Raw genomic sequence first — 144,179 nt, 5'->3', positions numbered from 1 at the left:
GAAAAAAAAACTAAATTTAACTTTTTTGATAATGTTCTTATTTCATATAATTTAATGAACTTTGCCCGAATTTTGGCACCTCGTTACCTGTGAAGATGAATAAGAATGAAAAAAAAAATATCGCATTTTTTTATTTATTCATTTATTTTTCTCAATAAAGAGTGTAATTTGTGGCTTTTAGCTTTTTCATACTTAAAGAACTTAAAAACACTTATAATTCACATTTCTCGTAATGTCCTTTCGTTTCCCAAAATTAGGGTTCTTTGCATGTATTTAAGCGTTTTTATTGGTAACATAATCAAAAACACTCAAAAAACATGTTTTTGGTAATGTTCTATTGTTTCACCATAAAGTGTATTTTGCATGTGTTTTAGTGTTTTGGTAGTAAGGAGCTCAAAAACACTTAAAGGCAAGTTCTTGTTAAAAATTGGTTTTATTCCAATGTAATGTGTTTGCCCTGCTTTTAAGTGCTTTTTGCCTAACACGCTCAAAAACACTCAAAAGACATTTTTTCTGGTAATGTCATTTTTTCCCACATAAAGCTGGTTTCGCATGCAATTTGGGGTTTTGGTAACTAAGAATGTGAAAAGCACTCAAAATACACGCATTTAGTAAGATTGTTCTTTTTCTCAATTAAGAGTGTTGTTCCAGAGTTTTAGCATTTTGGAATGTAAGAAACTTCTCTATATACACGAGTTTTTACGTTTTTTGCCTTGTAGTTCTTGTGAAACTATGAAACACTCATTATACACGTTTTTCGTAATGTCCTTTTTCTTCCCAATATAGAGTGCTTTCCATCCATTTACGCGTTTTTTGTAGGTAAGAATTTAAAAAACACTCAAAATATACTTTGTTGGTAATGTTATTTTATTTCTTCATATTGGTTTGTTTGCATCCGTTTTAGCGTTTTTTCTACGTAAAAAACCGAAAAGACACGTTTTTAGTAATTTTGTTTTGGATTCCCATATAGATTGACTTCCATGTTATTTATTGTGTTGCTTCCTAATATGCTAAAAAACACTCATAAGACCGTTTTCTGGCAAAGATGTTTAATTTCCCCATATAGGTGGCTTTGCATGCACTTTAGGGGTTTGGTACATAAGTCAGAAAAAGAGCTAAATTTAACTTTTTTGATAATGTTTTTATTTCACATAATTTCCTGAATTTTGCCCGTATTTTGGCATCTCTGTACCTGCGAATATGAATAAGAAAGAAGAAAAAATTTCGTATTTTTTTTATTTATTTATTGTTTCTCAATAAAGAGTGTTATTTGTGGCTTTTAGCTTTTTGGTAATTAATGAATTTAAAAACACTCTTAATACACTTTTCTCGTAATCTCCTTTCATTTCCCAAAAATTCTGATCTTTGCATGTATTTAAGCGTTTTTATTGGTAACAAGATTAAAAACATTTTTGGTAATGTTATTCAGTTTCACCATAAAGAGTGTTTTGCATTCGTTTTAGTGTTTTGGTATATAAGGAGCTCAAAAACACTTAAAAGCAAGTTCTTGGTAAAAATTCGTTTTCCTCCAATGTAATATGATTGCCCTCCTTTTTAGTGCTTTATTGCCTATCACGATCAAAAACAATGAAATGACACTTTTCTGGTAACTTTTTTTTTTCCCACAAATTTTTTTTTCGGATGCAGTTTGGGGTTTTGGTAACTAAGAATGTTAAAAGCCCTCAAAATACACGCATTTATTAAGGTTGTTCTGTTTCTCAATTAGGAGTGTTATACATGAGTTTTAGCATTTTTGTATCTAGGAAACCTCTCCATATACACGAAATTTTGCGTTTTTTGCCTTGTTCTTTTGATCTATAAAACACTTATTTTACACTTTTCTTGCAATGTCCTTTTGTTTCCCAATATAGAGTGCTTTGCATCAATTTTCGCGTTTTTTATACATAACAAGCTCAAAAACACTCAAAAAATACCTTTTTAGTATCGTTTTTCTATTTCTTGATATTGGTTGCTTTGCATCCGTTTTAGCGTTTTTCTACGTAAAACACTGAGAAGACTTGTTTTCAGTAACTTTGTTTTGGATTCTCATATAGAGTGAGTTCCTTATTACTTATCGTTTTAGTGCCTAACATGCAAAAAAACACTCAAAACACAGATTTCTGGTAAGGTGGTTTAATTTCTTCATATAGGAGGCTTTGCATGCACTTTAGGAAATTAAAGACCTTACCAGAAATCTGTCTTTTGAGTGTTTTTCAGCATGTTAGGCACCAAAACGATAAATAATAAGGAACTCACGCTATGTAGGAATCCAAAAGAAAATTACTGAAAACGTGTCTTCTCAGTGTTTTACGTAGAAAAACGCTAAAACTGATACAAACCAACCAATATCAAGAAGCAGAAAAACATTACCAAAAATGTATATTTTGAGTGTTTTTGAGCTTCTTACCTACAAAAAAAAACGCAAAAATTGATACAAAGCACTCCATATTGGGAAACAAAGGGAAGAACTGCGGAAACATTGCGAGAAAAGTGTATAATGAATGTTTTATAGTTAAAAAAAAACACAAGGCAAAAAACGCAAAAACTCGAGTATATGGAAAAGTTTCCTATATACCAAAATGCTGAAACTCAAGAATAACACTCTTAATTGAGAAACAGAGCAACCTTACTAAATGCATGTCAAAAACACTAAAAGGCAAGTTCTTCGTAAAAGTTGGTTTTATTCTCATGTATTATGTGTGCCTTACTTTTTAGTGCTTTATTGCCTAACACGCTCAAAAACACTCAAAGACACGTTTCTGGTAATGTCATTTTTTTCCCACATAAAGCTAGTTTCGCATGGAATTTGGGGTTTTGGTAACTAAGAATGTAAAAAAACACTCAAAATAAACGCATTTAGTAAGGTTTTTCTGTTTCTTGATTAAGAGTGTTATTCATGAGTTTCAGTATTTTGGTATCTTAGAAACTTATCCATACAGTCGAGTTTTTGCGTTTTTTGCCTTGTGATTCTGGTGAAACTATAAAACACTCATTATACACGTTTCTCGATATGTCCTTTTTTTTCCTTATATAGAGTGGTTTACATCCATTTTCGCGTTTTTTTTTATGTAACAAGCTCAAAAACACACAAAATATACTGTTTTGATAATGTTATTCTATTTCTTGATATTGGTCGGTTTGCATCCGTTTTAGCGTTTTTCTACGTAAATCTTTTAACAGACACGTTTTCAGTAATTTTGTTTTGGATTTCCATATAGAGTGACATTCATATTATTTGTCGTTTTGGTGGTTAACATGCAGAAAAACACTCAAAAGACAGGTTTCTTGTAAAGTCGTTAAATTTCATCAGATAGATGGCTTTGCATACACTTTATGGTTTGGAACATAACTCCGAAAAATAGGTAAAATTAACTTTTTCGATAATGTTTTTTCCACATAATTTCTCTGAATTTTGGCAGAATTTTGGCATATTGGTACCTATGAACATGCATAACAAAAAAATAAAAATGCTATATTTTTATTTATTTTTTTTCTCTTTAAAGAGTGATATTTCTAGGTTTTAACGTTTTGGTACTTAAGGAACTTAAAAACTTTCATAATACACATTTCTCGCAATGTCCTTTCGTTTTGTTATTCATGAGTTTCATTATTTTGGTATCTAAGAAACTTCTTTATATACACGAGATTTTGCGTTTTTTGCCTTGTGGTTGTTGCCCGAAAATAATAACACTCATTATACATAATTCTCGTAATGTGCTTTTCTTTCCCAATAGGGAGTGCTTTCCGTCAATTTTTGCGTTTTATGTAGGTATCAAGCTCAAAAACACTCAAAATATACCTCTTTGGTAATGTTATTCTATTTCTTCATATTGGTTGGTTTTCATATTTTTTAGTGTTTTTCTACGTAAAACACCGAAAAGAAACGTTTTCAGTAATTTTGTTTTCGATTCCCAAAGAATATTGCTAGAATTTTGGCATCTTAGTACCTATGAAGACGAATAACAAAAAAAAAATATATATATTTAATTTACTTTTATTTTATTTTCTCTATAAAGAGTGTTATTTGTGGGTTTTAGCTTTTTTGGTACTTAAGGAACTTAAAGACACTCATAATACACTTTCTCGTAATGTCCTTTCGTTTCCCCAAAATAGAGTTCTTTGCATGTATTTAAGCGTTTTTATTGGTAACATGATCAAAAACACTCAAAATACATGTTTTTGGTAATGTTCTTCTCTTTCACCATAAAGTGTATTTTGCATGCGTTTTAGTGTTTTGGTATATAAGGCGCTATAAAAACACTTCAAGGCAAGTTCTTGTTAAAAATTGGTTTTATTTCAATGTAATGTGTTTGCCCTGCTTTTTAGTGCTTTATTGCCTAACACGCTCAAAAACACTCAAAAGAAATTTTTCTGGTAATGTCATTTTTTTTTCCCACATAAAGCTGGTTTCGCATGCAATTTGGGATTTTGGTAACTAAGAATATGAAAAGCACTCAAAATACAGGCATTTAGTAAGATTGTTCTGTTTCTCAATTAAGAGTGTTGTTCCAGAGTTTCAGCATTTTAGAATGTAAGAAACTTCTCTATATACACGAGTTTTTGCGTTTTTTTTCCCTGTAGTTCTTGTGAAACTATAAAACACTCATTATACATGTTTCTCGTAATGTCCTTTTTCTTTCCAACATGTTTAACATCCATTTTCGCTTTTTTTGTAGGTAACAATTTCAAAAACACTCAAAATATACCTTTTTGGTAAAGTTATTTTATATCTTCATATTGGTTGGTTTGCATCCGTTTTAGCGTTTTTCTACGTAAAACACCGAAAAGACACTTTTTTAGTAATTTTAGTAATATAAGGAGCTTAAAAACACTTAAAGGCAAGTTTTTTGTATAAATTGGTGTTATTCTAAAGTAATATGATTGCCCTGCTTTTTAGTGGTTTATTGCCTATCACGCTCAAAAACACTTAAAAGAGACTTTCCTGGTAATGTCATTTTTTTTTCACATAAAGGTGATTTCGCATGCAATTTGGGGTTTTGGTAACTAACAATGTGAAAAACACTCAAAATACACGCATTTATTAATGTTGTTCTGTTTCTCAGTTAAGAGTTTTATTTATGAGTTTCAGCATTTTGGTATCTAGGAAATCTCTCCATATACACGAGTTTTTTTCCGTTTTTTGCTTTGTGGTTCTTTTAAACTACAAAACACTCATAACACACTTATCTTGCAATGTCCTTTTGTTTCCTAATATAGAGTGCTTCGCATCAATTTTTGCGTTGTTTGTAGGTAAAAAGCTCAAAAACAATCAAAATATACCTTTTTGGTAACGTTTTTCTATTTCTTGATATTGGTTGGTTTCCGTCCGTTTTAACGTTTTTCTACGTAATACACTGAGAAGACAGGTTTTCAGTAACTTTGTTTTGGATTCCCAATTAGAGTGAGTTCCTTATTATTTATCGTTTTGGTCCCTAACATGCTAAAAAACACTCAAAACACAGATTTCTGGTAAGGTCGTTTAATTTCCTCATATTGGAGGCTTTCCATTCATTCATTTTGGAATGTTAGAAATTTCTCTATAAACACGAGTTTTTGCGTTGTGGTTCTTTTAAAACTATAAAACACTCATTATACACGTTTCTCATAATGTCCTTTTGTTTCCTAATGTAGGGTGCTTTACATCCATTTTTGCATTTTTTGTAGGTAACAAGCTCAAAAACACTCAAAATATATCTTTTTGGTAATGTTATTCCATTTCTTCATATAGGATGGTTTGTATCCGCTTCAGCGTTTTTCTACGTAAAACAGTGAAAAAACACGTTTTCAGTAATTTTCTTTTGAATTCACATATTGACTGACTTCCATATTATTTATCGTTTTGGTGCCTAACATGCTGAAAAAACACTGAAAAGACAGGTTTCTGGTAAAGTCGTTTAACTTCCCTATATGTGCTTTGCATGCACTTTTGGGTTTGGTACATAACAATCCGAAAAAAATCTATAATTATCTTTTATGATAATGTTCTTTTTTCTACATAAATTCTCTGAATTTTGGCAGAATTTTGGCATCTCGGTACCTATGAAGATGAATAACAAAAAAATAAAAAAAATCCATTTTTTAAATTTTTTTATTTATTATTTATTTTTTCTAAGGACTGTTATTTGTGGGTTTTAGCTTTTTGTTACTGGAGGAACTTAAAAATCACTCATAATAGACGTTTCTCGTAATATCCTTTCGTTTCCCAAACATAAGGTTCTTTGCATGTATTTAAGCGTTTTTATAGGTAACAAGATCAAAAAACACTCAAAATACATGTATTTGATAATGTAATTCTGTTTCTCCATAAAATGTATTTTGCATGCGTTTTAGCGTTTTGGTATGTAAGAAGCTCAAAAAACACTTAAAGGCAAGTTCTTGGTAAAATTTGGTTTTATTCCCATGTAATGTGATTGCCCTGGCTTTTAGTGCTTTATTGCGTAACACGCTGAAAAACACTGAAAAGACATGGAAAGCCTCCCATATGAGGAAATTAAAGACCTTACCAGAAATCTGTCTTTTGAGTGTTTTTCAGCATGTTAGGCACAAAAACGATATATAATAAGGAACTCACTCTATGTGGGAATCCAAAAGAAAATTAATGAAAACGTGTCTTTTCAGTGTTTTACGTAGAAAAACGCTAAACTGATAGAAACCAACCAATATCAAGAAACAGAAAAACATTACCAAAAATATATATTTTGAGTGTTTTTGAGCTTGTTACCTACAAAAAAAAAACGCTAAAATTGACACAAAGCTCTTTATATTGGGAAAGAATTGAACATTGCTAGAAAAGTGTATAATAAATGTTTTATAGTTCAAAAAACTACAAGGCAAAAAACGTAAAAACTCGTGTATATGCTGAAACTCATGAATAACACTCTTAATTGAGAAACAGAGCAAACTTACTAAACACTAAAAAACACTAAAAAGCAAGTTCTCCGTAAAAGTTAGTTTTATTCCCATGTAATGGGTTTGCCCTGCTTTTTAGTGCTTTATTGCCTAACACGCTCAAAGACACTCAAAGACACTTTTCTGGTAATGTTATTTTTTTCCCACATAAAGCTAGTTTTGCATGGATTTTGGTGTTTTGGTAACTAAGAATGTAAAAAAAAAACACTCAAAATACACGCATTTAGTAAGGTTGTTCTGTGTCTTGATAAAGAGTGTTATTCATGAGTTTCAGTATTTTGGTATCTTAGAAACTTCTCCATACAGTCGAATTTTTGCGTTTTTTGGCTTGTGATTCTGGTAAAACTATAAAACACTCATTATACACGTTTCTCGTTATGTAATTTTTTTTCCTTATATAGAGTGCTTAGCATCCATTTTTGCGTTTTTTTAAGTAACAAGCTCAAGAACACACAAAATATATATTTTTTGTAAGGTTATTCTATTTCTTCATATTGGTTGGTTTGCATCCCTTTTAGCGTTTTTCTACGTAAATCTTTTAAAAGACACGTTTCCAGTAATTTTGTTTTGGATTTCCATATAGAGTGACTTTCATATTATTTATCGTTTTGGTGCCTAACATGTTTTTTGATGCCTTTTGCTTCCCAATATAGAGTGCTTTTCATCCATTTTAGCGTTTTTTTGTAGGTAACAATTTCAAAACACTCAAAATATACCATTTTGGTAATGTTATTCTATATATTTATTTTTGGTTGGTTTGCATCCGTTTTAGCGTTTTCTCCGTAAAACACCGAAAAGACACGTTTTCAGTTATTTTGTTTTGGATTCCCATATAGATTGACTTCCTTGGGTTTTATCGTGTTGGTTCCTATCATGCTAAAAACCACTCATAAGATAGTTTTCTAGCAAAGACGTTTAATTTTCCCATATAGGTGGCTTTGCATGCACTTTAGGGGTGTGGTACTTAAGTCCGAAAAAAAAAGCAAAATTTAACTTTTTTGATAATGTTCTTATTTCATATAATTTAATGAACTTTGCCCGAATTTTGGCACCTCGTTACCTGTGAAGATGAATAAAAATGAAAAAAAATATCGTATTTTTTTATTTATTTCTTTTTTACTCAATAAAGAGTGTAATTTGTGGCTTTTAGCTTTTTCGTACTTAATGAACTTAAAAACACTCATAATACACGTTTCTCGTAATGTCCTCTTGTTTCCTAAAAATATGGTTCTTTGCATGTATTTAAGCGTTTTTATTGGTAACGTGATCAAAAACACTCCAAATACATGTTTTTGGTAATATTATTCTCTTTCAACATAAAGTGTATTTTGAATGCATTTTAGTATTTCGGTATATGAGGAGATCAAATAGACTTAAAGGCAAGTTCTTGTTAAAAATTGGTTTTATTCCAATGTAATGTGATTGCCCTGCTTTTTAGTGCTTTATTGCCTAACACGCTCAGAAACACTCAAAGGACATTTTTATGGTAATGTCATTTTTTCCCACATAAAGCTGGTTTCTCATGCAATTTGGGGTTTTGGTAACTAAGGATGTGAAAAGCACTCAAAACACACGCATTTAGTAAGATTGTTCTGTTTCTCAATTAAGACTGTTGTTCCAGAGTTTCAGCAATTTGGAATGTAAGAAACGTCTCTATATACACGAGTTTTTACGTTTTTTGCCCTATAGTTCTTGTAAAACTATAAAACACTCATTATACATGTTTCTCGTAATGTCCTTTTGCTTCCCAATATAGAGTGCTTTCCATCCATTTTCGCTTTTTTTGTAGTTAACAATTTCAAAAACACTCAAAATACACCTTTTTGGTAATGTTATTTTATTTCTTCATATTGGTTGGTTTGCATCCGTTTTATCGTTTTTCTACGTAAAACACCGAAACGACACGTTTTTAGTAATTTTGTTTTGGATTCCTATATAGATTGATTTCCATGTTATTTATCATGTTGGTTCCTAAGATGCTGAAAAACACTCATAAAACCGTTTTCTTGCACAGACGTTTAATTTCCTAATATAAGTGGCTTTGCATGCACTTTAGGGGTTTGGTACATAATAGTCCGAAAAAAAAGCTAGATTTAACTTTTTTGATCATGTTTTTATTTCACATAATTTCCTGAATTTTCCCCGAATTTTGGCATCTCGGTACCTGAGAATATGAATAAGAAAGAAAAAAACATCCTATTTTTTTTATTTATTTATTGTTTCTCAATAAAGTGTTATTTTTGGCTTTTAGCTTTTTGGTAATTAATGAACTTAAAAACACTATTAATACACGTTTCTCGTAATCTCCTTTCATTTCCCAAAAATAGTGTTCTTTACATGTATTTAAGCGTTTTTATTGGAAACATGATCAAAAATACTCAAAATACATGTTTTTGGTAATGTTATTCTGTTTGACCATAAAGAGTGTTTTGCATTCATTTTAGTTTTTTGGGATATAAGGAGCTCAAAAACACTTAAAGGCAAATTCTTGGTAAAAATTCGTTTTCCTCCAATGTAATGTGATTGCCCTCCTTTTTAGTGCTTTATTGCCTATCACACTCAAAAACTCAAAAGACACTTTTATGGGAAAGTAATTTTTTTTTCCCTGAAATCTATTTTCGCATGCAATTTGGGGTTTTGGTAACTATGAATGTGAAAAGCACTCAAAATACATTAAGGTTTTTTTGTTTCTCAATTAGGAGTGTTATACATGAGTTTTAGCATTTTTGTATCTAAGAAACCTCTCCATATAAACGAGATTTTGCGTTATTTGCCTTGTGGTTCTTTTAAACTATAAAACACTTATTATACACTTTTCTTGCAATGTCCTTTTGTTTACCAATGTAGAGTGCTTTGCATCAATTTTCGCGTTTTTTGTAGGTAACAAGCTCAAAAACACTCGAAATATACCTTTTTAGTAACGTTTCATTATTTCTTGATATTGGTTTCTTTTTATCCGTTTTAGCGTTTTTCTACGTAAAACACTGAGAAGACACGTTTTCAGTAACTTTGTTTTGGATTCCCATATAGAGTGAGTTCCTTATTATTTATCGTTTTAGTGCCTAACATGCTAAAAAAAAACACTCAAAACATAGATTTCTGGTAAGGTCGTTTAACTTCCTCATGCAAAGTGATTTGCATGCACTTTAGGGTTTGGTACATAACAGTCCGAAAAAAAAAGCTGAAATTAACTTTTTTTGATAATATTCTTTTATCATATGATTGCCCTGAATTTTCCCAGAATTTTGGTATCTCGGTACCTATGAAGATGAATAACAAAAAGAATAAAAAATTCCTATTTTTTTATCTTTTATTTGTGGGTTTTAGCTTTTTGGTACTTAAGGAACTTATAAACACTCATAATACATATTCCTCGTAATGTCCTTTCATTCCCAAACATAGGGTTCTTTGCATGTATTTAAGCGTTTTTATTGGTAACAAGCTCAAAAACACTCAAAATATATGTTTTTGATAATGTTATTCTGTTTTTCCATAAAGGGTGTTTTGCATGGGTTTTAGCGTTTTGTTATGTAAGGAGCTCAAAAAAAATTAGAATCAAGTTCTTGGTAAAAGTTGGTTATATTTCTATGTAATGTGTTTGCCCTGCTTTTTAGTGCTTTAACACGCTGAAAAACACTAAAAAGTTACTTTTCTAGTAATTTCATTTTTTTTCCACAGTTTCGCATGTAATTTGGAGTTGGACCACTAAGAATGTGAAAAAAACACTCAAAATACACTCATTTCCTATGATTTTTCTTTTTTACAATTAAGAGTGTTATTCATGAGTTTCATCATTTTGGTATCTAAGAAATTTCTCCATATATACCAGTTTTTGCGTTTTTTTCCCATATGGTTCTTAAAAACTATTAAAACATTCATTATAAAATTTTCATGTAATATCCTTTTTTTTTCTCAATATAGACTGCTTTGCATTCATTTTTGCGTGTTTTTGTAGGTAACAAGCTCAAAAACACAACTTTTTTGTAATGTTATTCTATATCTTCATATTGGTTGATTTGCATCCTTTTTAGCGTTCTACGCTAAAACTGAAAAGACACGTTTTCAGTAATATTGTTGAAATTGCTGAAAACACCCAAAGACACGTTTCTTGTAAAGTCGTGTAATTTCCCCATATAGGTGGCTTTGCATGCACTTCCGGGTTTCGTACATAACTCGGGAAAAAGCTAAAATTATTTTTTTTATGTTTTTTTCACATAATTTCCCTGAATTTTCTCAGAATTTTAGCATATCGGTACCTATGAAGATGAATAACAAAAAAAAAAATTTTTTTTATTATTTTCTTTTTCTCTATAAAGAGAAAATTTGTGGGTTTTAGATTTTTGGTACTTTAGGAACTTAAAAATACCCATAATACACGATTTTCGTAATGTACTTTCTTTTCAGAAACATAGGGTTCTTTGCATGTATTTAAGCGATTTTATAGGTAACATGATAAAAAAAACTCAAAATACATGTTTTTGGTAATGTTATTCTATTTCTCCATAAAGGTTGTTTTGCATGCTTTTAGCGTTTTGGTATGTAAGGAGTTAAAAACACTTAAAGGGAAGTTCTTCATAAAATTTGGTTTTATTCCAATGTAATGTGATTGTTTTGCTTTTTAGTGTTTTGTTGCATATAACGCTAAAAAAACACTCAAAAGACACTTTTTTCTGGTAATGTCATTTTTTTTCCCACATAAAGCTAGTTTCGCATGTAATTTGGGATTTTCGTAACTAAGAATGTGAAAAACACTCAAAATACACACATTTGGTAAGGTAGTTTTGTTTTTCAATTAAAAGTGTTATTCATGAGTTTTAGCGTTTTGGTATGTAGGAAACTTCTCTATATACACAAGTTTTTGTGTTTTTTGCCTTGTGGTTCTTGTGAAACTATAAAACACACATTATACACGTTTCTCGTAATGTCCTTTTCCTTCCCAATATAGAGTGCTTTCCATCCATTTGCGCGTTTTTTGTAGGTAAAAAGCTCAAAAACACTTTTTGGTAATGTTATTCTATTTCTTCATATTTGTTGGTTTGCATCCGTTTTAGCGTTTTTCTACGTAAAACACTGAAAAGACACGTTTTCAGTAATTTTGTTTTGGATTCACATATTGACTGACTTCCATATTATTTATCGTTTTGGTGCCTAACATGCTGAAAAACACTGAAAAGACAGGTTTCTGGTAAAGTCGTTTAACTTCCTTATATAGGTGGCATGCACTTTAGAGTTTCGTACATAAAATCCGAAAAAGAGCTATAATTAACTTTTTTGATAATGTTCTTTTTTCCACATAAATTCCCTTAATTTTTGCAGAATTTTGGCATCTTGGTACCTATGAAAATCAATATAAAAAAAAGCTATTTATTTTTATTTTTATTTTTTTTTTCTCTATAAAGAGTGTTATTTGTGGGTTTTAACGTTTTCGTACTTAAGGAACTTAAAAACGGTCTTAATACACGTTTCTCGTAATGTCCTTTCGTTTCCCAAGCATAGGGTTCTTTGCATGTATTTAAGCGTTTTTATAGGTAACATGACCAAAAACACTTAAAACACATTTTTTTAGTAATGTTATTCTGCTTTTCCATAAAGGAGTTTTTTGCAGGCGCTTTAGCGTTTTGGTTTGTAAGGTCAAAAATACTTCAAGGCAAATTCTTCGTAAAAGTTGGTTTTATTCCCATGTAATGTGATTGCCCTGTTTTTTTTTTGTGATTTATTGCCTAACACGCTCAAAAACACTCAAAAGACACTTCTGGTAATGTCATTTTTTTCCAACATTGTTTCGCGTGCTATTTGGTGTTTTGCTAAAAATGTGAATAACACTCAAATTACACGCATTTGGTAAGGTTGTTCTGTTTCTCAATTAATATTGTTATTAATGAGTTTCAGCATTTTGGTATCTAAGAAACTTCTTCATATACACGAGTTTTTGCGTTATTTGCCTTGTGGTTCTTGTGAACCAGAAGTTCGTTTGATCAAAAATAATAAGACACTCATTATACACGTTTCTCGTAATGTCCTTTTTTTTCGCAATAGGGAGTGTTTTGCATCGATTTTCAAGTTTTTTGTAGGTAAGAAACTCAAAAACACTCAAAATGTACCTTTTTGGTAATGTTATTTTATTTCTTCTTATTGGTTATTTGCATCAGTTTTTCTACATAAAACACTGAAAAGACACGTTTTCAGTAATTTTGTTTTAGATTCCCATATAGAGTGACTTGCATGTTATTTACCGTTAAGGTGAATAACAAGCTGAAAAACACTCATAAGACAGTTTTCTGGCAAAGACGTTTAATTTCCCCATATAGGTGGCTTTGCATGCACTTTAGGTGTTTGGTTCATAACAGTCCGAAAAAAAAAGCTAAATTTACTTTTTTTATAATGTTCTTATTTCATATAATTTCCTGAACTTTGCCCGAATTTTGCCACTTCGTTATGTGTAAAGATGAATAAGAATGAAAAAAAATTTCGTATTTTTTTATTTATTTATATTTTTTTTCAATAAAGAGTGTAATTCGTGTCTTTTTAGCTTTTTCGTACTTAATGAACTTAAAAACACTCTTAGTACACGTTTCTCGTAATGTACTTTCGTTTCCCAAAAATAGGGTTCTCTGCATGTATTTAAGCGTTTTTATTGGTAACATGATCAAAAACACTCAAAATACATGTTTTTTGGTAATGTTATTCTGTTTCACCATGAAGTGTATTATGCAGGCATTTTAATGTTTTGGTATATAAGGAGCTCAAATACACTGAAAGGCAAGTTCTTGTTAAAAATTGGTTTTATTCCAATGTAATGTGATTGCCCTGCTTTTTAGTGCTTTTATGCCTAACACAGTCATAAACGCTGGAAAGACATTTTTCTGGTAATGTCATTTTTTCCCACATAAAGCTGGTTTCGCATGCAATTTGGGATTTTGGTAACTAAGGATGTGAAAAGCCCTCAAAATACACGCATTTAGTAAGATTATTCTGTTTCTCAATTAAGAGTGTTGTTCCAGAGTTTCAGCATTTTGGAATGTAAAAAAATTCTGTATATACACGAGTTCTTGCGTTTTTTGCCTTGAAGTTCTTGTGAAACTATAAAACACTCATTATATACGTTTCTCGTAATGTCCTTTTGCTTCCTAATATAGAGTGCTTTCCATCCATTTTCGCGTTTTTTGTAGGTAACACAAAACACAAAAACACTCAAAATATACCTTTTGGTAATGTTATTTTATTTCTTCATTTTGGGTTTTTTGCATGTATTTAAGCGTTTTTATAGATAACATGATCAAAAACACTCAAAATACATGTTTTTGGTAATATTATTCTGTTTTTCCATAAAGTTTGTTTTCCATGCGCTTTAGAGGGTTTGGTATGTAAGGAGCTCAAAAACACAGATTGGCAAGTTCTTGGTAAAAGTTAGTTTTATTCCCATGTAATGTGTTTGCCTTGCTTTTTAGTACTTCATTGCCTAACACGTTCAAAAACAATTAAAAGACACTTCTGGTAAAAATACACTCATTATACACTTTTCTCGCAATGTCCCTTTGTTTCCCAATATAGAGTGCTTTGTATCAATTTTAGCTTTTTTTTTGTAGGTAACAAGCTCAAAAACACTGAAAATATACCTTTTTGCTAATGTTTCTATTTCTTGATGTTACTTGGTTTGCATCCATTTTAGCGTTTTTCTACGTAAAACACTGGGAAGACACGTTTTCAGAATTTTTTTTGTAGATTCCCATATAGAGTGAGTTCCTTATTATTTATCATTTTAGTGCCTAACATGCTGAAAAAACACTCAAAAGATAGATTTCTGGTAAGGTCGTTTAATTTCCTTATATAGGAGGTTTTGCATGCAGTTTAGCGTTTGGTAGATAATAATCCGAAAAAAAAGCTAAAATCAACTTTTTTGACAATATTCTCTTATCGTATAATTGCCTTGAATTTTCCCAGAATTTTGGCATTTCGGTACCTATGAAGATGAATACCAAGAAAAAAAATCCTATTCTTTTGTTTTTTTATTTATTTATTTTTCTAAATAAAGAGTGGGTTTTAGGTACGTTTTTCGTAATGTCCTTTTGTTTCCCAAACATAAGGTTCTTTGCATGTATATAAGCGTTTTTATAGATAACATGATCAAAAACACTCAAAATACAGGTTTTTGGTCATTTTATTCTGTTTCTCCATAAAGTTTATTTTGCATGCGTTTTAGCGGTTTAGTATATAAGGAGCTCATAAACACTTAGAGACAATTTCTTGATAAAAATTGGTTTTATTCAAAATGTAATGTAATTGCCCTGCTTTTTAGTGTTTTATTGCCTATCAGGCTCAAAACCACTCAAAAGACATTCTTCTGGAAATGTCCTTTTTTTCTCACATAAAGCTGGTTTTGCATGCAATTTGGGGTTTTGGTAACTAAGAATGTGAAAAGCTCTCAAAATACACGCATTTAGTAATGTTCTTCTCTTTCTCAATTAGAAAAGTTATTCATGAGTTTCAGCATTTTGGTATGTAGAAAACTTCTCCATATCCACAAGTTTTTGCGTTTTTTGCCTTTTGGTTCTTTTGAACATTAAAACTTTCATTATACACTTTTTTTGCAATGTCCTTTTATTTCCTAATATAGAGTGCTTTGCATCAATTTTTGCGTTTTTTGTAGGTAACAAGCTCAAAAACACTCAAAATATACCTTTTTGGTAATGTTTTTCTATTTTTTATATATATTAGTTGGTTTGCAATTTCCTTATATAAGAGGCTTTGCATGCACTTTAGGGTTTGGTATATAACAGTCCGAAAAAAAAGCTAAAATTAACTTTTTTGATCATTTTCTTTTATCATATAAAATCCCGGAATTTTCCCAGAATTTTGGCATCTCAGTACCTATGAAGAAAAATAACAAAAACAAAAATCCTTTTGTTTTTATTTTTCGTTTATTTATTTTTCTAAATAAAGAGTGTTATTTGTGGGTTTTAGCTTTTTAGTACTTAAGGAACCAAAAAACACTCATAATACATATTTCTCGTAATGTCCTTTTGTTTCCCAAACATAAGGTTCTTTGCATGTATTTAAGCGTTTTTGTAGATAACATGATCAAAAACACTCAAAATACATGTATTTGGTAATGTTATTCTGTTTCTCCATAAAATGTATTTTGTATGCGTTTTAGCGTTTTGGTATGTAAGGAGCTCAAAAACACTTAAAGGCAAATACTTCGTAAAATTTGGTTTTATTCCCATGTAATGTGATTGCCCTGGCTTTTAGTACTTTATTGCGTAACACGCTCAAAAACACTGAAAAGACATTTAAAGCCTCCCATGTGAGGAAATTAAAGACCTTACCAGAAATCTGTCTTTTGAGTGTTTTTCAGCATGTTACGCACCAAAACGATAAATAATAGGGAACTCACGCTATGTGGGATTCCAAAAGAAAATTACTGAAAACGTGTCTTCTCAGTGTTTTACATAGATAAAACACTAAAACTGATACAAACCAACCAATATCAAGAAGCAGAAAAACATTACTAAAAATGTATATTTCGAGTGTTTTTGAGCTTGTTACCTACAAAAAAAAAAAACGCAAATATTGATACAAAGCACTCTATATTGGGAAACAAAGGGACATTGCGAGAAAAGTGTATAATGAATGTTTTATTGTTAAAAAAAACTACAAGGCAAATAACGCAAAAACTCGTGTATATGGAGAAGTTTCCTATATACCAAAATGCTGAAACTCAAGAATAACACTCTTAGTTGAGAAACAGAGCAACATTACAAAATGCGTGTCAAAAACACTAAAAGGCAAGTTCTTCGTAAAAGTTGGTTTTATTCCTATGTATTGTGTTTGCCTTGCTTTTTAGTGCTTTATTGCCTATCACGCTCAAAAACACTCAGACACTTTTCTGGTAATGTAATTTTTTTTTCCACATAAAGCTAGTTTCGCATGGAATTTGGGGTTTTGGTGACTAAGAATGTAAAAAAACACTCAAAATACACGCATTTAGCAAGGTTGTTCTGTTTCTTGATTAACAGTGTTATTCATGAGTTTCAGTATTTTGGTATCTTAGAAACTTCTTTATAAAATCGAGTTTTTTTATGAAACTATAAAACACTCATTATACACGTTTCTCGATATGTTCTTTTTTTTCCTTATATAGAGTGGTTTGCATCCATTTTCGCGTTTTTTTTTTTATGTAACAAGCTCAAAAACACACAAAATATACTTTTTTGGTTATGTTATTCTATTTCTTCATATTGGTTGGTTTGCATCCGTTTTAGTGTTTTTCTACGTAAATCTTTTAAAAGACACGTTTTCAGTAATTTTGTTTCCTTTATTTCCTAACACGCTCAAAAACACTCAAAAGACATTTTTTTGGTAATGTCATTTCTTTCCCACATAAAGCTGGTTTAGCATGCAGTTTGGGATTTTGGTAACTAAGTATGTGAAAAGCACTCAAAATACAGGCATTTAGTAAGATTGTTCTGTTTTCAATTAAGGGTGTTGTTCCAGAGTTTCAAAATTTTAGAATGTAAGAAACTTCTATATATATACGAGTTTTTGCGTTTTTTGCCCTGTAGTTCTTGTGAAACAATAAAACACTCATTATACATGTTTTTCTTAATGTCCTTTTGCTTCCCAATATGCTTTCCATCCATTTTCGCTTTTTTTGTTGGGAATAATTTCAAAAACACTCAAAATATACCCTTTTGGTAATGCAATTTTATTTCTTCATATTGGTTGGTTTGCATCTGTTTTAGCGTTTTTCTACGTAAAACACCGAAAAGACATGTTTTTAGTAATTTTAATAATATTAGAAGCTTAAAAACACTTAGAGGCAAGTTTTTTGTATAAATTGGTGTCATTCCAATGTAATATGATTGCCCTGTTTTTCAGTGGTTTATTACCTATCACGCTCAAAAACAGTTAAAAGACACTTTTCTGGTAATGTTATTTTTTCTCACATAATTTGCAATTTGGGGTTTTGATAACTAAGAATGTAAAAAGCACTCAAAATACACGCATTTATTAAGGTTGTTCTGTTTCTCAATTAAGAGTTTTATTCATGAGTTTCAGCATTTTGGTATCTAGGAAATCTCTTCATATACACGAGTTTTTGCGTTTGTTGCTTTGTGGTTCTTTTGAACTATAAAACACTCATTACACACTCTTGCAATGTCCTTTTGTTTCCTAATATAGAGTGCTTCGCATCAAGTTTCGCTTTTTTTTGCGTTTCTGAGTTATGGTTCTTTTAAAACTATAAAACACTTATTATACACGTTTCTCGTAATGTCCTTTTGTTTCCTAATATAGGGTGCTTTACATCCATTTTTGCCTTTTTTGTAGGTAACAAGCTCAAAAACACTCAAAATATATCTTTTTGGTAATGTTATTCTATTTCTTCATATAGGATGGTTTGTATCCGCTTCAGCGTTTTTCTACGTAAAAGAGTGAAAAGACACGTTTTCAGTCATTTTCTTTTGAATTTACATATTGACTGACTTCCATATTATTTATCGTTTTGGTGCCTAACATGCTGAAAAACACTGAAAAGACAGGTTTCTGGTAAAGTCGTTTAACTTCCCTATATACGTGGCTTTGCATGCACTTTAGGGTTTGGTACATAACAATCTGAAAAAAAAAGCTATAATTAACGTATATGATAATGTTCTTTTTTCCACAAAAATTCCCTGAATTTTGGCAGAATTTTGGTATCTCGGTACCTATCAAGATGAATTACAAAAAAAAAAAAAAATCCCATTTTTTAATTTTTTTATTGATTTATTTTTTTTCTAAAGAGTGTTATTTGTGGGTTTTAGTTTTTTGTTACTAAAGGAACTTAAAAATCACTCATAATAGACGTTTCTTGTAATGTCTTTTCGTTTCCCAAACATAAGGTTCTTTGCATGTATTTAAGCGTTTTTATAGATAACATTATCAAAAACACTCAAAATACATGTATTTGGTAATGTAATTCTGTTTCTCCATAAAATATATTTTGCATGCGTTTTAACGTTTTGGTATGTAAGGAGCTCAAAAACACTTAAAGGCAAGTTCTTGGTAAAATTTCGTTTTATTCCCATGTAATGTGATTGCCCTGGCTTTTAGTGCTTTATTGCGTAACACGCTGAAAAACACTGAAAAGACATGGAAAGCCTCCCATATGAGAAAATTAAAGACCTTACTAGAAATCTGTCTTTTGAGTGTTTTTCAGCATGTTAGGCACCAAAACGATATATAATAAGGAACTCATACTATGTGGGAATCCAAAAGAAAATTACTGAAAACGTGTCTTCTCAGTGTTTTACGTAGAAAAACGCTAAAACTGATACAAACCAACCAATATCAAGAAGCAAAAAACATTACAAAAAAAAAATATTTTGAGTGTTTTTGAGCTTGTTACCTACAAAAAAAAAACGCTAAAATGGATACAAAGCACTCTATATTGGGAAAGAAGGGAACATTGCGAGAAAAGTGTATAATGAATGTTTTATAGTTCAAAAAAAAAAAAAACCACAAGGCATAAACGTAAAAACTCGTGTATATGCTGAAAATCATGAATAACACTCTTAATTGAGAAACAGATCAACCTTACTAAATGTGTGTCAAAAACAATAAAAGGCAAGTTCTCCGTAAAAGTTGGTTTTATTCGCATATAATGGGATTGCCCAGCTTTTTATTGCTTTATTGCCTAAGACGCTCTAAAACACTCAAAGACACTTTTCTGGTAATGTCATTTTTTTCCCACATAAAGCTAGTTTCGCATGGAATTTGGGGTTTTCGTAACTAAGAATGTAAAAAAACACGCAAAATACACGCATTTAGTAAGGTTGTTCTGTTTCTTGATTAAGAGTGTTATTCATGAGTTTCAGTATTTTCGTATCTTAGAAACTTCTCCATACAAACGAGTTTTTGCGGTTTTTGCCTTGTGATTCTGGTGAAACTATAAAACACTCATTATACACGTTTCTCGTTATGTCTTTTTTTTTCCTTATATAGAGTGCTTTGCATCCATTTTCGCGTTTTTTTTATGTAACAAGCTCAAGAACACACAAAATATATATTTTTTGTAAGGTTATTCTATTTCTTCATATTGGTTGGTTTGCATGCCTTTTAGCGTTTTTCTACGTAAATCTTTTAAAAGACACGTTTCCTGTAATTTTGTTTTGGATTTCCATATACAGTTACTTTCATATTATTTATCGTTTTGGTGCCTAACATGCTTTTTGGTGCCTTTTGCTTCCCAATAGAGAGTGCTTTCTATCTATTTTCGCGTTTTTTGTAGGTAACAATTTCAAAACTCTCAAAATATACCTTTTTGGTAATGTTATTCTATATCTTCATTTTGGTAGGTTTCCATCCGTTTTAGCGTTTTCTACGTAAAACACCGAAAAGACACGTTTTCAGTAATTTTGTTTTGGATTCCCATATAAATTAACTTCCTTGGGTTTTATCGTGTTGGTTCCTAACATTTTGAAAAACACTCATAAGACAGTTTTCTGGCAAACACGTTTAATTTTCCCATATAAGTGGCTTTGCATGCACTTTAGGAGTATGGTACATAAGTCCGAAAAAAAAGCTAAATTTAATTTTTTTGATAATGTTCTTATTTCATATAATTTAATGAGCTTTGCCCGAATTTTGGCACCTCGTTACCTGTGAAGATGAATAAGTGAAAGAAAATCGTATTTTTTTATTTATTTATTTATTTTTTCTCAATAAAGAGTGTAATTTGTGGCTTTTAGCTTTTTCGTACTTAATGAACTTGAAAACACTCAAAATACACGTTTCTCGTAACATCCTTTCGTTTCCCAAAAATATGGTTCTTTGCATGTATTTAAGCGTTTTAATTGGTAACATGATCAAAAACACTCAAAATACATGTTTTTTGGTAATGTTATTCTGTTTCACCATAAAGTGTATTTTGCATGCATTTTAGTGTTCTGGTATATAAGGAGCTCAAATACACTTAAAGGCAAGTTCTTGTTAAAAATTGGTTTTATTCCCATGTAATGAGATTGCCCTGCTTTTTAGTGCTTTATTGCCTAACACGCTCAAAAACACTCAAAGGACATTTTTCTGGTAATGTCATTTTTTCGCACATAAAGCTGGTTTTGCATGCAATTTGTGGTTTTGGTAACTAAGGATGTGGAAAGCACTGAAAACACACGCATTTAGTAAGATTGTTCTTTTTCTCAATTAAGAGTGTTGTTCCAGAGTTTCAGCAATTTGGAATGTAAGAAACGTCTCTATATACACGAGTTTTTGCGTTTTTTGCCCTGTAGTTCTTGTGAAACTAAAACACTCATTATACATGTTTCTCGTAATGTCCTTTTGCTTCCCAATATAGAGTGCTTTTTATCCATTTTCGCTTTTTTTATAGGTAACAATTTCAAAAACACTCAAAATATACCTTTTTGGTAATGTTATTTTATTTCTTCGTATTGGTTGGTTTGCATCCGTTTTAGTGTTTTTCTACGTAAAACACCGAAAAAACACGTTTTTAATAATTTTGTTTTCGATTCCTATGTAGATTGATTTCCATGTTATTTATCGTGTTGGTTCCTAAGATGCTGAAAAACACTCATAAGACCGTTTTCTTGCAAAGACGTTCAATTTCCCCATATAAGTGGCTTTGCATGCACTTTAGGGGTTTGGTACATAACAGTCCGAAAAAAAGCTAAATTTAATTTTTTTGATAATGTTTTTATTTCACATAATTTCCTGAATTTTGCCCGAATTTTGGCATCTCGGTACCTATGAAGATGAATAAGAAAGAAAAAAAATATCGTATTTTGTTTTATTTATTTATTGTTTCTCAATAAAATGTGTTATTTGTGGCTTTTAGCTTTTTGGTAATTAATGAACTTAAAAGCACTATTAATACAGTTTCTCGTAATTTCATTTCATTTCCAAAAAAATAGTGTTCTTTGCATGTATTTAAGCATTTTTATTGGTAACATGATCAAAAACACTCAAAATACATGTTTTTTTAATGTTATTCTGTTTCACCATAAAGAGTGTTTTGCATGCGTTTTAGTTTTTTGGTATTGTATATAAGGAGCTCAAAAACACTTAAAGGCAAATTCTTGGTAAAAATTTGTTGTCCTCCAATGTAATGTAATTGCACTCCTTTTTAGTGCTTTATTACCTATCAGACTCAAAAACACTAAAAAAGACACTTTTCTGGTAAAGTCATTTTTTTTCCCAGAAATCTATTTTCGCATGCAATTTGGGGTTTTGGTAACTATGTGAAAAGCACTCAAAATACATGCATTTGTTAAGGTTGTTCTGTTACTCAATTAGGAGTGTTATACATGAGTTTTAGCATTTTTGTATCTCGGAAACTTCTCCATATACACGAGATTTTGCCTTATTTGCCTTGTGGTTCTTTTGAACTATAAAACACTTATTATACACTTTTCTTGCAATGTCCTTTAGTTTCCCAATGTAAAGTGCTTTGCACCTATTTTCGCGTTTTTTGTAGGTAAGAAGCTCAAAAACACTCAAAATATACCTTTTTAGTAACGTTTCTCTATTTCTTGATATTGGTTGCTTTTTATCCGTTTTAACGTTTTTCTACGTAAAACAGAGAAGACACGTTTTCAGTAACTTTGTTTTGGATTCCCATATAGAGTTCCTTATTATTTATCGTTTTAGTGTCTAACATGCTAAAAAAAAAAACACTCAAAACATAGATTTCTGGTAATGTCGTTTAACTTTCTCATGCAAAGTGCTTTGCATGCACTTTAGGGTTTGGTACATAACAGTCAGAAAAAAAAGCTGAAATTAACTTTTTTGATAATATTCTTTTATCATATGATTGCCCTGAATTTTCCCAGAATTTTGGCATCTCGGTACCTAAGAAGATAAATAACAAAAAGAAAAAAAAAATTCCTATTTTTTTATATTTTTTATTTGTGGGTTTTAGCTTTTTGGTACTTAAGGAACTTAAAAAAAACACTCATAATACACATTTTTCGTAATGTCCTTTTGTTTCTCAAACATAATGTTCTTTGCATATTTTATAGATAACATGATCTAAAACACTCAAAATACACGCATTTGGTAATGTTATTCTGTTTCTTAATTAAGATTGTTATTCATGAGTTTCAGCATTTTGGTATCTATACATGAGTTTTTATGTTTTTATACACGTCTTTATATACACGAGTTTATGTCTTTATATACACGAGTTTTTGTGTTTTTCTGCCTTGTGGTTCTTGTGAACCACAAGTTCTTTTGCCCGAAAATAATAAGACACTCATTATATATGTTTCTCGTAATGTCATTTTTTTTTTTCAAATACGGAGTGCTTTGCATCAATTTTCGCGTTTGTTGTACGTAACAATCTCAAAAACACTCAAAATATACCTCTTTGGTAATGTTTTTCTATTTCTTCATATTGGTTAGTTTTCATCTGTTTTAGCGTTTTTCTACGTAAAACACCGAAAAGACACGTTTTCAGTAATTTTAATTTCGATTCCCAAAGAATATTGCCAGAATTGTGGCATCTTAGTATCTATGAAGATGAATAACAAAAAAAAAAAAAAAAAATATATATATATATATATATATATATATATATATATATATATATATATATATATATATATATATATATATATATATATATATATATATATATATATATATATATATATATATATATATATATATATTTATTTATTTTTTTTTTTTTTTCTGTATAAAGAGTGTTATTTGTGGGTTTTTAACTTTTTTGGTACTTAAGGAACTTAAAAACACTCATAATACACATTTCTCGTAATGTCCTTTCGTTTCCCAAAAATAGGGTTCTTCGCATGTAATTAAGCGTTTTTATTGGTAACATGATCAAAAACACTCAAAATACATGTTTTTGGTAATGTTCTATTGTTTCATCATAAAGTGTATTTTGCATAAAATTTAGTGTTTTGGTAATAAGGAGCTCAAAAACACTTAAAGGCAAGTTTTTGTTAAAAATTGGTTTTATTCCAATGTAATGTGTTTGCCCTGCTTTTAAGTGCTTTTTGTCTAACACCCTCAAAAACACTCAAAAGACATTTTTCTGGTAATGTCATTTTTTTCCCACATAAAGTTGTTTTCGTATGCAATTTTGGGTTTTGGTAACTAAGAATGTGAAAAGCACTCAAAATACATGCATTTAGTAAGATTGTTCTGTTTCACAATTAAAAGTGTTGTTCCAGAGTTTCAGCATTTTGGAATGTAAGAAACTTCTCTATATACACGAGTTTTTACGTTTTTTGCCTTGTAGTTCTTCTGAAACTATAAAACACTCATTATACACGTTTCTCGTAATGTTCTTTCCCTTCCCAATATAGAGTGCTTTCCATCCATTTTTGCGTTTTTTGTAGGTAAGAATTTCAAAAAACACTTAAAATATACCTTTGTTGCTAATGTTGTTTTATTTCTTCATATTGTTTTTTTTTTCATTCGTTTTAGCGTTTTTCTACGTAAAACACCGAAAAGACACGTTTTTAGTAATTTTGTTTTGGATTCCCATATAGATTGACTTCCATGTTATTTATCGTGTTGGTTTCTAATATGCTAAAAAACACTCATAGGACCGTTTTCTTGCAAAGATGTTTAATTTCCCCATATAGGTGGCTTTGCATGCACTTTAGAGGTTTGGTACATAAGTCAGAAAAAAAAAGCTAAATTTAACTTTTTTGATAATGTTTTTATTTCACATAATTTCCTGAATTTTGCCCGTATTTTAGCATCTCGGTACCTGTGAATATGAATAAGAAAGAAGAAAAAAATTCGTATTTTTTTTTTATTTATTTATTGTTTCTCATATAATAAAGAGTGTTATTTGTGGCTTTTAGCTTTTTGGTAATTAATGAATTTAAAAACACTCTTAATACACGTTTCTTGTAATCTCCTTTCATTTCCCAAAAATAGTGTTCTTTGCATGTATTTAAGCGTTTTTATTGGTAACAAGATCAAAAACACTCAAAATACATGTTTTTGGTAATGTTATTCTTTTTCACCATAAAGAGTGTTTTGCATTCGTTTTAGTGTTTTGGTATATAAGGAGCTCAAAAACACTTAAAAGTAAGTTCTTGGTAAAAATTCGTTTTCCTGCAATGTAATGTGATAGCTCTCCTTTTTAGTGCTTTATTGCCTATCAGACTCAAAAACAATCAAATGACACTTTTCTGGTAGTGATTTTTTTTTCCCACAAATCTATTTTTGCATGCAATTTGGGGTTTTGGTAACTAAGAATGTTAAAAGCCCTCAAAATAAACGCATTTATTAAGGTTGTTCTGTTTCTCAATTAGGAGTGTTATACATGAGTTTTAGCATTTTTGTATCTAAGAAACCTCTCCATATACACGAGATTTTGCGTTATTTGCCTTGTGGTTCTTTTGAACTATAAAACACTCATTATACACTTTTCTTGCAATGTCCTTTTGTTCCCCAATATAGAGTGCTTTGCATCAATTTTCGCGTTTTTTGTAGGTAACAAGCTCAAAAACACTCAAAATATACCTTTTTAGTAACGTTTTTCTATTTCTTGATATTGGTTACTTTGCATCCGGTTTAGCGTTTTCTATGTAAAACACTGAGAAGACATGTTTTCAGTAACTTTGTTTTGGATTCCCATATAGAGTGAGTTCCTTATTATTTATCGTTGTGGTGCCTAACATGCTAAAATAACACTCAAAACACTGATTTCTGGTAAGGTCGTTTAATTTCCTCATAATTTAATTTCCTTTAATTTCCTCATTTCCTCATGCACTTTAGGGTTTGGTACATAACTGTCCGAAAAAAAAGCTTAAATTAACATTTTTGATAATATTGTTTTATCATATAATTGCCCTGAATTTTCCCATAATTTTGGCATCTCGGTACTTGAATAGCAAAAATAATGAAGCAAAAAAATAATAGCAAAAAAAAAATGAATAGCAAAAAAAAAAAAAAAAAAAATCCTATTATTTCTATTTTTTTATTTTTCATTTTCTAAATAAAGAGTGTTATTTGTTAGTTTTAGCTTTTTGGTACTTAAGAAACTTAAAAAAACACTCATAATACACGTTTCTCGAAATGTCCTTTTGTTTCCGAAACATAATGTTTTTTTTTCATTTATTTAAACGTTTTTATAGATAACATGATCAATGTAATGGTAATGTTATTCTGTTTCTCCATAAAGTGTGTTTTCCATGCGTTTTAACAGTTTTGTATATAAGGAGCTTAAAAACACTTAAAGGCAAGTTTTTTATATAAATTGGTGTTATTCCAATATAATATGATTGCCCTGCTTTTTAGTGCTTTATTGCCTATCACGCTCAACAACACTTAAAAGACACTTTTCTTGTAATTTCATTTTTTTCTCACATAAAGGTGGTTTCGCATGGTATTTGGGGTTTTGATAACTAAGACTGTGAAAAGCACTCAACATACACGCATTTAGTAAGGTTTTACTGTTTCTCAATTAAGAGTTTTATGCATGAGTTTCAGCATTTTGTTATCTAGGAAATCTCTCCATATACACAATTTTTTGCGTTTTTTGCTTTGTGGTTCTTTTGAACTATAAAAAAAACACTCATTACACACTTTTCTTGCAATGTCTTTTTGTTTCCTAATATAGAGTGCTTCGCATAAATTTTCGCGTTTTTTGTAGGTAAAAAGCTCAAAAACACTCAAAATATACCTTTTATGGTAACGTTTCTCTATTTCTTGATATTGATTGGTTTCCATCCGTTTTAACGTTTTCCTACGTAAAACACTGAGAAGACACGTTTTTAGTAACATTGTTTTGGATTCCCATATAGAGTGAGTCCCTTATTATTTATCGTTTTGGTGCTTAACATGCTAAAAAAAAACACTCAAAACACAGATTTCTGGTAAGTTCGTTTAATTTCCTCATATTGGAGGCTTTGCATTTATTCATTTTGGTATGTAAGAAATTTCTCTATATACACGAGTTTTTGCGTTTATTGCCTTGTGGTTCTTTTAAAACTATAAAACACTCATTATACACGTTTCTCGTAATGTCCTTTTGTTTCCTAATATAAAGTGCTTTACATCCATTTTTGCATTTTTTGTAGGTAACAAGCTCAAAAACACTCAAAATATATCTTTTTGGTAATGTTATTCTATTTCTTCATATAGGATGGTTTGCATCCGCTTTAGCGCTTTTCTACGTAAAACACTGAAAAGACACGTTTTCAGTAATTTTGTTTTGGATTCACATATTGACTGATTTTTGTATTATTTATCGTATTGGTGCCTAACATGCTGAAAAACACTGAAAAGACAGGTTTCTGGTAAAGTCGTTTAACTTCCCTGTATAGGTGGCTTTGCATGCACTTTGGGTTTTGGTATATAACAACCAGAAAAAAAAGCTATAATTAACTTTCATGATAATGTTCTTTTTTCCACATAAATTCTCCGAATTTTGGCAGAATTTTGGCAATTCGTTACCTATGAAGATGAAAAAAAAATCCCATTTTTTTATTTTTTATTGATTTTTTTTTCTAAAAATGTTTTATTTGTGGGTTTTAGCTTTTTTGTACTGAAGGAACTTAAAAAAACACTCATAATACACGTTTCTTGTAATGTCCTTTCGTTTCCCAAACATAAGGTTCTATGCATGTATTTAAGCGTTTTTATAGATAACATGATCAAAAACACTCAAAATACATGTATTTGGGAATATTATTCTGTTTTTCCATGAAATGTATTTGGCATGCGTTTTAGCGTTTTGGTATGTAAGGAGCTCAAAAAAACTTAAAGGCAAGTTCTTGGTAAAATTTGGTTTTATTCCAATATAATGTGATTGCCCTAGCTTTTAGTGCTTTATTGCGTAACACGCTCAAAAACACTGAAAAGACATTAATGCCTAATTAATTAAAGACTTGGTAAGGTCTTTAATTTCCTCATATGGAAGGCTTTAGCCTTCCATATGAGGAAATTAAAGACCTTACCAGAAATCTGTCTTTTAAATGTTTTTCAGCATGTTAGGCACCAAAACGATAAATAATAAGGAACTCACGCTATGTGGGAATCCAAAAGAAAATTACTGAAAACGTATCTTCTCAGTGTTTTACGTAGAAAAACGCAAAAAACTGATACAAACCAACCAATATCAAGAAGCAGAAAAACATTACCAAAAATGTATATTTTGAGTGTTTTTCAGCTTGTTACCTACAGAAAAAAAACGCAAAAATTGATACAATGCACTCTATATTGGGAAACAAAGGGACATTGCAAGAAAAGTGTATAATGAATATTTTATAGTTCACAAAACCACAAGGCATGTTTTATAGTTCAAAAAAACAACAAGGCAAAAAACGCAAAAACTCGTGTATATGGAGAAGTTTCCTATATACCATTATGCTGAAACTCAAGAATAACACTCTTAATTGAGAAACAGAGCAACCTTACTAAATGCGTGTCAAAAACACTAGAAGGCAAGTTCTTCGTAAAAGTTGGTTTTATTCCCATGTATTGTTTTTGCCTTGCTTTTTAGTGCTTTATTGCCTAACACGCTCAAAAACACTCAAAGACACTTTTCTGGTAATGTCATTTTTTTCCAACATAAAGCTAGTTTCGCATGGAATTTGGGGTTTTGGTAACTAAGAATGTAAAAAAACACTCAAAATACACGCATTTAGTAAGGTTGTTCTGTTTCTTGATTAAGAGTGTTATTCATGAGTTTCAGTATTTTTGTATCTTAGAAACTTCTCCATACAGTCAAGTTTTTGCTTTTTTTGCCTTGTGATTCTGGTGAAACTATAAAACAATCATTATACACGTTTCTCGATATGTCCTTTTTTTTCCTTATATAGAGTGGTTTGCATCCATTTTCGCGTTTTTTTTTTAATGTAACAAGCTCAAAAACACACAAAATATACTTTTTTGGTAATGTTATTCTATTTCTTCATATTGGTTGGTTTCCATCCGTTTTAGCGTTTTTCTACGTAAATCTTTTAAATGACACGTTTTCAGTAATTTTGTTTTGGATTTGCATATAGAGTGACTTTCATATTATTTATCGTTTTGGTGCCTAACATACAGAAAAACACTCAAAAGAAAGGTTTCTTGTAAAGTTAAATTTCATCAGATAGGTAGCTTTGCATACACTTTATGGTTTGGAACATAATTCCGAAAAAATAGGTAAAATTAACTTTTTCGATAATGTTTTTTCCACATAATTTCTCTGAATTTTGGGAGAGTTTTGGCATATTGGTACCTATGAACATCAATAACAAAAAAATAAAAAAGATATTTTTTTATTTATTTTTTTTCTCTATAAAGAGTGTTATTTGTAGGTTTTAACGTTTTGGTAATTAAGGAACTTAAAAACATTCATAATACACATTTCTCGTAATGTCCTTTCGTTTCCCAAATATGAGGATCTTTGCATGTATTTAAGCGTTTTTATAGGTAACATGATAAAACACTCAAAACACTTGTTTTGGGTATTGTTATTCTGCTTCTCTATAAAAGAGTGTTTTGCATGCGTTTTAGCAATTTGGTATGTAAGGAGCTGATAAACACTTCAAGGCAAGTTCTTGTTAAAAGTTGGTTTTATTCTAATGTAATATGATTGCCATGTTTTTTAGTGCTTTATTGCTTAACACTGTCAAAAACACTGAAAAGACACTTCTGGTAATGTAATTTTTTTTCCCACATAAAGCTAGTTTCGCATGCAATTTAGGGTTTTGCAAAGAATGTGAAAAATAACACTCAAAATACACGCATTTAGTAATGTTGTTTTGTTTCTCAAATAAGATTGTTATTCATGAGTTTCAGCATTTTCGTATCTAAGAAACTTCTTTATATACACGAGTTTTTGCGTTTTTTGCCTTGTGGTTCTTGTGAAGCACAAGTTCTTTTGCCCGAAAATAATAAATCACTCATTATACATAATTTTCTTTCCCAATAAGAAGTGCTTTGCATCAATTTTCGCGTTTTATGTAGGTATCAAGCTTAAAAAACACTCAAAATATACCTCTTTGGTAATGTTATTCTATTTCTTCATATTGGTTGGTTTTCATCTGTTTTAGCGTTTTTCTACGTAAAACACCGAAAAGACACGTTTTCAGTAATTTTGTTTTCGATTCCCAAAGAATATTGCCAGAATTTTGGCATCTTAGTACCTATGAATATGAATAACAAAAAAAAAAAATATATATTTTTTTTTCTCTATAAAGAGTGTTATTTGTGGGTTTTAGCTTTTTTGGTACTTAAGGAACTTAAAAACACTCATAATACACGTTTCTCGTAATGTCCTTTCGTTTCCCTAAAATAGGGTTCTTTGCATGTGTTTAATCGTTTTTATTGGTAACATGATCAAAAACACTCAAAATACATGTTTTTGGTAATGTTCTGTTTCACCATAAAGTGTATTTTGCATGCGTTTTAGTGTTTTGGTATATAAGGAGCTCAAAAACACTTAAAGGCAAGCTCTTGTTAAAAAATTGGTTTTATTCCAATGTAATGTGTTTGCCCTGCTTTTTAATGCTTTATTGCCTAACACGCTCAAAAACACTCAAAAAACATTTTTCTGGTAATGTCATTTTTTTCCCACATAAAGCTGGTTTCGCATGTAATTTGGGATTTTGGTAACTAAGACTGTGAAAAGCACTCAAAATACAGGCATTTAGTAAGATTGTTCTGTTTTTCAATTAAGAGTGTTATTCCAGAGTTTCAGCATTTTAGAATGTAAAAAACTTCTCTACATACACGAGCTTTTGCGTTTTTTGCCCTCTAGTTCTCGTGAAACTATAAAACACTCATTATACATGTTTCTCGTAATGTCATTTTGCTTCCCAATATAGAGTTCTTTCCAGCACTTTTTTCGTTAGTCGGGAGGGAAGAAGGGGTAGTGAGGAGAAGGCAAGGGGCAAAGTAGTGAAATCTAGAAAGGAAGCTAGCTTAGGGATGGTGAGAAATAGCTTAAGTGTTTACTACACAAATTGTAGAAGTATTCTGAATAAAATAGACTTGCTTAGAGGAATAGCGAGTGTAGAGAAATTTGATATCATTGCTTTAACTGAAACTTGGTTAGATATGTCAGGAAAAGTATTTAATCCAGAGGTTAAGATAGATGGGTATACAATGTTCTATAAAGATAGAGAAAACAGGAGAGGAGGAGGTGTCGCGTTATACGTTAGGGACACATTACAGTGCTGTATGAACAATAGAATTAAAACAGATAACAAAGCAGAGTCGATATGGGTAGATATTAAGGAAGGATCGCAGTCAGTAGTACTAGGGGTAGTTTACAGACCACCGACCAGTACAGAGGAAATTAACACCTCACTGTGGCAGGAATTAAATAGAGCAGGCAGGTACAGTCAGGTATGTGTGGTAGGAGATTTTAATTTCAGGAATATCGACTGGAGTCTGATTGTGGGTAACAAGGAAGCAGAGGAATTCCTTAAGGTAATTCAGGATAATTTTTTAAAACAGGTAGTCGTAGAACCCACAAGGGGGAATAATATTCTAGATTTAATTCTTACTAACAGGGAGGAAGCAGTCACGCAGGTAGAGGTTGGAGGACAGCTAGGTAACAGTGACCATAGGGAAATTAGGTACAATCTAGAATGGGAAGAAACTGTTAGAAATAAAAACACTAGTAAAATACCTGACTTTAGGAGAGCAGATTTTGAAGAATTAAAAAGGTACCTCCAAGGAGTGGACTGGCAAAGGATGCAGGGTGAGGTCAGGTCAGGGACGGAGTTCAGAGAGATAAGGCAGGATGAGGGAGGTGAGGTGAGGCTCCAGAAGGGAGGAGGAAAGAGGAAGGGGGGAGATAGGTGTGAGTATGTTGGAATGTCAGGTCATGCTGAAATGAGAGAGGTAAGGTCGAGGCGAGTTGATGAGGGAGGGGAGAGGATGGTAGGGAACGAGATGAGGGGTTTAGGTGAAGTAAATGTAGATGAATTGTATAAATATTTCGTAGATAAAGTTCATACAGGTCAATTAGCAAATATCCCATATAAAACAATAAGATCACAAAAAAATGACCCTAAATGGATGACTGCTAGGTTAAAGCATTATATAGGGCGTAAGAGAAGTATATATAAGAGATTAAAGGCAGGTGAGGAAGTTTTAAGGACACAGTATAATGAATTAGTTAGAACAGTCAGGAAGTTAACGAGGAAAGCTAAGGACAATTATGAATTAAAGGTAGCCAGCCAGGCGAAGACGGACCCCAAGGGATTTTATCAGGTATACAGGACGAAAAATAAGGATACTGTAGGTCCATTAAAGGCAGCAGATGGGGAGCTGGTTAGTTCTGGGGAGGAGATTAGTAAACTTCTGAATGATTATTTTTTAACTGTCTTCACTCAGGAAAACATGCAGGATATGCCAGATAGTGAACAGGGGTTTAGAGCAGATGAGTATGAGAAGCTGACGGATATTTCCATAACTAGGGAGATAGTGGAGCAGGAGATAGATAGGCTAAAAAAGTTCAAGTCACCAGGACCTGATGAAATATATCCCAGAGTACTGAAGGAATGTAAAAAGATTATTAGTGAGCCGTTAGTTTCTGTCTTTAGGAAATCACTGGAGTCGGGTGAGGTACCAGTAATGTGGAGGCAGGCTAATGTAGTACCCATCTTTAAGAAAGGGGATAAAACTTTAGCGTCTAATTATAGACCTGTCAGCTTAACTTCAGTTGTAGGTAAAATGTTAGAGTCAATAATAGCCAGGAACATTAGGGAACATTTAGACAAACATAACTTGATAAATCAGTCACAGCATGGCTTCACGAAGGGGAAGTCTTGCCTGACAAACTTGTTAAGTTTTTACAGTAAGGTGTACGAGGCAGTAGATAATGGTGATAGTTATGATATCTTATATCTGGACTTTAGTAAAGCATTCGACAAGGTGCCCCATCAAAGGCTCCTGAGAAAGGTTAGGGCGCACGGGATAGATGGGAAGGTGTTAGGTTGGATAGGGTCATGGCTTGGTAACAGGCGACAGAGAGTGCTAATAAACGGCTCGAAATCCGAGTGGGGTCATGTCATTGGTGGGGTGCCACAGGGATCAGTATTAGGGCCATTATTATTTCTAATATATATCAATGACTTGGATAGTGGAATTAGTAGCGATGTTAGTAAATTTGCGGATGACACAAAGATAGGTAGATTAATTAGGTCAGAAGCGGATGCCATCGCCTTGCAGACAGACTTAGATAGAATGAATGAATGGACGGATAGATGGCAAATGCAATTTAATATCAATAAATGCAAAGTGCTTAGCGTAGGTAGAGGAAACCCACACAATAGGTACACATTAAACACCCAAACTCTGGTAGGTACAGGGTACGAGAAAGATTTAGGAGTTATAGTTAGCTCTGAACTCCGTCTAGGGAAACAATGCATAGAAGCCAGAAACAAGGCAAATAGGGTACTAGGATTCATTTTTAGGAGTGTTAAAAGTAGAAGGCCGGAAGTAATATTAAAGTTATACTTGGCGCTGGTCAGACCTCATCTAGACTACGCTGTGCAGTTCTGGTCCCCACATTACAGGAAAGATATAGGTCTATTAGAATCAGTACAGAGGAGAATGACTAAAAGGATTCAGGGGATGAGGAGTATTCCTTACGAAGCGAGGTTGAAGCGGTTAAATTTACATTCTCTAGAGAGACGTAGGTTAAGAGGGGACCTGATAGAAGTCTTTAAGTGGTATAAGGGTTATAACAAGGGAGATGTAAGCAAAATTCTTAGGATCAGCAACCAGGGTAGAACAAGAAATAACGGGTTCAAGCTTGAAAAATTTAGGTTTAGGAAGGAGATAGGAAAAAATTGGTTCTCAAATAGAGTGGTAGATGAGTGGAACGGACTCAGTAATCATGTAGTTAGTGCCAGGACACTAGAGAGCTTTAAGAGAAGATTAGACAAGTTTATGGATGGGGATAACAGATGGAAATAGGTAGGAGTGTTTCATACAGGGACTGCCACGTGTAAGCCTGGTCGCTTCTTGCAGCTTCCCTTATTTCTTATGTTCTTATGTTCTTATGTTCATCCATTTTTGCTTTTTTTGTAGGTAAGAATTTCAAAAACACTCAAAATATACCTTTTTGGTAATGTTATTTTATTTCTTCATATTGGTTGGTTTGTATCCGTTTTAGCGTTTTCCTACGTAAAACACCGAAAAGACACGTTTTTAGTAATTTTAGTAATATAAGGAGCTTAAAAACACTTAGAGGCAAGTTTTTTGTATAAATTGGTGTTATTCCAATGTAATATGATTGTCCTGCTTTTTAGTGGGTTATTGCCTATCACGCTCAAAAACACTTAAAAGACACTTTTCTGGTAATGTCATTTTTTTTTCTCACATAAAGGTGGTTTCGCATACAATTTGGGGTTTTGGTAACTAAGATTGTGAAAAGCACTCAAAATACACGCATTTATTAAGGTTGTTCTGTTTCTCAATTAAGAGTTTTATTCAAGAGTTTCAGCATTTTGGTATCTAGGAAATCTTTCCATATACACGAGTTTTTGCGTTTTTTGCTTTGTGGTTCTTTTGAACAATAAAACACTCATAATACGCTTTTCTTGCATTGTCCTTTTGTTTCCTAATATAGAGTGCCTCGCATCAATTTTCGCGTTTTTTGTAGGTAAAAAGCTCAAAAACAATCAAAGTATACCTTTTTGGTAACGTTTTTCTATTTCTAGATATTGGTTGGTTTCCATCCGTTTTAACGTTTTTCTACGTAATACACTGAGAAGACACGTTTTCAGCAACTTTGTTTTGAATTCCCAAATAAAGTGAGTTCCTTATTATTTATCGTTTTGGTGCCTAACATGCTAAAAAACACTCAAAACACAGATTTCTGGTAAGGTCGTTTAATTTCCTCATATTGGAGGCTTTGCATTTATTTATTTTGGAATGTTAAAAATTTCTCTATATAAATGAGTTTTTGCGTTGTGGTTCTTTTAAAACTATAAAACACTCATTATACACGTTTCTCGTTATGTCCTTTTGTTTCCTAATATAGGGTACTTTACATCCATTTTTGCATTTTTTGTAGGTAACAAGCTCAAAAACACTCAAAATATATCTTTTTGGAAATGTTATTCTATTTCTTCATATAAGATGGTTTGTATCCGCTTCAGCGTTTTTCTACATAAAACAGTGAAAAGACACGTTTTCAGTAATTTTCTTTTGAATTCACATATTGACTGACTTCCATATTATATATCGTTTTGGTTCCTAACATGCTGAAAAAACACTGAAAAAACAGGTTTCTGGTAAAGTCGTTTAACTTCCCTATATACGTGGCTTTGCATGCACTTTAGGGTTTGGTAAATAACAATCCGAAAAAAAGCTTTTATGATAATGTTCTTTTTTCCACATCAATTCCCTGAATTTTGGCAGAATTTTGGCATCTCGGTACCTATGAAGATGAATAACAAAAAAAAAAAATCCCATTTTTTTATTTTTCTATTTATTATTATTTTTTTTCTAAAGAGTATTATTTGTGGGTTTTAGCTTTTTGTTACTGAAGGAACTTAAAAATCACTCATAATAAACGTTTCTCGTAATGTCCTTTCGTTTCCCAAACATAAGGTTCTTTGCATGTATTTAAGCGTTTTTATAGATAACATGATCAAAAACACTCAAAATACATGTATTTGGTAATGTAGTTCTGTTTCTCCATAAAATGTATTTTGCATGCGTTCTAGCGTTTTGGTATGTAAGAAGCTCAAAAACACTTAAAGGCAAGTTCTTGGTAAAATTTGGTTTTATTCCCATGTAATGTGATTGCCCTGGCATTTAGTGCTTTATTGCGTAACACGCTCAAAAACACTGAAAAGATATGCAAAGCCTCCCATATAAGGAAATTAAAGACCTTACCAGAAATCTGTCTTTTGAGTGTTTTTCAGCATGTTAGGCACCAAAACGATAAATAATAAGGAACTCACTCTATGTGGGAATTCAAAGGAAAATTACTGAAAACCAGTCTTCTCAGTGTTTTACGTAGAAAAAACGCTAAAACTGATAAAAACCAACCAATATCAAGAAGCAGAAAATACATTACCAAAAATTTATATTTTGAGTGTTTTTGAGCTTGTTACCTAATTTTGTTTTGGATTTCCATATAGACTGACTTTCATATTATTTATTGTTTTGGTGCCTAAAATGCTTTTCGGTGACTTTTGCTTCTCAATATAGAGTGCTTTCCATCCATTTTCGCGTTTTTTGTAGGTAACAATTTCAAAAACACTCAAAATATACCTTTTTGGTAATGTTATTCTATTTCTTCATTTTGGTTGGTTTGCATCCGTTTTAGCGTTTTCTACATCAAACACCGAAAAGACACGTTTTCAGTAATTTTGTTTTGGATTCTCATATAGATTGACTTCATTTGGATTTATCGTGTTGGTTCCTAACATGCTGAAAAAACATTCATAAGACAGTTTTCTGGCAAAGACGTTTAATTTACCCATATAGGTGGGTTTCCATGCACTTTAGGGGTACGGTTCATAACAGTCCGAAAAAAAAGCTAAATTTACTTTTTTTATAATGTTCTTATTTCATATAATTTGCTGAACTTTGCCCAAATTTTGCCACCTCGTTACCTGTGAAGATGAATAACAATGAAAAAAAATATCGTATTTTTTTATTTATTTATTTATTTATTTTTTCAGTAAAGAGTGTAATTTGTGGCTTTTAGCTTTTTCGTACTTAATGAACTTAAAAACACTCTTAATACACGTTTCTCGTAATGTACTTTCGTTTCCCAAAAATAGGGTTCTTTGCATGTATTTAAGCGTTTTTATTGGTAACATGATAAAAAACACTCAAAATACATGTTTTTTTGTAATGTTATTCTGTTTCACCATAAAGTGTATTTTGCATGCATTTTATTATTTGGTATATAAGGAGCTCAAATACACTTAAAGGCAAGTTTTTGTTAAAAATTGGTTTTATTCCAATGTAATGTGATTGCCCTGCTTTTTTAGTGTTTTTTTGCCTTACGATCAAAAACGCTCAAAAGATATTTTTCTGGTAATGTCATTTTTTTCCCACATAAAGCTGGTTTTGAATGCAATTTGGGGTTTTGGTAACTAAGAATGTGAAAATCACACAAAATACACGCATTTAGTAAGATTATTCTGTTTCTCAATTAAGAGTGTTGTTCCAGAGTTTCATCATTTGGAATGTAAGAAATTTCTCTATATACACGAGTATTTGCGTTTTTTGCCTTGTAGTTCTTGTGAAACTATAAAACACTCATTATATACGTTTTTCGTAATATCCTTTCGCCTCCCAATATAGAGTGCTTTCCATCCATTTTCGCGTTTTTTGTAGGTAACAATTACAAAAACACTCAAAATATACCTTTTTGGTAATGTTATTCTATTTCTTCATTTTGGGTTTTTTGCATGTATTTAAGCGTTTTTATAGATGACATGATCAAAAACTCTCAAAATACATGTTTTTGGTAATGTTATTCTCTTTTTCCATAAAGTTTGTTTTCCATGCGTTTTAGCGGTTTGGTATGTAAGGAGCTCAAAAACACATTGGCAAGTTATAAGTAAAAGTTGGTTTTATTCCCATGTAATGTGATATCCCTGCTTTTTAGTACTTCATTGCCTAACACGTTGAAAAACAATTAAAAGACACTTTTGGTAAAAATACACTCATTATACACTTTTCTCGCACTGTTCCTTTTTTTCCCAATATAGAGTGCTTTGTATCAATTTTAGCGTTTTTTTTTGTAGGTAACAAGCTCAAAAACACTCAAAATATACCTTTTTGGTAATATTTTTTTTCTTCTAATTCTTGATATTAGTTGGTTTGCATCCATTTTAGCGTTTTTCTACGTAAAACACTGTGAAGACACGTTTTCAGTAATTTTGTTTTGGATTCCGATATAGAGTGAATTCCTTATTATTTATCATTTTGGTGCCAAACATGCTGAAAAAACACTCAGAAGACAGATTTCTGGTAAGGTTGTTTAATTTCCTTATATAGGAGGTTTTGCATGCAGTTTAGCGTTTGGTACATAACAATCCGGAAAAAAAGCTAAAATCAACTTTTTTGATAATATTCTCTTATCGTATAATTGTCTTGAATTTTCCCAGAATTCTGGCATTTCGGTACCTATGAAGATGAATACCAAGAAAAAAAAAATCCTATTTTTTATTTTTTTTATTTATTTATTTTTCTAAAAGAGTGGGTTTTAGGTTTTTGGTACTTAACAAACTTAAAAACACTCATAATATACGTTTCTCGTAATGTCCTTTTGTTTCCCAAATATAAGGTTCTTTGCATGTATTTAAGCGTTTTTATAGATAACATGATCAAACACACTCAAAATACATGTTTTCGATAATTTTATTCTGTTTCTCCATAAAGTAAAACAAATTTTATGGAGAAACAGAATAAAATTGCATGCGTTTTAGCGGTTTAGTATATAAGGAGCTCAAAAACACTTAAAGGCAAGTTCTTGATAAAAATTGGTTTTATTCAAAATGTAATGTGATTGCCCTGCTTTTTAGTGCTTTATTGCCTATCAGGCTCAAAACCACTCAAAAGACATTTTTCTGGTAATGTCATTTTTTTCTCACATAAAGCTGGTTTCCCATGCAATTTGGGGTTTTGGTAACTAAGAATGTAAAAAAAGCTCTCAAAATACACGCATTTAGTAAGGTTGTTCTCTTTTTCAAATAGAAAATTTATTCATCACTTTCAGCATTTTGGTATGTAGAAAACATCTCTATATCCACAAGTTTTTGCATGTTTTCCCTTTTGGTTCTTTTGAACTATAAAACGCTCATTATACACTTTTCTTGCAATGTCCTTTTATTTCCTAATATAGAGTGCTTTGCATCAATTTTCGCGTTTTCTGTAGGTAACAAGCTCAAAAACACTCAAAATATACCTTTTTGGTAATGTTTTTCTATTTTTTTATATTGGTTGGTTTGCATCCGTTTTAGCTTTTTTCTACGTAAAACACTGAGAAGACACGTTTCAAGTAATTTTGTTTTGGATTCCCATATAGAGTGAGTTCCTTATTTATTGATCGTTTTGGTGCCTAACATTCTGAAAAAAAACTCAGTCAGATTTCTTTTAAGGTCGATTAATTTCCTCATATAAGAGGCTTTGCATGGACTTTAGGGTTTGGTATATAACAGTCCGAAAAAAAAGCTAAAATTAACTTTTTTGATAATTTTCTTTTATCATATAATAGCCCGGATTTTTCCCAGAATTTTGGCATCTCAGTACCTATGAAGAAAAATAAGAAAAATAAAAATCTTTTTTTTTATTTTTTATTTATTTATTTTTCTAAATAAAGAGTGTTATTTGTGGGTTTTAGCTTTTTGGTAATAATGCATGCTTCTCGTAATGTGCTTTCGTTTCCCAAAAATATGGTTATTTGCATGTATTTAAGCGTTTTTACTGATAACATGATCAAAAACACTCAAAATACATTTTTTTGGTAATGTTATTCTGTTTCACCATAAAGTGTATTTTGCATGCATTTTAGTGTTTTGGTATATAAGGAGAACAAATACACTTAAATTCATGTTCTTGTTAAAAATTGGTTTTATTCCAATGTAATGTGATTGTCCTGCTTTTTAGTGCTTTATTGCCAAACACGCTCAAAAACAATCCAAGGACATTTTTATGATAATGTCATTTTTTTCCCACATAAAGCTGGTTTCGCATGCAATTTTGGGTTTTGGTAACTAAGGATGTGAAAAGCACTGAAAACACACGCATTTAGTAAGATTGTTGTTTTTCTCAATTAAGAGTGTTGTTCCAGAGTTTCAGCAATTTGGAATGTATGAAACGTCTCTATATACAGGAGTTTTTGCGTTTTTTACCCTGTAGTTCTTGTGAAACTATAAAACACTCATTATACATGTTTCTCGTAATGTACTTTTGCTTCCCAATATAGAGTGCTTTCCATCCATTTTCTCTTTTTTTTGTGGGTAACAATTTGAAAAACACTCAAAATATACCTTTTTGGTAATGTTATTTTATTTCTTCATATTGGTTGGTTTGCATCCGTTTTAGCGTTTTTCTCCGTAAAACACCGAAAAGACACGTTTTTAGTAATTTTGTTTTGGATTCCTATATATATTGATTTCCATGTTATTTATCGTATTGGTTCCTAAGATGCTGAAAAAATATCATATTTTTTTAAATTTACTTATTGTTTCTCAATAAAGTGTGTTATTTGTGGCTTTTAGCTTTTTGGTAATTATTGAACTTAAAAACACTATTAATACATGTTTCTCGTAATCTCCTTTTATTTCCCCCAAAAATAGTGTTCTTTACATGTATTTAAGCATTTTTATTGGTAACTTGATCAAAAACACTCAAAATACATGTTTTTGGTAATGTTATTCTGTTTCACCATAAAGAGTGCTTTGCATGCGTTTTAGTTTTTTGGTATATAAGGAGCTCAAAAACACATAAAGGCAAATTCTTATGAAAAATTCGTTTTCCTTCACTGTAATGTGATTGCAGTCCTTTTTAGTGCTTTATTGCCTATCACACTCAAAAAAAATCAAAAGATTCTTTTCTGGTAGTCATTTTTTTTCCGAGAAATCTATTTTCGCATAGAATTTGGGGTTTTGGTAACTATGAATGTTAAAAGCACTCAAAATACATGCATTTATTAAGGTTGTTCTGTTTCTCAATTAGTGTTTCTCAATTCTGTTTCTCAATTCTGTTTCTCAATTAGGAGTGTTATACATGAGTTTTAGCATTTTTTTATCTTGGAAACCTCTCCATATACACGATATTTTGCGTTATTTGCCTTGTAGTTCTTTTGAACTATAAAACACTTATTATACACTTTTCTTGCAATGTCCTTTTGTTTCCCAATGTAGAGTGCTTTTCATCAATTTTCGCGTTTTTTGTAGGTAACAAGCTCAAAAACACTTAAAATATATCTTTTTAGTAACGTTTCTCTATTTCTTGATATTGGTTGCTTTTTATCCGTTTTAGCGTTTTTCTACGTAAAACACTGAGAAGACACGTTTTCAGTAACTTTGTTTTGGATTCCCATATAGAGTGAGTTCCTTATTATTGATCGTTTTAGTGCCTAACATGCTAAAAAAAACACTCAAAACATAGATTTCTGGAAAGGTCGTTTAACTTCCTCATGCAAAGTGCTTTGCATGCACTTTAGGGTTTGGTACATAAGATTCCGAAAAAAAAGCTGAAATTAACTTTTTTGATAATATTCTTTTATCATATGATTGCCCTGAATTTTCCCAGAATTTTGGTATCTCGGTACCTACAAAGATGAATAACAAAAAGAAAAAAAAATTCCTATTTTTAAATATTTTTTATTTGTGGGTTTTTAGCTTTTTGGTACTTAAGGAACTTATAAACACTCATAATACACATTCCTCGTAATGTCCTTTCATTCCCAAACATAGGATTCTTGAATGTATTTAAGCGCTTTTATTGGTAACAAGCTCAAAAACACTCAAAATACATGTTTTTGTTAATGTTATTCTGTTTTTCCATAAAGGGTGTTTTGCATGGGTTTTAGCGTTTTGGTATTTAAGGAGCTCAAAAAAACATAAAGGCAAGTTCTTGGTAGAAGTTGGTTATATTTCCATGTAATGTGATTGCCCTGCTTTTTAGTGCTTTATTCCCTAACACGCTGAAAACACTAAAAAGTTACTTTTCTAGTAATTTCATTTTTTTTCCACAGTTTCGCATGTAATTTGGTGTTGGACCACTAAGAATGTGAAAAAAAAACACTCAAAATACACTCATTTCCTATGATTTTTCTTTTTCTCAATTAAGAGTGTTATTCATGAGTTTCATCATTTTGGTATCTAAGAAATTTCTCCATATATACCAGTTTTTGCGTTTTTTCCATTATGGTTCTTAAAACTATTAAAATATTCATTATAAAATTTTCATGTAATATCCTTTTGTTTCCCAACATAGACTGCTTTGCATTCATTTTTGCGTTTTTTTGTAGGTAACAAGCTCAAAAACACAATTTTTTGTAATGTTATTCTATACCTTCATATTGGTTGGTTTGCATCTGTTTTAGCGTTCTACGCTAAAACTGAAAAGACACGTTTTCAGTAATATTGTTGAAATTGCTGAAAAAAACCCAAAGACACGTTTCTTGTAAAGTCGTGTAATTTCTTCATATAGGTGGCTTTGCATGCACTTCCGGGTTTCGTACATAACTCCGGAAAAAGCTAAAATTATTTTTTTTATGTTTTTTTTTTCACATAATATATCTGAATTTTCTAAGAATTTTGGCATATCGGTACCTATGAAGATGAATAACAAAAAAAATCTATTTTTTTTTATTATTTTTTTTCTCTATAAAGAGAAAATTTGTGGGTTTTAGATTTTTGGTACTTTAGGAACTTAAAAATACCCATAATACACAATTTTCGTAATGTCCTTTCGTTTCAGAAACATAGGGTTCTTTGCATGTATCTAAGCGATTTTATAAGTAACATGATAAAAAAAAAACTCAAAATACATGTTTTTGGTAATGTTATTCTGTTTCTCCATAAAGGCTGTTTTGCATGCGTTTAGCGTTTTGGTATGTAAGGAGTTAAAAAACACTTAAAGGCAAGTTCTTCGTAAAATTTGGTTTTATTCCAATGTAATGTGATTGTTCTACTTTTTTAGTGTTTTGTTGCATATAACGCTCAAAAACACTCAAAAGACACTTTTCTGGTAATGTCATTTTTTCCCACATAAAGCTAGTTTTGCATCTAATTTGGGATTTTCGTAACTAAGAATGTGAAAAACACTCAAAATACACACATTTGGTAAGGTAGTTTTGTTTTTCAATTAAAAGTGTTATTCATTAGTTTTAGCGTTTTGGTATGTAGGAAACTTCTCTATATACACGAGTTTTTTGCATTTTTTACCTTGTGGTTCTTGTGAAACTATAAAACACTCATTATACACGTTTCTCGTAATGTCCTTTTCCTTCCCAATATAGAGTGCTTTCCATTCATTTGCGCGTTTTTTGTAGGTAAAAAGCTCAAAAACACTTTTTGGTAATGTTATTCTATTTCTTCATATTTGTTGGTTTGCATCCGTTTTAGCATTTTCTATGTAAAACACTGAAAAGACATTTTCAGTAATTTTGTTTTCGATTCACAGATTGACTGACTTCCATATTATTTATCGTTTTGGTGCCTAACATGCTGAAAAACACTGAAAAGACAGATTTCTGGTAAAGTCGTTTAACTTCCTTATATAGGTGGCATGAACTTTAGAGTGTCGTACATAAAATCCGAAAAAGAGCTATAATTAACTTTTTTGATAATGTTCTTTTTTACACATAAATTCCCTTAATTTTGGCAGAATTTTGGCATATTGGTACCTATGAAAATCAATATAAAAAAAAAGCTATTTTTTTTATTTATTTATTTTTCTCTCTATAAAGAGTGTTATTTGTGGGTTTTAACGTTTTGGTACTTAAGGAACTTAAAAACGGTTTTAATACACGTTTCTCGTAATGTCCTTTCGTTTCCCAAGCATAGGGTTCTTTGTATGTATTTAAGCGTTTTTATAGGTAACATGACCAAAAACACTTAAAACACATTTTTTTAGTAATGTTATTCTGCTTTTCCATAAAGGAGTTTTTTTACATGCATTTTAGCGTTTTGGTTTGTAATGAGGTAAAAAATACTTCAAGGCAAGTTCTTCGTAAAAGTTGGTTTTATTCCCATGTAATGTGATTGCCCTGTTTTTTTTTGTGATTTATTGCCTAACACGCTCAAAAACACTCAAAAGACACTTCTGGTAATGTCATTTTTTTCCAACATTGTTTCGCTTGCTATTTGGTGTTTTACTAAGAATGTGAATAACACTCAAAATACACGCATTTGGTAAGGTTGTTCTGCTTCTCAATTAATATTGTTATTCATGAGTTTCAGCATTTTGGTATCTAAGAAACTTCTTCATATACACGACTTTTTGCGTTTTTTGCCTTGTGGTTCTTGTGAACCAGAAGTTCGTTTGCTCAAAAATAATAAGACACTCATTATACACGTTTCTCGTAATGTCGATTTTCGCGTTTTTTGTAGGTAAGAAACTCAAAAACACTCAAAATGTACCTTTTTGGTAATGTTATTTTATTTCTTCTTATTGGTTATTTGCATCCGTTTTCTACGTAAAACACTGAAAAGACACGTTTTCAGTAATTTTGTTTTAGATTCCCATATAGATTGACTTGCATGTTATTTACCGTTAAGGTGCCTAACAAGCTGAAAAACACTCATAAGACAGTTTTCTGGCAAAGACGTTTAATTTCCCCATATAGGCTTTGCATGCACTTTAGGGTTTCGTACATAACAGTACAAAAAAAAAAGCTAAAAGTAACTTTTTTGATAATTGACTGATAATTTCCTGAATTTTGCCCAAATTTTGGCATCTCGGTACCTGTGAAGATGAAAAAGAAAAAAAAAATATCGTATTTTTTTTTTTTTTTCTCAGTAAAGAGTGTTATTTGTGGCTTTCAGCTTTTTGGTAAATAATGATCTTAAAAACACTCATAATACACGTTTCTCGTAATGTCCTTTTGTTTCCCAAATATAGGGTTCTTTGCATGTATTTAAGCGTTTTTATTGGTAACATGATAAAAAACACCCAAAATATATGTTTTTGGTAATGTTATTCTCTTTCTCCATAAAGTGTGTTTTGCATGCGTTTCAGCGTTTCAGCTCAAAAACACTTAAAGGCAAGTTTGGTTTTATTCCCATGTAATGTGATTGCCCTGGTTTTTAGTTCTTTTGCATGCGTTTTCATGCGTTTCAGCTCAAAAACACTTAAAAGCAAGTTTGGTTTTATTCCCATGTAATGTGATTGCCCTGGTTTTTATTGCTTTATTGTGTAACACGCTCAAAAACACTGAAAAGACATGCAAAGCCTCCCATATGAGGAAATTATAGACCTTACCTGAAATCTGTCTTTTGAGTGTTTTTCAGCATGTTAGGCACCAAAACGATAAAAAAATAAGGAACTCACTCTATGTGGGAATCCAAAAGAATATTACTGAAAACGTGTTTTCTCAGTGTTTTACGTAGAAAAACGCTAAAACTGATACAATCCAACATATATCAAGAAGGAGAAAAACATTACCAAAAATTTATATTTTGAGTGTTTTTGAGCTTGTTACCTACAAAAAAAAAACGTGAAAATTGATACAAAGCACTCTAAATTGGGAAAGAAAGGGACATTGCGAAAAAACTGTATAATGAATGTTTTATAGTTGAAAAAAAACCACAAGGCAAAAAACGCAAAAAACTCGTGTATATACTGAAACTCAAGAATAACACTCTTAATTGAGAAACAGAGCAACCTTACTAAATGCGTGTCAAAAACACTGAAAGGCAAGTTCTTCGAAAAAGTTGGTTTTTATTCGCATGTAATGTGATTGCCCTGCTTTTTAGTGCTTTATTGCCTAACACGCTCAAAAACACTCAGACACTTTTTTGGTAATTTCATTTTTTTCCCACATAAAGCTAGTTTCGCATAGAATTTGGGGTTTTGGTAACTAAGAATGTAAAAAAAGTACTCAAAATACACGCATTTAGTAAGGTTGTTCTGTTTCTTGATTAAGAGTGTTTATTCATTTATTCAGCATTTTGGTATCTTAGAAACTTCTCCATATAGTCGAGTTTTTGCCTTTTTTGCCTTGTGATTCTGGTGAAACTAGAAAATACTCATTATACACGTTTCTCGTTATGTCCTTTTTTTTTTCCTTATATCGAGTGCTTTGCATCCGTTTTCGCGTTTTTTTTTTATATAACAAGCTCAAGAACACACAAAATATATTTTTTTTGGTAATGTTGTTCTATTTCTTCATATTCGTTGGTTTGCATCCGTTTTTGCGTTTTTCTACGTAAATCTTTTAAAAGACACGTTTCCAGTAATTTTGTTTTGGATATCCATATAGAGTGAATTTCATATTATTTATCGTTTTGGTGCCTAAAATGCTTTTTGGTGCCCTTTGGTTCCCAATATAGAGTACTTTCCATCCATTTTCGCGTTTTTTGTAGTAACAATTTCAAAAACACTCAAAATATACCTTTTTGGTAATGTTATTCTATTTCTTCATTTTGGTTAATTTGCATCCGTTTTAGCGTTTTCTACGTAAAACACTGAAAAGACACGTTTACAGTAATTTTGTTTTAGATTCCCATATAGATTGACTTGCATGTTATTTACCGTTAAGGTGCCTAACAAGCTGAAAAACACTCATAAGACAGTTTTCTGTCAAAGACGTTTAATTTCCCCATATATGTGGCTTTGCATGCACTTTAGGGGTTTGGTTCATAACAGTCCGAAAAAAAAGCTAAATTTACTTTTTTCATAATGTTCTTATTTCATATATTTTCCTGAACTTTGCCCGAATTTTGCCACCTCGTTACCTGTGAAGATGAATAAGAATGAAAAAAAAAATATCGTATTTTTTTACTTATTTATTTATTTATTTTTTTAATAAAGAGTGTAATTTTTCGCTTTTAGCTTTTTCGTACTTAATGAACTTAAAAACACTCATAATACACGTTTCTCGTAATGTACTTTCGTTTCCCAAAAATAGGTTTCTTTGCATGTATTTAAGCGTTTTTATTGGTAACATGATCAAAAACACTTAAAATACACGTTTTTTTTTGGTAATGTTATTCTGTTTCACCATAAAGTGTATTTTGCATGCATTTTAATGTTCTGGTATATAAGGAGCTCAAATACACTTAAAGGCAAGTTCTTGTTAAAAATTGGTTTTATTTCAATGTAACGTGATTGCCCTGCAATCATGTCAAAAGACATTTTTCTGGTAATGTCTTTTTATTTTCCACATAAAGCTGGTTTCTCATGCAATTTGGGGTTTTGGTAACTAAGGATGTGAAAAGCACTCAAAATACACGGATTTAGTAAGATTATTCTGTTTCTCAATTAAGAGTGTTGTTCCAGAGTTTCAGCATTTTGGAATGTAAGAAATTTCTGTAAATACACGAGTTTTTGCGTTTTTTGCCTTATAGTTCTTGTGAAACTATAAAACACTCATTATATACGTTTCTCGTAATGTCCTTTTGCTTCCCAATATAGAGTGCTTTCCATCCATTTTCGCGTTTTTTGTAGGTAACAATTACAAAAGCACTCAAAATATACCTTTTTTGGTAATGTTATTCTATTTCTTCATTTTGTTTTTTTTGCATGTTTTTAAGCGTTTTTATAGATAACATAATGAAAAACACTCAAAATATATGTTTTTGGTAATGTTATTCTGTTTTTCCATAAAGTTTGTTTTCTATGCGTTTTAGCGGTTTGGTATGTAAGGAGCTCAAAAACACATATTGGCAAGTTCTGGGTAAAAGTTGGTTTTATTCCCATGTAATGTGATTGCTCTGGTTTTTAGTACTTCATTGCCTAACACGTTCAAAAACAATTAAAAGACACTTCTGGTAAAAATACACTCATTATACACTTTTCTCGCAATGTCCCTTTGTTTCCCAATATAGAGTGCTTTGTATCAATTTTAGCGTTTTTTTGTAGGTAAGAAGCTCAAAAACACTCAAAATATACCTTTTTGGTAATGTTGTTTCTATTTCTTGATATTAGTTGGTTTGCATTCATTTTAGCGTTTTTCTACTTAAAACACTGGGAAGATACGTTTTCAGAATTTTTGTTGTGGACTCCCATATAGAGTGAGTTCCTTATTTTTTATCATTTTGGTGCCTAATATGCTGAAAAAACACTCAAAAGACAGATTTCTGGTAAGGTCGTTTAATTTCCTTATATAGGAAGTTTTGCAAGCAGTTTAGCGTTTGGTACATAACAATCCGAAAAAAAGCTAAAATCAACTTTTTTGATAATATTCTCTTATCGTATAATTGCCTTGAATTTTCCCAGAATTTTGGCATTTTGGTACATATGAAGATGAATACCAAGAAAAAATATCAATTTTTTTTATTTATTTTCCTAAAAAAAGAGTGGGTTTTAGGTTTTTGGTACTTAACAAACTTAAAAATACTCATAACATACGTTTCTCGTAATGTCCTTTTGTTTCCCAAAAATAAGGTTCTTTGCATGTATATTAGCGTTTTTATAGATAACATGATCAAAAACACTCAAAATACATGTTTTTGGTAATTTTACTGTTTCTCCATAAAGTTTGTTGTGCATGCTTTTTAGCGGTTTAGTATATAAGGAGTTTATAAACACTTAAAGGCAAGTTCTTGATAAAAATTGGTTTTATTCAAAATGTAATGTAATTGCCCTGCTTTTTAGTGTTTTATTGCCTATCAGGCTGAAAACCACTCAAAAGACATTTTTCTGGTAATGTCCTTTTTTTCTCACGTAAAGCTGGTTTCGCATGCAATTTGGGGTTTTGGAAACTAAGAATGTGAAAAGCTCTCAAAATACACGCATTTAGTAAGGTTGATCTGTTTCTCAATTAGAAAAGTTATTCATGAGTTTCAGCACTTTGGTATGTAAAAAACTTCTCCATATCCACAAGTTTTTGCGTTTTTTGCCTTTTGGTTTTTTTGAACTATAAAACACTCATTATACACTTTTCTTGCAATGTCCTTTTATTTCCTAATATAGAGTGCTTTGCATCAATTTTCGCGTTTTTTTGTAGGCAAGAAGCTCAAAAACTCTCAAAATATACCTTTTTGGTAATGTTTTTCTATTTTTTTTCATATTGGTTGGTTTGCATCCATTTTAGCTTTTTTCTACGTAAAACAATGAGAAGACACGTTTCAAGTAATTTTGTTTTGGATTCCCATATAGAGTGGGTTCCTTATTTATTGATCGTTTTGGTGCCTAACATTCTCAAACCCAAAAGACAGATTTCTTTTAAGGTCGATTAATTTCCTCATATAAGAGGCTTTGCATGCACTTTAGGGTTTGGTATATAAAAGTCCGAAAAAAAAGCTAAAATTAACTTTTTGGATAATTTTCTTTTATCATATAATAGCCAGGAATTTTCCCAGAATTTTGGCATCTCAGTACCTGTGAAGAAAAATAACAAAATAAAAATCCTTTTTTTTTATTTTTTTTTATTTATTTTTCTAAATAAAGAGTGTTATTTGTGGGTTTTAGCTTTTTGGTATTTAAGAAACTAAAAAACACTCATAATACATATTTCTCGTAATGTCCTTTCGTTTCCCAAACATAAGGTTCTTTGCATTTATTTAAGCGTTTTTATAGATAACATGATCAAAAACACTCAAAATACATGTTTTTGGTAATGTTATTCTGTTTGACCATAAAAGGTGTTTTGAGTTTCTGAGTTTTTTGCCTTGTGGTTCTTGTGAAACTATAAAACACTCATTATACACGTTTCTCGTAATGTCCTTTTTTTTCCTAATATAGAGTGCGTTTCATCCATTTTCGCATTTTTTTTTTGTAGGTAACAAACACATCAAAATATATAATTTTGGTAATGTTATTCTATTTCTTCATATTGGTTGGTTTGCATATGTTTTAGCGTTTTTCTACGTAAATCACTGAAAAGACATGTTTTCAGTAATATTGTTGAAATTGCTGAAAAAACACTCAAAAGACAGGTTTCTGGTGAAGTCGAGTAATTTTTCCATATAGGTGGCTTTGCATGAACTTCAGGGTTTGGTACATAACTCCAGAAAAAAAAACTAAAATTATTTTTTTATGATAATTTTTTTTTACAAAATTTCCCTGAATTTTTACAGAATTTTGGTATCTCGTTACCTATGAAGATGAATAAGAAATTTTTTTTTTTTTTTTGTCTCTATAATGTGTTATTTGTGAGTTTTAGCTTTTTGGTACTTAAGGAACTTAAAAACACTCATAATACACGATTTTCGTAATGTCCTTTTTTTTATACAAACAGAGGGTTCTTAACATGTATTAAAGCGTTTTTATAGGTAACATTATCAAAAACACTCAAAATACATATTTTTGGTAATGTTATTCTCTTTCTCCATAAAAGATGTTTTACATACATTTTAGCGTTTTGGTATGTAAGGATTTCAAAAACACTTAAATTTAGGCAAGTTCTTCGTAAAAGTTGTTTTTATTCCCAAGTAATGTGATTGTTCTGCTTTTTAGTGCTTTGTTGCATATCACGCTCAAAAACACTCAAAAGACATTTTTCTGGTAATGTTATTTTTTTCCCACATTAAGCTAGTTTCGCATGTAATTTGGCAATTTCGTAAATAAGAATGTGAAAAACACTCAAAATACACAATTTGGTAGGGTAGTTCTGTTTCTCGATTAAAAGTGTTATTCATGCATTTCATCATTTTGGTATGTAAGAAACTTCTCTATATACACGAGTTTTTGCGTTTATTGCCTTGTGGTTCTTGTGAAACTATAAAACACTCATTTTACACGTTTCTCGTAATGTTCTTTTGTTTCCTAATATAGAGTGTTTTCCATCCATTTTTGTATTTTTTGTAGGTAACAAGGACTCAAAATATATATTTTTAGTAATGTTATTCTATTTCTTCATATTGGTTGGTTTGCATCCGTTTTAGCGTTTTCTCCGTAAATCTCTGAAAAGATTTGTTTTTAGTAATATTGTTGAAATTGCTTCTGGTACAGGTTTCTGGTAAAGTCGTGTAATTTTCCCATATAGGTGGCTTTGCATGCACTTCAGGGTTTGGTACATAACTCCGGAAAAAAGCTGAAATTATTATTTTTTTTTTCTTTACCTAATTTCCCTGAATTTTGCCAGAACTTTGGCATATCGGTACCTATGAAGATGAATAACAAAAAAAAAATTATATTCATTTATTTTATTTATTTTTTTCTCTATAAGGAGTGTTATTTGTGTGTTTTAGCTTTTTGGTACTTAAAGAACCTAAAAACTCTCATAATACACAATTTTTGTAATATCCACTTAAAATTCATGTTTTTGGTAATGTTATTTTGTTTCTCCATAAAGGGTGTTTTGCATGTATTTTAGCGTTTTGTTATGTAAGGAGTTAAAAACACTTAAAGGCATGTTTTTTTGTAAAATTTGGTTTTATTCCCATGTAATATGATTGTTCTGCTTTTTAGTGCTTTGTTGCGTATCACGATCTAAAACACTCAAAAGACTCTTTTCTGGTAATGTCGTTTTTTCCCACGTAAAACTTGTTTTGCTTGTAATTTCGGATTTTTGTAACTAAGAATGTGAAAAGCATTCAAAATACACGCATTTAGTAAAGTTGTTCTGTTTCTCAATTAAAAGTCTAATTCATGAGTTTCAGCATTTTGGAATGTAAGAAACTTCTTTATATACACGAGTTTTTGCGTTTTTTGCCATGTGGTTCTTGTGAAACTATAAAACTCTTATTATACACGTTTCTCGTAATGTCCTTTTGCTTCCCAATATAGAGTGCTTTCCATCCATTTTAGCATAATTTTGTAGGTAACAAACACATCAAAATATATAATTTTGGTAATGTTATTCTATTTCTTCATTTTGGTTGGTTTGCATCCGTTTTAGCGTTTTTCTACGTAAAACACCGAAAAGACACGTTTTCAGTAATTGTGTTTTCGATTCCCATATAGATTGACTTCCTTGGGTTTTATCGTGTTGGTTCCTAACATACTGAAAAACACCCATAAAACAGTTTTCTGGCAAAGAGGTTTAATTTCCCCATATAAGTGGCTTTGCATGCACTTTAGGGGTTTGGTACATAACTGTCCGAAAAATAAGCTAAATTTAACTTTTTTTATAATGTTCTTATTTCACATAATTTCCTGAACTTTACTCCAATTTTGGCACCTCGTTACCTGTGAATATGAATAAGAATGAAAAAAAAATATTGTATTTTTTTATTTATTTATTTTTATTTTTTTTCTCAATAAAGAGTGTAATTTGTGGCTTTTATCTTTTTCGTACTTAATGAACTTAAAAACACTCATAATACACGTTTCTAGAAATGTCCTTTCGTTTCCCAAAAATATGGTTCTTTGCATGTATTTAAGCGTTTTTCTTGGTAACATGATCAAAAACACTTAAAATACATGTTTATGGTAATGTTATTCTGTTACACCATAAAGTGTATTTTGCATGCGTATTAGTGTTTTGGTATATAAGGAGCTCAAAAACACTTAAAGGCAAGTTCTTATTAAAAATTGGTTTTATTCCAATGTAATGTGATTACCCTGGGTTTTAGTGCTTTATTGCCTAACACGCTCAAAAACACTCAAAAGACATTTTTCTGGTAATGTCATTTTTTTCCTACATAAAACTGGTTTCACATGCAATTTGGGGTTTTGGTAACTAAGAATGTGAAATGCACTCAAAATACACAAATTTAGTAAGACTGTTCTGTTTCTCAATTAAGAGTGTTGTTCATGAGTTTCAGCATTTTTGTATCTAAGAAACTTCTTCATATACACTATTTTTTTTTTGTATTTTTTGCTTTGTGGTTCTTTTGAACTATAAAACTCTCATTATACACTTTTTTTGCAATGTCCTTTTCTTTCCCATTATAGAGTGCTTTGGATCAATTTTCGTGTTTTTTTATAGGGAACAAGCTCAAAAACACTCAAAATATACCTTTTTGGTAGTTTTTCTATTTCTTTATATTGGTTTGTTTGGATCCGTTTTAGCGTTTTTCTACGTAAAACACTGAGAAGACGCTTTTTCATTAATTTTGTTTTGAATTCCCATATAGAGTGAGTTCCTTATTATTTTTTGTTTTGGTGCCTAACATGCTGAACAACACTCAAAAGAGAGTTTTCTGATAAGGTCGTTTAATTTCCTCATATAGGAAACTTTGCATGCACTTTAGGGTTTGGTACATAACAGTCCGAAAAAAAAGCTAAAATTAATCTTTTTGATAATATTCTTTTATCATATAATTGTCCTGAATTTTCCCAGAATTTTGGCATCTCGGTACCTATGAAGATAAATTAAAAAAAGAAAATCCTATTTTTTTATTTTTTATTTATTTATTTATTTTTTCTCAATAAAGAGTGTTATTTGTGGGATTTACCTTTTTGGTACTTAAGAAACTTAAAAACACTCATAATACACGTTTCTCGTAATGTCCTTTCGTTTCCCAAACATAAGGTTCTTTGCATGTATTTAAGCGTTTTTATAGATAACATGATCAAAAACACTCAAAATACAAGGTTTTGGTAATGTTATTCTGTTTCTCCTTAAAGTGTGTTTTGCATGCGTTTTAGCAGTTTTGTAAATAAGGAGATCAAAACAGTTAAAGGCAAGTTCTTGGTAAAAAAACATTTTATTCCAATGTAATGTGATTGCCCTGCTTTTGAGTGCTTTTTTACCTATCACGCTGAAAAACACTCAAAAGACACTTTTCTGGTAAAGTCATTTTTTTTCCACACAAAGCTATTTTCGCATGTAAATTGGGATTTTTGGTAACTAAGAACGTGAAAAACACTCAAAACACACGTATTTAGTAAGGTTGTTCTGTTTTTCAATTAATAGTGTTATTCATGAGTTTCAGCATTTTGGTATCCAGTAAATCTCTCCATATACACAAGTTTTTGCGTTGTTTGCTTTGTGGTTCTTTTGAACTATAAAACACTCATTATACACTTTTCTTGCAATGTCCTTTTGTTTCCCAATATACAGTGCTTTCCATCAATTTTCGCGTTTTTGTAGGTAAAAAGCTCAAAAACAATTAAAATATACCTTTTTTTTAACGTTTTTCTATTTCTTGATATTGGTTGGTTTGCATCCGTTTTAACGTTTTTCTACGTAAAACACTGAGAACACACGTTTTCAATAACTTTGTTTTGGATTCCCAATTTGAGTGAGTTCCTTATTATTTATTGTTTTGGTGCCTAACACGCTAAAAACACACAAAACACAAATTTCTGGTAAGGTCGTTTAATTTTCTCATATTGGAGGCTTTGCATGCACTTTAGGGTTTGGTACATAACAGTCCGAAAAAAAACCTGAAATTAACTTTTTTTATGATATTGTTTTATCATACGATTGCCCTGAATTTACCTAGAATTTTGGCATCTCGGTACCTATGAAAATGAATAACAAAAAAAAAAAAAAAAAAAAAATCCTATTTTTTTTTTCTAAATAGTGTTATTTGTGGAATTTAGCTTTTTGGTACTTAAGGAACTCATAAAAACACTCATAATACACGTTTCTCGTAAAGTCCTTTTGTTTCCCAAATATAATGTTCTTTGCATGTACTTAAGCGTTTTTATAGATAACATGATCAAAAATACTCAAAATACATGTTTTTGGTAATGTTATTCTGTTTTTCCATAAAATTTGTTTTTGCATGCGTTTTAGCGGTTTGGTATATAAGGGGTTAAAAAACTTAAAGGCAAATTCTTCGTAAAAGTTGGTTTTATTCCCATGTAATGTGATTGTTCTGCTTTTTAGTGCTTTGTTGTATATCACGCTCAAAAACACTCAAAAGACACTTTTCTGGTAATGTCATTTTTTTTTCCCCACATGAAGCTAGTTTCGCATGTAATTTGGCATTTTCGTAACTAAGAATGTAAAAAACACTCAAAATACACAATTTGAAAAGATAGTTCTGTTTATCGATTAAAAGTGTTATTCATGCATTTCATCATTTTGGTATGTAAAAATTTCTCTATATACACGTGTATTTGCGTTTATTGCCTTGTGGTTCTTTCAAAACTATAAAACACTCATTATACACGTTTCTCGTAATGTCCTTTTGTTTCCTAATATAGAGTGCTTACATCCATTTTTGCATTTTTTGTAGGTAACAAGCTCAAAAACACTCAAAATATATATTTTTGGTAATGTTATTCTATTTCTTCATATAGGATGGTTTGCATCCGCTTTAGCGTTTTTCTACGTAAAACACTGAAAAGACACGTTTTCAGTAATTTTGTTTTGGATTCACATATTGACTGATTTTCATATTATTTATCGTATTGGTGCCTAACATGCTGAAAAACACTGAGAAGACAGGTTTCTGGTAAAGTCGTTTAACTTCCCTATATAGGTGGCTTTGCAGGCACTTCGGGTTTTGGTACATAACAATCAGGAAAAAAACCTATAATTAACTTTTTAATCTTAAAAATAATCTTAAAAACAAAAGACACGTTTCTGATAATGTTTTGTTTCCCTATTTAGCGTGTTTTCCATTCTTTTAAACAAAAACATCCAAATGACACATTTCACGTAAAGCTGTTTTGTTACCCCATAGACGGTGATTTGCATGTATTTTGGCGTTTTGGTAACTAGGAAGTTCAAAAACAGTGTTGTCCTGTTTCTATATAAAAGCTGTTTTGCATGTGTTTTAGCGTTTGGTACGTAAGAAGCTCAAAACACTCAAAAGAGTAACTTTTTTTTCATTTTTTTTTCTCAAAAATACCCATAATACAAATTTTTTGGTAATATTGGTATGTTTCTTTATATAGGCTGCTTTGTATGTATGTTAACGTTTTTGTACCTAACATGAGGACAAACAGTATAAATACTCGTTCTTTTTCTCCATATAGAGATCTCTTCATGTGATTTAGCATTTTGGTACGTAAGAAGCTAAAAAAAATACTCATAATACACTTTTTCTTTTAATATAATTTCGTTTCCCCATATCCCGCGTGTTCTTTGCATGCATTTTGGCGTTTTTTTTTTTTTACCTAAAAGCTCAAAAACTTTCAAAACACCCTTTTTGCTAATGTTGTTCTTTTTCTATATAAAAATCGTTTCAGTCACGTTTTAGCTATTAAGTACGTAAGAAGATCAAAAACACTCAAAAGACACGTTTTTCATAGTTATTTTCCCCCATATATAATATTTTGCATTCTTTTTAGCGTTTTGGAGCATAATGTGCTCAAAAAACACAAAATAACACGTTTTTGTTAAAATCCTTTCCTTTCCCTATATAAAATACCTTGCATGCCTTCTGGGGTCTTATATAGGAAGCTCTTATGTAAGAAGCTCAGAAACACATACAAGACCTGTTTTTTTTTTTTTTATAATATTGTTTGATTTCCCAAGTAGGGTGTTTTCCATGCTTTTTTTTTCGTTTTAGTGCCTATTACGCATAAAATAAAAACATGTTTTTGGTAATGTGTATGGTGAAATATGATGTTTTACATATATTTTGACATTTTGGTACCTATTAAGATCAAAAACTCTCAAAATGCACGTTTGGGGTAATGTTATTATTTTCCTTAATATGCTTTTTAGAGTTTTGGTATGAAAGAAACTGAAAAAAAAACTCAAAAGACACGTTTTTAATAATGTTGTCTTCTTTTCCCATATAGGGTACTTAAGCAAACACTTTGGCGATTTGGTACCTAAAAAGCTCAAAAACACTCAGAAGACACTTTTCCCATATGCCTCTCATTGAATTTTGGTATGTAACAAGTTTTAAAAGATACAATATAAACGGTTTTTGGTAATGTTGTTTTGTTTTTCCATATAGGGTGCTATTCGTGTGTTTTAGCATTTTATTATCTAAGAAGCTAAAAAGCACTAATAAAAAGCATTCCTGTTAATATCGTTTCGTTTCCTCAAATAGGGTCTTTTGCATGGATTTTGGTGTTTTTGTACATGACAAGGTAGGAAACACTCTAATCATACACTTTTTGGTAATTTTTCTGCACTTTTCCACGTCTTTTCATAGACGTCCAACCCTTCAGGAGGAAAACATATCACACAGGGAAGCCACAGAATGCTTGACTTCTGATCTTTCTAAAATTTCTGATTGGGGCAGAACAAACTTGGTATTGTTCAATGCCTCAAAAACTCAATTCCTCCATCTATCAATTCGACACAACCTTCCAGACAACTATCCCCTCTTCTTCAATGACACTCAACTGTCCCCCTCTTCTACACTGAACATCCTCGGTCTGTCATTTACTTATAATCTGAACTGGAAACTTCACATCTCATCTCTAGCTAAAACATCTTCTATGAAGTTAGATGTTCTGAAACGTCTCCGCCAGTTTTTCTCACCCCCCCCAGCTGCTAACTCTGTACAAGGGCCTTATCCGTCCATGTATGGAGTATGCTTCACATGTCTGGGGGGGGTTCCACTCATACTGCTCTTCTAGACAGGGTGGAATCAAAAGCTTTTCGTCTCATCAACTCCTCTCCTCTAACTGACTGTCTTCAGCCTCTCTCTCACCACCGCAATGTTGCATAGCTAGCTCTCTTCTACCGCTATTTTCATGCTAACTGCTCTTCCGATCTTGCTAACTGCATGCCTCCCCTCCTTCCGCGGCCTCGCTGCACAAGACTTTCTTCTTTCTCTCACCCCTATTCTGAGCACCTCTCTAACGCAAGGATTAACCAGTATTCCCAATCAGTCATCCCTTTCTCTGGTAAACTCTGGAACTCCCTGCCTGCTTTTGTATTTCCACCTTCCTATGACTTGAATTCCTTCAAGAAGAAGGTTTCAAGACACATATTCATCAATTTTTGACCGCTGCTTTGACCCTTTTATGGGACTGGCATTTCAGTGGGCATTTTTTTTTATTAGATTTTTGTTGCCCTTGGCCAGTGTCTTCCTACATAAAAAAGAAAAAAATACTAAAACTCATGCAAAACACCAATCATGGAAAACAGATCATCATTGCCAAAAAAAAACGTGTATATTGAGTGTTTTTTTTTTTCAGATTCTTAGGTATTAAAATGCGAAAATGGATGCAAAACACCATCTATGTGGTAACAGAACGACATTACCAGAAAAAAAAATTTCATAATATACGTTTTTGGTAATGTTATGTTTCTCGATATTGACTGCTGTTCATGTATTTTAGGATTTTGGTAAAAAAAAGAAGCTAAAAAAAAAAACATTAATAATACACTTTTCTGTTAATATCTTTTCGTTTCCCAAAGTTGGGTAAGGTTTTGTTCTCCCATATAGAGTGTTTTCCATACTTTCTAGCGCTTTGATTACTAATATACTGAAAAACACCCAAATGACAAGTTTGTGGTAATGCTGTTCCGTTATCCCAAACAGGGTGGTTTGCCTGCATTTTTTTGGTTTTGACATATAACAAGATGAAAAACATTTAAAACACACGTTTTTAGTAATGTCATTCTGTTTCTTCATATATGATTTATATGCGTTTTGCCGATTTGGTATCTAACATGGGGATAAACACTCATAATACACATTTTTAACAATGTTGTTCCGTTTCTCAATGCAGACTGGTATTCACAAGTTTTAGCCTTTTGGTACATAAGAAGCTGAAAAAAGCTCATAATACACGTTTTCGTTAATATCCTTTAATTTCCAAATATCATGTGATCTGCATGGATTTTTGCATCTTGGTACCTAACAAGCTCAATGTATTAAAGATATTAAAATGCAAAAATTGATGTAAAACACCGTCTATCGGGTAACGGAACGACATTACCAGAAACATGTCCTTTGGGTGTTTTTTTTTTTAGCTTCTTACGTACCAAAATGCTAAAACGCGTCCACTGTATATTGAGATACATAACAATATTGCCAAAAACGTGGATTTTAAGTGTTTTGAGCTTCTTAGGGACCAAAACACCAAAATGGTAAAGGTACATTTTTTTTCTTTTTACTTGTTTGGTACCAAAATCCCAAAGTGAATGCAAGACATCTTCTATGGGAAAAGAGTATAACATTATTATAAACGTCTTTTTTTCGGGGGTTGCCTTCAAAGGTATTAAATCGCCAAACTGCATGCAAAGTACCCTATATCGGAAGAAAACAACTTTATTAAAAACGTCAATTTTGAATGTTTTGTTTTTAGTTCCTTACGTAACAAAACGCTAAAACGCATGGAAAATAACCTTTATGGAGAAAAAGAACATTACCAAAAACATGCATTTTTAGAGTTTCTAAGCTCCTTAGGTAACAAAACACCAATAAGCATGCAAAACACCCTCAATCGGGTAACGGAATAACTTTAACAGAAACGTGTTATTTGGGAGTTTTGAGCATATTAGATTAAATCCTTGGAGAACACTCCATTTGGGAAAAGAAGAGAACATTATTAAAAATGTGTCTTTTGAAACTTTTTTGAGTTTCTTACGTACCAAACGTGCTAAAACGCATGAATAACACCATTTATGAAGAAACAGAACAGCATTACCAAAAACGGGTGTATTGAAAGTTTTGAGCTTGTTAGTTACGAGAACGCCAAAATACATGCAATACATACTGAGAAACGAAACGATATTACATAAATATGTATTATAAGTGTTTTTGAACTTCATTGGTAAGAAAATGCTAAAATACGTGAATAGCACAATATATGGAAAAACAGAACAATATCACCAATAACGTGTATTACGAATATTTTTGAGTTTGTAAGGTACCAAAACGGTAAAGTTCATGCAAAGCACTCTATATGAAGAACAACATTACCAAAAATGTGTACTAACAATAATTTTGAGCTTGTTAGATATCAAAATGCTAAAGTGCATGCAGAGCATCCTGTATGGGAAAAGCAAACATTACAAAAAAATTGTGTTTTGAGTATCTCTCAGCTTCTTACTTGCCAAAACACTGAAACGCATACAAAACACTCTTCATGGAGAAACAGAAAAACATTAGCAAAAAAGTGTACTTTGAGATTTTTTAGAGCATGTTAGGTAACAAAACACCAAAATGCATAAAAATCACCGGACATTGGGAAACAAAACGATATTAACAGAAACTTTTATTATGAGTGTTTTTTTCAGATTTTTATGTACCAACACGCTTAAACACGTGAATAGCACTCTATATAGAGAAATAGAACATTACCAAAACTTTTATTATGAGTGTTTTTCCTCATATTAGGTACCAAAATGCAAAAATGCTTACAAAGCACCCTATATGAAGAAACAAAGCAACATTACCAAAAATGTGTATTGAGTATTTTTGAGGTTGTTAGGTACCAAAACGCTAAAGGGCATTATTATAAAAGTGTCTTTTAAGTGTCTTTTGAGGTATTTTGCACGCGTTTTAACTTTTTGGTACGTAAGAGGCTTTTTGAGCCTCTTACGTACCAAAGAGTTAAAACGCGTGCAAAATACCCTGTATGAGGAAAAAGAATTACATTACTAAAAATGGAAGTTTTGAAAGTTTTGAGCTTGTTAGGTAACACAACGCCAAAATGCATACAAATTAACTGATATTGGGAAGCAAAACGTTATTAACACAAAAGTGTTTTATGATTGTTTTACAGCTTATGTAGCAAAACGCTAGAACGCTAGAAGCTTTATTCAGCTTCTTATGTGCCAAAAGGCTAAAACTTGTGAATATGAGTCTATATGGGGAAACCAAATAACAATACCAAAAAACGTTTATTATGAGTTTTCCCCCGTATTGCGTACCAAAACGACGAAATACATGCAAAGAACTCTATGAAAAAAAAAAAAAAGATTATCAAATACGTGTATCATGAATGTTTTTGATCTTGTTAGGTACCACAAATTCCAAAGTGCATGCAAAGCACCCGATATGGGAAAAGAAGAGACCATTGCCAAAAACGTGTCTTATCAGTGTTTGTTTTTTTTTCCTTTTTAGCTTCTTACGTACCAAAACGCTAAAACGCATGGAAAACACCCTTTATAGAGAATCAGAACAACATGACCAAAAAACATGTGTTTCGAGTTTTTTCTTGCTTGGTATTTACCAAAACTCCAAAATGCTTGCAAAACACCCTATTTGGGGTAACGAAAGGACTTTACCGGAAACGTGTCATTTGGGTGTTTTTGAGCGTATTAGGCAACAAAACGCAGAATAGTATATAAAACACTATATGGGAAAAAGAAAACATTTAAATAAACGTGACTTTTGAGTATTTTTCAGCTTCTTACGAGTACGTACCAAAACAATAAAACGCGGGCAAAATATCCTTTATGGGGAAACTTTACCCATAACATAAGTGTTTTCCAGCTTAATAGGTACCAAAACGCAAAAATGCATGCAAATGTCCCGATATGGGGAAACGAAACGATATTAACAGAATTTTGTTTTATGAGTATTTTCCACCTTCGTAGGTAGCAAACCGATAAAACATATGAATAGTAATCTACAGGGAGAAACAGAAAAACCTTACGAAAAACGTGTTATTTTCTTAGGTACGAAAACGCAACTGTTCATGCAAGGCATTTTATATGGGAAAAGAGAACAGCATTGCTAAAAAGGTGTCTTTTCAGTGTTTTTATATGCAAAGCACCTTATATGTAAAAATAAATAAATAAATAAATAAATAAATAAAAACATGTTTTTGAGTGTTTTTTGTTTTGTTTTTATCTTACGTACTAAGGCGCTAAAACGCATTCAAAACGTCCTTTATGAGGAAATTTTTTTTTTTTTTACAAAAGCGTGTACTTTGAGATTTTTCAGCTTATTAAATAACACGTTAATATGTATGCAAACCACTCTATTTGGGGTAACAACGTGTAATTGAGGTGTTTTTGAGCGTATTAACCATCAAACGCTAAAATGCATTAATGCAACATTAGCAAAAAATGTGTGTTTTAATTGTTTTGAGGCTCTTAGATAACAAAACGCCAAAATCCATGCAAAGGGCCCGATATGGGGAAACGAAACGATTCTAACAGAAATGTGTATTATGATACCAAAACCCCAAAACACTCTATATGGAGAAGCAGCATTACATAAAACGTGTATTACATCCATTTTTGCATTTTTTTGTAGGTAACAAGCTCAAAAACATTCAAAATATATCATTTTGGTAATGTTATTCTATTTCTTCATATAGGTTGGTTTGGATCCGCTTTAGCGTTTTTCTACGTAAACACTGAAAAGACACGTTTTCAGTAATTTTGTTTTGTATTCACATATTGACTGACTTCCATATTATTTATATTATTCCATATTATTTATGCTGAAAAAAACACTGAAAAACAGGTTTCTGGTAAAGTCATTTAATTTCCTCATATAGGTGGCTTTGCCTGCACTTTAGGGTTTGGTAAATAACAATCCGAGAAAAAGCTATAATTAACTTTGTTGATAATTTTGAAATTCTCTGAATTTTGGCAGAATTTTGGCATCTCGGTACTTATGACAATAAAAAAAAAATGTTATTTTTTTATTTATTTTTTATTTATTTTTTTCTCTTTAATGACTGTTATTTGTGGGTTTTAACGTTTTGGTACTTAAGGAACTTAAAAATAGTCATAATACACGTTTCTCGTAATGTCCTTTCGTTTCCCAAAGATAGGGTTCTTTGCATGTATTTAAGCGTTTTTATACGTAACAGATAAAAAAACACTGAAAATTCATGTTTTTCGTAATGTTATTTTGGTTCTCCATAAAGGGTGTTTTGCATGCATTTTAGCGTTTTGGTACATAAGGAGCTGAAAAACACTTAAAGACAAGTTCTTGGTAAATGTTGGTTTTATTCCCATGTAATGTAATTGCCCTGCTTTTTTGTGCTTTATTGCCTAACACGCTCAACCACACTCAAAAGACACTTTTTTTTCTGGTAATGTCATTTATTTCCCACATAAAGCTAGTTTCGTATGTAATTTCGGGTATTGGTAACTAAAAATGTGAAAAACACTCAAAATACACGCATTTAGGAAGGTTGTTCTGTTTTTCAATTAAGAGTGTTATTTATTAATTTCAGCATTTTGGTATCTAAGAAACATCTCCATATACACGAGTTTTTGCTTGTTTTGGCTTGTGGTTCTTATGAAACTATAAAACACTCATTATAAACGTTTTCTCGTAATGTCCTTTTGTTTCCCAATATAGAGAGACTTGCATTCATATTCGCTCAAAAACACAAAAAATACCTTTTTGGTAATATTATTCTATTTCATGATATTGGTTTATTTGCATTCGTTTTAGCGTTTTTCTACGTAAAACAGTGAAAAGACACGTTTTCAGTAATTTTATTTGGGGGGATTCCCATACAGAGTGACTTCCATATTATTTATTGTTTCGGTGGCTAACATACTCAAAAACAGGCAAAAGACAGGTTTCAGGTAAAGTTGTTTAATTTCTCCATATAGCTGGTTCTACATGCACTTTAGGGTTTGGTACATAACGGTCTGAAAAAATAAAAGCTAAAATTTACTTTTTTGATATTCTTTTTTTACATAATTTCCCTGAATTTTGCCAGAATTTTGGCATGTCGGTACCTATGAAGATCAATAACAAAAAAAAAAAGCTATTTCTTCATTTTTTTATTTATTTTTTCTCTATAAAGAGGGTTTTTTGTAGGTTTAAGCTTTTTGGTACTTAAAGAACGTAAAAACACTCATAATACTCGTTTCTCGTAATGTCCTTTTGTTTCCTAAAAATAATATTCTTTGCATGTATTTAAGCGTTTTTATAGGTAACATGATCAAAAACACTCAAAATATACCTTTTTGGTAATGTTACTCTATATCTTCATATTGGTTGGTTTTCATCCGTTTTAGCGTTTTTCTACGTAAAACACAGAAAAGACACGTTTTCAGTAATTTTGTTTTGGATTCCCATATAGAGTGACTTCCATGTTATTTATCGTTTTGATGCCTAACATGCTGAAAAACACTAAAAACACAGGTTTCTTGTAAAGTCGTTTAATTTCCCCATATAGATGTCTTTGCATACACTTTAGGGTTTGGTACATAACAGTCCGAAAAAAAAAGCAAAAATTAATCTTTTTCATAATATTCTTTTTTTCATGTAATTTTCCTGAATTTTGCCAGAATTTTGGCATCTCGGTACCTATGAAGATCAATATCTTCATAGGTACCGAGGTAATCAAACTCGATAAAGAGTGTTATTTGTGGGTTTTAGCTTTTTGGTACTTAAGGAACTTATAAACACTCATAATACTCATTCCTCGTAATATCCTTTCATTCCCAAACATAGGGTTCTTTGCATGTATTTAAGCGTTTTTATTGGTAACAAGCTGAAAAACACTCAAAATACATGTTTTTGATAATGTTATTCTGTTTTTCCATAAAGGGTATTTTGCATGGGTTTTAGCGTTTTGGTAGGTAAGGAGCTGAAAAAAACTTAAAGGCAAGTTCTTGGTAAAAGTTGGTTATATTCCCATGTAATGTGATTGCCCTGCTTTTTAGTGCTTTATTGCCTAACACGGTGAAAAACACTAAAAAGTTACTTTTCTAGTAATTTCATTTTTTTTCCACAGTTTCGCATGTAATTTGGGGTTGGACCACTAAGAATATGAAAAAAAACACTCAAAATACACTAATTTCCTATGATTATTCTGTTTCTGAGTTTCATCATTTTGGTATCTAAGAAACTTCTCCATATATGCGAGTTTTTGCGTTTTTTCCCTTATGGTTCTTAAAAACTATTAAAACATTCATTATACAATTTTCATGTAATATCCTTTTGTTTCCCAATATAGACTGCTTTGCATTCATTTTTGCATTTTTTGTAGGTAACAAGCTCAAAAACACAACTTTTTTGTAATGTTATTCTAAATCTTCATATTGGTTGGTTTGCATCAGTTTTAGCGTTCTACGCTAAAACTGAAAAGACACGTTTTCAGTAATATTGCTGAAATTCCGGAAAACACCCAAAGACACGTTTCTTGTAAAGTCGTGTAATTTCCCCATATACGTGGCTTTGCATGCACTTCCAGGTTTCGTACATAACTCCGGAAAAAGCTAAAATTATTTTTTTAATGTTTTTTTTCACATAATTTCACTGAATTTTCTCAAAATTTTGGCATCTCGGTACCTATGAAGAGGAGTAACAAAAAAGATTTATTTTTTTAATTATTTTTTTTCTCTATAAAGAAAAAAATTGTGGGTTTTAGATTTTTGGTACTTTAGGAACTTAAAAATACCCATAATACTCGATTTTCGTAATGTCCTTTCGTTTCAGACACATAGGGTTCTTTAAGCGATTTTATAGGTAACATGATCAAAAAAACTCAAAATACATGTTTTTGGTAATGTTATTCTGTTTCTCCATAAAGGTTGTTTTGCATGCGTTTAGCGTTTTGGTATGTAAGGAGTTAAAAAACACTTAAAGGCAAGTTCTTTGTAAAATTTGGTTTTATTCCAATGTAATGTGAATGTTCTGCTTTTTAGTGTTTTGTTGCATATAACGCTCAAAAACACTCAAAAGACACTTTTCTGGTAATGTCATTTTTTTCCCACATAAAGCTAGTTTCGCATGTAATTTGGGATTTTCGTAACTAAGAATGTGAAAACACTCAAAATACACACATTTGGTAAGGCAGTTTTGTTTTTCAATTAAAAGCGTTATTCATGAGTTTTAGCGTTTTGGTATGTAGGAAACTTCTCTATATACACGAGTTTTTGCGTTTTTTACCTTGTGGTTCTTGTGAAACTATAAAACACTCATTATACACGTTTCTCGTAATGTCCTTTTCCTTCCCAATATACTCGTAGAGTGCTTTCCATCCATTTGCGCGTTTTTTGTAGGTAAATAGCTCAAAAACACTTTTTGGTAATGTTATTCTATTTCTTCATATTTGTTGGTTTGCATCCGTTATAGCATTTTTCTACGTAAAACACTGAAAAGACACGTTTTCAGTAATTTTGTTTTGGATTCACATATTGACTGACTTCCATATTATTTATCGTTTTGGTGCCTAACATGCTGAAAAACACTGAAAAGACAGGTTTCTGGTAAAGTCGTTTAACTTCCTTATATAGGTGGCATGAACTTTAGAGTTTCGTACATAAAATCCGAAAAACAGCTATAATTAACTTTTTGATAATGTTCTTTTTTCCACATAAATTCCCTTAATTTTGGCAGAATTTTGACATCTTGGTACCTAAGAAAATCAATATAAAAAAAAGCTGTTTTTTTATTTTATTTTTTTCTCTATAAAGAGTGTTATTTGTGGGTTTTAACGTTTTCGTACTTAAGGAACTTAAAAACGGTCCTAATACACGTTTCTCGTAATGTCCTTTCGTTTCCCAAGCATAGGGTTCTTTGCATGTATTTTAGCGTTTTTATAGGTAACATGACCAAAAACACTTAAAACACATTTTTTTAGTAATGTTATTCTGCTTTTCCATAAAGGAGTTTTTTACATGCATTTTAGCGTTTTGGTTTGTAATGAGGTAAAAAATACTTCAAGGCAAGTTCTTCGTAAAAGTTGGTTTTATTCCCATGTAATGTGATTGCCCTGTTTTTTTTTGTGATTTATTGCCTAACACGCTCAAAAACACTCAAAAGACACTTCTGGTAATGTCATTTTTTTCCAACATTGTTTCGCTTGCTATTTGGTGTTTTACTAAGAATGTGAATAACACTCAAAATACACGCATTTGGTAAGGTTGTTCTGCTTCTCAATTAATATTGTTATTCATGAGTTTCAGCATTTTGGTATCTAAGAAACTTCTTCATATACACGACTTTTTGCGTTTTTTGCCTTGTGGTTCTTGTGAACCAGAAGTTCGTTTGCTCAAAAATAATAAGACACTCATTATGCACGTTTCTCGTAATGTCCTTTTCTTTCCCAATAGGGAGTGTTTTGCATCGATTTTCGCGTTTTTTGTAGGTAAGAAACTCAAAAACACTCAAAATATACCTTTTTGGTAATGTTATTTTATTTCTTCTTATTCGTTATTTGCATCCGTTTTTGTACGTAAAACACCGAAAAGACACGTTTTCAGTAATTTTGTTTTAGATTCCCATATAGAGTGACTTGCATGCTATTTACCGTTAAGGTGCCTAACAAGCTTAAAAACACTCATAAGACAATTTTCTGGCAAAAACGTTTAATTTCCCCATATAGGTGGCTTTGCATGCACTTTAGGGTTTCGTACATAACAGTCCAAAAAAAAAAAAGCTAAAATTAACTTTTTGATAATTGACTCATAATTTCCTGAATTTTGCCGTTATTTTGGCATCTCGTTACCTGTGAAGATGAAAAAGAAAGAAAAAAAATATCGTATTTTTTTATTTATTTTTTTTTTCTCAGTAAAGAGTGTTATTTGTGGCTTTTAGCTTTTTTGTAAATAATGATCTTAAAAACACTCATAATACACGTTTCTCGTAATGTCCTTTCGTTTCTCTAATATAGGGTTCTTTGCATGTATTTTTAAGCGTTTTTATTGGTAACATGATCAAAAACACCCAAAATATATGTTTTTGGTAATGTTATTCTCTTTCTCTATAAAGTGTGTTTTGCATGCGTTTCAGCGTTTTTGTATATAAGGAGCTCAAAAACACTTAAAGACAAGTTCTTGGTAAAATATGGTTTTATTCCTATGTAATGTGATTGCCCTGGCTTTTAGTGCTTTATTGCGTAACACGCTCAAAAACATTGAAAAGACATGCAAAGCCTCCCATATGAGGAAATTAAAGACCTTACCAGAAATCTGTCTTTTGAGTGTTTTTCAGCATGTTAGGCACTAAAACGATAAATAATAAGGAACTCACTCTATGTGGGAATCCAAAAGAAAATTACTGAAAACGTGTCTTCTCAGTGTTTTACGTAGAAAAACGCTTAAAACTGATACAAACCAACCAATATCAAGAAGCAGAAAAAAATTACCAAAAATTTATATTGAGCTTCTTACCTACAAAAAGCTGAGTTGACCTGTTTATATTGAGCTTGTTACCTACAAAAAAACGCGAAAATGGATACAAAGCACTCTATATTGGGAAACAAAGGGACATTGCGAGAAAAGTGTATAATGAATGTTTTATAGTTAAAAAAAAAAAAAAACACAAGGCAAAAAACGCAAAAACTCGTGTATATGCTGAAACTCATGAATATCACTATTAATTGAGAAACAGAGCAACCTTACTAAATGCGTGTCAAAAACACTAAAAGGCAAGTTCTTCGATAAAGTTGGTTATATTCGCATGTAATGTGACTGCCCTGCTTTTTAGTGCTTTATTGCCTAACACGCTCAAAAACACTCAAAGACACTTTTTTGGTAATGTCATTTTTTTTTCCCACATAAAGCTAGTTTCGCATAGAGTTTGGGGTTTTGGTAACTAAGAATGTAAAATAAACACTCAAAATACACGCATTTAGTAAGGTTGTTCTGTTTCTTGATTAAGAGTGTTTATTAATGAGTTTCAGCATTTTGGTATCTTAGAAACTTCTCCATATAGTCGAGTTTTTGCCTTTTTTACCTTGTGATTCTGGTGAAACTATAAAACACTCATTATAAACGTTTCTCCTTATGTCCTTTTCTGTTTCCTTATATCGAGTGCTTTGCATCCATTTTCGCGTTTTTGTATGTAACAAGCTCAAGAACACACAAAATATATTTTTTTGAGTAATGTTATTCTATTTCTTCATATTCGTTGGTTTGCATCCGTTTTAGCGTTTTTCTACGTAAATGTTTTAAAAGACACGTTTCCAGTAAGTTTGTTTTGGATTTCCATATAGAGTGACTCATATCATTTATCGTTTTGGTGCCTAAAATGCTTTTTGGTGCCTTTTGCTTCCCAATATAGGGTGCTTTCCATCCATTTTCGCGTTTTTTGTAGGTAACAATTTCAAAAACACTCAAAATATACTTCTTTGGTAATGTTATTCTATATCTTCATTTTGGTTGGTTTGCATCCGTTTTAGCGTTTTTTTTACGTAAAACACCGAAAAGACGCGTTTTCACTAATTTTGTTTTGGATACCCATATAGATTGACTTTCTTGGGTTTTATCGTGTTGGTTCCTAACATGCTGAAAAACACTCATAAGACAGTTTTCTGTCAAAGACGTTTAATTTCCCCATATAGGTGGCTTTCCATACACTTTAGGGGTTTTGTTCATAACAGTCCGAAAAAAAAAGTTATATTTACTTTTTTTATAATATTCTTTTTTCATATAATTTAATGAACTTTGCCCGAATTTTGCCACCTCGTTACCTGTGAAGATGAATAAGAATGAAAAAAATATCGTATTTTTTTATTTATTTATTTATTTATTTTTTCAATAAAGAGTGTAATTCGTGGCTTTTAGCTTTTTCGTACTTAATGAACTTAAAAACACTCATAATACACGTTTCTCGTAATGTACTTTCGTTTCCCAAAAATATGGTTCTTTGCATGTATTTAAGCGTTTTTATTCGTAACATGATCAAAAACACTCAAAATACATGTTTTTGGTAATGTTATTCTGTTTCACCATAAAGTGTATTTTGCATGCATTTTAATATTAGTTTTGGTATATAAAGAGCTCAAACACACTTAAAGGTAAGTTCTTGTTAAAAATTGGTTTTATTCCAATGTAATGTGATTGCCCTGCTTTTTAGTGCTTTTTTTGCCTAACACGGTCAAAAACGCTCAAAAGACATTTTTCTAGTAATGTCATTTTTTTCCCACATAAAGCTGGTTTCGCATGCAATTTGGGGTTTTGGTAACTAAGGATGTGAAAAGCACTCAAAATACACGCATTTAGTAAGATTATTCTGTTTCTCAATTAAAAGTGTTGTTCTAGAGTTTCAGCATTTTGGAATGTAAGAATTTTCTCCCTATACACGAGTTTTTGCGTTTTTTACCTTGTAGTTCTTGTGAAACTATAAAACGCTCATTATATACGTTTCTCGTAATGTCCTTTTGCTTCCCAATATAGAGTGCTTTCCATCCATTTTCGCGTTTTTTATAGGTTAGAATTACAAAAACACTCAAAATAAACCTTTTTGGTAATGTTATTCTGTTTCTTCATTTTGGGTTTTTTGCATGTATTTAAGCTTTTTTTTATAGATAACATGATCAAAAACACTCAAAATACATTTTTTTTGGTAATGTTATTCTGTTTCTCCATAAAGTTTGTTTTGCATGCGTTTTAGGGGTTTGGTATAGAAGGAGCTCAAAAACACTTACAGGCAAGTTTTTGGTGTAAATTGGTGTTATTCCAATGTAATATGATTGCTCTGCTTATTAGTGCTTTATTGCTTATCACGCTCAAAAACACTTAAGAGAGACTTTTCTGGTAATGTCATTTTTTTCACATAAAGGTGGTTTCGCATCAATTTTGGGTTTTGGTAACTAAGAATGAGAAAAGCACTCAAAATACACGCATTTAGTAAGGTTGTTCTTTTTCTCAATTAAGAGTGTTGTTCAAGAGTGTCAGCATTTTGGTATCTAGGAACCTTCTCAATATACACGAGTTTTTGTGTTTTTTGCCTTTTGGTTCTTTTGAACTATAAAAAAGTCATTATACACTTTTCTTGCAAATTCCTTTTGTTTTCTAATAGAGAGTGCTTTGCATCAATTTTCGTGATTTTTTTTTTAGGTAACAAGCTCAAAAACACTCAAAATATACCTTTTTGGTAATGTTTTTCTACTTCTTAATATTGGTTGGTTTGCATCCGTTTTAGCGATTACGTAAAACACTGAGAAGACACGTTTTCAGTAATTTTGTTTTGAATTCCCATATAGAGTGAGTTCCTTATTATTTATCATTTTGGTGCCTAACATGCTGAAAAACACTCAAAACACAGATTTCTGGTAAGGTCGTTTAATTTCCTCATATGGGAGGCTTTGCATGTACTTTAGTGTTTGGTACATGACAGTCCAAAAAAAAAGCTAATATCAACTTTTTATTATAATATTTTCGTATCATATAATTGCCCTAATTTTTCCCAGAATTTTGGCATCTCGGTACCTATGAAGGTGAATAACAAAAAAAGAAAAGAAGAAAATCCTTTTATTTATTTATTTATATTTTTTTATTTTTTTCTAAATAACGAGTTTTATTTGTGGGTTTTAGTTTTTGGTAGTTAAGGAAATTAAAAACATTCGTAATAAACGTTTCTCGTAATGTCCTTATGTTTTCCAAACATAAGGTTCTTTGCATGTATTTAAGCGTTTTTATAGATAACATTATCAAAAACACTCAAAATACATGTTTTTTGAAATATTATTCTGTTTTTCCATAAAGTTTTTTTTCCATGCGTTTTAGCGGTTTGATATGTAAGGAGCTCAAAAACACATATTGGCAAGTTCTTGGTAAAAGTTGGTTTTATTCCCATGTAATGTGATTGCCCTGCTTTTTAGTACTTCATTGCCTAACACGTTCAAAAACAATTAAAAGACACTTGTGGTAAAAATACACTCGTTATACACTTTTCTCGCAATGTCCCTTTGTTTCCCAATATAGAGTGCTTTGTATCAATTTTAGCGTTTTTTTTGTAGGTAACAAGCTCAAAAACACTCAAAATATACCTTTTTGGTAATGTTTTTTCTATTTCTTGATATTAGCTGGTTTGCATCCATTTTAGCGTTTTTCTACGTAAAACACTGGGAAGACACATTTTCAGTAATTTTGTTGTGGATTCCCATATAGAGTGAGTTCCTTATTATTAATCATTTTGGTGCCTAACATGCTGAAAAAAAACACTCAAAAGATAGATTTCTGGTAAGGTCGTTTAATTTCCTTATATAGTAGGTTTTACATGCAGTTTAGCGTTTGGTACATAACAATCCAAAAAAAAATAGCTAAAATCAACTTTTTTGATAATATTCTCTTATCGTATAATTGCCTTGAATTTTCCCAAAATTTTGGCATTTCGGTACCTATGAAGATGAATACCAAGAAAAAAAAATCCTATTTTTTTATTATTTTATTTATTTATTTTTCTCAATAAAGAGTGGGTTTTAGGTTTTTGGTACTTAACAAACTTAAAAACACTCATAATATACGTTTCTCGTAATGTCCTTTTGTTTCCCAAACATAAGGTTCTTTGTATGTATGTAAGAGTTTTTATAGATAATATGATCAAAAACACTCAAAATACATGTTTTTGGTAATTTTATTCTGTTTCTCCATAAAGTTTGTTTTGCATGCCTTTTAGCGGTTTAGTATATAAGGAGCTCAAAAATATTTGAAGGCAAGTTCTTGATAAAAATTGGTTTTATTCAAAATGTAATGTGATTGCCCTGCTTTTTAGTGCTTTATTGCCTATCAGGCTCAAAACCACTCACAATCCTTTTTTCTGGTAATGTCATTTTTTTCTCACATAAAGCTGGTTTCCCATGCAATTTGGGGTTTTGGTAACTAAGAATGTGATAAGCTCTCAAAATACACGCATTTAGTAAGGTTGTTCTCTTTTTCAATTAGAAAAGTTATTCATGAGTTTCAGCATTTTGGTATGTAGAAAACTTCTCTATATCCACAAGTTTTTGCGTTTTTTGCCTTTTGGTTCTTTTGAACTATAAAACACTCATTATACACTTTTCTTGCAATGTCTTTTTATTTCCTAATATAGAGTGCTTTGCATCAATTTTCGCGTTTTTTGTAGGTAACAAGCTCAAAAACACTCAAAATATACCTTTTTGTTAATGTTTTTCTATTTTTTATATTGGTTGGTTTGCATCCGTTTTAGCTTTTTTCTACGTAAAACACTGAGAAGACACGTTTCAAGTAATTTTGTTTTGGATTCCCATATAGAGTGAGTTCCTTATTTATTGATCGTTTTGATGCCTAACATTCTGAAAAACACTCAAAAGACAGATTTCTTTTAAGGTCGTTTAATTTCCTCATATAGAAGTCTTTGCATGCACTTTAGGGTTTGGTAGGTTTAGTCCGAAAAAAAAACTAAAATTAACTTTTTTGATAATTTTCTTTTATCATATAATAGCCCGGAATTTTCCCAGAATTTTGGCATCTCAGTACCTATGAAGAAAAATAACAAAAATAAAAATCCTTTTTTTCATTTTTCATTTATTTATTTTTTTCTAAATAAAGAGTGTTATTTGTGGGTTTTAGCTTTTTGGTACTTAAGGAACTAAAAAACACTCATAATACATATTTCTCGTAATGTCCTTTCGTTTCCAAAACATAAGGTTCTTTTCATGTATTTAAGCGTTTTTATAGATAACATGATCAAAAACACTCAAAATACATGTTTTTGGTAATGTTGTTCTGTTTGTCCATAAAAGGTGTTTTGAGTTTTTGAGATTTTTGCCTTGTGGCTCTTGTGAAACTATAAAACACTCATTATACATGTTTCTCGTAATGTCCTTTTCTTTCCTAATATAGAGTGCGTTTCATTCATTTTCGCATTTTTTTGTAGGAAACAAACACATCAAAATATATAATTTTGGTAATGTTATTCTATTTCTTCATATTGGTTGGTTTGCATCCGTTTTAGCGTTTTTCTACGTAAATCACTGAAAAAACATGTTTTCAGTAATATTGTTGAAATTGCTGAAAAAAACACTCAAAAGACAGGTTTCTGGTAAAGTCGAGTAATTTCTCCATATAGGTGGCTTTGCATGAACTTCAGGGTTTGGTACATAACTCCGGAATAAAAAGCTAAAATTATTTTTTTATAATAATTTTTTTACAAAATTTCTCTTAATTTTTTCCAGAATTTTGGTATCTCGGTACCTATGAATAACAAAAAAAATTTTCTCTCTATAAAGTGTTCTTTGTAAGTTTTAGCTTTTTGGTACTTAAGAAACTTAAAACCACTCATAATACACGATTTTCGTTATGTCCTTTTCTTATACACACAGAGGGTTCTTTACATGTATTAAAGCGTTTTTATAGGTAACATTATCAAAAACACTGAAAATACATATTTTTGGTAATAAAAAGGGTGTTTTACATGCGTTTTAGCGTTTTCGTATATAAGGATTTAAAAAACACTTAAATTTAGGCAAGTTCTTCGTAAAAGTTGGTTTTATTCCCATGTAATGTGATTGTTCTGCTTTTTAGTGCTTGGTTGCATATCACGCTCAAATACACTCAAAAGACACTTTTCTGGTAATGTCATTTTTTTCCCCACATGAAGCTAGTTTCGCATGTAATTTGGCATTTTCGTAACTAAGAATGTAAAAAAACACTCAAAATACACAATTTGGTAAGGTAGTTCTGTTTATCGATTAAAAGTGTTATTCATGCATTTCATCATTTTAGTATGTAAAAATTTCTCTATATACACGAGTATTTGCGTTTATTGCCTTGTGGTTCTTTTAAAACTATAAAACACTCATTATACACGTTTCTCGTAATGTCCTTTTGTTTCCTAATATAGAGTGCTTTACATCCATTTTTGCATTTTTTGTAGGTAAGAAGCTCAAAAACACTCAAAATATATCTTTTTGGTAATGTTATTCTATTTCTTCATATAGGATGGTTTGCATCCGCTTTAGCGTTTTTCTACGAAAAACACTGAAAAGACACGTTTTCAGTAATTTTGTTTTGGATTCACATATTGACTGATTTTCATATTATTTATCGGTCTGGTGCCTAACATGCTGAAAAACACTGGAAAGACAGGTTTCTGGTAAAGTCGTTTAACTTCCCTATATAGGTGGCTTTGCATGCACTTTGGGTTTTGGTACATAACAATAAAAAAAAAAAAAGCTATAATTAACTTTCATGATAATATTCTTTTTTCCACATAAATTCTCTGAATTTTGGCAGAATTTTGGCAATTTGGTACCTATGAAGATGAAAAACAAAAAAAAACAAAAAAATCCCATTTTTAAAATTTTTTTACTTATTATTATTTTTTTTTTTAAAGTGTTATTTGTGGGTTTTAGTTTTTTGGTAGTGAAGAAACTTAAAAAAACACTCATAATACACGTTTCTTGTAATGTCCTTTCATTTCCCAAACATAAGGTTCTTTGCATGTATTTAAGCGTTTTTATAGATAACATGATCAAAAACACTCAAAATACATGTATTTGGTAATGTTATTCTGTTTCTTCATAAAATGTATTTTGCATGCGTTTTAGCGTTTTGGTATGTAAGGAGCTCAAAAATACTTATAGGCAAGTTCTTCGTAAAATTTCGTTTTATTCCCATGTAATGTGATTGCCCTGGCTTTTAGTGCTTTATTGCGTTACACGCTTAAAAACACGGAAAAGACATTTAAAGCCTCCCATATGAGGAAATTAAAGACCTTACCAGAAATCTGTCTTTTTAATGTTTTTCAGCATGTTAGGCACCAAAACGATAAATAATAAGGAACTCACGCTATGCGGGAATCCAAAAGAAAATTACTGAAAACGTGTCTTCTACGTGTTTCACGGAGAAAAACGTTAAAACATATACAAACCAACCAATATCAAGAAGCAGAAAAACATTACGAAAAATGTATATTTTGAGTGTTTTCGAGCTTGTTACCTACAAAAAAAACACAAAAACTAATACAAAGCACTCTATATTGGGAAACAAAGGGACATTGCGAGAAAACTGTATAATGAATATTTTATAGTTAAAAAAAAAACACAAGGCAAAAACCGCAAAAACTCGTGTATAAGGAGAAGTTTCCTATATACCAAAATGCTGAAACTGAAGAATAACACTCTTGATTGAGAAACAGAGCAACCTTACTAAATGCGTGTCAAAAACACTAAAAGGCAAGTTCTTCGTAAAAGTTGGTTTTATTCCTATGTATTGTGTTTGCCTTGCTTTTTAGGGCTTTATTGCCTAACACGCTCAAAAACACTCAGACACTTTTCTGGTAATGTCATTTTTTTTTCCAACATAAAGCTAGTTTCGCATGGAATTTGGGGTTTTGGTAACTAAGAATGTAAAAAAAAAACTCAAAATACACGCATTTATTAAGGTTGTTCTGTTTCTTGATTAGGAGTATTATTCATGAGTTTCAGTATTTTGATATCTTAGAAACTTCTCCATACAGTCGAGTTTTCTGCGTTTTTTGCCTTGTGATTCTGGTGAAACTATAAAACACTCATTATACACGTTTCTCGATATGTCCTTTTTTTTCCTTATATAGACTGGTTTGCATCCATTTTTGCGTTTTTTTTTCATGTAACAAGCTCAAAAACACACAAAATATACTTTTTTTGTAATATTATTCTATTTCTTCATATTGGTTGGTTTACATCCGTTTTAGCGCTTTTCTACGTAAATCTTTTAAAAGACACGTTTTCAGTAATTTTGTTTTGGATTTCCATATAGAGTGACTTTTATATTATTTATCGTTTTGGTGCCTAACATGCAGAAAACACTCAAAAGACAGGTTTCTTGTAAAGTCGTTAAATTTCATCAGATAGGTGGCTTTGCATACACTTTATGGTTTGGAACATAACTCCGAAAAAATAGGTAAAATTAACATTTTCGAAAATGTTTTTTTCCAAATAATTTCTCTGAATTTTGGCAGAATTTTGGCATATTGGTACCTATAAACATCAATAAGAAAAAAATAAAAATGCTATTTCTTTATTTATTTTTTTTCTCTATAAAGTGTTATTTTTAGGTTTTAACGTTTTCGTACTTAAGGAACTTAAAAAACATTCATAATATACATTTCTCGTAATGTCCTTTCGTTTCCCAAATATGGGGATCTTTGCATGTATTTAAGCGTTTTTAAAGGTAACATGATAAAAAACACTCAAAACACTTGTTTTTGGTATTGTTATTCTGCTTCTCTATAAAGGAGTGTTTGGATGCGTTTTAGCAATTTGGTATGTAAGGAGCTAAAAAACACTTCAAGGCAAGTTCTTGGTAAAAGTTGGTTTTATTCCAATGTAATATAATTGCTCTGCTTTTTAGTGCTTTATTGGCTAACACGGTCAAAAAAACTGAAAAGACACTTCTGGTAATGTCATTTTTTTCCCACATAAAGCTAGTTTCGCATGCTATTGAGGGTTTTGCGAAGAATGTGAAAAAACACTCAAAATACACGCATTTTTTAATGTTGTTCTGTTTTTCAATTTCTTGTGAAGCACAAGTTCTATTGCCCGAAAATAACAAGACACTCATCATACATCATTCTCGTAATGTCCTTTTCTTTCCCAATAGGGAGTGCTTTGCATCAATTTTCGCGTTTTATGTAGGTATCAAGCTCAAAAACACTCAAAATATACCTCTTGGATAATGTTATTCTATTTCTTCATATTGGTTGCTTTTCATCTGCCTTAGCGTTTTTCTACGTAAAACACCGAAAAGACACGTTTTCAGTAATTTTGTTTTCGATTCCCAAAGAATATTGCCAGAATTTTGGCAATAAAGATAAAAAAAAAAAAAAAAAAAAATATATATATATATATATATATATATATATATATATATATATATATATATATATATATATATATATATATATATATATATATATATATATATATATATATATATATATATATATATATATATATATATATATATATATATATATATATATATATATATATATATATTTTATTTTATTTATTTTTTTCTTTCTCTATAAAGAGTGTTATTTGTGGGTTTTAGCTTTTTTGTTACTTAAGGAACTTAAAAACACTCATAATACACGTTTCTCGTAATGTCCTTTCGTTTCCCCAAAATAGGGTTCTTTGCATGTGTTTAAGCGTTTTTATTGGTAACATGATCAAAAACACTCAAGATACACTTTTTTGGTAATGTTCTGTTTCATCATAAAGTGTATTTTGCATGCGTTTTAGTGTTTTGGTATATAAAGAGCTCAAAAACACTTAAAGGCAAGTTCTTGTTAAGAAATTGGTTTTATTCCAATGTAATGTGTTTGCCCTGCTTTTTAGTGCTTTATTGCCTAACACGCTCAAAAACACACAAAAGACATTTTTCTGGTAATGTCATTTTTTTTCCCACATAAATCTGGTTTCGCATGCAATTTGGGATTTTGGTAACTAAGAATGTGAATTGCACTCTAAATACAGGCATTTAGTAAGATTGTTCTGTTTCTCATTTAAGAGTGTTGTTCCAGAGTTTCAGCATTTTAGAATGTAAGAAACTTCTCTATATAGACGAGTTTTTGCTTTTTTTGCCCTGTAGTTCTTGTGAAACTATAAAACACTCATTATACATGTTTCTTGTAATGTCCTTTTGCTTCCCAATATAGAGTGCTTTCCATCCATTTTCGCTTTTTTTGTAGGTAACAATTAAAAAAAAACACTCAAAATATACATTTTTGATAATGTTATTATATTTCTTCATATTGGTTGGTTTACATCTGTTTTAGCGTTTTTCTACGTAAAACACCGAAAAGACACGTTTTTAGTAATTTTGTTTTGGATTCCTATATAGATTGATTTCCATGTTATTTATCATGTTGGTTTCTAAGATTCAAAATATAACTTTTTGGTAACTATTTCTTGATATTGGTTGGTTTCCATCCGTTTTAACGTTTTTCTACCTAATACACTAAGACACGTTTTCAGTAACTTTGTTTTGGATTTCCAAATAGAGTGAGTTCCTTATTATTTATCGTTTTGGTGCCTAACATGAAAACACAAAACATCAAAACACAGATTTCTGGTAAGGTCGTTTAATTTCCTCATATTGGAGGCTTTGCATTTATTAATTTTGGAATGTTAAAAATTTCTCTATATACGCGAGTTTTTACGTTGTGGTTCTTTTAAAACTATAAAACATTCATTATACACGTTTCTCGTAATGTCCTTTTTTTTTTCCTAATATAGGGTGCTTTACATCCATTTTTGCATTTTTTTGTAGGGATCAAGCTCAAAAACACTCAAAATATATTTTTTGGTAATGTTATTCTATTTCTTCATATATGATGGATTGTATCGCTTCAGCTTTTTCTACGTAAAATAGTGAAAAGACACGTTTTCAGTAATTTTCTTTTGAATTCACATATTGACTGACTTCCATATTATTTATCGTTTTGGTGCCTAACATGCTGAAAAACACTGAAAAGACAGGTTTCTGGTAAAGTCGTTTAAATTCCCTATATACGTAGCTTTGCATGCACTTTAGGGTTTGGTACATAACAGTCCGAAAAAAAGCTATAATTAACTTTTATGATAATGTTTTTTATTCCACATAAATTCCCTAAATTTTGGCAGAATTTTGGCATCTCGGTTCCTATGAAGATAAATAACAAAAAAAAAAAAAAATCCCATTTTTTAATTTTTTTTTATTTATTTTATTTTTTTTTCTAAAGAGTGTTATTTGTGGGTTTTAGCTTTTTGTTACAGAAGGAACTTAAAAATCTCTCTTAATAAACGTTTCTCGTAATGTCCTTTCATTTCCCAAACATAAGATTCTTTGCATGTATTTAAGCGTTTTTATAGATAACATGATCAAAAACACTCAAAATACATGTATTTGGTAATGTAATTCTGTTTCTCCATAAAATGTATTTTGCATGCCTTTTAGTGTTTTGGTATGTAAGAAGCTCTTGGTAAAAAGTTCTTGGTAAAATTTGGTTTTATTGCCAGTTAATATGATTGCCCTGGCTTTTAGTGCTTTATTGCGTAACACGCTGAAAAACACTGAAAAGACATGGAAAGCCTCCCATATGAGGAAATTAAAGACCTTACCAGAAATCTGTCTTTTGAGTGTTTTCAGCATGTTAGGCACCAAAACGATATATAATAAGGAACTCACTCTATGAGGGAATCCAAAAGAAAATTACTGAAAACGTGTCTTCTCAGTGTTTCAAGTAGAAAAACGGTAAAACTTATACAAACCAACCAATATCAAGAAGCAGAAAAACATTACCAAAAATATATATTTTGAGTGTTTTTGAGCTTGTTACCTCCAAAAAAAAAAAAAACGCTAAAATGGATACAAAGCACTCTATACTGGCAAACAATCGAACATTGCGAGAAAACTGTATAATGAATGTTTTATGGGTCAAAAAAACCACAAGACAAAAATTGTAAAAACTCGTGTATATGCTTAAACTCATGAATAACACTCTTAATTGAGAAACAGAGCAACCTTACTAAATGTGTGTCAAAAACACTAAAAGGTAAGTTCTCCGTAAAAGTTGGTTTTATTCCCATGTAATGGGATTGCCCTGCTTTTTAGTGGTTTATTGCCTAAAACGCTCAAAAACACTCAGACACTTTTCTGGTAATGTCAATTTTTTTCCCACATAAAGCTACTTTCGCATGGAATTTGTTTTTTTTTAACTAAGAATGTAAGAAAAACTCAAAATACTCACATTTAGTAAGGTTGTTCTGTTTCTTGATTAAGAGTGTTATGCATGAGTTTCAGTATTTTCGTATCTTAGAAACTTCTCCATACAGTCGAATTTTTGCGTTTTTTGCCTTGCGATTCTGGTGAAACTATAAAACACTCATTATACACGTTTCTCGTTATGTCCTTTTTTTTCCTTATATAGAGTGCTTTGCATCCATTTTCGCGTTTTTTATGTAACAAGCTCAAGAACACACAAAATATATATTTTTTGTAAGGTTATTCTATTTCTTCATATTGGTTGGTTTGCATCCCTTTTAGCGTTTTTCTACGTAAATCTTTTAAAAGACACGTTTCCAGTAATTTTGTTTTGGATTTCCATATAGAGTGACTTTCATATTATTTATCGTTTTGGTGCCTAACATGCTTTTTGGTGCCTTTTGCTTCCCAATATCGAGTGCTTTCCATCCATTTTCGCGTTTTTTGTAGGTAACAATTTCAAAACACTCAAAATATACCTTATTGGTAATGTTATTCTCTATGTTCATATTGGTTGGTTTGCATCTGTTTTAGCGTTTTCTACGTAAAACACCGAAAAGACACGTTTTCAGTAATTTTGTTTTGGATTCCCATATAGATTGACTTCCTTGGGTTTTATCGTGTTGGTTCCTAAGATGCTGAAAAACACTCATAAGACAGTTTTCTGGCAAAGACGTTTAATTTTCGCATATAGGTGGCTTTGCATACACTTTAGGGGTTTGGTACATAAGTCCGAAAAAAAAAAAATTTAACTTTTTTTATAATGTTCTTATTTCATATAATTTAATGAACTTTGCCCGAATTCTGACACCTCGTTACCTGTGAAGATGAATAAGAATGAAAAAAAAATATCGTGTTTTTTTTTTTTTTTTTTTTTTTTCTCAATAAAGAGTGTAATTTGTGGCTTTTAGCTTTTTCGTACTTAATGAACTTAAAAACACTCATAATACACGTTTCTCGTAATGTCCTTTCGTTTCCCAAAAATATGGTTCTTTGCATGTATTTAAGCGTTTTTATTGGTTACATTCCAGTAATATTGTTGAAATTACTGAAAAAAACACTCAAAATACACGTTCCTGGTGAAGTCGAGTAATTTCTCCATATAGGTGGCTTTGCATGAACTTCAGGGTTTGGTACATAACTCCGGAAAAAAAAGCTAAAATTATTTTTTTTATAATAATTTTTTTTTTTATTTCCCTGAATTTTTCCAGAATTTTGGTATCTCGGTACCTATGAAGATGAATAACAAAATTTTTTCTTTTCTCCATAAAGTGTTATTTGTGAGTTTTAGCTTTTTGGTATTTAAGGAACTTAAAAACACTCATAATACACGATTTTCGTAATGTCCTTTTCTTATACAAACAGAGGGTTCTTTACATGTATTAAAGCGTTTTTATAGGTAACATTATCAAAAACACTCAAAATACATAACTTTGGTAATGTTATTCTCTTTCTCCATAAAGGGTGTTTTACATGCGTTTTAGCGTTTTGGTATGTAAGGATTTAAAAAACCCTTAAATTTAGGCAAGTTCTTCGTAAAAGTTTGTTTTATTCCCAAGTAATGTGATTGTTCTGCTTTTTAGTGCTTTGTTGTATATCACGCTCAAAAACACTCAAAGACATTTTTCTGGTAATGTCATTTTTTTCCCACATAAAGCTAGTCTCGCATGTAATTTGGCAATTTCGTAACTAAGACTGTGAAAAACACTCAAAATACACAATTTGGTAGGGTAGTTCTGTTTCTCAATTAAAAGTGTTATTCATGCATTTCATGATTTTGGTATGTAAGAAACTTCTCTATATGCACGAGTTTTTGCGTTTATTGCCTTGTGGTTCTTGTGAAACTATAAAACACTCATTATACACGTTTCTCGTAATGTTCTTTTGTTTCCTAATATAGAGTGTTTTCCATCCATTTTTGCATTTTTTTGTAGGTAACAAGCAATCAAAACATACCTTTTTAGTAATGTTATTCTATTTCTTCATATTGGTTGGTTTGCATCTGTTTTAGCGTTTTTCTCTATAAATCTCTGAAAAGACTTGTTTTCAGTAAAATTTCAGTGAAATTTCTTCTGGTACAGGTTTCTGGTAAAGTCGTGTAATTTTCCTATATAGGTGGCTTTGCATGCACTTCAAGGTTTGGTACATAACTCCGGAAACAAGTTGAAATTATTTTTTTTTATTTTTTTTTCTTTACCTAATTTCCCTGAATTTTGCCAGAACTTTGGCATCTCGGTACCTATGAAGATGAATAACAAAGAAAAAAAAATTATATTTATTTATTTTATTTTTTTTCTCTATAAAGAGTGTTATTTGTGTGTTTTAGCTTTTTGGTACTTAAGGAACCTAAAAACTCTCATAATACACAATTTTCGTAATATCCAATTAAAATTCATGTTTTTGGTAATGTTATTTTGTTTCTCCATAAAGGGTGTTTTGCATGCATTTTAGCGTTTTGTTATGTAAGGAGTTAAAAACACTTAAAGGCATGTTTTTGGTAAAAGTTGATTTTATTCCCATGTAATGTGATTCTTCTGCTTTTTAGTGCTTTGTTGGATATCACGATCTAAAACACTCAAAACACACTTTTCTGGTAATATCGTTTTTTCCCACGTAAAACTAGTTTTGCTTGTAATTTCGGATTTTTGTAACTAAGAATGTGAAAAGCACTCAAAATACACGCATTTAGTAAAGTTGTTCTGTTTCTCAATTAAAAGTCTTATTCATGAGTTGCAGCATTTTGGAATGTAAGAAATTTCTTTATATACACGAGTTTTTGCGTTTTTTGCCTTGTGGTTCTTGTGAAACTATAAAACACTCATTATACAAGTTTCTCGAAATGTCCTTTTGCTTCCCAATATAGAGTTCTTTCCATCCATTTTCGCGTTTTTTCTTGGTAACAATTACAAAAAACACTCAAAATGTACGTTTTTGATAATGTTATTCAATTTCTTCATTTTGGTAGGTTTGCATGCGTTTTAGCGTTTTTCTACGTAAAACACCGAAAAGACACGTTTTCAGTAATTGTGTTTTCGATTCCCATATAGATTGACTTCCTTGAGTTTTATCGTGTTGGTTCCTAACATACTGAAAAACACTCATAAAACAGTTTTCTGACAAAGAGGTTTAATTTCCCCATATAGGTGGCTTTGCATGCACTTTAGGAGTTTGGTACATAACAGTCCGAAAGAAAAGCTAAATTTAACTTTTTTGATAATGTTCTTATTTCATATAATTTCCTGAACTTTTCCCCAATTTTGACACCTCGTTACCTGTGAATATGAATAAGAATGAAAAAAAAAATATCGTATATTTTTATTTATTTATTTATTTTTTCTTAATAAAGAGTGTAATTTGTGGCTTTTAGCTTTTTCGTACTTAATGAACTTAAAAACACTCATAATACACGTTTCTAGTAATGTCCTTTCGTTTTCCAAAAATAGGGTTCTTTGCATGTATTTAAGCGTTTTTATTGGTAACATGATCAAAAACACTCAAAATAAATGTTTTTGGTAATGTTATTCTGTTTCATTATAAAGTGTATTTTGCATACGTATTAGTGTTTTGGTATATAAGGAGCTCAAAAACACTGAAAGGCAAGTTCTTATTAAAAATTGGTTTTATTCCAATGTAATGTGATTACCCTGCTTTTTAGTGCTTTATTGCCTAACACGCTCAAAAACACTCAAAAGACATTTTTCTGATAATGTCACTTTTTTCTCACATAAAGCTGGTTTCACATGCAATTTGGGGTTTTGGTAACTAAGAATGTGAAAAGCACTCAAAATACACACATTTAGTAAGACTGTTCTGTTTCTCGATTAACAGTGTTGTTCATGAGTTTCAGCATTTTCGTATCTAAGAAACATATACACTAGTTTTTTGCATTCTTTGCCTTGTGGTTCTTTTGAACTATAAAACACTCATTATACACTTTTCTTGCAATGTCCTTTTTTTCCCATTATAGAGTGCTTTGCATCAATTTTCGTGTTTTCTTATAGGTAACAAGCTCAAAAAGACTTAAAATACACCTTTTTGGTAATGTTTTTTCTATTTCTTTATATTGGTTTGTTTGCATCCGTTTTAGTGTTTTTCTACATAAAACACTGAGAAGACACGTTTTCAGTAATTTTGTTTTGAATTCCCATATAGAGTGAGTTCCTTATTATTTATTATTTTGGTGCCTAACATGCTGAACAACACTCAAAAGAGAGATTTCTGATAAGGTCGTTTAATTTCCTCATATAGGAAACTTTGCATGCACTTTAGGGTTTGGTACATAACAGTCCGAAAAAAAAAGCTAAAATTAGCATTTTTTATAATATTCTTTTATCATATAATTGTCCTGAATTTTCCAAGAATTTTGGCATCTCGGTACCTATAGAGATAAATAAAAAAATAATCCTATTTTTTTATTTTTTATTTATTTATCTATTTTTTTCTCAATAAAGTGTGTTATTTGTGGGATTTACCTTTTTGGTACTTAAAGAACTTAAAAACACTCCTAATACACGTTTCTCGTAATGTCCTTTCGTTTCCAAAACATAAGGTTCTTTGCATGTATTTAAGCGTTTTTATAGATAACATGATCAAAAACACTCAAAATACAAGGTTTTGGTAATGTTATTCTGTTTCTCCATAAAGTGTGTCTTGCATGCGTTTTAGCAGTTTTGTATATAAGGAGCTTAAAACACTTAAAGGGAAGTTCTTGGTAAAAAATGGTTTTATTCCAATGTAATGTGATTGCCCTGCTTTTGAGTGCTTTATTACCTATCACGCTGAAAAACACTCAAAAGACACTTTTCTGGTAGTCTTTTTTTTTTCCCACTAAGCTATTTTCGCATGTAATTTGGGGTTTTTGGTAACTAAGAATGTGAAAAGCACTCAAAATACGCGCATTTTGTAAGGTTGTTCTGGTTTTTAATTAAGAGTGTTATTCATGAGTTTCAGCATTTTGGTATCTAGTAAATCTCTCCATATACACAAGTTTTTGCGTTGTTTCCTTTGTGGTTCTTTTGAACTATAAAACACTCATTATACACTTTTCTTGCAATGTCCTTTTGTTTCCTAATATAGAGTGCTTCGCATCAATTTTCCCGTTTTTTGTAGGTAAAAAGCTTTGTATTAATTTTAGCTTTTTTTTTTTTTTTGTAGGTAACAAGCTCAAAAACACTCAAAATATATATTTTTGGTAATGTTTTTCCGCCTCTTGATATTGGTTGGTTTTTATCAGTTTTAGCGTTTTTCTACGTAAAACACTGAGAAAACACGTTTTCATTAATTTTCTTTTGGATTCCCACATAGTGAGTTCCTTATTATATATCGTTTTGGTGCCTAAAATGCTGAAAAACACTCAAAAAACAGACTTCAAGTAAGGTCTTTAATTTTCTCATATGGGAGGCTTTCCATGTCTTTTCAGTGTTTTTTCAGCGTGTTACGCAATAAAGCACTAAAAGCCAGGGCAATCACATTACACGGGAATAAAAACAAATTTTACCAAGAACTTGCCTTTAAGTAATTTTGAGCTTCTTACATACCGAAACGCTAAAACGCATGAAAAATACATTTTATGGAGAAACAGAATTACATTACCAAATACATGTATTTTGAGTGTTTTTGATCATGTTATCTATAAAATCACTTAAATACATGCAAAGAACCTTATGTTTGGGAAACGAAAGGACATTACGAGAAACGTCTATTATGAGTGGGTAAAACCCACAAATAACACTCCTTAGAAAAAATAAATAAATACATTATAAATAAAAAAAATTTAAAAAGAGATTTTTTTTATTCATCTTCATAGGTACCGAGATGCCAAAATTCTGCCAAAATTCAGGGAATTTATATGGAAAAAAGAACGTTATCATAAAAGTTAATTAAAGCCTTTTTTCGGATTGTTATGTACCAAACCCAAAAGTGCATGCAAAGCCACGTATATAGGGAAGTTAAACGACTCAATACATGTTTTTGGTAATGTTCTGTTTCACCATAAAGTGTATTTTGCATGCGTTTTAGTGTTTTGGTATATAAGGAGCTCAAAAACACTTAAAGGCAAGTTCTTGTTAAAAATTGGTTTTATTCCACTGTAATGTGTTTGCCGTGATTTTTAGCACTTTATTGCCTAACACGCTCAAAAACACTCAAAAGAAATTTTTCTGGTAATGTCATTTTTTTCCCACATAAAGCTGGTTTCGAATGCAATTTGAGATTTTGGTAACTAAGAATATGAAATGCACTCAAAATACAGGTATTTAGTAAGATTGTTCTGTTTCTCAATTAAGAGTGTTGTTCCAGAGTTTCAGCATTTTAGAATGTAAGAAACTTCTCTATATACACGAGTTTTTGCGTTTTTTGCCCTGTAGTTCTTGTGAAACAATAAAACACTCATTATACATGTTTCTCGTAATGTCCTTTTGCTTTCCAATATGCTTAACATCCATTTTCTCTTTTTTTGTAGGTAAGAATTTCAAAAACACTCAAAATATACCTTTTTGGTAATGTTATTTTATTTCTTCATATTGGTTGATTTGCATCCGTTTTAGCGTTTTTCAACGTAAAACACCGAAAAGACACTTTTTTAGTAATTTTAGTAATATAAGGAGCTTAAAACACTTAAAGGCAAGTTTTTTGTATAATTTGGTGATATTCCAATGTAATATGATTGCCCTGCTTTTTAGTGGTTTATTGCCTATCACGCTCAAAAACACTTAAAAGACACTTTTCTGGTAATGTCATTTTTTTCTCACATAAAGGTGGTTTCGCATGCAATTTAGGGTTTTGGTAACTAAGAATGTGGAATTGCCCTGGCTTTTAGTGCTTTATTGCGTAACACTCTCAAAAACACTGAAAGGACATTTAAAGCCTCCCATATGAGGAAATTAAAAACCTTACCAGAAATCTGTCTTTTGAGTGTTTTTCAGCATGTTAGTCACCAAAACGATAAATAATAAGGAACTCACGCTGTGTGGGAATCCAAAAGAAAATTACTAAAAACGTGTCTTCTCAGTGGTTTACGTAGAAAAACGCTAAAACTGATACAAACCAACCAATATCAAGAAGCAGAAAAACATTACCAAAAATGTATATTTTGAGTGTTTTTGAGCTTGTTACCTTCAAAAAAACACAAAAATTGATACAAACCACTCTATATTAGGAAACAAAGGAACATTGCGAGAAAAGTGTATAATGAATGTTTTATAGTTAAAAAAAAAGAAAACACAAGGCAAAAAACGCAAAAACTCGTGTATATGGAGAAGTTTCCTATATACCAAAATGCTGAAACTCAAGAATAACACTCTTAATTGAGAAACAGAGCAACCTTACTAAATGCGTGTCAAAAACACTAAAAGGCAAGTTCTTCGTAAAAGTTGGTTTTATTCCCATGTATTGTGTTTGCCTTGCTTTTTAGTGCTTTATTGCCTAACACGCTCAAAAACACTCAAAGACACTTTTCTGGTAATGTCATTTTTTTCCCACATGAAACTAGTTTCGCATGTAATTTGGGGTTTTGGTAACTAAGAATGTAAAAAAACACTCAAAATAAGCGCATTTAGTAAGGTTGTTCTGTTTCTTAATTAAGAGTTATTCATGAGTTTCAGTATTTTGGCATCTTAGAAACTTCTCCATACAGTCGAGTTTTTGCGTTTTTTGCCTTGTGATTCTGGTGAAACTATAAAACACTCATTACACACGTTTGTCGATATATCCTTTTTTTCCTTATATAGTGTGGTTTGCATCCTTTTTCGCGTTTTTTTTTTATGTAACAACCTCAAAAACACACAAAATATACTTTTTTCATAATGTTATTCTATTTCTTGATATTGGTTGGTTTGCATCCGTTTTAGCGTTTTTCTACGTAAATCTTTTAAAAGACACGTTTTCAGTAATTTTGTTTTATATTTCCATAGAGAGTGACTTTCATATTATTTATCGTTTTGGTGCCTAACATGCAGAAAAAACACTCAAAAGACAAGTTTCTTGTAAGGTCGTTAAATTTCATCAGATAGGTGGCTTTGCATACACTTTATGGTTTGGAACATAACTCCGAAAAAAATAGGTCAAATTATCTTTTTCGATAATGTTTTTTCCACATAATATCTCTGAATTTTGGCAGAATTTTTTGCATATTGGTACCTATGAACATGAATAACAAAAAAATAAAAATGCTATTTTTTTATTTTTTTTTTCTCTAGAAAGAGTGTTATTTGTAGGTTTTAACGTTTTGGTAATTAAGGAACTTAAAAACATTCATAATACACATTTCTCGTAATGTCCTTTCGTTTCCCAAATATGGGGATCTTTGCATGTATTTAAACGTTTTTATAGGTAACATGATAAAAAACACTCAAAACACTTGTTTTTGGTATTGTTTTTCTGCTTCTCTATAAAGGAGTGTTTGCATGCGTTTTAGCAATTTGGTATGTAAGGAGCTGAAAAACACTTCAAGGCAAATTCTTGGTAAAAGTTGGTTTTATTCCAATGTAATATGATTGCGCTGCTTTTTACTGCTTTATTGCCTAACATGTTCAAAAACACTGAAAAGACACTTCTGGTAATGTCATTTTTTTCCCACATAAAGCTAGTTTCGCATGCGATTTAGGTTTTTTTGAAGAATGTGAAAAAACACTCAAAATACACGCATTTGGTAATGTTGTTCTGTTTCTCAATTAAGATTGTTATTCATGAGTTTCAGCATTTTGGTATCTAAGAAACTTCTTTATATACACGAGTTTTTGCGTTTTTTGCATTGTGGTTCTTCTGAACCACAAGTTCTTTTGCCCGAAAATAATAAGACACTCATTATACATAATTCTCGTAATGTCCTTTTCTTTCCCAATTGGGAGTGCTTTGCATCAAAACACTCAAAATATACCTCTTTGGTAATGTTATTCTATTTCTTCATATTGGTTGGTTTTCATCTGTTTTAGCGTTTTTCTACGTAAAACACCGAAAATACACGTTTTCAGTAATTTTGTTTTCGATTCCCAAAGAATATTGCCAGAATTTTGGCATCTTAGTACCTATGAAGATAAATATAAAAAAATATATATTTTATTTTCTTTTATTTTTTTTTATCTATAAAGAGTGTCATTTGTGGGTTTTAGCTTTTTTGGTACTTAAGGAACTTAAAAACACTCATAATACACTTTCTCGTAATGTCCTTTCGTTTCCCCAAAATAGGGTTCTTTGCACATATTTAAGCGTTTTTATTGGTAACATGATCAAAAACACTCAAATTACATGTTTTTGGTAATGTTCTTCTATTTCACCATAAAGTGTATTTTGCATGCGTTTTAGTGTTTTGGTATATAAGGAGCTCAAAAACACTTAAAGGTAAGTTCTTGTTAAAAATTGGTTTTATTCTAATGTAATGTGTTTGCCCTGGTTTTTAGCACTTTATTGCCTAACACGCTCAAAAACACTCAAAAGGAATTTTTCTGGTAATGTCATTTTTTTCCCACATAAAGCTGGTTTCGCATGAAATTTGGGATTTTGGTAACTAAGAATATGAAAAGCACTCAAAATACAGGTATTTAGTAAGACTGTTCTGTTTCTCAATTAAGAGTATTGTTCCAGATTTTCAGCATTTTAGAATGTAAGAAACTTCTCTATATACACGAGTTTTTGCGTTTTTTGCCCTGTAGTTCTTGTGAAACAATAAAACACTCATTATACATGTTTCTCGTAATGTCCTGCATCAATTTAGAGTGCTTTCCATCCATTTTCGCGTTTTTTGTAGGTAAGAATTTCAAAAACACTCAAAATATACCTTTGTTGGTAATATTATGTTATTTCTTCATATTGGTTTGTTTGCATCCGTTTCAGCGTTTTTCTACGTAAAACACCGAAAAGACACGTTTTTAGTAATTTTGTTTTGGATTCTCATATAGATTGACTTCCATGTTAATTTCCCCATATAGGTAGCTTTGCATGCACTTTACGGGTTTGGTACATAAGTCAGAAAAAAAAAGCTAAATTTAACTTTTTTGATAATGTTTTTATTTCATATAATTTCCTGAATTTTGCCCGTATTTTGGCATCTCGGTACCTGCGAATATGAATAAGAAAAAAGAAAAAATTTCGTATTTTTTTAAAATTTATTTATTGTTTCTCAATAAAGAGTGTTATTTGTGGCTTTTAGCTTTTTGGTAATTAATGAATTTAAAAAAAACTCTTTATACACGTTTCTAGTAATCTCCTTTCATTTCCAAAAAATAGTTTTCTTTGCATGTACGAGTATTTAAGCGTTTTTATTGGTAACAAGATCAAAAACACTCAAAATACATGTTTTGGTAATGTTATTCTGTTTCACCATAAAGAGTGTTTTGCATTCATTTTAGTGTTTTGGTATATAAGGAGCTCAAAAACACTTAAAAGCAAGTTCTTGGTAAAAATCCGTTTTCCTCCAATGTAATGTGATTGCCCTCCTTTTTAGTGCTTTATTGCCTATCACGATCAAAACAATGAAATGACACTTTTCTGGTAGTCATTTTTTTTTCCCAAAAAATCTATTTTCGCATGCAATTTGGGGTTTTGGTAACTAAGAATGTTAAAAGCCCTCAAAATACACGCTTTTATTAAGGTTGTTCTGTTTCTCAATTAGGAGTGTTATACATGAGTTTTAGCATTTTTGTATCTAAGAAACCTCTCCATATACACGAGATTTTGCGTTATTTGCCTTGTGGTTCTTTTGAACTATAAAAGATTCATTTTACACTTTTCTTGCAATGTCCTTTTGTTTTCCAATATAGAGTGCTTTGAATCAATTTTTGCGTTTTTTGTAGGTAACAAGCTCAAAAACACTCAAAATATACCTTTTTGGTAATGTTTTTCTAGTTCTTGATATTGGTTTGTTTGCATCCGTTTTAGCGTTTTTCTACGTAAAACACTGAAAAGACAGTTTTTCAGCAATTTTGTTTTGGATTCTCATACAGAGTGAGTTCCTTATTATTTATCGTTTTGGTGCCTAACATGCTGAAAAACACTCAAAAAACAGATTTCTTGTAAGGTCGTGTAATTTCCTCATATAGGAGTCTTTAGATGCACTTTAGGGTTTGGTACATAACTCCGAAAAAAAAACTTTTTTTATAATTTTCTTTTATCATATAATAGCCCTGAATTTTCCCAGAATTTGGCATCTCGGTACCTATGAAGATGAATAACAAAAAAAAAAATTTTTTTTTTTTTTTTTATTTTCTTACTTTTTTTTGTAAATAATTTATGGGTTTTAACTTTTTGGTACTTAAGGAACTTAAAAACACTTATAATACACATTTCTCGTAATGTCTTCTCGTTTTGCAAACATAAGGTTCTTTGCATGTATTTAAGAGTTTTTATAGATAACATGATCAAAAACAATCAAAATATATGTTTGGTAATTTTATTTTTTTTTCTCCATAAAAGGTGTTTTGCATGCATTTTAGCGTTTTGGTATGTAATGAGCTCAAAAACACTTAAAGGCAAGTTCTTCGTAAAATTTTTTTTTATTCCCATGTAATGTGATTGCCCTGCTTTTTAGTGTTTTATTGCCTAAGACGCTCAAAAACACTCAAAAGACACTTTTCTGGTAATATTTTTTTTTCGACATAAAGCTAGTTTTGCATGGAATTTGGGGTTTTGGTAACTAAGAATGTGAAAAAACTCAAAACACAGGCATTTAGTAAGGTTGTTCTATTTCTTAATTAAAAGTGTTATTCATGAGTTTCAGCATTTTGGTATATAAGAAATTTGTGTAATACACACATTTGGTAAGGTATTTCTGTTTCAAAAAAAAATGTTATTCAGTAGTTTCAGCTTTTTGATATGTTAGAAACTTCTTTATGTACACAAGTTTTTCAGTTTTTTACCTTGTGGTTCTTGTCAAACTATAAAACACTCAAAGACGCTTTTCGTAATGTCCTTTTATTTGCCATTAAAAAGTGCTTTCCATCCAGTTTTGCATTTTTTGTAGGTAACAAGCTCAAAAACACATCAAAATATATCTTTTTGGAAATGTTATTCTATTTCTTCATATTGGTTGGTTTACATACGTTTTAGCGTTTTTCTACGTAAATCACTGAAAAGACATGTTTTCAGTAATATTGTTGAAATTGCTGAAAAACACTCAAAAGACAGGTTTCTGGTAAAGTCGTGTAATTTCCCCATTTAGGTAGATTTGCATGCACTTCAGGGTTTGTACATAACTCCAGAAAAAAAGCTAAAATTATTTGTTAAATTATTACTATTAAATTAAATTATTAATAATAATAATTTATTATTATTATGTGTATATAAACTTCTTTATATACACGAGTTTTTGCGTTTTTTGCCTTGTGGTTCTTGTGAACCATAAGTTCTTTTGCCCGAAAATAATAAGACACTCATTATACATGTTTCTCGTAATGTCCTTTTCTTTCCCAATAGGGATTGCTTTACATCAGTTTTCGCGTTTTTTTGTAGGTAACAAACTCAAAAACCCTCAAAATATACCTCTTTGGTAATGTTATTCTATTTCTTCATATTGGTTGGTTTTCATCTATTTTAGCGTTTTTCTACGTAAAACACCGAAAAGACACGTTTTCAGTAATTTTGTTTTCGATTCCCAAAGAATATTGCCAGAATTTTTGCATCTTAGTACCTATGAAGATGAATAACAAAAAAAAAAAAATTCTTTTCTTTAATTTTTTTTATCTATAAAGAGTGTTATTTGTGGGTTTAAGCTTTTTTGGTACTTAAGGAACTTAAAAACACTCATAATAAATGTTTCTCGTAATGTCCTTTCCTTTCCCAAAAATAGGGTTCTTTGCATGTATTTAACCGTTTTTATTGGTAACATGATCAAAAGCACTCAAAATACATGCACTTTGGGTTTTGGTACCTAACAAAAACACTCAAAAGACAGGTTTCTTGTAAAGTCGTTAAATTTCATCAGATAGGTGGCTTTGGATACACTTTATGGTTTGGAACATAACTCCGAAGAAATAGGTAAAATAAACTTTTTCGATAATGTTTTTTCCACATAATATCTCTGAATTTTGGCAGAATTTCGGCATGTTGGTACCTATGAACATGAATAACAAAAAAATAAAAATGCTATTTTTTATTTATTTTTTTCTCTATAAAGAGTGTTATTTGTAGGTTTTAACATTTTGGTACTTAAGGAACTTAAAAAGATTCATAATACACATTTCTTGTAATGTCCTTTCGTTTCCCAAATATGGGGATCTTTGCATGTATTTAAGCGTTTTTATAGGTAACATGATAAAAAACACTCAAAACACTAATTTTTGGTATTGTTATTCTGCTTCTCTATAAAGGAGTGTTTTGCATGCGTTTTAGCAATTTGGTATGTAAGGAGCTGAAAAACACTTCAAGGCATGTTCTTGGTAAAAGTTGGTTTTATTCCAATGTAATATGATTGCCCTGCTTTTTAGCGCTTTATTGCCTAACACGGTCAAAAACACTCAAAAAACACTTCTGGTAATGTCATTTTTTTTCCACATCAAGCTAGTTTCGCATGCTATTTAGGGTTTTGCGAAGAATGTGAAAAAAAACACTCAAAATACACGCATTTGGTAATGTTGTTCTGTTTCTCAATTAAGATTGTTATTCATGAGTTTCAGCATTTTGGTATGTAAGAAACTTCTTTATATACACGAGTTTTTGCGCTTTTTGCCTTGTGGTTCTTGTGAACCACAAGTTCTTTTGCACGAAAATAATAAGACACTCATTATACATAATTCTCGTAATGTCCTTTTCTTTCCCAATTGGGAGTGCTTTGCATCAATTTTCGTGTTTTATGTGGGTATCAAGCTCAAAAACACTCAAAATATACCTCTTTGGTAATGTATTTCTTCATATTGGTTGGTTTTCATCTGTTTTAGCGTTTTTCTACGTAAAACACCGAAAAGAGACGTTTTCAGTAATTTTGTTTTCGATTCCCAAAGAATATTGCCAGAATTTCGGCATCTTAGTACCTATGAAGATGAATAACAAAAAAAAAAAAATAAATAAATAAATTTTATTTCATTTTATTTTTTTTTCTCTATAATGAGTGTTATTTGTGGGTTTTATCTTTTTTGGTACTTAAGGAACTTAAAAACACTCATAATACACGTTTCTCGTAATGTCCTTTCGTTTCCCCAAAATAGGGTTCTTTGCATGTATTTAACCGTTTTTATTGGTAACATGATCAAAAGCACTCAAAATACATGTTTTTGGTAATGTTCTTCTATTTCACCATAAAGTGTATTTTGCATGCGTTTTAGTGTTTTGGTATATAAGGAGCTCAAAAACATTTAAAGGCAAGTTCTTGTTAAAAATTGGTTTTATTCTAATGTAATGTGTTTGCCCTGCTTTTTAGTACTTTATTGCCTAACACGCTCAAAAAACACTTAAAACAAATTTTTCTGGTAATGTAATTTTTTTCCCACATAAAGCTGGTTTCGCATGCAATTTGGGATTTTGGTAACTAAGAATGTGAAAAGCACTCAAAATACAGGCATTTAGTAAGATTGTTCTGTTTCTCAGTTAAGAGTGTTGTTCCAGAGTTTCAGCATTTTAGAATGTAAGAAACTTCTGTATATGCACGAGTTTTTTGCGTTTTTTGCCCTGTAGTTCTTGTGAAACTATAAAACACTCATTGTACATGTTTCCCGTAATGTCCTTTTGCTTCCCAATATGCTTAACATCCATTTTCGCTTTTTTTGTAGGTAACAATTTCAAAAACACTCAAAATATACCTTTTTGGTAATGTTATTTTATTTCTTTATATTGGTTGGTTTGCATCCGTTTTAGCGTTTTTCTACGTAAAACACCGAAAAGACACTTTTTAGTAATTTTAGTAATATAAGGAGCTTAAAAACACTTAAAGGCAAGTTTTTTTGTATAAATTGGTGTTATTCCAATGGAGGAGGCAGTAGACACCTGCCGAAACGATAATTACTCCCAGTGAGGTCTAATGCACTGTTCAGGGGGTGCTGTGAACTTATCATTAAACCCAGCTGTGACCTCACTGAACGTTTCCCTTTGTGTCTCACAACACAAGGGGGTAGTCACAGCCTGCCCTCTAAAGACAACTCTCTTCCTCCACACAAAACTACAAGCACCTAATAACACACACACCCTTCACTCAAAAAAATTTAAAATCATGGCGACTCCTACACCAGCCTCGGAGTCTCCATCTGGGGAGGGGACCATAAATGTCCCCAGGTCGGACTGCCTTTCCGTCGACGACCCTAAGTGTCTTGACACCCCCCTCAACTTTTTCTTCATTAACTTCTGCAACATTCGCGGTCTAAGATCTAATTTTCAATCTGTAGAACACCACCTCTCCTCTTCTAAACCTCATCTTCTTTTCCTCACTGAAACTCAGGTGTCTGAGGCAACTGACAGTAGCCCCTTTTCTGTTCCCTCCTACTTTCTCTATCCTCATTTTCGATCCAAAGCTGGATGCTGCGTTTATGTGCGCAATGACTTAACCTGCTCTCGTGCCCACGCTCTTGAATCTTCCGAGTTTTCCACCATCTGGCTACGACTACAGAGTCATTCTCATACTGAATTTATCTGTGCTGTATACCTCTCTCCTAACTCCTCTGACTATAAGAAATTCTTTGATTACTTAACTTCCAAAGTGGAGCACATTCTGACCCTCTTCCCTTTTGCAGAGATCTCCATTCTTGGAGACTTCAATGTTCACCACCAGCTTTGGCTTTCCTCTCCCTTCACTGACCATCCTGGTGAACTAGCCTACAACTTTGCTATCCTTCATGACCTAGAGCAATTGGTGCAACACCCTACTCGTATTCCTGACCGTCTTGGAGATACGCCCAACATTCTAGACCTTTTCCTGACCTCTAATCCTTCTGCTTATGCTGTCACCTTTTCTTCTCCGTTGGAGCCTCCGATCACAATCTCATATCTTTATCTTGTCCTATCACTCCAATCCCTCCTCAGGATCCCCCTAAGCGAAGATGCCTCTGGCGTTTTGCCTCTGCTAGTTGGGGGGACCTGAGGAGGTATTTTGCTGATTTTCCTTGGAATGACTACTGCTTCCGTGTCAGAGAACCGTCTTTGTGTGCTGAGCGCATAACAGAGGTGATAGTGTCTGGCATGGAGGCGTACATTCCTCACTTTTTTTCTCGTCCTAAACCTTCTAAACCTTGGTTTAACACAGCTTGTTCTCGTGCTATACATGATAGAGAGGTGGCCCACAAAAGGTACTTAAGCCTTCCTTCACCAGAATCTCATGCACTTTATATTTCTGCCCGGAACCATGCCAAGTCTGTTCTCCAACTAGCCAAAAACTCCTTCATTAACAGAAAATGTCAAAACCTTTCAAGATCTAACTCCCCTCGTGATTTCTGGCATCTAGCCAAAAATATCTCCAATAACTTTGCTTCTTCTTCTTTCCCTCCTCTACTTCAACCAGATGGCACCACTGCTATCACATCTATTTCTAAAGCTGAACTCTTTGCTCAAACCTTTGCTAAAAACTCTACCTTGGACGATTCTGGGCTTGTTCCTCCCTCTCCTCCACCCACTGACTACTTCATGCCACGTATTAAAATTCTTCGTAATGATGTTTTCCATGCCCTCGCTGGCCTAAACCCTCGGAAGGCTTATGGACATGATGGGGTCCCTCCTATTGTTCTCCGAAACTGTGCCTCCGTGCTTGCACCTTGCCTAGTCAAACTCTTTCAGCTCTGTCTGTCAACATCTACCTTTCCTTCTTGCTGGAAGTTTGGCTACATTCAACCTGTTCCTAAAAAGGGTGACCGCTCTAATCCCTCAAACTACCGTCCTATTGCTTTAATTTCCTGCTTATCTAAAGTTTTTGAATCTATCCTCAACAGGAAGATTCTTAAACATCTATCACTTCACAACCTTCTATCTGATCGCCAGTATGGGTTCCGTCAAGGCCGCTCTACTGGTGATCTTCTGGCTTTCCTTACTGAGTCTTGGTCATCCTCTTTTAGAGACTTTGGTGAAACTTTTGCTGTTGCCTTGGACATATCAAAAGCCTTTGATAGAATCTGGCACAAAGCTTTGATTTCCAAACTACCCTCCTACGGTTTCTATCCTTCTCTCTGTAACTTCATCTCAAGTTTCCTTTCTAACCGTTCTATTGCTGCTGTGGTAGACGGTCACTGTTCTTCTCCTAAATCTATTAACAGTGGTGTTCCTCAGGGTTCTGTCCTGTCACCCACTCTCTTCTTATTATTCATTAATGATCTTCTAAACCAAACTTCTTGTCCTATCCACTCCTATGCTGATGATACCACCCTGCACTTTTCCACGTCTTTTCATAGACGTCCAACCCTTCATGAGGTAAACATATCACGCAGGGAAGCCACAGAACGCCTGACTTCTGATCTTTCTAAAATTTCTGATTGGGACAGAGCAAACTTGGTATTGTTCAATGCCTCAAAAACTCAATTCCTCCATCTATCAACTCGACACAATCTTCCAGACAACTATCCCCTCTTCTTCAATGACACTCAACTGTCCCCCTCTTCTACACTGAACATCCTCGGTCTGTCCTTTACTTATAATCTGAACTGGAAACTTCACATCTCATCTCTAGCTAAAACAGCTTCTATGAAGTTAGGTGTTCTGAGACGTCTCCGCCAGTTTTTCTCACCCCCCCAGCTGCTAACTGTGTACAAGGGCCTTATCCGTCCATGTATGGAGTATGCTTCACATGTCTGGGGGGGTTCCACTCATACTGCTGTTCTAGAGAGGGTGGAATCAAAAGCTTTTCGTCTCATCAACTCCTCTCCTCTAACTGACTGTCTTCAGCCCCTCTCTCACCGCCGCAGTGTTGCATATCTAGCTGTCTTCTACCGCTATTTTCATGCCAACTGCTCTTCTGATCTTGCTAACTGCATGCCTCCCCTCCTCCCACGGCCTCGCTGCACAAGACTTTCTTCTTTCTCTCACTCCTATTCTGTCCACCTCTCTAACGCAAGAGTTAACCGGTATTCTCAATCATTCATCCCTTTCTCTGGTAAACTCTGGAATTCCTTGCCTGCTTCTGTATTTCCACCTTTCTATGACTTGAATTCCTTCAAGAGGGAGGTTTCAAGACACTTATCCACCAATTTTTGACCACTGCTTTGACCCTTTTAAGGGATTGGCATTTCAGTGGGCATTTTTTTTTATTAGATTTTTGTTGCCCTTGGCCAGTATCCTTCCTACATAAAAAAAAAAATATATATATATGATTGCCCTGCTTTTAAGTGGTTTATTGCCTATCACGCTCAAAAACACTTAAAAGACACTTTTCTGGTAATGTCATTTTTTTTCTCACATAAAGGTGGTTTCGCTTGCAATTTGGGGTTTTGGTAACTAAGAATGTGAAAAGCACTCAAAATACACGCATTTATTAAGGTTGTTCTGTTTCTCAATTAAGAGTTTTATTCATGAGTTTCAGCATTTTGGTATCTAGGAAATCTCTCCATATACACGAGTTTTGCGTTTTTTGCTTTGTGGTTCTTTTGAACTATAAAACACTCATTATATACTTTTCTTGCAATGTCCTTTTGTTTCCTAATATAAAGTGCTTCGCATCAATTTTCGCGTTTTTTCTAGGTAAAAAGCTCAAAAACAATCAAAATATACCTTTTTGGTAACGTTTTTCTATTTCTTGATATTGGTTGGTTTCCATCCGTTTTAACGTTTTTCTACGTAATACACAGAGAAGACACGTTTTCAGTAACTTTGTCTTGGATTCCCAAATAGAGTGAGTTCCTTATTATTTACCGTTTTGCTGCCTAACATGCTAAAAAACACTCAAAACACAGATTTCTGGTAAGGTCGTTTAATTTCCTCATATTGGAGGCTTTGCATTTATTCATTTTGGAATGTTAGAAATTTCTCTATATACACGAGTTTTTGCGTTGTGGTTCTTTTAAAACTATAAAACACTCATTATACACGTTTCTCGTAATGTCCTTTTGTTTCCTATTATCTTTTTGGTAAAGTTATTCTATTTCTTCATATAGGATGGTTTGTATCCGCTTCAGCGTTTTTCTACGTAAAACAGTAAAAAGAGACGTTTTCAGTAATTTTCTTTTGAATTCACATATTGACTGACTTCCATATTATTTATCGTTTTGGTGCCTAACATGCTGAAAAAACACTGAAAAGACGGTTTCTGGTAAAGTCGTTTAACTTCCCTATATACGTGGCTTTTCATGCACTTCTGGGTTTGGTACATAGCAATCCGAAAAAAAAGGTATAATTAACTTTTATGATAATGTTCTTTTTTCCACATAAATTCCCTGAATTTTGGCAGAATTTTGGCATCTCGGTACCTATGAAGATGAATAACAAAAAAAAAAAAAATCCCATTTTTTAATTTTTTTATTTCTTATTTCTTATTTTTTTTTTCTAAGGAGTGTTATTTGTGGGTTTTAGCTTTTTGTTACTGGAGGAACTTAAAAATCACTCATAATAGACGTTTCTCGTAATGTCCTTTCGTTTCCCAAACATAAGGTTCTTTGCATGTATATAAGCGTTTTTATAGATAACATGATCAAAAACACCCAAAATACATGTATTTGGTAATGTAATTCTGTTTCTCCATAAAATGTATTTTGCATGCGTTTTAGCGTTTTGATATGTAAGAAGCTCAAAAACAATTCAAGGCAAGTTCTTGGTAAAATTTGGTTTTATTCCAATGTAATGTGATTGTCCTGGCTTTTAGTGCTTTATTGCGTAACACGCTGAAAAACACTGAAAAGACATGGAAAGCCTCCCATATGAGGAAATTAAAGACCTTACCAGAAATCTGTCTTTTGAGTGTTTTTTCAGCATGTTAGGCACCAAAACGATATATAATAAGGAACTCATTCTATGTGGGAATCCAAAAGAAAATTACTGAAAACGTGTCTTCTCAGTGTTTTACGTAGGAAAACTCTAAAACTGATACAAACCAACAAATATCAAGAAGCAGAAAAACATTACCAAAAATATATATTTTGAGAGTTTTTGAGCTTGTTACCTACAAAAAAAAAAAACGCGAAAATGGATACAAAGCACTCTATACTGTGAAACAAGGGGACATTGCGAGAAAAGTGTATAATGAATGTTTCATAGTTCAAAAAAACCACAAGGCAAAAAACGTAAAAACTCGTGTATATGCTGAAACTCATGAATAACACTCTTAATTGAGAAACAGAGCAACCTTACTAAATGCGTGTCAAAAACACTAAAAGGCGAGTTCTCCGTAAAAGTTGGTTTTATTCCCATGTAATGAGATTGCCCTGCTTTTTAGTGCTTTATTGCCTAACACGCTCAAAAACACTCAAAGACACTTCTCTGGTAATGTCATTTTTTTCCCACATAAAGCTAGTTTCTCATGGAATTTGGGGTTTTGGTAACTAAGAATGTAAAAAAAAAAAACACAAAATACACGCATTTAGTAAGGTTGTTCTGTTTCTTGATTAAGAGTGTTATTCATGAGTTTCAGTATTTTCATATCTTAGAAACTTCTCCATACAGTCGAGTTTTTGCATTTTTTGCCTTGTGATTCTGGTGAAACTATAAAACACTCATTATACACGTTTCTCGTTATGTCCTTTTTTTTCCTTATGTAGATTGCTTTGCATCCATATTAGCGTTTTTTTTTATGTAGCAAGCTCAAGAACACACAAAATATATATTTTTTAGATGGTTATTCTATTTCTTCATATTGGTTGGTTTGCATCCCTTTTAGCGTTTTTCTACGTAAATCTTTTAAAGACACGTTTCCAGTAATTTTGTTTTGGATTTCCATATAGAGTGACTTTCATATTATTTATCGTTTTGGTGCCTAAAATGCTTTTCGGTGTCTTTTGCTTCCCAATATAGAGTGCTTTCCATCCATTTTCGCGTTTTTTGTAGGTAACAATTTCAAAACACTCAAAATATACCTTTTTGGTAATGTTATTCTATATCTTCATTTTGGTTGGTTTGCATCCGTTTAAGCGTTTTCTACGTAAAACACCGAAAAGACACGTTTTTAGTAATTTTGTTTTGGATTCCCATATAGATTGACTTCCTTGGGTTTTATCGTGTTGGTTCCTAACATGACGAAAAACACCCATAAGACAGTTTTCTGGCAAAGACGTTTAATTTTCCCATATAGGTGGCTTTGCATGCACATTAGGGGTTTGGTACATAAGTCCGAAAAAAAAGCTAATTTTAACTTTTTTGATAATGTTCTTATTTCATATAATATAATGAACTTTGCCCGAATTTTGACACCTCGTTACCTGTGAAGATGAACAAGAATGAAAAAAAAATCATATTTTTTAATTATTATTTATTTTATATTATTATTATTTATTATATTATTTATTTTAATTTTCTCAATAAAGAGTGTAATTTCTGGCTTTTAGCTTTTTCGTAGTTAATGAACTTAAAAACACTCATACTGCACGTTTCTCGTAATGTCCTTTCGTTTCCCAAAAAATATGTTTTTTTGCATGTATTTAAGCGTTTTTATAGGTAACATGATAAAAAACATTCAAAATACATGTTTTTGGTAATGTTATTCTGGTTCACTATAAAGTGTATTTTGCATGCATTTTAGTGTTTTGGTATATAAGGAGCTCAAATACACTTAAAGGCAAGTTCTTGCTAAAAATTGGTTTTATTCCAATGTAATGTGATTGCCCTGCTTTTTAGTGCTTTATTGCCTAACACGCTCAAAAACACTCAAAGGACATTTTTCTGGTAATGTCATTTTTTTCCCACATAAAGGTTGTTTCGCGTGCAATTTGGGATTTTGGTAACTAAGGATGTGAAAAGCACTCAAAACACACGCATTTAGTAAGGTTTTTCTTTTTCTCAATTAAGAGTGTTGTTCCAGAGTTTCAGCAATTTGGAATGTAAGAAACGTCTCTATATACACGAGTTTTTGCGTTTTTTGCCCCGTAGTTCTTGTGAAACTATAAAATACTCATTATACTCGTACATGTTTCTCGTAATGTCCTTTTGCTTCCCAATATAGAGTGCTTTCCATCCATTTTCGCTTTTTTTGTAGGTAACAATTTCAAAAACACTCAAAATATACCTTTTTGGTAATGTTATTTTATTTCTTCATATTGGTTGGTTTGCATCCGTTTTAGCGTTTTTCTACGTAAAACACCGAAATGACACGTTTTTAGTCATTTTGTTTTGGATTCTTATATAAATTGATTTCCATGTTATTTATCGTGTTGGTTCCTAAGATGCTGAAAAACACTCATAAGACCGTTTTCTTGCTGAGACGTTTAATTTCCCCAATTAAGTGGCTTTGCATGCACTTTAGGGGTTTGGTACATAACAGTCCGAAAAAAAAGGCTAAATTTAACTTTTTTGATAATGTTTTTATTTCACATAATTTCCTGAATTTTGCAAGAGTTTTGGCATCTCGGTACCTGTGAAGATGAATAAGAAAGAAAAAAATGTATTTTTTTTTTATTTATTTATTGTTTCTCAATAAAGTGTGTTATTTGTGGCTTTTAGCTTTTTGGAAATTAATGAGACTTAAAAATACTATTAATGCACGTTTCTCGTAATCTCCTTTCATTTCCCAAAAATAGTGTTCTTTGCATGTATTTAAGCGTTTTTATTGGTAACATGATCAAAAACACTCAAAATACATGTTTTTGTTAATGTTATTTTGTTTCACCATAAAGAGTGTTTTGCATGCGTTTTAGTGTTTTGGTATATAAGGAACTCAAAAACACTTAAAGGCAAATTCTTGGTAAAAATTCGTTTTCTTCCAATTTAATGTGATTGCCCTCCTTTTTAGTGCTTTATTGCCTATTACACTCAAAAACACTCAAAAGACACTTTTCTGGTAAATTTTTTTTTCCCAGAAATCTATTTTCGCATGCAATTTGGGATTTTGGTAACTATGAATGTGAAAAGCACTCAAAATACATGCTTTTATTAAGGTTGTTCTGTTTCTGAATTAGGAGTGTTATACATGAGTTTTAGCATGTTTGTATCTTGGAATCTTCTCCATATACACGAGATTTTGCGTTATTTGCCGTGTGGATCTTTTGAACTATAAAACACTTATTATACACTTTTCTTGCAATGTCCTTTTCTTTCCCAATGTAGAGTGCTTTACATCAATTTTAGCATTTTTTGTAGGTAACAAGCTCAAAAACACTCTAAATATACCTTTTTAGTAACGTTTCTCTATTTTTTTATATTGGTTGCTTTTTATCTGTTTTAGCGTTTTTCTACGTAAAACACTGAGAAGTCACGTTTTCAGTAACTTCGTTTTGGATTCCCATATAGAGTGATTTTCTTATTATTTATCGTTTTAGTACCTAACATGCTAAAAAAAAACACTCAAAACAGATTTCTGGTAAGGTCGTTTAACTTTTTCATGCAAAGTGCTTTGCATGCACTTTAGGGTTTGGTACATAACATTCCAAAAAAAAAGAAGCTGAAATTAACTTTTTTTATAATATTCTTTTATCATATGATTGCCCTGAATTTTCCCAGAATTTTGGCATCTCGGTACTTATGAAGATGAATAGCAAAAAGAAAAAAAAATCCTATTTTTTAAATTTTTTATTTGTGTGTTTTAGCTTTTTGGTACTTAAGGAACTTAAAAAAACACTCATAATACACATTTTTCGTAATGTCCTTTTGTTCCCCTAACATAATGTTCTTTGCATGTATTTAAGCGTTTTTATAGATAATATGATCAAAAACACTCAAAATACACGCATTTTGTAATGTTGTTCTGTTTCTCAATTAAGATTGTTATTCATAAGTTTCAGGATTTTGGTATCTACACATATTTTGGTATAATACACATTTCTCGTAATGTCCTTTCGTTTCCCAAAAATAGGGTTCTTTGCATGTATTTAAGCGTTTTTATTGGTAACATGATCAAAAACACTCAAAATACATATTTTTGGTAATGTTCTATTCTTACACCATAAAGTGTATTTTGCATGCGTTTTAGTGTTTTGGTAATAAAGAGCTCAAAAACACTTAAAGGCAACTTCTTGTTAAAAATTGGTTTTATTTAAGTGCATTTTGCCTAACACGCTCAAAAACACTCAAAAGACATTTTTCTGGTAATGTCATTTTTTCCGACATAAAGCTGGTTTCGCATGCAATTTGGGGTTTTGGTAACTAAGAATGTGAAAAGCACTCAAAATTCACGCATTTAGTAAGATTGTTCTGTTTCTCAATTAAGAGTGTTTTTCCAGAGTTTCAGCATTTTGGAATGTAAGAAACTTCTCTATATACACGAGTTTTTGCGTTTTTTGCCTTGTAGTTCTTGTGAAACTGTAAAACACTCATTATACACGTTTCTCGTAATGTCCTTTTCCTTCCCAATATACAGTGCTTTCCATCCATTTTCGCATTTTTTGTAGGTAAGAATTTCAAAAACACTCAAAATATACCTTTTTGGTAATGTTATTTTATTTCTTCATATTGGGTGGTTTGCATCCGTTTTAGCGTTTTTCTACGTAAAACACCGAAAAGACACGTTTTTAGTAATTTTGTTTTGGATTCCCATATAGATTGACTTCCATGTTATTTATCGTGTTTGTTCCTAATATGCTGAAAAACACTCATAAGACCTTTTTCTTGCAAAGACGTTTAATTTCACCATATAGGTGGCTTTGCATACACTTTAGGGGTTTTATACATGTCAGAAAAAAAAGCTAAATTTAACTTTTTTGATAATGTTTTTATTCCACATAATTTCCTGAATTTTGCCCGTATTTTAGCATCTCGGTACCTGTAAATATGAATAAAAAAGAAGAAAAAAATTCGTTTTTTTTTGTATTTATTTATTGTTTCTCAATAAAGAGTGTTATTTGTGGCTTTTAGCTTTTTGGTAATTTATGAATTTAAATACACTCTTAATACACGTTTCTCGTAATCTCCTTTCATTTCCCCAAAATAGTGTTATTTGCATGAATTTAAGCATTTTTATTGGTAACAAGATCAAAAACACTCAAAATACATGTTTTTGGTAATGTTATTTTGTTTCACCATAAAGAGTGTTTTGCTTTCGTTTTAGTGTTTTGGTATATAAGGAGCTCAAAACACTTAAAAGCAAGTTCTTGGTAAAAATTAGTTTTCCTCCAATGTAATGTGATTGCCCTCCTTTTTAGTGCTTTATTGCCTATCACGATCAAAAACAATCAAAAGACACTTTTCTGGTAATTTTTTTTTTCCCACAAATATATTTTCGCATGCAATTTTGGGTAACTAAGAATGTTCAAAGCCCTCAAAATACACGCATTTATTAAGGTTGTTTGGTTATCAATTAGGAGTGTTATACATGAGTTTTAGCATTTTTGTATCTAGGAAACCTCTCTATATACCTTTTTAGTAAAGTTTTTCTATTTCTTGATATTGGTTGCTTTGCATCCGTTTTAGCGTTTTTCTACGTAAAACACTGAGAAGACACGTTTTCTGTAACTTTCTTTTGGATTCCCATATAGAGTGAGTTCCTTATTATTTATCGTTTTGGTGCCTAACATGCAAAAAAACACTCAAAACACAGATTTCTGGTAAGGTCGTTTAATTTCTTCATATAGGAGGCTTTGCATGCACTTTAGGGTTTGGTACATAACAGTCCGAAAAAAAAAGCTTTTTAGATAATATTGTTTTATCATATGATTGCCCTGAATTTTCCCAGAATTTTGGCATATTGGTACCTATGAAAATGAATAACAAAAAAAAAATAAAATAAAATAAATAAATAAATAAATAAAATTTCCTATTTTTTTATTTTTTTATTTTTTTATTTTCTAAATAAAGAGTGTTATTTGTGAGTTTTAGCTTTTTGTTACTTAAGGAACTTAAAAAAAACACTGATAATACACGTTTCTCGTAATGTCCTTTTGTTTCCCAAACATAATGTTCTTTCCATGTACTTAAGCGTTTTTATAGATAACATGATAAAAAAAAATGAAAATACATGTTTTTGATAATGTTGTTATGTTTCTCCATAGAGTGTGTTTTCCAAGCGTTTTAGCAGTTTTATATATAAGGAGCTTAAAAACACTTAAAGGCAAGTTTATGGTATAAATTGGTGTTATTCCAATGTAATATGATTGCTCAAAAACACTTAAAAGACACTTTTCTGTTAATGTCATTTTTTTCTCATATAAAGGTGGTTTCGCATGCAATTCGGTGTTTTAGTAACTAAGAATGTGAAAAGCACTAAAAAATACACGCATTTAGTAAGGTTGTTCTGTTTCTCAATTAAGTTTATTATTCATGAGTTTCAGCATTTTGGTATCTAGGATCCTTCTCCATATACACAAGTTTTTTGTGTTTTCTGCGTTTTGGTTCTTTTGAACTATAAAAAAACTCATGATACACTTTTCTTGTAAAGTCCTTTTGTTTTTTTTAATATAGAGTGCTTTGCATTAATTTTTGCGTTTTTTGTAGGTAACAAGCTCAAAAACACTCAAAATATATCTTTTTGGTAATGTTTTTCTAGTTCTTGATATTGGTTGGTTTGCATCCGTTTTAGCGTTTTTCTACGTAAAACACAGAAAAGAGATGTTTTTAGTAATTATGTTTTGGAATCCCATATAGATTGACTTCCATGTTATTTATCGTGTTGGTTCCTAAGATGCTGAAAAACACTCATAAGAACGTTTTCTGGCAAACATGTTTAATTTCCCCTTAGAGGTGGCTTTGCATGTACTTTAGGGGTTTGGTAACAGTCCGAAAAAAAAGCTAAATTTAACTTTTTTGATAAATTTTCGGGTTTTTTGTAGGTAACAAGCTCAAAAACACTCAAAATATACCTTTTTGGTAATGTTTTTCTATTTCTTGATATTGGTTGGTTTGCATCGGTTTTAGCGTTTTTCTACGTAAAACACAGAAAAGACACTTTTCAGCAATTTTGTTTTGGATTCTCATATAGAGTGAGTTCCTTATTATTTATCGTTTTGGTGCCTAACATGCTGAAAAACACTCAAAAAACAGATTTCTGGTAAGGTCGTTTAATTTCCTCATATAGGAGTCTTTCGATGCACTTTAGGGTTTGGTACATAACAGTCCGAAAAAAAAGCTAAAATTAACTTTTTTTATAATTTTCTTTTATCATATAATAGCCCTGAATTTTCCCAGAATTTGGCATCTCGGTACTTGTGAAGATGAATAACAAAAACAAAAAATCCTATTTTTTTATTTTCATACTTTCTAAATAAAGAGTGTTATTTGTGGGTTTTAACTTTTTGGTACTTAAGGAACTTAAAAACACTTATAATACACATTTCTCGTAATGTCCTCTCGTTTCGCAAACATAAGGTTCTTTGCATGTATTTAAGGGTTTTTATAGATAACATGATCAAAAACACTCAAGATATATGTGTTTGGTAATTTTATTCTCTTTCTCCATGAAAGGTGTTTTGCATGAGTTTTAGCGTTTTGGTATGTAATGAGCTCAAAAACACTTAAAGTCCAGTTCTTCGTAAAATTTGTTTTTATTCCCATGTAATGTGATTGCCCTGCTTTTTCGTGTTTTATTGCCTAAGACGCTCAAAAACACTCAAAAGACACTTTTCTGGTAATATCATTTTTTTTCCACATAAAGCTAGTTTTGCTTGGAATTTGGGGTTTTGGTAACTAAGAATGTGAAAAAAACTCAAAACACAGGCATTTAGTAAGGTTGTTCTATTTCTTAATTAAATGTGTTATTCATGAGTTTCAGCATTTTGGTATGTAAGAAACTTGTCTAATACACACATTTGGTAAGGTATTTCTGTTTCAAAATTAAAAGTGTTATTCATGAGTTTCAGCTTTTTGGTATGTTAGAAACTTCTTTATGTACACGAGTTTTTGAGTTTTTTACCTTGTGGTTCTTGTCTAACTATAAAACACTGATACACGTTTCTCGTAATGTCCTTTCCATCCATTTTTGCATTTTTTGTAGGTAACAAGGTCAAAAACACATCAAAATATATCTTTTTGGAAATGTTATTCTATTTCTTCATATTGGTTGGTTTACATCCGTTTTAGCGTTTTTCTACGTAAATCACTGAAAAGACACGTTTTCAGTAATATTGTTGAAATTGCTGAAAAACACTCAAAAGACAGGTTTCTGGTAAAATCGTGTAATTTCCAAATAGAGGTGGATTTGCATGCACTTCAACGTTTGTACATAACTCCAGAAAAAAAGCTAAAATTATTTTCTTATAATGATTTTTTTTTTTACAAAATTTCCATAAATTTTGGCAGAATTTTGGCATCTCGGTACCTATGAAGATGAATGAAATTTTTTTTTCTCTCTGTAAAGAGTTTTCATTTGTGGGTTTTACCTTTTTGATACTTAAGGAACTTAAAAATACTCATAATACACGGTTTTCGTAGTGTCCTTTTGTTATACAAACATAAGGTTCTTTACATGTATTTAAGCGTTTTTATTGGTTATATGATCAAAAACACTCAAAATACATGTTTTTCGTAATGTTATTCTGTTCCTCCATAAAAGGTGTTTTGCATGCGTTTTAGCGATTTGGTATGTAAGGAGTTAAAAACACTTAAAGGCAAGTTCTTCGTAAAAGTTGGTTTTATTCCGATGTAATGTGATTGTTCTGCTTTTTAGTGCTTTGTTGCATATCACGCTCAAAAAACACTAAAAAGACACTTTTTTGGTAATGTCATTTTTTTTTTCCACATGAAGGTAGTTTCGCATGTAATTTTGCATTTTCGTAACTAAGAATGTGAAAACACTCAAAATACACAATTTGGTAAGGTAGTTCTGTTTATCGATTTAAAGTATTATTCATGCATTTCATCATTTCGATATGTAAGAAATTTCTCTATATACATGAGTTTTTGCGTTTATTGCCTTGTGGTTCTTTTAAAACTATAAAACACTCATTATACACTTTTCTCGTAATGTCCTTTTGTTTCCTAATATAGAGTGCTTTACATCCATTTTTGCATTTTTTTTGTACGTAAGCTCAAAAACACTCAAATATAACTTTTTGGTAATTTTAATTCTATTTCATCATATAGGTTTGTTTGCATCCGCTTTAGCGTTTTTCTACGTAAAACACTGAAAAGACACGTTTTCAGTAATTTTGTTTTTAATTCACATATTGACTGACTTTCAAATATTATTGATCGATTTGATAGTTAACATGCTGAAAAACACTGAAAAGACAGGTTTCTTGTAAAGTCGTTTAACTTCCCTATAGAGGTGGCTTTGCATGCACTTTAGGGTTTCGTACATAAGAATCCGAAAAAAAAGCTATAATTAACTTTTTTGGTATTGTTCTTTTTTTCCACATAAATTCCCTGAATTTTGGCAGAATTTCGGCATCTCCGTACCTATAAGGATGAATTAAAAAAAAATCCCATTTTTTTTTTGTTTATTATTTTTTTTCTAAAAAAAGTGTTATTTTTGGGTTTTAGCTTTTTGGTACTAAAGGAACTTAAAAAAACACTCAGAATACACGTTTCTCGTAATGTCCTTTCGTTTCCCAAACATAAGGTTCTTTGCATGTATTTAAACGTTTTTATCGATAACATGATCAAAAACACTCAAAATACATGTATTTGGTAATGTTATTGTTTCTCCATAAAATGTATTTTGCATGCGTTTTAGCATTTTGGTATGTTAGGAGCTCAAAAACACTTAAAAGCAAGTTCTTAGTAAAATTTGGTTTTATTCCCATGTAATGTGATTGTCCTGGCTTTTAGTGCTTTATTGCGTAACACGCTCAAAAACACTGAAAAGACATTTAAAGCTTCCCATATGAAGAAATTAAAAATCTTACCAGAAATCTGTCTTTTGAGTGTTTTTCAGCATGTTAGGCACCAAAACGATAAATAATAAGGAACTCACGCTATGTGGGAATCCAAAAGAAAATTACTAAAAACGTGTCTTCTCAGTGTTTTACGAAGAAAAACGCTAAAACTGATACAAAACAACCAATATCAAGAAGCAGAAAAATATTACCAAAAATGTATATTTTGAGTGTTTTTGAGCTTCTTTCCTACAAAAAAAACTCAAAAATGGATACAAAGCACTCTATATTGGGAAAGAAAGGGACATTGGGAGAAAAGTGTATAATGAATATTTTAGAGTTCAAAAAAAAAAAAAAACACAAGGCAAAAACGCAAAAACTCGTGTATATGGAGAAGTTTCCTATATACCAAAATGCTGAAACTCATGAATAACACTCTTAATTGAGAAACAGAGTAACATTACAAAATGCGTGTCAAAAACACTAAAAGGCAAGTTCTTCGTAAAAGTTGGTTTTATTCCCATGTATTGTGTTTACCTTGCTTTTTGATGCTTTATTGCCTAACACGCTCAAAAACACTCAAAGACACTTTTCTGGTAATGTCATTTTTTTCCCACATAAAGCTAGTTTCGCATGGAATTTGGGGTTTTGGTAACTAAGAATGTAAAAAAGCACTCAAAATACACGCATTTAGTAAGGTTGTTCTGTTTTTTAATTAAGAATGTTATTCATGAGTTTCAGTTTTTAGGTATCTTAGAAACTTCTCCACACAGCCGAGTTTTTGCGTTTTTTGCCTTGTGATTCTGATGAAACTATAAAACACTCATTATACACGTTTCTCGTTATGTCCTTTTTTTTTCCTTATATAGAGTGGTTTGCATCCATTTTCGCGTTTTTTTTATGTAACAAGCTCAAAAACACACAAAATATACTTTTTTGGTAATGTTATTCTATTTCATCATATTGGTTGGTTTGCATCCGTTTTAGCGTTTTTCTACGTAAATCTTTTAAAAGACACGTTTTCAGTAATTTTGTTTTGGATTTCCATATAGAGTGACTTTCATATTATTTATCGTTTTGGTGCCTAACATGCAGAAAAACACTCAAAAGACAGGTTTCTTGTAAATTCGTGAAATTTCATGAGATAGGTGGTTTTGCATACACTTTATGGTTTGGAACATAACTCCGAAGAAATAGGTTTAATTAACTTTTTCGATAATGTTTTTTCCACATAATTTCTCTAAATTTTTGCAGAATTTTGGTATGTTGGTACCTATGAACATCAATAACAAAAAAAATAAAAATGCTATTTTTTCATTTATTTGTAGGTTTTAACGTTTTGGTACTTAAGGAACTTAAAAACATTCATAATACACATTTCTCGTAATGTCTTTTCGTTTCCTAAATATAGGGATCTTTGCATGTATTTAAGCGTTTTTATAGATAACATGATAAAAAACAATCAAAACACTTGTTTTTGGTATTGTTATTCAGTTTTTCTATAAAGGAGTGTTTTGCATGCGTTTTAGCGATTTCGTATGTAAGGAGGTGAAAAACACTTCAAGGCAAGTTCTTGGTAAAAATTGGTTTTATTCCAATGTAATATGATTGCCCTGCTTTTTAGTGCTTTATTGCCTAACACGGTCAAACACACTGAAAAGACACTTCTGGTAAAGTCATTTTTTTTCCCACATAAAGCTAGTTTCGCATTTTATTTAGGGTTTTGCGAAGAATGTGAAAAAAACACTCAAAATACACGCATTTGGTAATGTTGTTCTGTTTCTCAATTAAGATTGTTATTCATGAGTTTCAGCATTTTGGTATCTAAGAAACTTCTTTATATACACGAGTTTTTTGTGTTTTTTGCCTTGTGGTTCTTCTGAACCATAAGTTCTTTTGCTCGAAAATAATAAGACACTCATTATACATGTTTCTCGTAATGTCCTTTTCTTTCCCAATAGGGAGTGCTTTGCATCAATTTTCGCGTTTTTTTTGTAGGTAACAAGCTCAAAAACACTCAAAATATACCTCTTTGGTAATGTTATTCTATTTCTTCATATTTGTTAGTTTGCATCCGTTTTAGCGTTTTTCTACGCAAAACACCGAAAAGAATATTGCCAGAATTTTGACATATATATATATATATATATATATATATATATATATATATATATATATATATATATATATATATATATATATATATATATATATATATATATATATATATATATATATATATATATATATATATATATATATATATATATATATATATATATATATATATATATATAAATATATGTTTTCTTTTGTTTTATTTTTTTTTTATCTAAAAAGAGTGTTATTTGTAGGTTTTAGCTTTTTTGGTACTTAAGGAACTTAAAAACACTCATAATAAACGTTTCTCGTAATGTCCTTTCGTTTCCCCAAAATAGGATTCTTTGCATGTATTTAAGCGTTTTTATTGGTAACATGATCAAAAACGCTCAAAATACATGTTTTTGGTAATGTTCTTCTGTTTCACCATAAAGTGTATTTTGCATGCGTTTAGGTATATAAGGAGCTAAAAAACACTTAAAGGCAAGTTCTTGTTAAAAAATGGTTTTATTCCAATGTTATGTGTTTGCCCTGCTTTTTAGTGTTTTATTACCTAACACGCTCAAAAACACTCAAAAGACATTTTTCTGGTAATGTCATTTTTTTTCCCACATAAAGCTGGTTTCGCATGCAATTTGGGATTTTGGTAACTAAGAATGTGAGAAGCACTCAAAATACACGCATTTAGTAAAATTCTTCTGTTTCTCAACTAAGAGTGTTCTTCCAGAGTTTCAGCATTTTGCAATGTATGTATATAGATACACGAGTTTTTGCGTTTTTTGCCTTGTAATTCTTGTTAAACTATAAAACACTCATTATACACGTTTCTGGTAATGTCGTTTTGCTTCCCAATATAGAGTACTTTCCATCCATTTTCGCGTTTTTTTGTAGGTAACAATTTCAAAAACACTCAAAATATACCTTTTTGGTAATGTTATTTTATTTCTTCATATTGGTTTGTTTGCATCCGTTTTAGCGTTTTTCTACGTAAAACACCGAAAAGAGATGTTTTTAGTAATTATGTTTTGGATTCCCATATAGATTGACTTCCATGTTATTTATCGTGTTGGTTCCTAAGATGCTGAAAAACACTCATAAGAACGCTATCTGGCAAACACGTTTAATTTCCTCTTAGAGGTGGCTTTGCATGCACTTTAGGGGTTTGGTACATAACAATCCGAAAAAAAGCTAAATTTAACTTTTTTGATAATGTTCTTATTTTATATTATTTCCTGAATTTTTCCCGAATTTTGGCATAGCGGTACCTGTGAAGATGAATAAGAATGAAAAAATTATCGTATTTTTTTATTTATTTATTGTTTCTCAATAAAGAGTGTTATTTGTGGCTTTTAGCTTTTTGGTAATTAATGAACTTAAAAACACTCATAATACACGTTTCTCGTAATCTCCTTTTCTTTCCCAAAAATAGTGTTCTTTGCATGTATTTAAGCGTTTTTATCAAAAACATTCAAAATACATGTTTTTGGTAATGTTATTTTGTATCACCATAAAGTGTGTTTTAGTGTTTTGGTATACAAGGAGCTCAAAAACACTTAAAGGCATGTTTTTGGTAAAAATTCGATAAATTTGGTAAAAAATTTGATAAAAAATTTATTCCAATGTAATGTGATTGCCCTTCTTTTTAGTGCTGTATTGCCTCTCACGCTCAAAAACAGTCAAAAGACACTTTTCTGGTAAAGTCATTTTTTTCCCACAATCTATTTTCGCATGCAATATGGTGTTTTGGTAACTAAGATTGTTAAATCACTCAAAATACACGCATTTAGTAATTTTGTAGGTAACAAGCTGAAAAACACTCAAAATATACCTTTTTAGTAACGTTTTTCTATTTCTTGATATTGGTTGCTTTGCATCCGGTTTAGCGTTTTTCTACGTAAAACACTGAGAAGACACGTTTTCAGTAACTTTGTTTTGGATTCCCATATAGAGTGAGTTCCTTATTATTTATCGTTTTGGTGCCTAACATGCTAAAAAACACTCAAAACACAGATTTCTGGTAATGTCGTTTAATTTTTTCATATAGGAGGCTTTGCATGTAGTTTAGGGTTTGGTACATAACAGTCCGAAAAACAAAAGCTTAAATTAACTTTTTTGATAATATTGTTTTATCATATGATTGCCCTGAATTTTCCCAGAATTTTGGCATCTTGGTACTAATGAAAATGAATAGCAAAAAAAAAAAAAAAATTCCTATTATTTTTATTTTTTTATTTTTCATTTTGTAAATAAAGAGTGTTATTTGTGAGTTTTAGCTTTTTGGTGCTTAAGGAACTTAAAAAAACACTCATAATACACGTTTCTCGTAATGTCCTTTTGTTTCCCAAAAATAATGTTTTTTGCATGTATTTAAGCGTTTTTATAGATAACATGATTAAAAACACCGAAAATACATGTTATTCTGTTTCTCCATAAAGTGTGTTTTCCATGCGTTTTAGTAGTTTTGTATATAAGGAGCTTAAAAACATTTAAAGGCAAGTTTTTTGTATAAATTGGTGTTATTCCAATGTAATATAATTGCCCTGCTTTTTAGTGCTTTATTGCCTATCACGCTCAAAAACACTTAAAAGACACTTTTCTTGTAATGTCATTTTTTTCTCACATAAAGGTGGTTTCGCATGCAATTTGGGATTTTGGTAACTAAGATTGTGAAAAGTACTCAAAATACACGCATTTAGTAAGGTTGTTCTGTTTCTCAATTAAGAGTTTTATTCATGAGTTTCAGCATTTTGGTATCTAGGAAATCTCTCCATATACACGAGTTTTTGCGTTTTTTGCTTTGTGGTTCTTTTGAAATATAAAAAATACTCATTATACACTTTTCTTGCAATGTCCTTTTGTTTCCTAATATAGAGTGCTTCGCATCAATTTTCGCGTTTTTTGTAGGTAAAAAGACACTCAAAATATACCTTTTTGGTAACGTTTTTCTTTTTCTTGATATTGGTTGGTTTCCATCCGTTTTAACGTTTTTCTACGTAAAACACAGAGAAGACACGTTTTTCAGTAACATTGTTTTGGATTCCCATATAGAGTGAGTTCCTTATTATTTATCGTTTTGGTGCCTAACATGCTAAAAAACACTCAAAACACAGATTTCTGTTAACGTCGTTTAATTTCCTCATATTTAAGGCTTTGCATTCATTCATTTTGGTATGTAAGAAATTTCTCTATATACACGAGCTTTTGCGTCTATTGCCTTGTGGTTCTTTTAAAACTATAAAACACTCATTATACACGTTTCTCGTAATGTCCTTTTGTTTCCTAATATAAAGTGCTTTACATCCATTTTTGCATTTTTTGTAGGTAACAAGCTCAAAAACACTCAAAATATATCTTTTTGGTAATGTTATTCTATTTCTTCATATAGGATAGTTTGTATCCGCTTTAGCGCTTTTCTATGTAAAACACTGAAAGACACGTTTTCACTAATTTTCTTTTGAATTCACATATTGACTGACTTCCATATTATTTATTGTTTTGGTGCCTAACATGCTGGAAAACACTGAAAAGACAGGTTTCTGGTAAAGTCGTTTAACTTCCCTATATAGGTGGCTTTCTATGCACTTTAGGGTTTGGTACATAAGAATCCGAAAAAAAAGCTATAATTAACTTTTATGATAATGTTCTTTTTTCCATATAAATTCCCTGCATTTTGGCAGAATTTTGGCATCTCGGTACCTATGAAGATAAATAAAAAAAAAAATCCCATTTTTTTTTATTTATTTATTTTTTTCTAAAGAGTGTTTTTTGTGGGTTTTAGCTTTTTGTTACTGAAGGAACTTAAAAATCACTCATAATACACGTTTCTCGTAGTGTCCTTGCGTTTCCCAAACATAAGGTTTTTTCCATGTATTCAAGCATTTTTATAGATAACATGATCAAAAACACTCAAAATACGTGTATTTGATAATGTAATTCTGTTTCTCCATAAAATGTATTTTGCATGCCTTTTAGCGTTTTGGTATGTAAAAAGCTCAAAAACACTTAAAGGCAAGTTCTGGGTAAAATTTGGTTTGATTCCCATGTAATGTGATTGCCCTGGCTTTTAGTGCTTTATTGCGTAACACGCTCAAAAACACTTAAAAGACATGGAAGGCCTCGCATATGAGGAAATTAAAGACCTTACCAGAAATCTGTCTTTTAAGTGTTTTTCAGCATGTTAGGCACCAAAACGTTAAATAATAAGGAACTCACTCTATGTGGGAATCCAAAAGAAAATTACTAAAAACGACTCTTCTCATTGTTTTACGTAGAAAAACGCTAAAACTGAAAACATTACCAAAAATGTATATTATGAATGTTTTTGAGCTTGTTACCTACAAAAAAAAACGCAAAAATTGATACAAAGCACTCTATATTGGGAAACAAAAGGGACATTGCGAGAAAAGTGTATAAGGAATGTTTTATAATTCAAAAAAACCACTAGGCAAAAAACGCAAAAACTTGTGTATATGGAGAAGTTTCCTAGATACCAAAATGCTGAAACTCATGAATAACACTCTTAATTGAGAAACAGAACAACCTTACTAAATGCATGTCAAAAACACTAAAAGGCAAGTTCTTCGTAAAAGTTGGTTTTATTCCCATGTAATGTGATAGCCCTGCTTTTTAGTGCTTTATTGGCTAACACGCTCAAAAACACTCAAAGACACAGTTCTGGTAATGTCATATTTCTTCCCACATAAAGCTAGTTTCGCATGGAATTTGGGGTTTTGGTAACTAAGAAGGTAAAAAAAAAAACACTCAAAATATACGCATTTAGTAGGGTTGCTCTGTTTCTTGATTAAGAGTGTTATTCATGAGTTTTAGCATTTTGGTATCTGAGAAACTTCCCCACACAGACGAGTTTTTGCATTTTTTGCCTTATGATTCTGGTGAAACTATAAAACACTCATTATACACGTTTGTCGTTATGTCCTTTTTTTTCTTAATATACAGTGCTTTGCATCCATTTTTGCGTTTTTTTTATGTAACAAGCTCAAAAACACACAAAATATACTTTTCTGGTAATATTATTCTATTTCTTCATATTTTTTAGTTTGCATCCGTTTTAGCATTTTTCTACGTAAATCTTTTAAAAGACACGTTTTCAGTAATTTTGTTTTGGATTTCCATATAGAGTGACTTTCATATTATCTATCGTTTTGATGCCTAACATGCGGAAAAACACTCAAAAGACACATTTCTTGTAAAGTCGTTAAACTTTCCCAAATAGGTAGCTTTGCATACACTTTATGGTTTGGTACATAACTCCGGAAAAAAAGGTAAAATTAACTTTTTCGATAATATTCTTTTTTCCACATAATTTCCCTGAATTTTGGCAGAATTTGCTATTGCTATTTTTCTCTATAAAGAGTGGTATTTGTAGATTTTAACGTTTTGGTACTTAATGAACTTAAAAACATTCATAATACACATTTCTCGTAATGTCCTTTCGTTTCCCAAATATAGGGATCTTTGCATGTATTTAAGCATGATCAAAACATGATCAAAAACACTCAAAAACACTTGTTTTTTGTAATGTTATTCTGCTTCTCCATAAAGGAGTGTTTTGCATGCGTTTTAGCGATTTGGTATGTAAGAGGTGAAAAACACTTCAAGACAAGTTATTGGTAAAAGTTGGTTTTATTCCAATGTAATATGATTGCCCTGTTTTTTAGTGCTTTATTGCCTAACACGCTCAAAAACACTCAAAAGACAGTTCCGGTAATGTCATTTTTTTCCTACATAAAGCTAGTTTCGCATGCTATTTCCGGTTTTGCTAACTAAGAATGTGAAAAAACACAAAATACACGCATTTGGTAATGTTGTTCTGTTTCTCAATTAAGATTATTATTCATGAGTTTCAGCATTTTGGTGTCTCAGAAACTTCTTTATATATACGAGTTTTTGTGTTTTTTGCCTTGTGGTTCTTGTGAACAACAAGTTCTTTTGCCCGAAAATAATACGACACTCATTATACACGTTTCTCGTAATGTCCTTTTCTTTCCCAATAGGGAGTGCTTTGCATCCATTTTCGCGTTTTTTGTAGGTAACAAGCTCAAAAACACTCAAAATATACCTTTTTGGTAATGTTATTCTATTTCTTCATATTTGTTGGTTTGCATCCGTTTTAGCGTTTGTCTACGTAAAACACCGAAAAGACACGTTTTCAGTAAATTTGTTTTTGATTCCCAAAGAATATTGCCAGAATTTTGGCATCTTAGTACCTATGAACATGAATAACAAAAGCAAATGGGAAGCAAAATGACATTTAGAGAAACGTGTATAATGATTGTTTTATAGTTTCACAAGAACCACAAGACAAAAAACGCAAAAACTCGTGTATATAGAGAAGTTTCTTACATACCAAAATGCTAAAACTAATGAATAACACTTTTAATTGAGAAACCTTACCAAATTTGTGTATTTTGAGTGTTTTTCATATTCTTAGTTACGAGAATCCCAAATTACATGAAAAACTAGCATTATGTGGAAAAAAATGACATTATCAGAAAAGTGTCTTTTCAGTGTTTTTGAGCGTGATATGCAACAATGCACTAAAAAGCAGAATAATCACATTATATAGGAATAAAACCAACTTTTACGAAGAACTTGCCTTTAAGTGTTTTTAACTCCTTACATACCAAAACGCGAAAACGCATGCAAAACACCCTTTATGGAGAAACAGAATAATATTACCAAAAACATGAATTTTGAGTGTTTTTGATCATCTTATCTATAAAAACGCTTAAATACATGCAAAGAACCTTGTCTGTGAAACTAAAGGACATTACGAAAATCGTGTAATATGATTGTTTTTAAGTTCCTTAAGTACCAAAAAACTAAAACCCACAAATAGAGAAAAAATAAATAACTAAAAAAATAGATTTTTTTTTTCTTATTCATCTACATAGGTATGAAGATGCCAAAATTCAGGCAAAATTCAGGAAAATTATGTAAAAGAATTATTATAAAAATTTTTTTTAGCTTTTTTCCGGAATTATGTACCAAACCCAGAAGTGCATGCAAAGCCACCATTATGAGGAAATTACACGACTTTACTAGAAATCTGTCTTTTGAGTGTTTTTCAACAATTTCAACAATATTACTGAAAACGTGTCTTTTCAGTGATTTACGAAGAAAAACGCTAAAACGGATGCAAACCAATCAATATGAAGAAATAGAATATTACCAAAAAGATATATTTTGAGTGTTTTTTCAGCTTGTTATCTACAAAAAATGCGAAAATGGATGGAAAGCACTCTATATTGGGAAACAAAAGAACAATACGAGAAACGTGTATAATGAGTGTTTTATAGTTTCACACGAACCACAAGGCAAAAAACGCAAAAACTCGTGTGTATAGAGAAGTTTCATACATACCAAAATGCTAAAATGCATGAATAACACTTTTAATTGAGAAACAGAACTACCTTACCAAATGTGTGTATTTTGAGTGTTTTTCACATTCTTAGTTACGAAAATCCCAAATTACATGCGAAACTAGCTTTATGTATGAAAAAAAAAATGATATTGCAGGAAAAATGTCTTTTGAGTGTTTTTGAGAGTGATATGCAACAAAGCACTAAAAAGCAGAACAATCACATTACATGGTAATAAAACCAACTTTTACGAAGAACTTGCCTTTAAGTGTTTTTTTTTTTTTTAACTCATATACCAAAACGCTAAAAGGCATGCAAAACACCCTTTATGTAGAAACAGTGACATTACCAAAAACATGTATTTTGAGTGTTTTTGATCATGTTATTTATAAAAACGCTTAAATACATGCAAAGAACCTTATGTTTGGGAAACGAAAGGACATTACGAAAAACGTGTTTTATGAGTGTTTTTTAGTTCCTTATGTACCAAAAAAGCTAAAACCCACAAAAAACACTCTTTATAGAAAAAAATAATAATAAAATAAAATAATATTTTTTTTCTTGTTATTCATGTTCATAGGTACTAAGATGCCAAAATTCTGGCAATATTCTTTGGGAATCAAAAACAAATTTACTGAAAACGTGTCTTTTCGGTGTTTTACGTAGACAAACGCTAAAACGGATGCAAACCAACAAATATGAAGAAATAGAATAACATTACCAAAAAGGTATATTTTGAGTGTTTTTGAGCTTGTTACCTACAAAAAACGCGAAAATGGATGCAAAGCACTCCCTATTGGGAAAGAAAAGGACATTACGAGAAACGTGTACGAGTATAATGAGTGTCTTATTATTTTCGGGCAAAAGAACTTGTTGTTCACAAGAACCACAAGGCAAAAAACACAAAAACTCGTATATATAAAGAAGTTTCTGAGACACCAAAATGCTGAAACTCATGAATAATAATCTTAATTGAGAAACAGAACAACATTACCAAATGCGTGTATTTTGTGTTTTTTCACATTCTTAGTTAGCAAAACCGGAAATAGCATGCGAAACTAGCTTTATGTAGGAAAAAAATGACATTACCGGAACTGTCTTTTGAGTGTTTTTGAGCGTGTTAGGCAATAAAGCACTAAAAAACAGGGCAATCATATTACATTGGAATAAAACCAACTTTTACCAATAACTTGTCTTGAAGTGTTTTTCACCTCTTACATACCAAATCGCTAAAACGCATGCAAAACACTCCTTTATGGAGAAGCAGAATAACATTACAAAAAACAAGTGTTTTTGAGTGTTTTTGATCATGTTTTGATCATGCTTAAATACATGCAAAGATCCCTATATTTGGGAAACGAAAGGACATTACGAGAAATGTGTATTATGAATGTTTTTAAGTTCATTAAGTACCAAAACGTTAAAATCTACAAATACCACTCTTTATAGAGAAAAATAGCAATAGCAAATTCTGCCAAAATTCAGGGAAATTATGTGGAAAAAAGAATATTATCGAAAAAGTTAATTTTACCTTTTTTCCGGAGTTATGTACCAAACCATAAAGTGTATGCAAAGCTACCTATTTGGGAAAGTTTAACGACTTTACAAGAAATGTGTCTTTTGAGTGTTTTTCCGCATGTTAGGCATCAAAACGATAGATAATATGAAAGTCACTCTATATGGAAATCCAAAACAAAATTACTGAAAACGTGTCTTTTAAAAGATTTACGTAGAAAAATGCTAAAACGGATGCAAACTTAAAAATATGAAGAAATAGAATAATATTACCAGAAAAGTATATTTTGTGTGTTTTTGAGCTTGTTACATAAAAAATAAAACGCAAAATGGATGCAAAGCACTGTATATTAAGAAAAAAAAAGGACATAACGACAAACGTGTATAATGAGTGTTTTATAGTTTCACCAGAATCATAAGGCAAAAAATGCAAAAACTCGTCTGTGTGGGGAAGTTTCTCAGATACCAAAATGCTAAAACTCATGAATAACACTCTTAATCAAGAAACAGAGCAACCCTACTAAATGCGTATATTTTGAGTGTTTTTTTTTTTACCTTCTTAGTTACCAAAACCCCAAATTCCATGCGAAACTAGCTTTATGTGGGAAGAAATATGACATTACCAGAACTGTGTCTTTGAGTGTTTTTGAGCGTGTTAGCCAATAAAGCACTAAAAAGCAGGGCTATCACATTACATGGGAATAAAACCAACTTTTACGAAGAACTTGCCTTTTAGTGTTTTTGACATGCATTTAGTAAGGTTGTTCTGTTTCTCAATTAAGAGTGTTATTCATGAGTTTCAGCATTTTGGTATCTAGGAAACTTCTCCATATACACAAGTTTTTGCGTTTTTTGCCTAGTGGTTTTTTTGAATTATAAAACATTCCTTATACACTTTTCTCGCAATGTCCCTTTTGTTTCCCAATATAGAGTGCTTTGTATCAATTTTTGCGTTTTTTTTTGTAGGTAACAAGCTCAAAAACATTCATAATATACATTTTTGGTAATGTTTTCAGTTTTAGCGTTTTTCTACGTAAAACAATAAGAGTCGTTTTTAGTAATTTTCTTTTGGATTCCCACATAGAGTGAGTTCCTTACTATTTAACGTTTTGGTGCCTAACATGCTGAAAAACACTTAAAAGACAGATTTCTGGTAAGGTCTTTAATTTCCTCATATGCGAGGCCTTCCATGTCTTTTAAGTGTTTTTGAGCGTGTTACGCAATAAAGCACTAAAAGCCAGGGCAATCACATTACATGGGAATCAAACCAAATTTTACCCAGAACTTGCCTTTAAGTGTTTTTGAGCTTTTTACATACCAAAACGCTAAAAGGCATGCAAAATACATTTTATGGAGAAACAGAATTACATTATCAAATACACGTATTTTGAGTGTTTTTGATCATGTTATCTATAAAAATGCTTGAATACATGGAAAGAACCTTATGTTTGGGAAACGCAAGGACACTACGAGAAACGTGTATTATGAGTGATTTTTAAGTTCCTTCAGTAACAAAAAGCTAAAACCCACAAAAAACACTCTTTAGAAAAAAAAAAAAAATAAAAAAAAAAAGGGATTTTTTTTTTTATTTATCTTCATAAGTACCGAGATGCCAAAATTCTGCCAAAATTCAGGGAATTTATATGGAAAAAAGAACATTATCATAAAAGTCAATTATAGCTTTTTTTTCGGATTCTTATGTACCAAACCCTAAAGTGCATAGAAAGCCACCTATATAGGGAAGTTAAACGACTTTACCAGAAACCTGTCTTTTCAGTGTTTTCCAGCATGTTAGGCACCAAAACAATAAATAATATGGAAGTCAGTCAATATGTGAATTCAAAAGAAAATTAGTGAAAACGTGTCTTTCAGTGTTTTACATAGAAAAACGCTAAAGCGGATACAAACTATCCTATATGAAGAAATAGAATAACATTACCAAAAAGATATATTTTGAGTGTTTTTGAGCTTGTTACCTACAAAAAATGCAAAAATGGATGTAAAGCACTTTATATTAGGAAACAAAAGGACATTACGAGAAACGTGTATAATGAGTGTTTTATAGTTTTAAAAGAACCACAAGGCAATAGACGCAAAAGCTCGTGTATATAGAGAAATTTCTTACATACCAAAATGAATGAATGCAAAGCCTTAAATATGAGGAAATTAAACGACGTTAACAGAAATCTGTGTTTTGAGTGTTTTTTAGCATGTTAGGCACCAAAACGATAAATAATAAGGAACTCACTCTATATGGGAATCCAAAACAATGTTACTGAAAACGTGTCTTCTCTGTGTTTTACGTAGAAAAACGTTAAAACGGATGGAAACCAACCAATATCAAGAAAAAGAAAAACGTTACCAAAAAGGTATATTTTGAGTGTTTTTTGAGCTTTTTACCTACAAAAAAACGCGAAAATTGATGCGAAGCACTCTATATTAGGAAACAAAAGGACATTGCAAGAAAAGTGTATAATGAGTGTTTTTTATATTTCAAAAGAACCACAAAGCAAAAAACGCAAAAACTCGTGTATATGGAGAGATTTCCTAGATACCAAAATGCTGAAACTCATGAATAAAACTCTTAATTGAGAAACAGAACAACCTTACTAAATGCGTGTATTTTGAGTACTTTTCACAATCTTAGTTACCAAAATCCCAAATTGCATGCGAAACCACCTTTATGTGAGAAAAAAATGACATTACAAGAAAAGTGTCTTTTAAGTGTTTTTGAGCGTGATAGGCAATAAAGCACTAAAAAGCAGGGCAATTATATTACATTGGAATAACACCAATTTATACAAAAAACTTGCCTTTAAGTGTTTTTAAGCTCCTTATATACAAAACTACTAAAACGCATGGAAAACACACTTTATGGAGAAACAGAATAACATTACCAAAAAACATGTATTTTCGGTGTTTTTAATCATGTTATCTATAAAAACGCTTAAATACATGCAAAAAACATTATTTTTGGGAAACAAAAGGACATTACGAGAAACGTGTATTATGAGTGTTTTTTTAAGTTCCTTAAGCACCAAAAGGCTAAAACTCACAAATAACACTCTTTATTTACAAAATGAAAAATAAAAAAATAAAAATAATAGGAATTTTATTTTATTTTTTTTTGCTATTCATTTTCATAAGTACCAAGATGCCAAAATTCTGGGAAAATTCAGGGCAATCATATGATAAAACAATATTATCAAAAAAGTTAATTTAAGCTTTTGTTTTTCGGACTGTTATGTACCAAACCCTAAACTGCATGCAAAGCCTCCTATATGAAAAAATTAAACGACATTACCAGAAATCTGTGTTTTGAGTGTTTTTTAGCATGTTAGGCACCAAAACGATAAATAATAAGGAACTCACTCTATATGGGAATCCAAAACAAAGTTACTGAAAACGTGTCTTCTCAGTGTTTTACGTAGAAAAACGCTAAACCGGATGCAAAGCAACCAATATCAAGAAATAGAAAAACGTTACTAAAAAGGTATATTTTGAGTGTTTTTCAGCTTGTTACCTACAAAATTACTAAATGCGTGTATTTTTAGTGATTTAACAATCTTAGTTACCAAAACACCATATTGCATGCGAAAATAGATTGTGGGAAAAAAATGACTTTACCAGAAAAGTGTCTTTTGACTGTTTTTGAGCGTGAGAGGCAATACAGCACTAAAAAGAAGGGCAATCACATTACATTGGAATAAATTTTTTACCAAATTTTTTACCAAATTTATCGAATTTTTACCAAAAACATGCCTTTAAGTGTTTTTGAGCTCCTTATATACCAAAACACTAAAACACACTTTATGGTGATACAAAATAACATTACCAAAAACATGTATTTTGAATGTTTTTGATAAAAACGCTTAAATACATGCAAAGAACACTATTTTTGGGAAAGAAAAGGAGATTACGAGAAACGTGTATTATGAGTGTTTTTAAGTTCATTAATTACCAAAAAGCTAAAAGCCACAAATAACACTCTTTATTGAGAAACAATAAATAAAAAAAAAAAATACGATAATTTTTTCATTCTTATTCATCTTCACAGGTACCGCTATGCCAAAATTCGGGAAAAATTCAGGAAATAATATAAAATAAGAACATTATCAAAAAAGTTAAATTTAGCTTTTTTTCGGATTGTTATGTACCAAACCCCTAAAGTGCATGCAAAGCCACCTCTAAGAGGAAATTAAACGTGTTTGCCAGATAGCGTTCTTATGAGTGTTTTTCAGCATCTTAGGAACCAACACGATAAATAACATGGAAGTCAATCTATATGGGAATCCAAAACATAATTACTAAAAACATCTCTTTTCGGTGTTTTACGTAGAAAAACGCTAAAACGGATGCAAACAAACCAATATGAAGAAATAAAATAACATTACCAAAAAGGTATATTTTGAGTGTTTTTGAAATTGTTACCTACAAAAAAACGCGAAAATGGATGGAAAGTACTCTATATTGGGAAGCAAAACGACATTACCAGAAACGTGTATAATGAGTGTTTTATAGTTTAACAAGAATTACAAGGCAAAAAACGCAAAAACTCGTGTATATAGAGAAGTTTCTTACATTCCAAAATGCTGAAACTCTGGAAGAACACTCTTAGTTGAGAAACAGAAGAATTTTACTAAATGCGTGTATTTTGAGTGCTTCTCACATTCTTAGTTACCAAAATCCCAAATTGCATGCGAAACCAGCTTTATGTAGGAAAAAAAATGACATTACCAGAAAAATGTCTTTTGAGTGTTTTTGAGCGTGTTAGGTAATAAAACACTAAAAAGCAGGGCAAACACATAACATTGGAATAAAACCATTTTTTAACAAGAACTTGCCTTTAAATGTTTTTTAGCTCCTTATATACCTAAACGCATGCAAAATACACTTTATGGTGAAACAGAAGAACATTACCAAAAACATGTATTTTGAGCGTTTTTGATCATGTTACCAATAAAAACGCTTAAATACATGCAAAGAATCCTATTTTGGGGAAACGAAAGGACATTACGAGAAACGTTTATTATGAGTGTTTTTAAGTTCCTTAAGTACCAAAAAAGCTAAAACCTACAAATAACACTCTTTTTAGATAAAAAAAAATAAAACAAAAGAAAACATATATATATATATATATATATATATATATATATATATATATATATATATATATATATATATATATATATATATATATATATATATATATATATATATATATATATATATATATATATATATATATATATATATATATATATATATATATATATATATATATATATATATATATATATATATATATATATATATATATATATATATATATATATATATATATATATATATATATATATATATATATATATATATATATATATATATATATATATATATATATATATATATATATATATATATATATATATATATATATATATATATATATATATATATATATATATATATATATATATATATATATATATATATATATATATATATATATATATATATATATATATATATATATATATATATATATATATATTTATTTATTTATTTATTTATTTATTTATAGGTATCAAAACGCTACACCTCATCAAAATGACCCTTCATGGAAAAAAAAGATTAACACCACGTAAAACAAGTATTATGTTTTACATGATTCTACATTAGTGTTTTTTTTTTTATCTTGTTACTTAGAAAATACCAAAAAGCATGCAATGCACCCTTTATGAGGAAAGAAAACGAGATTTCCAAAAACGTGTCTGTTTATTGTGTCTGAGCAAGTTAAATACTAAAACGCTGAAAAGTAAGGAAACCTTACTATATAGAAACAAAAAGAACGAAATTACTAAAAACTTGTCCTTTGTGTGTACGAAAATGCTAAGAGTGCACGGAAAACAATATTAGGGAAAAAATAACATTACCAAAAACAAGTATTTTGGTGTTTTTGAGATTGCTACTTTAAAAAACGCCAAAAAGAATACAAAGGACCCTATATTGTGAAACGAAAAGTTAATACAACAAACATGCTTTACGAGTATTTTTCTTCTTAGGTGACAAAACACTAAAACGCATGAAAAGTACTCAATTTGGAGAAACAGAACAATATTACCAGGAACATTTATTTTCAGTTTATTTGATAGGCACCAAAACACCAATACAGGAAAAAGAAACGAGACTTCCAGAAAGGTGTCTTTTAAGTGTTTATGAGAGTGCTAGGCACAAAAACTGAACAAAAAAAAAAACATGTAAAACACTTTATATGTAAAAAAAAAATCCGAAAAGTCTCTTTTCAGTCTTTTAGAGCTGCTTAGGTACAAAATAAAAACATAAAACATTTACAAAAAATATCTATTTTGGAGTGTTTTTAAACTTGTTACGTAGAAAACGCCGAAATGCATGCAAATTGATGTGAGGAAAAACGAAAAAACTACGAGAAACGTGTTTTATGAGTGTTTTGAGTTTTCATTCTATAAAAAAAAAATAAATAAATAAATAAATAAATAAAATCCACTCTATTAAGAAAAAGAACATTTCCAAAAACATGTATTTTGAGTGTATTGTTATGTACCAAAATGAGCTAAAAAAAAAAAAAACACTCATAAGACATGTTTTTTATAATGTTCATTTCTTTTCCCATGTATGGTGTTTTCCATGCTTTTTTAGCGTTTTGATGCCAAATGCATAAACATCCAAATGACACGATTCTGATAATGTCGTCTTCTTACATCATATAATATGTTTTGCATACATTTTGGCATTTTGTTAGCTAATAAGCTGAATAAAAAAACACTCAAAATACATGTTTGGTACATAATAAGCTCAAATATTGTTATTTCTCCAGAAAGTGTCTCTTATTTGCTCTTTTGCCTTTTTTTTTTTTTTTTACACATGAAGCTTAAAAAAACTCAGACATGCTTTTGATGAAGTTGTTTTGTTTTCCAGTATAGCGCATTTTCCATGGCTTTTACCGTTCTGGTGCATAGGAAGCTGAAAAGCACTCGAGACACGATTTTAGTAATGGTGTTTTCTTTTCCCACATACGGTGCTTCCCATACATTTTAGCGTTTTGGTACCTGACAAGCCCAAATAGCGCCTAATACACCCAAATGACACGTTTCCAGTAATGTCATCTTGTTACCCCATATAGGGTGCTTTGCATGCATTTTGACGTTTTCGTACCTAACAGGTTAAAAAACACTCAAAACATATGATTTTCTTAATAATGTTCTGTTTCTCCTGAAAGGGTAATTGTATACATTTTAGCGTTTTTTTTTTTTTTTTTTTTACGTTTCATATTACATGTTTCTGTTAATATCGTTTCGTTTTCCATAACGAGTACTCTGCATGCATTTTTAGAGTTTTGGTACCCAACAAGCTCAATGTTAAAAAAATAAACGTTTTTCATAATATTATTCTGTTTCTGCGGTGTGGGTGTTTTGCATGTCTTTTTGCGTTTTGTAACTAAATGAACCTCTAAAACACTCAAACGACATGTTTTCGATAAAGTTGTTTTGTTTTCTTATTGCATGCTTAGTAGCGTTTTCGTGCCTAATACGCACATAAAAACCTAAATGACATGTTTCTGCTAATGTCGTGTTGTTACTCTATATAGAGTGATTAATGTATTTTGGCGTTTTGTTACAAGCGCAGAAACACTGAAAACACACGTTTTTTTTTTTTAAGTTGTTATGTTTCCCTAGAAAGTGTGTTATGTATAAGATTTAGCGTTTTTGTACTTAAGATCAAAACACTCAAAAGTCACGGTTTTGATGAAGTCATCTTTTCAATATTGCGTGTTTTCTATGATTTTTAGCGTTTTAGTAAGAAGCTGAAAAGCACTCAAAAGACAATTTTTTTTTCGTATTTTTGACGCTTTGCACATATAAAGTGTTTTCCATGCAATTTAGCGTTCTGGTACCTGGCAAACCGAAAAAAATACTCATATTACACTTTTTTTTTTTTTTCATTATTATTCAGATTTATCTGATAGCGTGCTTTGTATGCATTTTGATGTTTTCCTGCTTAACATTGTGCTAATCGCTCATAATACACATTTTTGGTAAGGTTGATGTTTCTTCATACATCATGCTCTCTATGTGTTTTAGTGTTTTGGTACCATAAAATATGAAAAACACTAATAAACGTTTCTCTTAATATCGTTTCGTTTATCATAATGGGTACTCTCCAAGTACTCTAGCGTTTTGATACATAAGCTGAAAGACACTCAAATTACGTTTTTCATAACGCTGTTCTGTTTCTCCGTAAAAGGGTGTTTTGCATGTATATTTGCGTTTTGGTACGTAAAGATCCTCTAACATACTCAAGAGACACGTTTTCGATAATAATGTTTTCGGTAATAATGTAAAGGGAGTTTTGCATGTGTAAAATACGTAAAATAGTACGTAAAATAGCTCAAAACACTCAAAAGACACCTTTTCGGTAATGTATTGTTTTCCCATGCATTTTAGCGTTTTGGTGCATAATACCCTCATAAACACTAAAAATAAGACATTTCTAGTAATCTCTCTTTACCCCATATAACATGCTTTGCAATTATTTTGGCGTTTTGACACAATAAACTGAAAACTTCTGAAAACATACGTTTTTGGTAATGTTCTGCTTCTCCAAAAAGGGTGTTTTCTATGCGATTTTGAGTTTTGGTACAAAAGAAGCACAAAAGACACGATTTTTATTTATTTATTTATTTATTTTTCAAAATAGCGTCTTTTCCATAATTCTTAGCGGTTTGGTACGTGAGAAAGTGAAAAAGCACCGAAAAGACACATTTTTATTAATGTTGTTTCTTTTCCTATGTAGGGTTCATTAGATGTATTAAATTTAGTATTTTGATTCCCTAGAAGCCAAAAAACAATCATATTACAAGTTTTTAGCATTGTAGATTTGATACTTTTTATAGGGTATCAAATCTCTAATGGTAAAAATCTTGTAATATGATTGCTTTGGGCTTCTAAGGTATCAAAACGCTAAAGTACATGCAATGAACCCTATATACAGTAGGAAAAGAAACAATAAAAACGTGTCTTTTGGGAGCTTTTTCACTTTTTATAGGGTATATTTTTGGCCTTTTTTGTCCCCAACGTAATACATATATTTCATATAGAGGACTACTCATGCGTTTTAGTGCTTTTGTACATAAGAAGCTGAAAAAAAAACACTAATAATACAGGTTTCTGTTAATATCCTTTCGTTTCCCACAATGGGTACTTTCCATGCATTTTTAGCGTTTGGGTGCCTAACAAACTAGAAGAAACTCAAAATACACGTTTTTTTTTTTTTTTATAATGTTCTCCTTCACTGTAAAGTGTGTTTTGCATATATGTTTAAGCGTTTTAGTACGTAAAAAAAAAGATCAAAACAATCGACACCTTTTTGATAATGTTTTGTTTTCCCACACAGGGTGTTTTCTATGCTTTTTAGCGTTTTCGTGCCTGATACGCTCATAAAAACCCAAACAACACGTTTTTTGGGTGCTTTGCAAGCATTTTGGTGTTTTGTTAACTAGTTAGCTAAAAAAAATATATATATATTTAAAGCACGCTTTTTTTATGTTTTTTTTTCTCCCCACAAAAAGTGTTTTGTATGTGTTTTAGCATTTTCATACGTAAGAAGCTGAAAAAAAAAACTAAAAAGAAACGTTTTTGATGAAGTTGTTTTGTTTTCCAATATAGCGTTTTTTCATGCTTTTCACGGTTTTTGTACGTAAGAAGCTGAAAAGCACTCAAACGGAGCATTTTTGATAATGTTTTCTTTTCTCAAAAAGGGTGCTATACATGTACTTTAAAGTTTTGTTACCTGGGAAGCCCAAAAATATTTATGCCTATCATCATCATTAGTGTTCTGATTCTTCTTATAGAATGCTTTCTATGTTTTTTTTTTCTTTTTTTGCCGTTTATATATATATATATATATATATATATATATATATATATATATATATATATATATATATATATATATATATATATATATATATATATATATATATATATATATATATATATATATATATATATATATATATATATATATATATCGAAAAACGTACGTTTTGAGTACTTTTAAATGTTAAAACGCACCCAGATCAAACTTTATGGAGATAGAGAATAATATAACCCAAATCAACTATTTTAGTTTTTTTTTCACGAACAAAACGCCGAAATGCAATGAAACAACCTTATGCAATGAAACAACCAAAATGCTAATAGCATTTTGGTTGTTTCATTGCATAAGGTTGTTATATATATATATATATATATATATATATATATATATATATATATATATATATATATATATATATATATATATATATATATATATATATATATATATATATATATATATATATATATATATATATATATATATATATATATACATATATATTACGAAAAACGTACGTTTTGACTACTTTTAAATGTTAAAACGCATCCAGATCAAACTTTATGGAGATAGAAAATAACATAACCCAAATCAACTATTTTAGTTTTTTTTTTCACGAACAAAACAACGAAATGCAATGAAATAACCCTATATGGTGAAAAGAAAAAAGAAATAAAAGAAACGTGTATTATGAGTGTTTTGAGTTTTTGGTGCTAAACTCGAAAACTTTATATGGAGAAAAAAAAAACATTAGCAAAGCCTTTTAATTTGAGGTTTTCTCGCATTGTTAGGTATCAAAACGGCAAATTACATAAAAAGTCTCCTATATGGGAAGCGAAACGACATACCAAACAAACAAATTTTCAGTGTTTTTGTGCCTGTTAGGCATCAAATAAAAAAAAAAAAAGCATGGAACACCCTATATGTGAATAGAACAAAATTACCAAAAACGTACAAAAAAAAACGTTTATAAGAACACCCTACACTGGGTAATAATAGAATTACCAAAAACAAATATTTTTAGTGTTTTTGAGCATGTTATGTACAAAAACACCAAAATGTATGGGAAATATCCTATATGGGGAAAGGAATTTAAATTATGAGAAACGCTTATTATGAGTGTTTTTGAGCTTCTTAGGTACCAAACAGCTAAAAATCATCAAGAGCACTCTACATAATAAAAATACAAAAATGTGTATTTTGAGTGTATTTCACATTGATAGGTATCAAAACATCTTAATGCATTCAAAACACCCTATATGGGAAAAGGAAACGACACTTTCAGAAACATATCTTTTGAGTGTGTATGATGTATTAGGCACCAAAACGCTAAAAAACCATGGAAAGCTCTCCATGAAAAGAAAAAGGGAAAAGAGAAAATTACAAATAACGTGTAAAAGACTTTTTTTTTGCAGTTTCTTTTTTTTCTTTTCAGTTTCTTTCGAAAACGGTAAAACAGAAGCAAAAAAGAAAAAAAAACTTTATTGAGAAACTGAATAATATTAGCAAAAGAAGTATATTAAGAGTTTTTGAGTTTGTTACGTAGAAAATGCATTTAAAGTACCCTATATGGGGAAATAAAAGAGCATTAGGATATGTATTATGAGTTTTTTTGTTTTTAGGTACGAAAATGGTGAAACACATCAATTTATGGAGAAACATAACAACCTTACGAAAAACGTGTATTTTTTACTGTTTTGAGCTACTTACGTAACAAAACGCGAAATGTCAAGGAGAATGCCGTTTATTTAGAATCACAATAACAATACCACAAACAATTATTTTGTTACGTAGAAAAACTCAAAATTCAGGAAATACACCCTATATGGGGAAATAAAAGAACATTACCAGAGACGTGTATTATTATGACGTGTATTATTACCAAAATGCTAAAATGCATCCAAAGCACACTATAAAGGGTAAAGAAAAAGCATTACTATAGATGTTATTTGGTTGTTTATGTGCGTCTTAGGCACCAAAACGCTAAAAAGCATGAAAAATACCCAATATGGAGAAAAAAAAAGTATCGAAAATGTGTTTTTGAGTTTTACGTAACAAAACGCAAAAAGAAGAACATGCAAAATACACTTTGTGGAGAAACAAAATAATATTATGAAAAACGTGTATTTTGTGTCTTTGAGCTTGTTCAGTACGAAAACGCTAAAAATGCAAGCAAAGTACCCCGTATGTGAAACGAAACGACAAGAACAGAAATATGTATTATAAATGTTTTTTTTTCAGCTTCGTAAGTACAAAACGCTAAAAAACATGAATAACACTAGATGTGGAGAAACAGACTGACACTACCAAAAATATCTATTATGAGTGATTACCCACATGTAAGGAAGGAAAACGGCAAAAAAAAAAAAAAAAACTTAGAAAGCATTCTATAAGAAGAATCAGAACACTAATGATGATGATAGGCATAAATACTTTTAGGCTTCCCAGGTAACAGAACTTTAAAGTGCATGTATAGCACCCTTTTTGAGAAAAGAAAAACATTACCAAAAATGCTCCGTTTGAGTGCTTTTCAGCTTCTTACGTACAAAAACCGTGAAAAACATGAAAAAACGCTATATTGGAAAACAAAACAACTTTATCAAAAACGTTTCTTTTTAGGTTTTTTTCAGCTTCTTACGTATGAAAATGCTAAAACACATACAAAAAACTTTTTTTGGGGAGAAAAAAACATCAAAAAAGCATGTTTTAAATATATATATTGTTTGGCTAACTAGTTAACAAAACGCCAAAACGCTTCCAAAGCACCCATAAAACGTGTTGTTTGGGTTTTTATGAGCGTATCAGGCACGAAAACGCTAAAAAGCATAGAAAACACCCTATATGGGAAAACAAAACATTATCAAAAAAGTGTCGATTGTTTTGAGCTTTTTTTTACGTACTAAAACGCTTAAACATATATGCAAAACACACTTTACAGTGAAAGAGAACATTATAAAAATATAAAAAACGTGTATTTTGAGTGTCTTCCAGTTTGTTAGGCACCCAAACGCTAAAAATGCATGGAAAGTACCCATTGTGGGAAACGAAAGGATATTAACAGAAACCTGTATTATTAGTGTTTTTTTTCCAGCTTCTTAGGTACAAAAGCACTAAAACGCATGAGTAGTCCTCTATATGAAATATATGTATTACGTTGGGGACAAAAAAGGCCAAAAATATACCCTATAAAAAGTGAAAAAGCTCTCAAAAGACACGTTTTTATTGTTTATTTTCCTATATAGGGTTCATTGCATGTACTTTAGCGTTTTGATCCCTTAGAAGCCCAAAAGCAATCATATTACAAGATTTTTACCATTAGAGATTTGATACCCTATAAAAAGTATCAAATCTACAATGCTAAAAACTTGTAATATGATTGTTTTTTGGGTTTCTAAGAAATCAAAATACTAAATTTAATACATCTAATGAACCCTACATAGGAAAAGAAACAACATTAATAAAAATGTGTCTTTTCGGTGTTTTTTCACTTTCTCACGTACCAAACCGCTAAGAATTATGGAAAAGACGCTATTTTGAAAAATAAATAAATAAATAAAAATCGTGTCTTTTGTGCTTCTTTTGTACCAAAACTCAAAATCGCATAGAAAACACCCTTACTGGATAAGCAGAACATTACCAAAAACGTGTGTTTTCAGAAGTTTTCAGTTTATTGTGTCAGAATGCCAAAATAATTGCAAAGCATATTATATGGGGTAAAGAGACATTACCAGAAATGTCTTATTTTTAGTGTTTATGAGGGTATTATGCACCAAAACGCTAAAATGCATGGGAAAACAATACATTCTCGAAAAGGTGTCTTTTGAGTGTTTTGAGCTATTTTACGTACTATTTTACGTATTTTACACATGCAAAACTCCCTTTACATTATTACCGAAAACATTATTATCGAAAACGTGTCTTTTGAGTATGTTAGAGGATCTTTACGTACCAAAACGCAAATATACATGCAAAACACCCTTTTACGGAGAAACAGAACAGCGTTATGAAAAACGTAATTTGAGTGTCTTTCAGCTTATGTATCAAAATGCTAGAGTACCTGGAAAGTACCCATTATGATAAACGAAACGATATTAAGAGAAACGTTTATTAGTGTTTTTCATATTTTATGGTACCAAAACACTAAAACACATAGAGAGCATGATGTATGAAGAAACATCAACCTTACCAAAAATGTGTATTATGAGCGATTAGCACAATGTTAAGCAGGAAAACAGCAAAATGCATACAAAGCACCCTATCAGATAATTTTGAATAATAATGCAAAAAAAAAAAAAAAGTGTAATATGAGTATTTTTTTCGGTTTGCCAGGTACCAGAACGCTAAATTGCATGGAAAACACTTTATATGTGCAAAGCGTCAAAAACACGAAAAAAAAATTGTCTTTTGAGTGCTTTTCAGCTTCTTACTAAAACGCTAAAAATCATAGAAAACACGCAATATTGAAAAGATGACTTCATCAAAACCGTGACTTTTGAGTGTTTTGATCTTAACTATAAAAACGCTTAAATACATGTAAAGAACCCTATGTTTGTATAACAAAAGGACATTACGAAAATCGTGTATTATGAGTGTTTTTAAGTTCCTTATAGTACCAAAAAGCTAAAACCCCCAAATAACACTTTTTATAGAGAGAAAAAAAAAATTTTGTTATTCATCTTCATACGTACGGAGAAGCCAAAATTCTGGCAAAATTCATGGAAATTTTATAAAAAAAAAATCATTATAAAAAAAATAATTTTAGCATTTTTCCGGAGTTATGTACAAACCCTGAAGTGCATGCAAATCCAACTATATGGGGAAATTACACGACTTTACAAGAAACCTGTCTTTTGAGTGTTTTTCAGCAATTTCAACAATATTACTGAAAACGTGTCTTTTCAGTGATTTAAGTAGAAAAAAGCTAAAACGGATGTAAACCAACCAATATGAAGAAATAGAATAGCATTACCAAAAAGATATATTTTGATGTGTTTTTGAGCTTGTTACCTAAAAAAATGTAAAAATGGATGGAAAGCACTCTATATTGGCAAAGAAAAGGACATTACAAGAAACGTGTATCAGTGTTTTATAGTTTGATAAGAACCACAAGGTAAAAAACTCAAAAACTCGTGTATATAAAGAATTTTCTTACATACCAACAAGCTGAAACTCACGAATAACACTTTTAATTTTGTAACAGAAATACCTTACCAAATGTGTGTATTAGAAAAGTTTCTTACATACCAAAATGCTGAAACACATGAATAACACTTTTAATTAAGAAATAGAACAACCTTACTAAATGCCTCTGTTTTGAGTTTTTTTTTCACATTCTTAGTTACCAAAACCCCAAATTCCATGCAAAACTAGCTTTATGTGGGAAAAAAATATGATATTACCAGAAAAGTGTCTTTTGAGTGTTTTTGAGCGTGTTAGGAAATAAAGCACTAAAAAGCATAGCAATCACATTACATGGGAATAAAAACAACTTTTACCAAGAACTTGCCTTTAAGTGTTTTTCAACTCATTACATACCAAAACGCTAAAACGCATGTAAAACACCTTTTATGGAGAAACAGAATAAAATTACCAAAAACATATATTTTGAATACATGCAAAGAACCTTATGTTTGCGAAACGAAAGAACATTACAAGAAATGTGTATTATAAGTGTTTTTAAGTTCCTTAAGTACCAAAAAGCTATAACCCACAAATAACACTCTTTATTTAGAAAAAAAAGTAAGAAAATAAAAAAAAGGGTTTTTTTTTTTTTATTCATCTTCATAGGTACCGAGATGGCAAAATTCTGTGAAAATTCAGGGCTATTATATGATAAAAGAAAATTATCAAAAAAGTTAATTTTAGCTTTTTTTTCGGACTGTTATGTACCAAACCCTAAAATGCATCGAAAGACTCCTATATGAGGAAATTAAACGACCTTACCAGAAATCTGTTTTTTTGTGTGTTTTTCAGCATGTTAGGCAGCAAAACGATAAATAATAAGGAACTCACTCTATATGAGAATCCAAAATAAAATTACTGAAAAGGTGTCCTTTTAGTGTTTTACGTAAAAAAATGCTAAAACGGATGCAAACCAACCAATATCAAGAAATAGAAAAACATTACCAAAAAGTTATATTTTGAGTGTTTTTGAGCTTGTTACCTACAAAAAACGCGAAAATTTATGCAAAGCACTCTATATCAGAAAACAAAAGGACTTTGCAAGAAAAGTGTATAATGAGTTTTTTATAGTTCAAAAGAACCAAAAGGCAAAAAACACAAAAACTCGTGTATATGGAGAAAGTTCGTAGATACCAAAATGCTGAAACTCATGAATAACACTCTTAATTGAGAAAAAGAACAACCTTACTAAATGCTTGTATTTTGAGTGCTTTTCACATTCTTAGTTACCAAAACACCAAATAGCATGCGAAACCACTTTATGTGAGAAAAAAATGACATTACCAGAAAAGTGTCTTTTAAGTGTTTTTGAGCGTGATAGGCAATAAAGCACTAAAAAGCAGGGCAATCATATTACATTGGAATAACACCAATTTATACCAAAAACTTGCCTTTTTGTGTTTTTGAGCTCCTTATATGCCGAACCGCTAAAACGCATGCAAAACAAACGTTATGGAAAACAGAATAACATTACCAAAAACAAGTATTTTGAGTGTTTTTGATCATGTTATCTATAAAAACGCTTAAATACATGCAAAGAACCTTATGTTTGGAAAACAAAAGAACATTACGAGAAACGTGTATTATGAGTGTTTTTTAAGTTCCTTAAGTACCAAAAAAGCTAAAACCCACAAATAACACTCTTTAGAAAATAAAAAATAAAAAAATAAGAAAAATAGGATTTTTTTTTTGTTTTTTTGTTTTTTTATCTTCTTAGGTACCGAGATGCCAAAATTCTGGAAAAATTTAGGGCAATCATATGATAAAAGAATATTATCAGAAAAGTTAATTTCAGCTTTTTTTTCGGACTGTTATGTACCAAACCCTAAAGTGCATGCAAAGCCTCCTATATGAGGAAATTAAACGACCTTACCAGAAATCTGTGTTTTGAGTGTTTTTTAGCATGTTAGGCACCAAAACGATAAATAATAAGGAACTCACTCTATATGGGAATCCAAAACAAAGTTACTAAAAACGTGTCTCCTCAGTGTTTTACGTAGAAAAACGCTAAAACGGATGATGTTTCTCAATTAAGAGTGTTATTCTTGAGTTTCAGCATTTTGGTATATAGGAAACTTCTCCATATACACGAGTTTTTGCGTTTTTTGTCTTGTGGTTTTTTTGAACTATAAAACATTCATTATACACTTTTCTCGCAATGTCCCTTTGTTTCCCAATATAGAGTGCTTAGTATCCATTTTCGCGTTTTTCTTTTTTGTAGGTAACAAGCTCAAAAACACTCAAAATATACATTTTTGGTAATGTTTTTCTGCTTCTTGATATTGGTTGGTTTCTATGAGTTTTAACGTTTTTCTGCGTAAAACACTGAGAAGACACGTTTTCAGTAATTTTCTTTTGGATTCCCACATAGAGTGAGTTCCTTATTATTTATCGTCTTGGTGCCTAACATGCTCAAAAACACTCAAAAGACAGATTTCTGGTAAGGTCTTTAGTTTCCTCATATGGGAGGCTTTGTATGTCTTTTCAGTGTTTTTGAGCGTGTTACGCAATAAAGCACTAAAAGCCAGGGCAATCACATTACATGGGAATAAAACCAAATTTTACATAGAACTTGCCTTTAAGTGTTTTTGAGGTCCTTATATACCAAAACGCTAAAACGCATGCAAAACACACTTTATGGAGAAAGAGAATAACATTACCAAAAACATATATTTTGAGTGTTTTTGATCATGTTACCAATAAAAACGCTTAAATACATGCAAAGAACGCTATTTTTGGGAAACGAAAGGACATTACGAGAAACGTCTACTATGAGTGTTTTTAAGATCACTAATTACCAAAAAGTTCTTTATTGGGAAACAATAAATAAATAAAAAAAATACTATATTTTTTTTCTTTCTTTTTCATCTTCACAGGTACCAAGATGCCAAAATTTGGGCAAAATTCAGGAAATTATGAGTCAATTATCAAAAAAAGTTAATTTTAGCTTTTTTTTTTCGTACTGTTATGTACGAAACCCTAAAGTGCATGCAAAGCCACCTATATGGGGAAATTAAACGTCTTTGCCAGAAAACTGTCTTATGAGTGTTTTTCAGCTTGTTAGGCACCTTAACGGTAAATAACATGCAAGTCACTCTATATGGGAATCTAAAACAAAATTTCTGAAAACGTGTCTTTTCGGTGTTTTACGTAGAAAAAACTAAAACGGATGCAAATAACCAATAAGAAGAAATAAAATAACATTACCAAAAAGGTACATTTAGAGTGTTTTTGAGCTTCTTACCTACAAAAAACGCAAAAATGGATGCCAAACAAAAGGACCTTACGAGAAACGTGTATAATAAGTGTCTTATTATTTTTGAGCAAACGAACTTGTGGTTCACAAGAACCACAAGGCAAAAAACGCAAAAACTCGTGTATATAAAGAAGTTTCTTAGATACCAAAATGCTGAAACTCATTAATAACAGTATCAATTGAGAAACAGAACAACCTTACCAAATGCGTGTATTTTGAGTGTTTTTCACATTTTTAAGCAAAACCCGAAATAGCACGCGAAACTATGTTGGAAAAAATGTCATTACCAGAAGTGTCTTTTGAGTGTTTTTGAGCGTGTTAGGAAATAAATCACAAAAAAAACAGGGCAATCACATTACATGGGAATAAAACCAACTTTTACCAAGAACTTGCCTTGAAGTGTTTTTGACCTCCTTACAAACCAAAACGCTAAAACGCATGCAAAAAATTTCTTTATGGAAAAGCAGAATAACATTACTAAAAACATGTGTTTTAAGTGTTTTTGATCATGTTACCTATAAAAATGCTTAAATACATGCAAAGAACCCTATGTTTGGGAAACGAAAGGACATTACGAGAAACGTGTATTAGGTTCGTTTTTAAGTTCCTTAAGTACCAAAACGTTAAAACCCACAAATAACACTCTTTATAGAGAAAAATAAATAAATAAAAAAAAATAGCTTTTTTTTATATTGATTTTCCTAGGTACCAAGACGCCAAAATTCTGCCAAAATTAAGGAAATTTATGTGGAAAAAAGAGCATTATCAAAAAAGTTAATTATAGCTCTTTTTTGGCTTTTTATGTACCAAACTCTAAAGTGCATGCCACCTATATGAGGAAGTTAAATGACTTTACCAGAAACCTATCTTTTCAGTGTTTTTCAGCATGTTAGGCACCAAAACGATAAATAATATGGAAGTCAGTCAATATGTGAATCCAAAACAAAATTACTGAAAACGTGTCTTTTCAGTGTTTTACGTAGAAAAACGCTAAAACGGATGCAAACCAACAAATATAAAGAAATAGAATAACATTACAAAAAAGTGTTTTTGAGCTTTTTACCTACAAAAAACGCGCAAATGGATGGAAAGCACTCTATTTTGGGAAGGAAAAGGACATTACGAGAAACGTGTATAATGAGTGTTTTATACTTTCACAAGAACCACAAGGCAAAAAACGCAAAAACTCGTGTATATAGAGAAGTTTCTTACATACCAAAACGCTAAAACTCATGAATAACAATTTTAATTGAAAAACAGAACTACCTTACCAAATGTGTGTATTTTGAGTGTTTTTCACATTCTTACGAAAATCCCAAATTACATGCGAAACTAGCTTTATGTGGGAAAAAATATGACATTACCAGAAAAGTGTCTTTTGAGTGTTTTTGAGCGTTATATGCAACAAAACACTTAACACTTAAGTGTTTTTTACTCCTTACTTACCAAAACGCTAAACGCATGCAAAACAACCTTTATGGAGAAACAGAATAACATTACCAAAAACATGTATTTTGAGTGTTTTTGATCATGTTACCTATAAAATCGCTTAAATACATGCAAAGAACCCTATGTTTCTGAAACGAAAGGACATTACGAAAATCGTGTATTATGGATATTTTTAAGTTCCTAAAGTACAAAAATCTAAAACCCACAAAATTTTTTCTTTATAGAGAAAAAAATAATAAAAAAAAATAGATTTTTTTTTTGTTATTCATCTTCATAGGTACCGAGATGCTAAAATTCTGAGAAAATTCAGGGAAATTATGTGAAAAAAAAATAATAATTTTAGCTTTTTCCGGAGTTATGTACGAAACCCGGAAGTGCATGCAAAGCCACTTATATGGGGAAATTACACGACATTACAAGAAGCGTGTCTTTGGGTGTTTTCAGCAATTTCAACAATATTACTGAAAACGTGTCTTTTCAGTTTTATCGTAGAACGCTAAAACGGATGCAAACCAACCAATATGAAGAAATAGAATAACATTACAAAAAAGTTGAGTGTTTTTGAGCTTGTTACCTACAAAAAACGCAAAAATGAATGCAAAGCAGTCTATATTGGGAAACAAAAGGATATTACTAGAAAATTGTATAATGAATATTTTAAAATTTTTAAGAACCATAAGGCAAAAAACGCAAAAACTCGTATGGAGAAGTTTCTTAGATACCAAAATGCTGAAACTCATGAATAACACTCTTAATTGAGAAACAGAACAATCATAGGAAATGAGTGTATTTTGAGTGTTTTTTTTCATATTCTTAGTGGTCCAACCCCAAATTACATGCAAAACTGTGGAAAAAAAAAATGAAATTACTAGAAAAGTAACTTTTTAGTATTTTTCAGCGTGTTAAGCAATAAAGCACTAAAAATCAGGGCAATCACATTACATGGGAATATAACCAACTTTTACCAAGAACTTGCCTTTAAGTTTTTTTGAGCTCCTTACATACCAAAACGGAAAAACCAATGCAAAACACCCTTTATGGAAAAACAGAATAACATTATCAAAAACATGTATTTTGAGTGTTTTTGAGCTTGTTACCAATAAAAACGCTTAAATTCATGCAAAGAACCCTATATTTGGGAATGAAAGGACATTACGAGGAATGTGTATTATGAGTGTTTATAAGTTCCTTAAGAACCAAAAAGCTAAAACCCACAAATAACACTCCTTATAGAGAGAAAAAAAAAAATAAATAAATAGAAAAATAGCATTTTTTTTATTGATCTTCATAGGTACCGAGATGCCAAAATTCTGGCAAAATTCAGGAAAATTACGTGAAAAAAAGAATATTATGAAAAAGGTTAATTTTAGCTTTTTTTTCGGACTATTATGTACCAAACCCTAAAGTGTATACAAAGCCACCTATATGGGGAAATTAAACGACTTTACAAGAAACCTGTCTTTTTAGTGTTTTTCAGCATGTTAGGCATCAAAACGATAAATAACATAGAAGTCACTCTATATGGTAATCCAAAACAAAATTACTGAAAACGTGTCTTTTCTGTGTTTTACGTAGAAAAACGCTTATTTACCAAACCCTAAAGTGCATGCAAAGCCACCTATATGAGGTGGCTTTGCATGCACTTTAAGTACCAAAACGTTAAAACCCTCAAATAACACTCTTTAAAGAGAAATAAAAAAATAAAATAAATAAATAAAAAAATAGCATTTTTTTTTTATTGATTGTCATAAGTACCAAGATGCCAAAATTCTGCCAAAATTCAGGGAATTTATGTGGAAAAAAGAACATTATCAAAAAAGTAATTAAAGCTTTTTTTTCGGATTGTTATTTACCAAACTCTAAAGTGCATGCAAAGCCACCTATATGAGGAAATTAAACGCCTTTACCAGAAACCTGTCTTTTCAGTGTTTTTCAGCATGTTAGGCTTCAAACCGATAAATAATATGGAAGTCAGTCAATATGTGAATCCATAACAAAATTACTTTTCAGTGTTTACGTAGAAAAACGCTAAAGCGGATCCAAACCAACCTATATGAAAAAAATAGAATAACATTACCAAAAAGATATTTTTTGAGTGTTTTTGAGCTTGTTACCTAAAAAAAATGCAAAAATGGATGTAAAGCACTCTATATTAGGAAACAAAAGGACATTTCGAGAAACAAGTATAATGAGTGTTTTATAGTTTTAAAAGAACCACAAGGCAATAAACGCAAAAACTCCTGTATATAGAGAAATTTCTTACGTACCGAAATGATGAAATGCATGAATAACATTTTTAATCGATAAACAGAACTACCTTAGCAAATTGTGTGTTTTGAGTGTTTTTCACATTCTTAGTTACGAAAATGCCAAATTACATGCGAAACTACCTTCATGTGGGAAAAAAAAATGACATTACCAAAAAAGTTTATTTTTAGTGTTTTTGAGCGTGATATGCAACAAAGCACTAAAAAGCAGAACACTCACATTACATGGGAATAAAACCAACTTTTACAAAGAACTTGCCTTTAAGTGTTTTTTAACTCCTTACATACCAAATCGCTAAAACGCATGCAAAACACCCTTTATGGAGAAACAGAATAACATTACCAAAAACATGTATTTTGAGTGTTTTTGATCATGTAACCTATAAAAACGCTTAAATACATGTAAAGAACCCTATGTTTGTATAACAAAAGGACATTACGAAAATCATGTATTATGAGTGTTTTTAAGTTCCTTAAGTACCAAAAAGCTAAAACCCACAAATAACACTCTTTATATAGAAATTTATTCTTTTTGTTATTCATCTTCATACGTACCGAGATGCCAAAATTCTGGCAAAATTCATGGAAATTTTGTAAAAAAAAAAATAATTATAAAAAAAATAATTTTAGCCTTTTTCCGGAGTTATGTACAAACCCTGAAGTGCATCCAAAGCCACCTATATGGGGAAATTACACGACTTTACTAGAAACCTGTGTTTTGAGTGTTTTTCAGCACTTTCAACAATATTACTGAAAACGTGTCTTTTCAGTGATTTACGTAGAAAAACGCTAAAACCATTATGAAGAAATAAAAAAAACATTACCAAAAAGATATGTTTTGATGTGTTTTTGAGCTTGTTACCTACAAAAAATACAAAAATGGATGGAAAGCATTTTATATTGGCAAATAAAAGGACATTACGAGAAACGTGTATGAGTGTTTTGTAGTTTGACAAGAACCACAACGTAAAAAACTCAAAAACTCGTGTACATAAAGAAATTTCTTACATACCAAAAAGCTGAAACTCATGAATAACACTTTCAATTTTGAAACAGAAATACCATACCAAATGTGTGTATTAGAAAAGTTTCTTACATACCAATATGCTGAAACTCATGAATAACACTTTTAATTAAGAAATAGAACAACCTTACTAAATGGCTGTGTTTTGAGTTTTGTTCACATTCTTAGTTACCAAAACCCCAAATTTCATGCAAAACTAGCTTCATGTGGGAAAAAAAAATGATATTACCAGAAAAGTGTCTTTTGAGTGTTTTTGAGCTAGTTAGGCAATAAAGCACTAAAAAGCAGGGCAATCACATTACATGGGAATAAAAACAACTTTTACCAAGAACTTCCCTTTAAGTGTTTTTGAGCTCATTACATACCAAAACGCTAAAACGCATGCAAAACACCTTTTATGGAGAAACAGAATAAAATTACCAAAAACATATATTTTGAGTGTTTTTGATCATGTTATCTACTATGTTATCATCTATTCTACACCAGCCTCGGAGTCCCCATCTGGGGAGGGGACCATAAATGTCCCCAGGTCGGACTGCCTTTCTGTCGACGACCCTAAGTGTCTTGACACCCCCCTCAACTTTTTCTTCATTAACTTCTGCAACATTCGCGGTCTAAGATCTAATTTTCAATCTGTAGAATACCACCTCTCCTCTTCTAAACCTCATCTTCTTTTCCTCACTGAAACTCAGGTGTCTGAGGCAACTGACAGTAGCCCCTTTTCTGTTCCCTCCTACTTTCTCTATCCTCATTTTCGATCCAAAGCTGGATGCTGCGTT

Source organism: Scylla paramamosain, chromosome 31 (assembly GCF_035594125.1).
Source record: "Scylla paramamosain isolate STU-SP2022 chromosome 31, ASM3559412v1, whole genome shotgun sequence".
In the NCBI taxonomy this organism is placed as follows: domain Eukaryota; kingdom Metazoa; phylum Arthropoda; class Malacostraca; order Decapoda; family Portunidae; genus Scylla; species Scylla paramamosain.
The sequence above is the reverse complement of the archived record's forward strand: the minus strand, read 5'-3'. Positions refer to the sequence as shown.